The sequence below is a fragment of the Strongylocentrotus purpuratus genome, unplaced genomic scaffold (genome assembly GCF_000002235.5).
Source record: "Strongylocentrotus purpuratus isolate Spur 01 unplaced genomic scaffold, Spur_5.0 spur5_scaffold_11, whole genome shotgun sequence".
Lineage (NCBI taxonomy): Eukaryota > Metazoa > Echinodermata > Echinoidea > Camarodonta > Strongylocentrotidae > Strongylocentrotus > Strongylocentrotus purpuratus.
The window spans coordinates 32,806,675-32,950,853 of record NW_022145596.1 but is presented as its reverse complement, the minus strand read 5'-3'; the positions used below and the strand labels follow the sequence as shown (position 1 = coordinate 32,950,853).

The window sequence follows — 144,179 nt, the reverse complement described above, 5'->3', positions numbered from 1 at the left end:
TTCATCTATGTCTCAGATTGGAAGAGACAAAAAGGAGGCAGAGAGACTAAGTATTGAAAGTTATATTTCATATTTAAATTATTCATGATTTCTGAGATAACGTCTGAAAAAAGAGAAATAACAAAAGTGACAGCGGTATTATTTGTTGGTGATAATCGGCCTAAGAGAAATAAAAGTCGATACAAAACATGAGTTAAAGGAAGTAACGGGTGTATTTCTCTGATAACATATTCAGATTTAGCAAATAGTTAGATAATGGTAATGGCAACCTTAATGTATGAAAGTCTACCTTTTCATTCAAAATATGTTAAGGAAATATGAAGCACATTAATCTTCATATCGAAAGTAGGGTCGGACCAATGGTGCATGAGGAGACATGCTCCATTCCTTTCCCCGAAGAAAAAGGTTACTGGAAAATTTCAGTACACACCTTTCTTTTTCTGCCCCTCCCCCCCCCCCCCCCCCTATTTCATCCAAATATTTTAAATTTTAAGACTATGACCCATGAAAAGAAATAATTGCCTTTTTGTGTCAGATATTTTGGACGTGTTCCTGTTGTAGAAAATTTGCTATACAGTACTTGTGGATGCACACGAATATATATATCTATATATTGACTCCGCATAGCGTGTGGTTTGTGGTTGATATGACTATCACTCAAGCTTACAATGTCATAAGGCATTTTCTGTGCGCTACTGAGTTCGAATTCCTCTATGGATTTGGAGTGGGCTTTGAATATTTAATGACGTAATGCAATATGATGAAAAATGAGCTCGTTTATTATGGCGTATTATAAGCGGTTCTTAATAGGCATGGGGATGCGCTGGATGGCGATAACTCTCAATGCCGCTATTCGACGTGTGAAAGATCAAAATGTTATGGGGGATAGTTAGTTAGTCATGGGGCAGCAATAACCGATACATTTTCGTCAAAATTGAAAGCGTGATCTCTTTATTTGGACAACAATATAATACCGTCTATAACAAATGGTTGCCTAAAAGCATTTTGAAATAAAGCGTCAGTGAATTATTCTATAAATGCCAATAGTTTGTTGTTCTCTATTTCAACTAATTCGACTTTCGTTTTCTATCATTAATCAGAGTAACAACAAGCCCTGCCTTAGGTTTGACCACCAGATGTGGTTTCGTTCATTAATTTAATACGGTATATTAAAGAAATATATTTTAGATCAAATAAGAGTCTGATATTTTAGTTTTGTTTCAGACCCCGCTCCCCCTTTCCCGAAAAAGAGCAACGATTTACCCTAATAATTGTAGTACGCTCTTCCATGATAATGCAAAAGTTTTTAAATGAAACCCTTGTAGTATACGTCTAGCAAACTTAATCAATTCGACTCAGCGTGACCTGGGTTTGATGAGTGCCATCGAATCACTTTCAGAACGACATTTCAAACCATTGCTATTTTTCCTAATTCGTAGCTGATTTTTCAACAAAGGTTTATACAATAAATAAAATAAATCTAGTTTTACACCTGCGATCTTCACTGACACATGCATTTCTTTTTCATCTATGCTGGTAATATAAATCTGATTCTCTTTTTCACCGTTTTTTAAATCTTATTGATATTTAGATATTATCCAACAGTGTAGAGCTCAAAGCTACCGACAACTTAAATTAAATGAATAACTCGGATTTTATGAATACGAAGCTTTATTGCATCCTTCATGTTTCCTAGAAATTCTGCCTCGCTTCAATTTCAAAAGCACTCTGAAGTCATATAATTTTACAACCATTTGAGCAGGGTAGACAATGCTCTCTGGGTAATTGTAATGTCAATAAACTACTTTCAATATGTCATCGAAGATATTAGAAACATTTCAAAGTACAGAGGAAGAAACCTTCTTCATGTCAAATTGACCATGTTGACAGTACTTGATTTTAATGTACAGTTCTACTACGTTCATCTGCCTGTATAATTCCTTTATGGACTTTCTGATGAATATCAGCTCTTCAGCTCTTCTCTAGTAAGGCTCCGAGTATTCTCTCCTTTTTACGTCATCTTCATAGCAACATATTTTCTTTCTTTTTTTTTTTTCTTCATTCTTGATTATGCCAATGAACGTATTTTTTGTGCCATACTTTGGAGTCTAATATTACTCTCGTTGTGGTTTCACCAGTGTTAGTTTCGACATAATACCACAACCTTCACTCCGCGGTCAAAATGAAATCGCATGAAAAGGAATAGTCTGTAATGCACTTTGCATTATGATTTTTATGTAGATTTATGGTAGCTCTACAATCGTAACCGCACATGATATGCACTACAATGAGGAAACAAATGCAAATGCGATAAAAAAAAAAAAAAACAAGCACAAATCTGCTAAATAAACTACTAGGCCAGAGTCAAGGTATTTGTTAAAATAAAAGATGCTCTTGCAAAATGGCCAGATTCACATTTTGGTAAGTTCCGCATAGGCTAAATGAACTCAGATCGCAGGAACTGTTTACCAAATTTACCCTTTTCTACGAACAGTTTTTGTTAAGAAATGACAGAGTTGTTTTTAGTATTTGCTATAAAATATGGAACTCAGTGTATTTGTTTTGAAATCAACCACATTGATTTGGGGAGGACAAAACTGTTTGATTAATCAAGATTAACATCATTTATTTGATCCTTCATAACATGGAAGAATATAGGACTAAGGATATCTTTTCGAATGTTCTTAACAGATATATTCAACTCTACATCAGCTGCTTGTGACAATAATTGATCGAGATTAATTTTATTGCGAGTTCGAGCAGATGCATTAGCCACCAAGTGTTCATCATGTACGTGACGTTCAAAAGGGACGGTTAGTGGACACTATTACAAAGTCTCTTGAATTCTCACGACTGAAAACTAAGATAGAGATCGTTTTCACCCAACCACGAAGTGCGAGTCGAGGTTCATGAAAAGAAGAGACTCCCGTTCAAAAAGAAAAGAGAGCCGAAGTGACAATGCCGATCGCTTTCAACTCCACCTTCCGCGGGAGGAAATTAAATTATGAAATCAATATCGAGTTTGATAACTCGATAACTCAGGCTCCGAGGTGGAAAGATTGTTTCCGGAAGCATTTCTCTGCCCCCTTAACCCTTAGAAAACTGCAAAGAAGATCTAAACCCCGGGGACATATCAAATTCCCGGTATAAAACATGTAGACATACGAAAGGTCAATATACACCATGTTAATATGTGGGATAAATTATTTCATTAGAAGCAACAACATATTTCAAATACCCATGTTGTGCTGTCTTTGAAATACATAAATAAATAAACAAATAGATACACTTACAGCTCGTCTATGAAACTGAAGTTTATCGAACTAACATGACAACTTTTAATTCGACTACGTTGGACATAGCAGCTTTCAGGATTGCAAATTTTCAACGAAGGACCAGAAACACATTGAAAGAGGATGTGTATTGACTCCAACTGCCTTCTCTTTAAAAGATGTGTGTACATGAAGACGTCTTGATAGTTATGCATAGGTTGCTCCCTGATAAATTACTTGTCAAACTTTCTATCACCCATTAAAGCAGCGCTCACGAGTCACGCTAATTTGACAATGAACGCTAGCCTATATTTATCCCAACGATGTTCGACCGGCTTCTTTTTTTAAATAATGAATAACAAACAATCCATTCAAAACCTTCTATATTTTGGTCCTAAGAGGCCTCCAAACGAATTATCATTACTCATTTCTACTTTAAGAATATATGTATATGAATGTAGACATAACATGATATGAATTTAAGAATGAATATTTGAATCAAAGATATACATCAATACAAAGAGAATGAATATAAACAATTTAGAACAGCATTTGTAATTGAATATTTACAAACGGATACTTGGACAATACCTTCTCAACGATGTAGAAACAGGGGTGAGAGTCAAAAAATTCCAGTGCGATCGCTTCAGTTAGTCACTGTTTTGATGCTGGAAAGTTATTCCTGAATCACAATCTGCCGATGGTCTACCATACCCGTTCAAACATCCTTCATCATGTTCGTGAAACCATCTATATCCACTGCTTCACTGCACGTTGATCATAAACATTCCTTGTTTAGACGGGTCAAAATCTACTCGAAGTTGGCCGACCAGAAAAATTGTACTTTCTGGGGCCTTCTTCCGTGTTTTTCCAATTTTTGTAACCACTCCTCTATTGTACTTATAGATTCAATCATGTATTCGCCGGGAAAAAGGAGGGAGGAAAATCGATTTTCGCCCGCGAGTCTGGCATCGGGAAGGCAAACCAAGGAACGATATTAGGCCGAGATGGTGGGACTAGAGCAGAATCCAATATGCGGTAGGCTGATGACTTTGCCTCAACGACGAAGATGCGGTCGCTTAATGGAAAATGGATCTAGGTTTCTTAGGTCCGCTAGCAGGTACCATATCAAGCAGTAGCTACTTAACAATTCAATGCTGGAGCAAGAGAACAGAAAGAGATTTACTAGGGGCTGGACTTAACGGTTAATACGGTACATGTCTCCGGGCGGTGGCCTGAATTTCAAATCGCAGACAGCCTCCTGAATATCAATACACGGACGAAACAAGAAGCAGACGATATTGCTGGAGAAATCCGATAATATATTCCAAGCGATGGAGTTTTTCAGCTTTTACCCCTGGTAGCCAGCGAGGAACTAGGTTGAATGCTACTGATCAAGATTTTATGGCGAAAAAAAATGTCAAAAATTAAAAGTGGAGAACAGAATACATGACCTCCTTTATAGTTGATATAAAGGAGCAAGTTTGTAGGCATGCATATTAACTACAATGTTCATAAGTCTTCTTTTTTTCTTCGTCGTCCTCTTCTTCTTAGTCTTCCCCAGACTGTACAAGCACGATGTAGAAAAAATGGGGCAGGTATTTACCAGCTGATTTTTGGCGCGATTCCGGAGGCCGAGAGAATGAGTCTGCATCCACCACTCATACTCACGCGCCAACACAATCTCCAATGCTTTCCTATGGTACGCTATCCGATTGGTAGCTCTATGTCACGTGGTCTAAGAGTGAGTGAGTGACGGTAGATAGATACCGATACGTTCAGTACGCCACGCTACATTAGCTGCCATACGAAGTAGCTAGCTGAAGATAGACATTTTATCATTTCTTCTCACGCTATACACAACGTAGAGCTATAGATGGCGTACCTGCTCTTTCCTAAACAATAGCGCTGTTGCAGATGCATACATTTTAAAGCTATTGTTTGTTTGTTTATTTGTTTGTGTTTTGTTTGTTCTTCAAAACAAAATGATATATTGGACTGTGTTTACATGCCGTGACTAAAGATGGGTATAACATTAAAGACATTTTGAACTAAATATCCTGAACAATCCTATAATATCAAAATATTCTCAAGAAATTTAGTTTTGATCATTCAGATTGGGTTGGCATTTTTATATATGTCGGAGTGCTCATGGCACTGTGATATCAGAGTATATGTTAAAGCCCGGATTCAATATCATTTAATCAACTAAACTAACACTCAAATAACTATTTTTGTATTGCTTAAATCATTTGTATGCCTCCTGGTATGATGCCCAATACGAAAGGTAGAATGTTCGAATAGACGATGGAACATTGATTGTTTCTTCGTAAAATTAGCCTCCTCGTAAACTGTATATGCCATGTCTAATCATGCTGACTAGAGAGATAGTTGAATGGTCACAATCAACAAACATTACCAGCAATAGCATGGCTAATGCATAATTTATTGTTTGATAATTGCCTGTCACGGTAAAATAAAGAAGTTGATAAATATACTGCCATGATTAAATATTATGTCGTGAATACAATACAAACAGATAACATAATTGATGTAATATTGGATTAACAACTAATCAAGCAGCTCACAAGCCTCAGGCAGAAAAGGTCTTTAAGCTATTGCGGTTTTTTCTTCTTCTATTCCCGGTTTGGCACTGTGTATATTTGTACACCTGAATACCTTAACGTTCTCAGGATAAGGAATTCCCCTGTCACTAGCCTGAGTATGAATTGAAATGTAAACAAATTATCAAAATTGTTGGTAATGATATAGAAAACAAACTAAATGGATTGTAAGGCAGACAAATGGTATATTATTCTTACAACAGAGAAATCAGTTGTAAGATTGTAATACACAACATTTTGGACAACATTCTTTTTTTCCCATCAAAGTCATAAACTTGTGATGAGCTTAACCTCAAAACGTGGATACTTTATAGGGCAATGTCAGCACTTTTTCGTCTAAAATCCTATTCATGTTGATTGAAAATCTATAACGTGTCATACTAGCTTATTGCATTTAAGCAATTTTATTGAGGCTCAATGGCTCAGTGGTAGAGCGTTGATCTCGTAATCGGGAAAGCATTAGTGCCCTTTAGTAAGACATTACCCCTCATAACCAAGTCCCTCGGAGAGGATTTGCTAGCCGTCGACACCCTGTCTGCTTATTTATATTATAAGCATACCAATCGTTTCTTAGCAGTCAAATAAAACAAACTAACCATCAGACTAATTGATTCTTAGATATTGGGGTTGAATGCGGGTTTACTTGATGGATGACCATAGCATGACAAAATGAAGCTATCATTATAGAGACGGAGGTATTTCGTTCGAGTGCAATTAAATCAGAGGTTTCCTCCTTGCCTAGTAAGACATGATCTTGTGTCATGTACAAAAAATATTATTAGATTGCCTGGCCTGTGAATGGGGGCCGGGTGAAATAAAAAGAAAGAGCTCATGAAATGGAGAGATAAAAATAGAGAAACCAGGATACAGAGAAAACAGAGTACATAGAAAACGAGAGACAGAAGAACAGAGACAAAATGGAACACAGAATTACAGGAGAGAGAAAAATGACAGGAACTGAAGGAGAAGGACACACACACGCACGCGCACACACACACATATAGACATAGAGAAGGAGAGATATTTATCTTAGCTGCGCACATATAATATGCGTAAGGCTACATGAATCACATAATGAGAGGACAGAAAGAAAATTACAGGGACTGACAGAGAGAGACAGACAGACAGAGACAAAGAGACTAATACTAATAGAAACAGAGAATGAGAGACACTTATCTTAACGGTGCACATAATACACGTAAGGCTGCGCATGAAAGTAGGAATGAGATGACAGAGACATAATGAACAGAAAGAGACAAAATAACAGGGACTGGCAGAAAGAGAGAGAGAGAGAGAGATGCAGACAAAAAGCTAGGAGACAGAGAGAGAAAGGATGAGACAGGGCGACAGATATCAGAAGTAGAGAAAGAACTCGTCTTAGGGACGCCCATAATACGCGTAAGACAGTAGTGAACTCACCGAGAGGGATATCGACTTCAGAAAGAAAAGAAAACAGACATCAAATTGCTAAAATACCCTTAATTTAATATAACAAATATTTAATACATATCGTCGTTCACTATAACATTAACAGTTAAAAACTCATACCCTTAGCATGTTTTATCATTTTGTAATCACTAGTATGTGAAAGATTTTTTTTCTCACATTTCTTGAGAATGTGACATACTAAAAGCTTTAATATAATATTATTCATTTTATTTGTTGTTATTTGTATCGAACAGAAACCTTGATAAACCTAAGCATGGCGCACACTATATTCGATTGGTGCGATCCGATTGTGGAAGAATTTGCAATAGTATCTGATGTGAACATCCAAAATTATTAAAATTGTAATGACGTCAGACCAGGAGTGCGAATATCTACGATTTGATGCCGATTCGGCCTTTATTCTAAATAGCAGGTTTAACTGCACTAAATATCTGGTTGATAGTATCCTTTAATCATTTACAACCTAAATCACATAAACGATGCTTGATTACATTTCCATATTCTAATTTATTACCATTTCTTCAAAAATCGGATCGCAGGAGAATAGAAAAATTGTGTGTTGGGCATTATTCGGGAATCATTATTCGGGAATCATTATTCGGGAATAAATTGAGACTTTTTAAATTGTACTTCTTACAAACCGCAGTTCGTTATGAGTTGTAGTTTAATATAACAGTAATGTAATTGTTTTCGGGGTGATATCTATAGTGATCAGTCGTGAGGTTGATTCTTACAAGTGGTACAAGTACTGTCTCTAAAGAACATGTCACTCGATCAGAGGTCGATCAGATTAAATAGGAAGTTCAGTGTGAATGTTAAACACGAGCGCACTGACTTTGTCTCGAATCCGGAATACCAAAGGACCAACCATTAAGAGGCTTCCCTGTGGTACCCCTCACTGCCGTCTTGTGTGTATGACATTGACTATGGGGCACTTGTCTTCCTTTTCCACAATCAATCACATTCCAATCTCTAGCCAAATTGGTCGTCGACGTAATTCCATATGTTTACAATGTTCTTCTGTTTGTAAGTCAATATCCCATCGGTTTTCACATCTTGTTAGATTTGAAGATAGTTATTTCAACGCGATTGCCCTTCCTCTTATCAGTTGTGTGTTTCTTCTTGATTGGAAAGAAAACGAGGAATGGAAAGAAACTGGAATACGTTATTGACGAAGGAAAGTGATTGCTTTTTTCATTTCCAGCGTGTTCGCATTGTTATCATAAATGTCTTTTTCCACTGGTAGGCAATTCATGATTGTTTTGGGCCATAAATTTGTTTTTACAAAATGATAAATGTGATTAACGTTTAACAATGTCATGAGCAGGGAATAGATTCAGCCATCTATCAACTAGTTTTGTCTGATAAATGATTTGATTTCAAAAACGTTTCCATGGATCTATAAAGTGCGACTGTGAGAAGCTATTCCACTGTAGCCCCCCCCCCCCACCCACCCACCCACACACACACACACACACACAAGCACACAAGCACCACCACCATCACCATCCTGCCATTATTCATTTAATGTTATTTACTGACTTGGATATTTATCACCGTTTGTCAGTTGCATAAAATTAACTTAAACTACTAAACCGTGCATTTAATAAATGATGTGCAAATAGTATAATGGGATGTGTATGGTTATGTGTGTATGCCTGACTGCACATGGGTGTTTTTAACTTCGCCATGATTGTATTATGTATTTAGTTACTGATGAGCCTTCTGGCGAAACAGTCTATATAACTCGTACCAATAAAGTGTAACCTTCCAACTCCTATATATATGTAGTATGCATGTGCATGATTATGTGTGTATCTATTTTATTAATGTATGAACTTGTAACAAAATATATACATGTAAATATATATCCATATATCCTGTTAATCTCAAAAACACTTGTTAAAACATATCAAAAAATCATCTTCATCTTCTAAAACTATAAAAATGTTACTCTTCAATAAGAATGTGTTTTGTAACTGTTATATCGAAACCATACAGAAGGAGGGCTAATACATTCAGTATTATCCTATAAAAATGCACTCCAATATTTCCACATTGTACCATTCACATAAATATATCTTGCCAGTATGTTGTTTATTCATGCCATACACTCCATTGCTACCATGTTGCAGTCCTCTTCCTTTCTCTTTCTCTAAACTCTCTATCCTCTTCTCCACCTTGCCTGTCCCTTTCTTCTTTGCCGGACTGTCGATCACAAGGTCTGCGGTTCGAGTCCCACCGCCGCACTAATGTCCTTTGGCAAGACATTGATCTACATTTGCCACACTCCACCCAGGTGAAGTAAATGGGTACCTGGTAGGAATTTATTCCTTGAAACGCAGCGCGCGTAACAGCTGCACTGCTAAATTCAGTGTAATTATGCTGCATTATTGTATAGCGCTTAGAGACTTCTGATAAAGTAAGTGTTAGGCGCTATATAAGCAAATATAATTATTATTATTCCTTTCTCCTATTTATAATTTATATTATGTATTTGTGAATTCGGGCATATCCATTACAAGCTATGCTTACTGGGATTCGCGCGTTTTTCCTTGTAATACAAGTTCATAGATTATTGTTATGTTCCTACGTATAAATATTATTGTTTGAACGGATATAAAATATTTTGTCAAATTGAATGGAAGAAAGTAAATATTAATTTGAATTGAATTAAATGCCACATTGCAAAGTAATGGCCCAATTTTTGATAGTCACAATGGCCTGTAAGCAAAAATTAGGCAAAAATTGCCTGACAATTTAGGCCAATAACTGCGTAAACGTTGGTCGTATATAATCTGCCCCATGTTTGCCAATTCGTACTCACAATTGTACAGTGTAATATTTGGTATTACGATATTTTGATGAACCTTCCATTCGGTTATCTTTGAATTGATAACCTTTAAACTCATGGGAACCTTTAATGTTGTTGTTTTTTTTGGAAATGTAATAAACACAATCACCATTATGTTACTAATTCAGTCGTTATTTGATATATCAGAAATATAAATGGGTTGTAAATATATTGTCTACTGAGAGCTAGAAGAGCATTAGCTTTTATACTTTCATGCAGAATAATTCCCTCACGCTCAATAGAAGAATTATAATGTATTACCTGCTTAGAGTCGCTCCTGCTATCGGACTAGATATATGGTTATCTGTTTAATTTATACATAACAATTCACTATCCTTTCATTTAATGCGAGACATGCATCGCATGTTTCGACATTGCGAGTATCATCGAACGATAAAGCAAGCACGTGAAGATGTGGGAGAGTGAAAACTTCACAAGATCAACACCGTGATAATCGGCCGTATTTTATCAATTAAAACCAATTATTGTGCGCCAAAGCGATGTGATGACGTCATGATTTGGCTCACGTGACTGATTAGGAAGGCCATATCATGGGTTGTTTACTAATAAACTAAATAATGTCTGTCGCTTCTATATTGATCGCAAATTTAATGATCGATCTCGACCTTGAAGATTTGGGCGGTCAATAAAATTGTGTAAGTTGGTGTATACTGTCTGTCTAAGAGAGACTGATTTAATCTAGACATGCAGCATTTACGATAAAAAATATGAAAATACAAATCTCATCACAGCTCAAAGAAAAGACAGGCCGACATTGGACTCACTGTGGTTTATTTGCCTCATGTCATGATTGTAACGATTATACAGGAATTAACCATACTTTGACTTCAAATCAAAATGAGTAACAGTGTAAAGTGATGAGCATTTCTCTGTCCCCCCCCCCCCCAAAAAAAAAAACGAAGAAATCATGTGTGGGTGTTTTTTAACGGACCTGGTTGAACAATCCTACAGATGAAAAAAATCAAAGGGACAGCTCAAGAAAGCGATACTATAAAACAGACACATTAACACTTGACTGAATCCCGGTAGTCCCACATTCACAAGTCACTATTCACAGTTCACCATCTTTCAACAGGGTATTGTTTACACACGAGGCGTTTAGGACATGGCTACTGTCTTTTATATTTAATTCAATTCAATTCAATTCATTGTTTTATTTTTCCAAATCATTAAAAAATCTACATCATATACAATTACAAATACAATTCATGTACAGTAACATAATAGATAAGGAAAAAAAGGGGAACCAAAAAAAAACAGAAGCTTGTGGTTGATAAGTTCCCTCAGTGCATTATCATAATAAAAATGTGTACATAAATGAAAAGTAGGAAAAGATTCAAAATATAGAGACCCAAATGGCCAAATCTGTAGGTTCTTGGAAAACTGGGACAGGGTTCCATAGCCGGCTCGTCGGACGGTGGTATTTATGAATTAAGATTGAATTCAGCCCTTAACCAAGGAATATGCACACATGTGGATCAAACATGGTGTATCAACAACAAGCTTCATTGGATTTTGAATTTATTTCTACATTTATTTCAAATACAATAACTGAATAACAAAGGACAAGTAAACTGACAATTACAATACAAATCTGCAAACAAAAATAAATTCATTTTAAGTTGTCCAGAGACTCCTAATAAAAGGATGGGAAAGTTGGCGTGCAAATCACTTGGACTTTGCAGCCTTCTTTGCCGCAGGCTTCTTGGGCTTGGCAGTCTTACTGACTAATTAATTATTTCATTACAAATCTTTATTCTCAATGTATAACTTATTTTTTTATAAAAGTAAAGATATGGCGTATATATTCAATACTGAATGAACGCCATTAAACTATTACCAACAACAGCAACAACAACAACAACAACAACAACTTCATGTTAAAATGTGCTTTACAGATATACAAATAATAACGGACATAAAATGTCTATAACATATTACCATGCATGTAATGTATTATCCGAGGTATCTGTGGGGGAAATGCAGGATACCGCAATCATAAGCGACCCTTGACTAGGATGGCGGTTTCAAAAGAAAAATCTTAAGGTGAAATTTGATGAATGGAAGAAGGAAGAAACAGGCCGGTCAAATTCTACCCATTATCTTTTACACACGGTTACGGGCGTTAAAGCAATATTTTTGGAGTCTGAATGATCAGACAAAATAAATATCGAATTCAAATCTATGATCAATCACCAACAAGGTATTTACTGCTTACGAGGCTACCTACCTAAATTCTTAGGGAACTCCCTTAAGATGCAGACTTCTCTAGTGTATTATTATTATGATTTGTGTATAAGTATCTTAACCTAAATTTCGTTGAGCAATTGGAGAAAGATTTCATGCTTGCCACTTCCCAACTTATTCAAACTTATCAGTCACCTTGAAAATTATGTAATTCTCAATAGCTAACATTATTGCGACTTTCATAATATTCCATCCTTATAATAAAAATGCACAGACTAAACACATACTCAAGCTGCCAGTATACTTCACTTAATTCTAGGGTAAGAGGTAAGAAAATAGAGTGGAGAAAAAGTCCGGGAAAATACCCAATGAGAAAAAGCACTTTCAAACGGAAAGTACCGAGGAATGTAAACTTTGATCGATTGGTACTTATTTATTGATCACCTATCTGTTTCACACACATGGGATTGGAAGGGGTGTATCTTTCCATCCTTTTAAAAACGATGTAATTCTAGAATTCTTCTTATTATTTCTCGTTCAAAAGGGACAATCTAAACTTTTAGATACATCCCTGTCGAGTGCCATGCCATTAATCATTAGAATACAATAGCTTGTATTTATTTTCACGCCAATCTCTAAAATGCTGTGATTCTGGTGATGAGAAAATTGCACCATTACATATTCCCGCTGGATTTTTTTTGATAAAAGATAGATTAACAAATATATTTATAGAGTAAATAAGCTAATCCATGTTACATTCGTGACTTTTAGAGACGTTAGTAGCTAATATTAGGCCCATGTTTTGTAATCATGTTTTATTATTTATATAGTGCATTATAGTAGAATTTAACATTAAAGATATGCTCAGGTTATTTAACTACAGTTAAGTAACCCCCTCCCCCCCCCCCCCAATGACCTATAGAAAGCCATTATGGAACTTCGGCAGACTCACAGGAAGGATACAAGAGAGAGAGAGAGAGAGAGAGAGTTCCTATTGCTCATATAAAAAGGAAATTTGAAGTTACACCAGCTCTTAGCAGGACGGATTTCATAACCAATCTGTTTGAGACAAAACAAAATCAACGTGATGGGATGATCTAAGTTCCCGCACATTTTAAAGTTTCTACTGAAAAAAATTAGACAAAACTTGTAAAATTAACAAATAAATCAACATAAAAGTTCGGATGTAAAGCGATCTTAAAATTTGATGTCAGTCTAGAACGCAAAATATTGGGAAAGAGGTAAAAACAAAAAGAGAGAGAGAAAAGAAAAGAATCCAAAAGTTCTTTGTGCGCATGAGCATTGGTCAAGCGATTGTCTAACAGATCTGATAATCTGACGAGATCGGACCTGTAAGTGATTGACTAGCGGCTCACTGTTAATTTATGATACAATCTCACTTGAAAAAACTTTTAAGTGATATACCGGATCTCTGTCAATTTATGATACAATCTGACTTGATAGAAAATTTCGGTAATACTTGTTTAGCGGTTAATCTAAGATGCAATGTGACTTGATCGGACCTTTAAGTAATATGCCTAACGGATCATTATTAATCTGTGACACAATGTGACTTGATTGGACCTTTAAGTGATTTCCTAACGGGTCACTGTTAATCCATGATATAATCTGACTTGATAGGACCTTTAAGTGATATGCCTAACGGATCACAGTGATTGCTTGAATCAATCTGATTTGATGCGAGCTGATGTACCATGAGATGATGAACAGGATTAAATCAAGCACAGCGGAAAGCGATCTTCGATTTTTGTGGAGAGAATCTCAGCATCCACACCCATTGCGCAAATCCAATGATCTCAGCATTGATGTAAAAGGTCACTCTGTAAGTATCACTTGTTCTACTCCCTTATAAGAGTATTCTTAACCCAATGTTGCTGTGCGGGAAAGAAATTGATACATTAATATCAGATAAACCGAAAAAGTATAATTACAAAATAGATAAAAAAAAATTGTTAGCAATCTATTTTCACATTTGGAAACGATGAAATAAGCCAGAGGGACAACTGAAGCTTTCTCTCTGACTTAGATTTTATTTTCTCGAGCCACATAGAGTCAGAAACAAGGAAAAAACCGAGTACTAAAATGACGTGCTACAATGATCTTTCTAATCCTCTTCATGGACTCCGTCATTGATTCAGATAGCAGGTAATGCAACCTTTATTCTTTATGAGAGTATACAAGGATTTATTCAGATAGAAGGCTATGCAACCTTTACTATTTATGAGAGTATACAAGAATTTATATCTCTATCATTTCAATGTCTTAAATTTTTAACAGAAAATTCAGTTAAATCAATAAAGAGAAATTTCGAATAATGGGGCAATGTCGTACTAAATGTGTCGACAGGTCCTGATTTTTTTCTAACAAAGCCCAAAGGATCTTCAGACTTCAAAATTCGTTGACGGGCGTCTTGTTATAGAGCCCCGTATAAAAATGAGCGACGTTCTTCTCGCAAATGTCACTTCCTGTTATTATCTGATTTAAGCTTATAAATATAGTCTTCATTTTGAGAAAAAAATATACATATTCATAAGGGCGTGGCATGCGCAGAGTGTTTATGTCCGTGGTTGTGTAGGCGTGCGCGCATGTGTATGTGAGTGAGTGTGCGTGTTAATGTGTGTGTGTGCGTGTGCGCGTGTGTCTGTGCCTCTGTTTGTGAGAGAGTGTGCGTGTTAATGTGTGTGTGCGTGTGCGCGTGTGTTAAAAAGTGTGCATTGGGTTATTTCTAATGCATTTCTTTTATGACGAAATCTGAACAAGGGTGCGCTACCGGAACTTCGCCCCACCTATATTATGTTAAGATTTTGATTTGAGTTATTTGATTTATTGCATTTTTCTTATGGTCTTTTTCCGAAGTTACTAACTAATTACAACAACATCATTAAATGAACAAATTATATAATTAATACATCATCAGCGTAAATTTTTAAAATTGTGATACTAACATAAAATAATCATAAAGAAGGATTGCTACATACTTGAAGACGTGGTAATCCTTTATAAAACTTAATCAATTCCTATATACAAAAATAACTTTAGGGTTTGGAGTGAAAAATAATGTATGAGAAGATGACAGGGGGATGGTAAATAGAGCAATACAATGTGATGGCTGTGCTGAGGAGATAAAGGTAATTAGGCTGATGTACGAGAAGAAAATTGATTATGGACATTTTGTTTGGAATTCACATTTCTCCTGGATAGAGGCGTTGAAATGGTAAAATAATATCATTGAACATTAATGACCAAGTACCAGGAAAATTTTACTCTCGATTTTTACTTTTGTATAAAAACTTAAATATCTCTATCGTTCTCTATCGTTCTCTTTCACTGTCCCTCCCGCTCTCTCTTCCTTTTACTTTTTCGATGAACCCCTTTCTTGCACCTCTCTCTCTCTCTCTCTCTCTCTCCCTGTTTTTGTGAAATAGCAATGTGGAAAAAGACATGATTCCTATTTTTTTCGAAATGCGTTTATAACTGTATTGCAACCAAGTTTATTTCTTATCTAATTTCCTAAATGGTAGGGTCTGTTTTTCAGACTATGTCTTTGTTGTTTCGATCTGTTGTGACGCTTCCCGCCAAAAGGCTGTCATCAAATTTAGCGCGCTTTATCGAACCCATTTCCCAAGGTGTTTTCTTGCTTCGTCGAAGTGAAATAAATATCGCTTTAGACAGGAAAAAGATGTATATAGAAAAAGCTGAAGCTTCTTCCAGGTAACCCGAACTATAAAAACGAAAAGTTTTGATCCAAACGTACCACTACTTAATCCTAAATCCTAATCCCATCTACCACTATAACTAGCCTTGCCACTTTACTTATTCAGATTAAAAAATGAAAATAGTTACTTACTTACGCTGACTTACAAATATTCACATACTGGCTAACAACAAGCTGATTATTGATTTATGAGCATTCATATTCCTCAAATGGAAAACATAGTAAATAACATTGGGATTAGGCGTTCCTTTGTAATGCATCGTGGCGCATATAGCGTTTGAGCAGAGAAGTGCTGTGCGTGTGCGTGTGTGCGCGTTTGTGTGTGAACATCTGGTGGGTATATTCTTTGAAAATAATGTTATATCTTGTCCATTATAGGACTTATGAATGAATCTCATGTTAAAGCTATTAATGAAAAAAGGGAAGGTAGATTCAAGTCAGAATATGTTTGTGTATATTTAATAACAGGAAAGATACTAAGCTTGTAGTAGTTCTTTATATCTAAGGTTTCCCAGCACATTAATAAATGTTATTTAATGATGGTAACATAATCGTAAAAGGTGAAAAGAATAGATTCAAACATATTCTTTACACTTGATCACCTTCATTCTTGGGACGTTTAGTGACCATGCTTTATTAGGCCCCAAGCCATTAGCAACCAATCAAGCATGCAATGATGTACAAAATGATTTGACAAGTTCTATCTGAAAACGTTCTTTGAATGCACATCTCCAGGCACACTTGAAGAGAGGCGGAAGGGCAGATACTGAACGCCATCCTTCCTCACCTCCCCATCTATCAATCTCCTTTCCACTCTTCATCTCCCTCCTTCTTTCTGTTCCTCTTTACTTTCATACTAACCCTCCTTGCTCAATGTAACTGATGTGACCCCCTCCCCCTCCCCCCTCCCCCTCCCCCAATCACCGCCACTTACTATACTTGCTTTGTTGAGAAACGAATAATAGGCGTAATGACAATGATACTAATAGTAGTAATAATAATAATAGTAATATTATTATAATAATGATAACGATATCTATTAAATATATAAATATCCACAATAATAATATTTTCTGAATATATAACAACAATTACCATCTTTCAAAAGCGTTAAAATGAGAGTCTTGCATAATTAACCAAGTCCGAGTAATTGGATCATTCTGTGTCTCATACATTACACAGGTGTCATGGAATAAACAACATAACATACATTGTAATTATGGGCCATGAAATTCATACCATCATCAAATATGGATCAAAAGCCTTGATCTTGCTCATAAATATATCATTAACATTGTCGCGGATTCAATCACTATATTCCGACTCAATTAAGACACCTCTACTTGGAAAGACATCATTTGTTGGATATTAATAATTTAGGATATGATTTTCTTTTAAAAGATACAGAACTGAAAACTATACAGCGTACCAGCCTTCCAGAATAGCCCATTTGGGGTAATCTGTAAATTTCCAATGAACTTTTTCAAATCTTTTATATTCTAATATTAAGATATTTAAGTAATTTAAACCGTTTTCTTTAAAAAAAAACCACAGTAGCTTTTTATTTATGAGGCGAGGGTGGGGTAAATTCTCACCAAGTCTTCTCCCCAAATCTCCTCCCCTAGCCATAGTAGTGTTACCTATGTCTATGAATATTTTCTTTCCTCTCAAACTTCATTATTTATTAATTTAGCACTTTGACATCAGGATATCAAGAGTTTTATTTTGCCTGTCAATTTATTCATTTGGTACTTGTTTGAATTTTAAGGACGCATATTCATTAGGTGCTTTCATTTCATAAAACGTTTCAATCTTTGATCTCCCATAGGGTACTTCTGTGTACCCGTGATCGATCTTGACATGTGTTCTTATATTTTATTCATGAATTCTAGATCTATGCGTAACCTCGTCCTCACATATTGTATTACCCTCCATCTCTTGGATTCAAATGACCTTTAGATTTTGTAATTACTGTATCCTCTTTGATTTATATCTTGCTAGAAGATGGCTGGTGATGAAGGGGGTAGATTGACAGTCCATTACAGGTTAGTGAGCTCTAGTTAACTTTTTGACTCGTGGTTTGATTGAAGATCAGGTCAACCTTTAATATACACCTGAATAGCCATTATCCATGAACATGAACCCACGTAAAGATGTAACATCACAATCTAACGCCATACGGCTGAGCAAAAAAAGATTTCTGTAGAATAGAATATTTTCCAAGCTAAAGTATAACGAATGAATTCATTAATTGATTGATTGATTAAATGTTTAATTTGTTTAAACAATCGTAGGTATTAAAAAAAATCTTCATTGTCTTTCACTTGTTTTTTTCTTTTCTACATTAATATATATTGCATAATACATTTATGTTTGCTATCTATATTGTAAACTTCTTAGCGCTTCACGATTACAATCATAATGGAAATAAAACTGCAGGATTCGTTAAAACATTCACGAATATTTTCGAAAATTCAATATCTGTATGAAGTTTCTTTTTGGTTAGTCAGTTTTCGGCAAAAATTGCAAAATGAGATGAAGTTTGTCTGAATTACAGGATCCATAAATATCTTATATGGTTCTATGAAAGCGATGATGCCTCTCTCTTTCGATTAACTTGTTATCCATGGTCTTAGCTCACATAGATTTAGTAAACTGCCTTCTGACTGCTAGCCAATTACGCAACAGTATTTGATATTGACCTTCATATAGACATAGCTGACGTTCTGAAAGGTCGTGATAGTAATATCGAAATGTTGGTGCTTTAAAAGCCTCTTCGGAAGAAGCAAGCCAAGTCGCCACCGAATCTTTACGAATGCAGACGAGTCGTGCGATTTTCTACGATTTAAAACCGACTTGGTCGTTATTCCTACTAAGAAGCTTACGGTGCACCAATTTGCAATGTTAGTATTCATATCATTATTCAGAATTGTATTTGATTTACACTGGTAACACGATCCTGATTTGTTTCGAAAATCAAATTGCATTAGAAGTGGGCAGTGGACTTTTAGTTTGGCATACAGATTTCTTTATTAGGAATTTTATTTCAAACATTATAAATGATTTCGATTTTAAATTATATCGTTAAAAGATTATTAACAAATTTAATGTCATTAGCATTAAATGTGAAGTTAAGTCTTTGGTCATTCAACACTCAGCCCAACGTTAAATGCAGTTATCAAGCTTTTTGCAAGTAACCAGAACACATCATTCTCTATTACTACTATTTACTACTATTACTTTTACTACTACTACTACTACTACTACTACTACTACTACTACTACTACTATTACTACTGCTACTACTACTACTACTTCTACTACTTCGACTACTACTACTACTACTACTACTACTACTACTTCTACTACTTCGACTACTACTACTACTAGTCAGATGATGATGATTATGATAATAATATTAATGATAAGCTCTGCTTTTCCATAGGCTGCGCCACTGTATCTCTTAAGTTAAACTTAATGGACAATATTTTAAATAGTGTATACCGGTATTGTATGTACATGTATAAAATAATCATTTTCAATATGTTGTTACACTCTTTGTAAAATGAGATATTGTGGAAACCAATAAACTATCTAACTATCCATCTATAATAATAATAATTTAAAAAAATGATAATAATAATGTAATAATAGTAACAATGATAAAAAATAATGATAACGGAGTAAAAAATAAATAATATCAAAATAATACTTAGTGAAGTGATCTATCAAGAAAGATCATACGCGTTCGAAAAGAGAAAAGACATTGATTATAGTGATAGGTCAGCTTCTTAAGAAGGAACATGTTATCCTTACTGAAAGTAATGCGATTGGACTTATTATGTAAATAATTCATATTTCCTGGTAGTCAATTTGCTTAATCTTCCAGACAGCTCCTTTCTCTCTGTGTCGCTTTTTTTTTTATACTCTCCCTCTATCTTTCTCCTTCTACCCCTCTCTCTCTATCCCTAACTATCTATCTCTCTTTCTCTTTCTCTCTCCCTGTTTCTATGGTTTTCTGTTCGATCTCACTAGGGACTTCTATAAGCCATATATGCCAGTTATCTGTATTAAAATCCTCGGTGACTTCACTTGAGATTACTCTGTCGTCATCATTCATTTCCCTTAGCTCACCCTCAGACACTCCCAGCTCGTTGAGAGACATTAAAAAGAATACATGTCAATATCTTACCAGTTTTTTCTTCGACTAAATTTGAAATTCAAGACCATGTTTTGCTGGAAATTAATTACTTGGAGCAGGAATCGCAATCAAGTAGAAATGTGACTCCGAGTCATATTAGCGAGACTTCAGTTTGCATTTATTGCCTCTGGTTATACAAGTCAACAGTACACGAGGGTTGATCATCATCATACCCCCTCCCCTGCTCCAATCATCATGAGGGGTCATGTTAAAATGAGTCAAACACAATCATTACATACAAAATACTTGTAGATTCATCGTTACAACACAGAACAGAGAAGAAACATGGAAAGGAAAGGAGGCTGAGAGGTGTTATGAGATACTTTGTTTTTATGCATACCCTGGTTGAAAGCATGTTATAGTACATGACATGTGAAGATGGTTTGATGCCTGCCTGAGGCCCATATCTGATGCGTGTTTGTATTGCTATTCTCACTACCAATCAAATTAAGAGAAAGTCAAATGTGGTACAGGTCATTGAATCTATGCCTTAGCTTCTTGTTCAGACACACTTGCTCATTAATCCAATTTATATTGAAATATATGAGTATACGTTAACAATTGATGTGAATAAATGATATAAATATAGGTCACAATGATAACGTTTAGGCTGAACTCTTGTGTTACCAATTCTTTAGAAAAAACAATAGTGTAAAACAAATAAAGGGCCTACATCAAAGTGGCAAAACATGATCGTAATTCTATTTTTTTTTTGCTCGAAACTATACATGTCTCCCCTGCTTTCTCTTTCAACATCGATATTTTGCAATAGTCTGGCAGTTTAATACTACTCAAGAGAATATTATTGTACACGAAAGTGAAAATATTTGCCAAACAATCTAATAAGTTTACACAATGGCATACAAATATTTTTATGTCTTGAGTGTTACTATTGTGCATGACAAGTACAAATCAATGTGATATCTTGGAATCATGTACCTTACCCCCCCCCCCCCCCGACAAAGAAAATCTGACCTATGATATGAATATGGTAATAATAATGTCATAATTACAGGTAAATACCATGTCTAAGCATGAAATGAAATGTTATCATCACTTCTGTAACAATGGAGACGTAAAGGAATAAGGGCCAACATTCATGACGATATATACAGAAGGCAAAATGGAGAGCTTTGTTATGTGTTAGTTCGTCCTCTTCCTCTTACGTATCGTATCATTCCTTAAACCCTTAGTTTGTGTTTGCATGCCTCTTTATATGTTATCCATGTATATTAAACATTTCTAAATATAGATGCATCATAGCATTTTAAAAGACTATTAACTACTTTCTTCAAACGTTGCTTTAACTATTCATTATCATAATAATCACTATTAATATATTCATTATTACACCTGCCTATAACACGATCACATTTATCATCAATATCATCATTATCACCAGCTGCTTAAGTCTTCTCATATCTGTGATTTCCCACTAGGTTGGATACATAGCTCTATATAATGTTGTCCTGGGTATATTTTTGCTCGTAGATATTCATGAAATTCGTCTTTGATATTTGCCTGAAGAGGGGTAGAGGTTACTTGCGGACAGACATACATTCAGGAAAACAAGAAGAGGATATGTCACTTGCAATATATCCTGGACATATATACACCGTAATACAGGCTTATTCAAAATCATGTGGACCAATTTTAAAGGATTCTCTTTTATATTGAGCAATTCTCAAAACTTTCGAAAATAAAAGATATTATAAATGATATTCTGGCATGGGCAGATTTCCTTCAAGCTCCACTATCCAATGAAACAAGTTAATAAAAAGCGCACTTATCACAATTTCATGGTTCAACAAATTTACTAAAATTAAGGATTGGTGTGGCTACATTTTCATGTTTTTTTTATTATATTTCCTCATGCGATCAAAAGTCTGACGAGATCTTACAAATGTCATAAGAAGAAAGCGATGAATTCCATTAAAAAAAATTCTGATCGATGCAAACTTTCCCCATACCGATCAAATTTCATGACCCTAGAGAACTGAAATCTTGAAAGAAATTCTCTGAGCTTTGGCAAAGTGCTACAAAAAACCCAACACATATATAGTGGAGACTAGTCTTTCGTAATATAACGTTCATGTTTGAGCTTCAATGGGTCCCTGTAAAATCAAGGCTCCATGATAATAGCAAAACCCAATCTGTAAAATCAACCTGTCCATAAAATTGCCTCGTAAGCATTTCAATAATGTTTGGTTAACCATTAAAAACTCAAATATTCGAATTTCCTCTCCAAGACAATTCTGCCATTCAGCTTGACTTCTCATGACTTGTGATGGCCAAATAATATATTTTGTGTCGGTATTATTCATATATATTAAAACTCTGTTACCAGTAATAGATCCTATCCATGACTGCGACTAATATATTTGAAGAAAAGGGAACAAAATTTCGAATCTCCTCGCCAAAGTTATGAATGGATAAGAAATAAATTTCAAGCTCAATATGTAATAAGATTGAAACCTATTTCAAAATATTTCCAATCTAAAAGTTCTATACTGTGGTCCAGATCATTCAGAATCACCCTGTATTTTATCATTTTGTATTTGTACAATGCAAAATATAAATTATTCCAAACCAGACTGAGGACGTACTTCCCTCTGGGAGGATTTGCTAATGTACATTACAGACAAATATAGACTGAGATTTCAGCGTCTATTTCCTTCGTACTTCTCCTCTTCTCTTGATGTGCCTCTATGATAATAATTGTAATAACACCACAAACCAAACATTCTTAGATTGTGATTATGAATTTCGCTTACGAGAGGGCAAATTTGAACCATATTCTTTTTTTCTAAAAGGAAGAGAAGGAAAAGACGTTTCGAAGGACAGCTTACCCATTAAATTCTTGTTCGTATTAGCACTGTCTATATTTTCATCTGATGTTCCATATGTCTATGTTTCAGAGCCCTCAGGGAGAACAGTATGAATACTGATGAGGCTACCCTGGGTAAACAAGACATATTATTATTATTATTATTATTATTATTATTATTCCATATTTTCTTTTTGTCATCTGTTGTTCCATATTTTCTTTTTGTCATCTGCTGTTCCATATTTTCTCTATTTCATCTCTTATCCCATATTTATGTGCTACATCTGTTGTTCCATATTTTTCTATGTTAAATCTGTTTTTGTGTAATCATTGTAGTGCCATAACCAAAGGGCCGTTCAAGTTGATGAATAGACCGTTTTCAATTGAAATCATAATGTACACCATTTTACCGATAAATCATCCCTAATAAAGGAAATAAGCAGCTGCAATGAAATCGTGCTTCTTTTTCTTAACACATAGCAAAGGATCCCGAGTGGCGAAATCCTAATTTCGCGTGAATATATTTTCAGATTAAATAAAACTAAAATAGGAATGGCACTCTGTATAACATTGAAGCTCGTATCACAAGCTGAGTGACGATATAAGCTATGAGTGTAGCGATTCTCCAGACCTTTCTAGAACTAGATCGGCTTTTCCACCTGTTCTTTTAATATCAACAGCAGCAGAATTAAAAGACGCTCAGAAACAACAGATGTACCTTCTTGACTTTGCACGATGGGTTCTATGGGTTCAGCTCAATTGCAATTTTAAAATATGTCTCAACGACAATTCATTCGTTATTTTTTTAATCTTTTTATATGAAAATGGTCAAAAACACTCCAGTATGAAAACCAGATTGAAGACATCCAATTAATATCTTTTAAAATCATCTGTTTTTCTACCAAGAAAACAAAAGAATCATTTCATAAACTGACACCTTACTACTCCAGTTTCACACAAAAATCTATTCCTTACCTGCTAATACATGTTTGCACTAATGACGTATATCAGACGCTGCTATTTAAAAATAATAATAATTAGATAAAAGAGAATACATACTATTTTCAGTCAATTTGCCATGTAAGTAATAATATGCGGATATAGGTTGACATGCAGTTGAGTGATGTAGAATACATTGTGAGGCAGGAACGCTGTGGGATAGATCAATTGATATTAATTGTAGGGTACGTGAGAAATGCCTCAGGCAGCTGTTTGCACTGCTACCCAAAATGCTTACCAAGGGAGAACACTGCTATATTAGGTGTGTTCACACACTCACATAGTGGCATGATTATGGGTACCACAAATGCATTTCTATCTCACTACGAGGCACTATCTTCATTTCTTATGACATATTTTACCCCCAAAAAAATATTCGCATTCGAAATGATACAGCATTGTATGTTGACTTAATTTTACAAAGAATCAACATACATTTCTTACATGCCCAATAAGAATGAAATTATATTTATCCCTTATTGGTTGAACTAAATACTGATACAGGCCGACCTATTGTGGTGCAAACAGAATAGCTCGGTGTAATCATCATCTTAGATGCATGATGAAGCCATCTGAACACAATGATTTGTCATTATCATGTTGACAGAATGGCGTGTGCGCAAATGAGAGGCGAATTCCAACAGAGTGATAACCCGGACCCTCATCTAGCTCTCCGTCCAATCAATAACACTGCTCACTAATTTCCCCTAATTTACAGTTCTATTTATAGAAATGATTGGTTTATTTAAAGATGTAGTTGTTGATAATGAATAAACCCCTACTACTGTTCGTCAATTATTAGCAGACATTTGACAAGCGATTTTAAGTTGAAATATTGATCAGCTGCTCAACATACCACAACATAATCGTGGTTGAATAACTATCATGAACAGAAGACAAATTATCGATTTGATTGATATTTCATTATCATAGTTACTGTCTCATTTCATCAAATATGAGAAAATGCTCCCAAATGAAAACATAAACATTGTATAGGACATATTCAAGTTTAGAAATGTCGTGGTCTGGTAGATCATTATTGCATTATGAGAGACAATGGAGTTGAAAATTAAATCAGTGAACGGAATGATGGAGAATATCTGACAAATTGGTGTAATATCGACCAGACATATTCATTCGTTTACATATTTTCACTCACAGTGTGTCAAAAGGTCCACTGTACAGTTGACTTCATTCTTGTTTTCATTTTGCAATTACTAGTAATAGATTCTGAAAAGAGAAAATTGTGCCAAAAATTCACCAAGAGATTTGAAATAAAAATACTATAACGTAAAAAGCAATAAAGAGCTCTAAATACGAGTAGTAAATGTATGTATATCTGTTTTGTAAAGAAGATTATTCACGTTTAATTCCAGAACCACCAACCAGTCTTACAGCTGTGTGTCACATACTTGTAATCTGCCCCTTCTATATATATTCATTAGTTAAGTACAAGATTAATCTATAAAGATGTAAAGAGGGTTGACCGAATATGGGAAATGTATAAAGTCATAGTGTTGCACAAAATAATCCTTCCGTCAATTATTGGTGCCTGTTGTTTTGGGGGAATCGCACGTGCGGCAAACGAGTAACCATGAAGAGAGCAACTGAAATGATATAAATATATGTTTATGATATAATATTATGTTTATGTGTAATATCTTTATGATTATTAAAATTAACAAACATATGTATGTATATGAAAGTCCGAAAGGACTAATAATTATTATTATTAGATTTAAAATGCTTTAACATCTTTCAAGCATGACAAATATCTTAATACACCAGCAAACAGACTTGCTTATAATTGCTGTAATGAGTGGAGCAATTTATTCAGAATCTCTGCAAACTACAATGTAGCGGACCCCGACATATTCAGCTCCAAACAAATCAATGGCATTCACTGTAAGCACGGAATGCATGCGACAAATTCATTAACCTAATTAAAGATCGCACTCGAGAATGCGACCTAATTTACCGTTCTCTTTTCAGACGAGGTGTAACGTGATACGCTCCAAGCCAATCATCTTCAATAAAACCCAATTCAAATACGTAGACCACGCCCCTTCGTCTTCATCTCCTGGAGCATTCAGTAAGGGTTAACATGGGCACCGCAATACCTTAAACTTCCCTCTTATTACAGAGATCATGTCTCCTCATTACCTCTCCCTTACACGAACAGAAACAAGCACCTTAAGCATCATGTTGAGGTATGCTAGTGCTGCAGTTAAATGATCATTTCTGCTCATTATCAATGGGTAAATAAGGTTTCAGATGGGACATGAATATTCTTCATCTTGGATCACCCGTGTATGCGATTCAATAGACCGGTATACTCTCATATTCAAATTTTGTGCATATTTTGCTTTATAAACGAAGTTTGTTCTTGACAACCTGTAAGGTAGCTAGAGGTTTGCCCGACTTATGGGGCTTTCACATATACACTCCGGGGCCCGTACGGCGAGTAAAATCAGACATTTTGGGAATTTTCGGCCGGTGTCCGGCCGGCTACCGTAAAGATCCTACGGGCGCCGGGACAGTTTTTGAAGCCGTACGGGCGCCGTGGTGCTGAGTCGGCTGCTCCTAATTCTCCCGGCGTTTTTATCTGACCGTTAGGCCGTAGAGAGCCCGTGAAGGGCCCTCAGGGCACCTTACGGGTCCCGTGCGGGCTCCGGACGGTGTCCGGACGGGCCCCTCACGATTTCGGGGGGTCAATTCTCATGAAAAATCTTTACGGGCACCTTGCGGTGCTAAAGGGTGCCGTACGTGTACCCTACGGCTCCCTCACGGGCCCCTCAAGAGCCCCGGGTTATATGCACAACACCGGGCGTCTGCCGGCCGGGGGAAATTTGAAATGAATATTGCCCGTGCGGGCCCCTCACGGCAGCATCTCAAAATGTACAACGCAGCTTTAAATAAAGGAGGTGCGGATGTCAGAGGACACATAGTTCAGTGCACCGCACGGGACCCGGCCGGGCCCCGACAGGGCACCTTGAGGACCCCGGCCGGGCCCCGGCCGGGCCCCGGCAGGGCACCTTCCGGGAGCCACGGGTGCACCTGCTCATCGGACGGAGCACGTAAGCTTACCGGCCGGCATCTTTACGGGCGCCTTGCATTTCACCCGACCAATTTTCTCCGGGCACCTCCCGGGCGCCGCAGAATATGTGACCACACATGCCGTAGAAATGAAAATCGGACGGTTCCCGTACGGTCTCTAAATCCACGGCAAGCCGCCGGGTATGGAAAATCGTACGGGGCCCGGTTTATATGTGACCTAGGCAATAGCAACACGTAATTTATGCAGACTGGATTCCAAGTATTGTAGTTTATTCATGAATAACAGGTTAATGGAATAACTCATCGCTATAGGTCGCCAGGGAAAAAACATGACTTTGAATATGTTTATTTAAACACATTCATGCACATAGCAACATACGTTGAGCCTGTTGTATGACATTGTGTGCACAATTTACATTCAAGGAAAATAATAAGCAAGGTCATTATGAATGATGATTACAAATAAAAGAAAATATAACGCCGATCATAATTGTATCACAATAATAAATATCTCGTCTCTTGAATCAACTCGTACATCTTTTTAACAAAAAAGTGAAGGTATTTATGAACTATAAACAATGCGATAATAAATAAACTAAAGGTTCAAATGCTAGACCCCCACACCACGCCCCACCCTCCCCCCCCCCCAAAAAAAAAAAATATATATATATATATATATATATCACCACACCTGAGTACTATAGTTGTGCCCTCGTAGCTTCGATATGAAGGCTCTGCTCTAATTATCATGCACTGCAGCCTCGAAATTAAGGGACTCGTGTTATGCCGAGGTGCGCCACCTGTTGGCTAATGGGCAAATAATATCTCAGACTATTCACCACTCACTCGGGCAAAAAAGGAGCTCAACATATATACTTTTATCTATTACCTATCTAAACGATATCCGAATTCCTCTAATATCCTTTCCTTCCTCTTATTTGCAGATGATTCGAATGTGCTCTTCTCACAAGCAGATCCTGATATTTTGGTCAATATACTAAATATTGAATAAGACAAATTGTTACAATGGATGAGAGCTAATAAGTTATCATTAAATTTACAAAAAAACAAAATGTATGCTCTTCAGCAATTCTATAGGTAACTTACCACATAATGTTAAACTAGATAATACTGACATAGAAGCCGTCACTTCAATGAAATGTTTAGGTCTGATAATAGACGATAAACTCTCACGGAAATGTCATATTGATAGCATTTGCCGAACAATCTCTCGCAACATAGGGATTGTAATAAGGTTAAGTTTTTTTCTGCCAACCTCCTCCCTACTAATGCTTTACTCGACATTAATTTTGCCCTACTTAAATTATAATATTATTGTTTGGGGTAATACATACGATTCTTATCTTCATAGAATACTACTTCTACAAAAAAAAAAGCTATGCGTGTTAACTGTAACACTTCCTGGAGATCCCATACTTAAGTTTTATTTGTTGGAAAATAATGTGTTGAAAATAAATGATTTATATCGTTATAGCCTCGGTCAGTTTATGTACCAGTTAAATAATAATACGCTACCCTCAGCCTTCAATTTAATATTCATCAAAAATAAAACTATACACAAATACCCTACGCGCCAATCTGACGAATTTCATCTGCCATTAACTAGAACTTTACTTGCTAAATCCATATTCACTTACGAAGGCCCGAAGCTATGGACCATTCTTGATGTTAGCATCAAGAATGCCCCCAGTTTAAATTCTTTTAAATTCAAATTGAAAATAAAAAAATTGCGTAATTATCAAGCGTTAGCTCTCCCTCTTTAAATTTATTTAACTCAATAAAATACATTTGTATATTTTTATTCATTTTTTACTGGCCATCCGTATTCCAGTCGGCCCGTGTTGTGTTGTGTGTGTTATAGGTAAGAGCCCTGCCCTCTCTCGTTCCTTGTCTCCCTTCTTTAATAATAATAATAATAATAATAATATGGATATTTATATAGCGCCGGTATCCGCCAGGCCCTGTCCTTTTCACTCCTTCTATGTTATGTTTATTTGGTTTATGTATTTGTGCGTTCCTTTATTATTGATATACTATTTTTTGCAACTGTAAGTTATAGGGGGCTGTAATCTACAAGCCCAGCTTTTCAACAGTCCCCTCCATGACCAACCTGTTTTATATGCCTGTTGTACACTGTGGACCAAATACAAATATATTGTTAAGTTTCATTGTTTTTGGAAATGGAAATAAACGAAACGAAATGAAATGAAATAGGGCATGCTAGAAAACTTTTTCCGATCTTGGAAAAGAAAACATATCGTGGGGAGATAAGCAGATATGCAAGGATAATACTCAGAACCCAACATTAAACCAAATAATTCTGATACTCTAATACTTAATCGCGAAAAGTTATTTGTTGACAATTTCGCATTTTGTTGTAAATATTTTTGTATGAAGAGAAGATGATCAATGCTATAAAACGCAGCACTCTTTTGTCACAACTTGGTTACATTTCTTCTTTGAAAATCGAGAGTTTATTTAACTAAGGCAGTTAGAATGTGAAGTACAAGTATTCGAACTCAAATTTTAGCCACCATGACGCTAAAATCCCAGTATTGATACAGTACTGTGGTAAATATTGGCGTATGATATAGCGTCACTAAATTATTCATCACAGATGTTGACTAATGTCTTTACGTTTATATTATTTGCCCGCTCAACAGTCTATTGATAATGTCGGCTTAAACTATCATTCTAAACGTCATGACTATCAAAGCGATGACAAATTGTGTTGACACACTTACCGAAGTGATCAATATTATTGAACCTCAATGGTGGTTAATAATAATCGATAGTTATTGATATGAAACAATTATACAGTATATTTGTTATTGAAGTAGCACGAACATAGCTGTCTGAGTACATAATGGATTCCGAAGTTAAATCATGAGAAAATATAGACACCCTGTTCATCATTACCAAAGGTACAATGCTTAATAGAATGACGCACATTATCATGTCAAAAGATCGTTAGATTTCAGATTAATATGGCTGTTTTAAGTCCGTTAACTATACAGGCAGCTGTATATTGGCTATGAAAAGGTTTTATCTTCAATAATACCCGAGCTTGAAAACATGCAGGCCTATGCTTTTAAATTGAATTATACTCAGGAGTGATTTAATATAGGACTAAATCTCTACCCTCATTTTCGGCGAAAGAGCGTCAGATTTTAACAATAGATATGGTTAAATCCACTGGAGGCAAAATACAAACTTTTCAGCTGCTAATATAAATCTATCAACCACAGATTATATGAAAATGTTCGTCGATGGAAATGGAAATGGTTGATTTTTAGATAGGAATAATACAAAAATGTAATCTAAAGCTTCATCTTGTGAAAATACGGTGAGGTAATGTATAGTTGATAGAACATGGATTTACTTCTACTGAATGTGAGTTGTATGTGGGTGAGAGAGGGCGAGAGGTGGTGGTGGCGATGGGGGGGGGGGTAACAAGGGAAGGTAAGCAATATGAAAAGAACACATAGACTACCCTTCCCTACTCGATGGACTCGTTTTCTCATATTTCATTTACCGGATAGGAGTGTTGCCCCTCCCACCCCCCCCCCCCCCCCCCTCATGCGACGCCACTGATCATATTTCAATGCAGAATCGGTTTTGGGGGACTAACCACTTGAGCAACTTATATATCAAGTCTAGCCTTCTTTGTTGAGACACACAGTCGAAAGTGATATTAAAATCCCTTCTTTTAAGTTTAAGGAAAAGTAAAATACTACACTATGTTCAATTATGCACAGTGAGAATTAAAGGTACCATTTACATTTTGTTTAGATAATAATGTTAGTTCATCAATATCGTAATAGAGAACTTGAACCTGAACGTCGATGATTTGAGACGACTCCAACTCAAGACTAGCACTGGAAGAGATGAAAGAAAGAAAGGAAGGAAGAAAGACAGTTGAAAGACTGCCAGAGGGATCTAAAAGCAATAACCGGTCAACCATGCTCATGCAGGTAGGTAAGCTCGACCACGTGTGACTACAGCTCTGATTGCGAGGGAAATTAGGGCGTAAAATATCATTGAACTTTAGTAGTCACCTAGGTGAATGGTACAAATGGAATGGAAGGAATCGAAACAGAAAACTAGGCCATTGATAGACCTGTTAGCCGCAGGGGCTAATCATTTACTAGTATACAACTTAGGTTGCAGTAGCCCATTCCCGTAATGCAATCAAATCGAATGCATAAGTCTTTGATGTGTGCCTCATTACAAATTATTTCATTCACCTGTTACGAATAATTTATTTCAATAGTCAGAATGCGAATTGCATAAATTAACTGTTGCTAGGCGGGAAAACACCCTGGCTTGTCTATACCTAACAACACGTAATACCGGTATATATGCAATTCGCATTCCGACTATTGAAATACAATTTTTTGTAATAGGTGAATGAAATCATTTGTGACGAGGCACTTTACAAAGATTTGTGCATTCATTATGCTTACATTACAAAAATTGTCTATTGTTAGACGACATGCCATAACACAATACTCTTTAATACCAAATATATACGTTGTGACTCCTCATAATGCACAAACAAACATATACATTGAAGTTACGATGCCGACTTGAATTAAGAATTCATGAAGTATGACAATACATGAGAGGGTAGAGAAAGGGAGTATTGGCAGATATCTGGGTCGGGTTGTGTGGTGGGGAGAGCCCAGACAGAGTGTGTGTGGGAGAGAGAGAGAGAGAAAGAGATATATATATAGAGAGAGAGAGAGACAGACAGACAGAGAAAGTGAGAGAGAGAGAAAGAGAGAGAGAGAGAGAGAAAAAAAGAGAGAGATATATATATATAGAGAGAGAGAGAGAGAGAGAAAGATATATATAGAGAGAGAGAGAGAGAGAGAGAGAGAGAGAGGGAGAGAGAGAGAGAAAGAGCGATATATGTATATATAGAGAGAGAGAAAGAAATATATATATATATATAGAGAGAGAGAGAGAGAGAGAGAGAGACAGACAGAGAAAGTGAGAGAGAGAGAGAAAGAGAGAGAGAGAAAAAGAGAGAGAGAGATATATATATATAGAGAGAGAGAGAGAGAGAGAGGGATATATATATAGAGAGAGAAAGAGAAAGAAATATATATATATATAGAGAGAGAGAGAGAGACAGAGACAGAGACAGAGAAAGTGAGAGAGAGAGAAAAAGAGAGAGAAAAAGATATAGAGAGAGAGAGAGAGAGAGAGAGAGAGAGAGAAAGGGATATATATATAGAGAGAGAGAGAAAGAGATATATATATAGAGAGAGAAAGAGATATATATATAGAGAGAGAGAGACAGAGAAAGTGAGAGAGAGGGAGAGAGAGAAAGAGACGGAGAGAGAGAGAGAGAGAGAGAGAGAGGAGAGACAGGGAAGGGAAGTGGGGTGAAAATGCCGAGCTCTAGCAAGCCCTCTTTTAGAAAGCAAAGGTAGAAGCAACGTTATAGTTTGGTTGACATTTTTAACAGATATACATCCTATTATGAAACCTTATTTTAAGAGCTAGTGGCATAAAGTCTGGATTTAACTTAAGGTAAACCATTCGTATTTTACCGTACGATTATACCCAAAGTAGTTGAAACACTTTATTGCCTTTATTTTTGTTTTTTTAGTAGAACAAGCAAATGTTCCCCTACTCCCTTTCGTATTTCCTTTTATTTGTTCAATCATATGTATGTTGTTCAGCCTTAGAAAAACAAACTGGTCATTCCAATTAGAAATATCCCATAAAATGAATAATTGGTTCCATGTACATCAGATTTGATAGCTTCACCACATTTCTCAAGCGTTTTCACGTCTCTATGATCCCACTCAACTTTCTCTCTCCTTTCCCTCCCCAGTTACAGCATCTGTGACAGCCCTTCTCACGTACTCCTCCGCTTCTCCAAAATTCACAAATCACATCTATTCAAATCTCAATCATGCACTCCTAACTTCCATTCTTCTGAGAGTACAGTAAACCAACAGATTTATATCACAGAACAACTACCCATTCCACTTGACACATACGTTTATTAATCCCTTCACATGTATCATGCAAAGTATATCATCTTTCAAGTGTGGCAATGTACATGTACTTATGACAGGTACGTATTAGCAAATAAATGTACAGTGCAACCTTGTGATAAAGAACACTCTTATATCAACTTTGTACAAGGTAATTGTGTTGGTCCTAATTTTTACCCTATTCGTTTTCTTTTAAAGGAGGCATTTTACCTACATCGCTATCACTGCTATAGTGGCATTTCATAGAGATCCTATATCAAGTGTAATGTATATTCAATTGCTTCATTTTTCAGCAAATGCTTACCGGTACATAGAGCAATTTTCGGTTCCTGTACCCAAGCATGATTACACGTGCATCATGCAGTTGATGATTATGGCTTTCGACACATCAGGACATTGTGAGCAGTAGATGGCAGTATACCGAAATCTGAAGTAGTGTTAGTAGAGTACCCTGCCTTTAAGCCCTGCCTGATATAACAGACTTTCAATACATGTGTTATGAGGTCCTTCTCTGGGTTCCAAGGAGGTTTTTATGAGGTTCCACTGTACATGGATAATAAAGAAGAATAAAGAAAAAAACTACTAAAGCTACAGACAAAAAAGGAAGCGCAAAATGTTGAACACTTAAGAAATTAATCAATATCTTATGAATCACCAGATTTTCTTATTTCTAATAACAACAGTCACACATCACTGATGTGTAAGACTGATGGATGCTAAAATACTTGTTATACATCATACAAAATACTAGAAGAGTTTGGAGTATGAGTGGATGAGGGGTGGGCTACAGGGTGCCCACAGAGATTTGAGAAACAAGTTCAATGACTTTCCATGACCCATTGTTACCCTTTTCTAGGACCAGATAGGTACCATTATGGTATGAGTGGCAGCATCCAAGCAGCTTACAGGTACCATGCCAGTAACCACACACACCCCACAACCACAATGAATTGTCATGACTGTCTATGACCCTAGGACATTTATTTTAAATCATTTTCTATGAATTTCTAGAAGGATTTATTTGTCCATGATTTTCCAGGTTTTTCCATGACTGCAGGAACCCTGGGTGCTATGTCTGTGACCTTGAGAATTGACTTGAATTTGAACAAGTACAATGTTCTGATATTCTGAAGTATGCCAGTAATCTTATGCTAAGTTAGAGCATGACAATGGATTTTGACAAGAAATGGATGAATGGATATGTGATAAGATTAATCCATTTTACACATATCACGTTAATCATATATCTGTGCTTGAACATATGCTATATCTCTCAATATTGAATAAGTAAACAAACCATTCCCAACATTTCAAAAATTGCCGATTATGAAAACATAGCGAGATTGGGATTCACAGAGATTAATATGACCTCTTGCATAATAAAGTATCAAATCAACTCCTTGAAAGTATTTGTAGCAACTGTGATCAGAGTTTTCTCACAACAAATTCAATAATGATGACTATGATCAAACCTTCAATGTAAGAAACCCTGAAAATGTGAGGATCATTTGGTGCAGGTAGACATTGTACAGTGTCTACACAAAACAGGTTCATTTACCAAATTGACAATTAGATAATTGGGTAGAGACTTAGTGATCATAGCTTTTAAACATTCATAACTATCATCAGTCTAATTTATTTCAAACATTCATCACTTTTGTTTGTCTAATTCATTCAAATTTTATCCAACATATTTGTTCAAAATGTTTCCAATTTGATAATTGTGCATATTTAGTGATCGTTACTTTTATACATTCATAACTATCATCAGTCTACTTTCTTTCAAACCTTTTAACTATCATCAGTCTAATTTCTTTCAAACCTTCGTAACTATCATCAGTCTAATTTCTTTCGAACATTCATAACTATCATTCGTCTAATTTCTTTAAAACTTTATCAACATATTCTTCTGATTCTTCTTCTGTCACATAATTAAACATGTTACAAAGTTCAATTGCCATAGAAAACATTCACAACAGAGCACAAACATCAATTGCATACATGAAGACATACCTTTCAGGTTAGGGTTGAATTGAGAACCATTATCAATGAGGTTGTGAGAGTAATACATCTTCACTCATTATCACTACATAATAGCATACAGCATCTATCACCTTTGACCTTCATATTTTTAATTTGTCCAGTCATTGACATGATAAATCATTCAATATGTTGAGAGAAGGATGAAAAATGAATTTAAAAGAAGAAAAAAAAGCATTCATTTACCATTCATAAAACTACATAAATATAAATTATGTAATTAAGAATGTATTGTAATATCTTAAAGGTACATGATTTCAGAATAACTGTCAACTCACCCGATCAATATAAATGATTACAACAATTCAGCTGAATCAGTAATTACATGTAATATATTACAGCTACATTACAGCTCAAAAATGGCATGTCTCATTTCCTATTTGCCATCAGTTTAATAATCCATTCTACAGAATAATCACTTTCTTTCAAATATGTGAGCTATGATTAAAATCACAATAAACAATGCTCCAAGATTCTAGTTGTCAACTTTGACATTACATAACTCTCTAATTCTACAGAGTAAAGACAGAGGACATTATCGTTTTCAAGGTCAATGACATTATGAAAAGAGTCAAAATATTCATGACCAGGATACAACCCTGTTTAACATCAAGGATATGAAGGAAAACATAAAGATCTTAAAAGCAAAATATCAGTAAGATGATATATGTACAATCAGCTGTGATATATGGCAGGCAAGCTACTTGGGTAAAGTGTTAGATTACTTTAAAGCAGCTCATGATAGTCTATGACATGACCATATAAACCATCATGTTACCAATATCAACCTTGGATCCATTCTGGCTAACACTAACAGTCTGGGTCTTATCTTGTATGGTGAACTTAGCTGTAGCAGCAATGGGTGTCTTTCCTTCTTCAGGATGATCATAACGAGGGATAGTTCTTGGGCCCAGAGCAGGATCGTTGTATCGCAGGAACCTCACTTTAGATAGATCTGACAATAAATCACATAGAAAGCAATGCAATACATGATAACTTAATTGTGATTGACTTCGAAAGCTAATATTTTCAGGCTAACTAGCCAACTGTTCTAGATTTCACAAACGTACACTTTGATATACGATATAGGTATCTGGGTCACACACAGTGTAATGAATACTTCTTATATCTCTTCGGAAAGTTCACTTTCACTTTATTCTTTTCTCTCTCTTTCTCTCTTTGTAACAATATCCCTTAATGTATCTGTCATTCATACTCATCTGTGTATACAGATACCTTGTTGCTTTTTAAACGAGGTGTTTTGAAAGTATCCAAAGCCTTGCATCTATCTATAAATGGCAACATGACAATGCTGATATAGTATCTACCATAGTATCTACCATAGTATAAGACACAAATGAGGGCCTTAACAGTCCTCACCAAATAATTTGCTCTGAAGAAGAAAAATTTTAAAAATCAGACAAACTGACCAAAAAAGTTTTGAGGTAAGTTAGAAGATAAAATAGTTATGTCATTTAAATGATATAAAGATCACTATCTAATGAAGCCATATTTGCAACTCTGTCATGAGGTTGTGATGTTCACCAATTGTGTATGATTGTAATAGCCTAAATTTCTCATTTTTCTCCACAACTGGATTTCTTTGTGTCTTTGCTCAAGTTAAATTGAGGTCAAAATGGTATTTCATGTATCAATCAAATAAAAATGAATTATTTTTTCTTCCATAAGCACCCAATTTAACAATTTAATTTTTTTAAATAATTTTATTTGTTGTTTTATTTGATTTAATTTTTCTGTGTTGAATCGTTTTTCCAGAAATGAAGAGAAAAATGTGGGACATACCTTGAATGTTCTTGTTGTTTTTCTGAATGCGTGCTGCTATCCTTGAGATGCTATCTCCTTCGTAAACAGGGCATCTTACAGTAAAATGGCCGCTACTAGGCTGAGGGTTCACAAAGCTGACTGATACACATGGCTGCAAAATAACAGAGAATAGAAATATTATGATCAGAAAGTCTTTCAGTCGGCACAGAATAGGGTCAGTGAGCTCCACTTCCAGCATGTGAAGATGAGTGAAGTTTCTTGCTCGGCTGAATACTATGAACCAAGATGAATAATATTGAAGGTTAGGTTATGAATTAATTTATGAACAGCATTGTTCAGCACATTCTTGATTTGTCAGTAAGTAGGGTGCGATAATAGAATTGGCATTGTTTGCTATTCTCGGCCATGTATTGTATTGGCTTACAAGAGTGCGAAGGTTGTGAGCACGCGCTAACCTGATGGTAACGGAAGGAAGTATATTCAGCGTACTAAACCCATTCTGTGCCAATAGAAAGAGTTCTTGAGCACTCTTGTGTTATTCTAGCTAGCATTGCTACAACCCATTTTCACTATATGATTAGCATTGCGTCTACTTTCCGGCAGCTAATCAAAGCCTGTTTTTTTTTAGGCATGTTTTGTTCCTTTAGCTTCAAAACCTTGCTATTTTCCAATGATAGAATTAATAACAATAATAATATCAATCTTCATCTTCCTCTTCCTCCTCTTCCTCCTCTTCCCCTTCTTTTCCTATTCTTCCTCTTCTTGAGTCACTACACAAGCCCGGTCAATTGGAGAACACAGGATCTGGCCTTGGCATTAGAACCCTCTATGTTTTGGGGATACAGGGTTCTGGGAGGAGGGAGGGGCAGACTGAAAGACGTTTCATCGTCTGTTCCTCCTCACAGTGGCACATAGTTCCTCCACCTTTACTATAGCCCCATTTATACATGAGGACCTTGCATCATCCTGTTCCAGCCAAAAGATGATTTAGACAGCACTATAATAATAATATGCCATTCCTGTATAGCGCAAATCACACTAGATATAACATTGCTATGCGCTTCCAAATTACTTTTGATGTTATTACCCAAACTTTATACCGCTCAATACATTTAAAAAGGAATAAATCCTACAAGGTACCCTCATACTACTCATGGGTCGAGTGTGGTAGCTGGATGTCTTGCCAAAGAATGTTAGTGCTGCAGCAGAATGATTGAGACAATTAAAAAAAGCAGCAACAATCAATGTCTTATCCAAGATCACTGGGAATATAACAACAATCATGCTTACAACAAATATTGAAGCATACATGTATGCTGTTATATAAGGTAGATGTACGATTTACATGTAAACATGTATAAAACAGAATAACATCAACATATATAATATGATGCAAGCAAGGAATACCTCAGACAAGGGTGAAAATGGGTTGACATAATATATACATGTACATGCTGCAAATGCTCTGAAAGTGTGTAATGAACATGAAGGGTAAGTCAAGACCCCAAGTAGGTTGTATTGAATCATAGAGGAAACTATAAAACACATATCGCCCCTCCCCCATTTGTTTTTAATAAGGACAAAATTAGACAAATAATAATTACATAAATGATTTGATATATTCAAGACATGTTGGTCAATGATCCTTATAACTGTGATATCATTGCTTCAGTAAGAATGTTGGTCTATTTATTGCAATATCCCAAAACTTGAACTTGCTTTTCTTTAAAAAAAATATATATATTTTCATGATAGTTACAGCAATTAGATTGATAGTTACAGCAATTAGATTGATAGTTACATGTATTGCATGTATGCACCCAATTTGCTACAAATATTTAAGCCCTATGGTATCAAATGTTACATTTCGGCACATACATGAAATAACATGTGTATCATGGGCACAGGCAAAATATAATGTTCTGGGAAAAAGAGGCAAGAGAACGATTCAAAACATATATTGCCTAATGACCAAATTGCTCTGCTTGTCTCCAAACACAACTTTGATCTGTTTCTGCAATTTTTTTTATTACTTTCAATCAAAGCAACTTGTTTTGGGGAGAAATATCTGTATCTAGTTTATCAGGCCTAATGATTCTTCACAATGTATCTTCACTATTGATCTTGATAATGATCTTTTTAGAGCCAGCAGGGCATGAATCATAGAAGAAATAACCTTCTGGCTCGTAACTGAGAAAACAATAATTTGATACATCATCTAATAGGCTGGATGGAAGTAAAGTAAATATCAAACAAAACTTAACAGCTGCAAAACTAAATCACATGTATGAAGTAAATGCAAATCAATATATTGAGCAATACTTTGCTTTGTAAAGTGTTGCATGAGAGAGACTTATTACTCACCGGCTAGTAGAGGAAACCGCATGACATTGAAGAAGTGGAAATTAAGTTTGGATTTCACATTATTACTCAGCTTAAGATTTCATTACTTTGGAGCTCTTTAATGAAGACTAAGAGTTTAACTCAACATACAATACATCCATGATTATATCGTTATGCAGAGAACATCATCTATGCAACCCATAAAAGTGGCTGCATTATGAATAAGTATATTTGCATGAAAGCGAATTGTAACATGCTCAGGGAAATGATCATCATCCGATGTCTTCAAGGTGAAATATTTGCCACTTTTAGTTTTCTATTTACTCAAAAGTATTTTTTTTAATGTATCCAGAGGAGATAAAAGGTGACAAAAGTACAAAATGAAATTGCTAGAATTTTACCTGATTGACAAAGACCGAATAAGGTTTGCCGGGACAGCATTCTTCTTGGATCTTGTCCGATGCTTCACTGCTAGGACGAACTTCTAAACCTTCAAGCTAAAATGAAGAACAAGAAAAGTATTCAAATCACTACTAACCTGATCAGTGTGTTATGAGAATGAGCATTGGTCTTAGGCAGAGAGAAAGAGCTATGTGTGAGGATAACGGATGCAGACACGCTTTGTTTGTTTGTCTTGTTTTTTAAGTGATTGTATTGTATTGTATTTATTCAGACAAGCATGTCTAGGGATGCAGAAAAGGGTTTGAAAAACCCGTACAAGTCTGCATCCCTGATAAAAAGCAAAGTTCACAAATATTATTATTGCATAACATAGTTACAACAAAAAAATGATATCAAACACGATAATACATCAAATAATTATATACACAATGTAGTTTAGAGCGAAAATAAATACATAAAATATTATTGATTGCAAAACAGCATTATTGAATATACAAATGATTGGGTATTTCAGGGATCAAAATGCTATATAAAAAATTTTGCAGCATGATCTAAGGTAAAAATTAAAATATAGTTGATATTGCGCGAATTTGGATGTAATTGTATAAAAATGTAAAAACAAATTGTTATTGCGGAGTTTAAAAAGTTAAATATGTAAGCAACTTTTTAATGATATTTTGAAAGTTGAAAGAGATGGACTATTAATAACATTACTTGGGAGCATGTTCCACTCATTGGCAGTTCTTATATAAAAAGAGTTTTTGAAATAATCTGTTTTTGCAAATGGTACGTACATTTTCATATTATGATCATTACGCCCAATTCTGTGAGCACGTATAATTTTTTCAATCGGACCAACATTTACCATATTATTTATTATTTTATAAAACATGACTAATCTGTGGTACTTGCGTCTTTCTTCTAATTTTGCAAAACTTGATTTTTCTAATAGTTCATGGTAACTTGTTTCCCAGTCTCTAAACATCATTCTTAAATATCGTTTTTGGACACGTTCAATAATATTTATATGTGAAACTCTATAGGGGTCCCATGCAATACAACAATATTCTAGACATGGACGTATAAGAGAGTCATATAAGGTTTTAAACACAGAACGTGGGCAATTAAGAAAATTTCTTTTGATTATAGCTACAATCTTACTACACTTTGCGTATGTTTCGTTACAATGAGAATTAAAATTAAGGGTATCATTTATAGTAATGCCCAAATACTTTTCTGACTTAGTGTTAATTAATTTATGTCCACCCAATTTATATTCATACTGTGGTTTAGAGGACTTTCTTGACATTTGCATTATCTTACATTTGTTTACATTGAAATCAAGTAGCCATGAATTTGCCCACTTATCTAAATTTTCTAAATCCTTTTGTAAAAGTTTGCAATCTTCAATAGAGTGGATAGGCCTATATAAAATACAATCATCTGCGTAAAGTCTTATAGTTGAATCAATATTATAGGAAATGTCGTTTATGAAACATAAAAATATGATTGGACCTAAAATTGTCCCTTGTGGTACACCTGATTTTACGTCTACCCAATTAGAGTATTCACCATTGAGGACGACTCGTTGTGAACGATTTTTCAAAAAATTCATGATCCATTTTAAATTTGAATTTTGAATACCATACATTTTTAACTTTCGTTCTAATAAATTGTGCGACACGCTATCGAACGCTTTAGCGAAGTCTAAATATGCTATGTCAACACTATAGCCGGAGTTCATCCAACTACTCCAGTCGTGAATAGCTTCAATCAATTGAGTCTCGCATGACCGCTTTTCGCGAAAACCATGCTGGTTATCACATAAGACATTGTGTAGATTAAAATGATCAACAAGATGTTTACAAACAAGTTTTTCGAGTAGTTTACAAGTAAGTGATATTGGGCGATAATTACCCGGGTCTTCTTTGTTACCTTTCTTAAGAAGGGGAGACACGTTTGCTCTTCGCCAGTCAATTGGTAACTCTCCTTTAGAAAGTGACATATTGAACAATTGACAAAGCGAGGGTCCATCAGGACCTTGAGCCTTATTAACGTCAATGCTTTTGAGCAACTTACATACGTCAGCGACACAACAATGAATATCACTCATGGCAGGAACATCATTTCTTTCTTCACATGGTGGAAAAGGACCATCATTAGTGTCTTTAAATACAGACTCAAATTGTTTGTTTAGAGTATCTACTTTTTCTTTATCGTCAGTAAAAGTAATTCCATTTACCTTCAGGCACGGAATCGGGTTTTGCACTTTTTTTCTTTGATTTAACAAAATTCCAAAATCTTTTGGGGTTACTTTTGATGTCCTCACAGAGGTTGTTTTGCAAATAATCTTTATATTTTAGCTTAATAAGTCTTTTGGTGTCTCGTCTTATTTTACGAAATTTATTCCAGTCGGATTGTAAATTCGATTTTTTAGCTTTTTCGAAAAATTTCCTTCGTTTCCGAAACAGTCTCTTAACGTCTTTATCTATCCACGGAACGTGATATTTTCTTGTTACTTTTCTATGAGGTACGTTCTTATCTACAACATTAAGTATAATGTTTTTCCAAGATTGCCATGATGATTCTAAGTCCTCTTTTACAAGTGATTCCGTTAATGGTGCGTTTTCTAAATCATTTCTAAATTTGTTAAAATCTGCTTTTGAATAAGAATAAGTCATTCTGGGTTTGCAACCTTTTCCCTTTAATGTACAATTAATAATAAAAACAATAGCCTCATGGTCGCTTATACCGGGAATAATATTCACATTACTAACAATGGATGGATCAGATGTAAATAAAAGATCTAATATGCTACTGGTGGTATCAGTGATCCTTGTAGTTTGCGATATGTGTTGATATAAAAAATTGTTCTCGATGATCCTAAGTATATTTTGTGTTAAATCAGTATTATCTATTTCTACAATATGTCCGTCTTGCCACTTTAATTTAGGAAGATTGAAATCACCGGTTAGAATAACATTTCTAGCCTTCTTACCATGATTTGATAATATCGACATAGATTTATTAAGCTCTTTAATCACATCTAAACTACTGCTCGGTGGTCTATAAAACACACCTACAAACAAAGATTTATTATCGTGACATATTACTTCACACCAAAGGATCTCACAATCTGTTTCCAGGTCTGGTCTAGGTGTCACAGACAAATGGGTTTTGTAGGCAATAAGAAGGCCACCGCCATGCCGATTTCTATCTTTTCTTATAACGATATACGTTTGTGGAAATATTTCATTAGATAAAATATCCTTACTTAAATGCGTCTCCGTACATACAAATATATCAGGATTTTCAATTTTGATAATTGTTTGAATTTCTTCAATCTTATTAACAACACTTCTTGCATTTAAGGAGATACATTTCAAACTTTTCAAACTTTTAGGTGTGTGAGAACTGTTTTGCGTGTGATATATTACGTCACTTTCATTCAATTTAGGTTTACGTAATATATCCCCTTTGTTTTGATTCACAGTACATGAAACAGTGTATGAATTTATGAGTTTACAATTGTCTACATAAGGCAGTTCTTCAATAGGTGAGTGACATGCTCCAGTACAATCTATCTGGGCACTCTCTTCTTGGCCTGTGTGCTAATAGTAGAACGGACATATTTTTGCCTTGTGACCGTATTGCATGCAGTAACGGCATTGGAGTTGCATTCCGTGTCGACATGCTCGGGCTCTGTGGTTCTCTTCTCCACAATTTTCACATCCTAACATGTATAAATCGTCGTATAGAGAGGATGTGGGAGGGTTCACTAGAGCAGATGCGTAGGAGGCTCTTTGGCGCGAATTGAATAGAGCACGTTGTTGGTCATAAATGTAGTCTCTTGGAGGTTCCTGGTTCAACATACTGTGTGATAGTTGCTGTGAATTGATGGGAGGGTACTGGTTTCGATATTGTTGGTTGAAAGGAGTGGATGGGGGCTGGGATTGGGCATTTCGGTAGAAAGGGGAGTTGGGGAAGTTGCGGCGGTGCTGATCGGGTGGTGGGGCAGTTGTCTGCTGGTAACGTTGCTGAGTGAGTGGTGGGCCTGACGGGTTCGGTAGCGAGGCCGGATGTTGACGGTTTCGTGCTTGCATGGGTTGGAAGTTCTGGTAGGGGGCTGGAGGAGGTTGTCGAGGTGCTCGAGTGGTATCTGATGCTACCGGTGTTGGGAGTGAGGGATGCTGACGGCTGCGTGGTTGGGGGTTCTGGTCGACTGGCCGTGTTCGGGTGGTTCCAGGTGGTGTGGGTTGGTCAGATCGGCTGCTTGACGAGGTTGATTGAGATGTTTTCAATGTAGCTGTGTTCTTCTGCTGAGGTGATGGGTGTGACGGCGGAGTGTCTAACAAAGCATCGATCACATGCTGCACTTTCTTTAACTCCATGGATAATTGGTCTAATCTAAGTGGCATGCACTTACATTTCATGCAGATTGTCTCGCTGTCGTGACATTTTAAATCACATATTTGACATTGGCTTGCATCTCTATTGTCATTAGATGAGGGCACTTGACTGACAATAGATTCGTCTTCTTTGTCTGTCTCACTCGGTACTTCTACGTTCCGGGTCAGAACAAAATGGCTGCATATGAACGGGTTTAGGAGTGGATATATGCGGATGAGATTGTCTTTTATATGTTCATTATCTAAGTCTACGTCTGAATGAAGGAGATGAGATGAACATATTATCTGTACAGCGTGACGGATGCTGCTAACGGTTATCCCTTTCGGTAATTTATAGGAAAAATTGTCCATTCCAGGGGTTCCCTTGTATCTGTTTGTTCTCACCGACGACGACACTCATGTGAGTAGCAGCAAACCATTGATTGGTCTATCTGGGACTCTTCTTACAGGGACTGCTGGTGTGACCAGTCAACAATTATCTCTTGATACCTAAACTGGCTATTGCACAATATATACAAAATCAAATAAAAGGCTTGGTTACATAAACCTTGAAAATAATGATAATAATAACACTGCTTATAATAATAGTCCATTCTTTTTTATCGCTTAATACTTAGTCTCTATGCGCTTCCAAAGAGCTTCAGAAATTATTACTGAATTAGATAGATTAGATTATTAGATACATGTACATCATTTTCAACAATACAGTCCAACAAGCTATTTAGGAATCCTCTGTAGTATGCTTTGATATAAAGTCGATTTCTTAATTGATCTTCTTGTACTGGAATACAGAACTCTATATAAGACATGTGTCTAGGAGCAACTCTTATAAGGAGAGAGATACATTAGTGATCTTACCTCTAGTGTAGAAGTCAAGTATTCCAGATTACACTGTAGTACATCAGTCTCCTCAAAGTCCATAGTAGTATCCAGGGCCCTTGATCCTTTACTTCCAACATTCTCCTACAAACAAACGAACAATCATGGGTTTATAATCATTCAAGAAGGGCCATGAAGAGCAATCATTTTGTTTCTAACATACTCTAGGATAAAAAGGTAAAAGTATGAATTAGTTATAGTCTAACATTGAATTTTTATCCCAAGATACTTCCAAAATTACTGCAAACAGTAGGATGTTCAAATAGCTGTCATAGAGTTAGAGCAGGGTTTTAAAATACACCTTGTGCTTGTTGAGGATCATAAAATGACATGCAACCAAGGCAATTTCAGAATGCTTAAGGTATCAATAGACAAATACTGGATTCTACAAAAAACATGAATAGCATAAGTCACAAGCCTACCGTTTGCATCAATTTATTGCACAAGCCTGGAGGTCCGTCACTCTAACGTTAATACTCGTTTCAACTTATGTATTTGTTCTAAATTATGTCAGGGCTCATCATACTAAACACACAGGAAGCTTACAGGTTCAAATTTCACTTGAAATGGTAATATTGATGCAGTTTATAATTATATTGCAACCAATGTATAAATGGCAATTAAAATCATGAAAAAATCAGATATAATTCAACAAGGTACATGTATAAAACAATCAATGTTCATGAAAGCAAGATTTTGATAAATAATAATAAATGTTGCAATCATCTTACCTTGATATGTTGGACAAAAGGCATGACCTTCTTCATGAACTTCTTGAGTAAGTCATTACTCTTCAGTTGATCAAGAATCACCTTGTTGTCTGGAAAGGCTCCATTGTTAGCCTGTAATCGAGTCAATATCATCTAGTATCAATCTAAAGATTACACTAGTCAAACATTTAAAGTGCATAACAAGGAAATAATATCATATTATATCCTAAAATATGATTATTTACTGTATCTCACTGTATCACTTGTAAAACTTTATATTAAATGTGTTTATAAACAGTGTATTATAAACTGAAATGAAAAACGAGGGAATACATTCTGATTAATATTTCGTCAATATAATGTACTTGTTATAAATAAACTTGTAATGAACAAATCATTATTAACTGATCCCCAAAAAGCAAACATGGTATCCTTTCATATTTGGAGGTTAACCAAATATAAAAATTTTAAAATTTGCTTGAACATCTGCCTAAAGTCGTAAAAAAACTCTGAAAATCTATAAAAAAAATTATTAAAAAGTGACCGTAAAGAATCATTTAATATATTCTTTCTCTGCCTAAAAGTTCTTGGTTCCTTCAAGTAGAAATACTAATAAGATATGGTTCACAGTAGAAATACTAATAAGATATGGTTCACAGACTTGCTTTCAAGATTGTGTTTACAGTAACCGCAATCATCAAAATACAAATAATGTTTTACAAATAATGTTCCTACCTGCCAGAGTTCTTTGAGCTTTGTGAGTACTGCATTCTGCCAAGGAGGGAAGATCTTTGCTACATAGATGGTACCATGGGTAGGCTTCTTGGGAGGAGGGGCTCCTTTCTGTATGAGAGAGAGAGAGGGAGGGGGAGAGACAGAGACAGAGAGAGGTAGAATTATACTGATAATCTAGAACCATTGCAACTATAATCACGATTCAGGATTGGTCCTTGGCTAAGATCTCTGAGCAACTAATATGGATAGTCAAGCAAATCAAACTAAATTTTTTTAATATTTAATATGCCTTGACCAGTAATTCTCTTGTATGAGAAAGTGATTGTATTACTTCAAACTTGATGGAGGTTATGTGAGAGATAAATAAATTGAATTTGATCATTATCATGTTTATGAGATTCTTAGATACAAGGTAATAGCTATGATTAAGGAAAGGAGGGCTCCCTGGTCCTTTCATGTATACATTAGAAACTGAGGTATTTAATCTTCAGTTCTCAACATCTCTGCCACTACAAATACAATCTATCTACCGTACTTGTCTGCCAGCCACCACACACATGCTAAAACCCATCTACAATTACTTACCATTCTGAAATACTATATTTACATGAAACAATGATATCCATATCATTCACAATTCAATGACTATTATACTAATAGGCTAGAGTAATTAATCTTATCATTAAATAAATGCAAATGAATGTTGCTGAAATGAATATGAAATGATTGTTACAGTAGTCTTTCTTCAACATTATCTTTTCCTTTTCTGAATGTCTTCTTTGTGCATCATGCAAACATAGTGTGACACATCAGAATTACATTCTGTGCTGGTGTACTAACAACAAATCAGTGAAAGGGTTGAATAATTGTGAACTCCATACCAACGAAAGCTTATTAACAAGTCACACATCACATACAGGAGAAATCTCACATCCTTCACCAAACACCTTTGGACTACATTCAGAAAGAAGTAATATCTATGTTATCCAATTCTATTCTCCTAAAATAAAATGGGGGTTTCAAACTTAATTTTAAGACATTCCACAATGTTATGCAAAGAATTTGAATTGCTGTAATGCATGCGGTTGAGTGAACACACATCACATGAATTAGATTGATATTGTCTATTCTACCTACATCAGTGAACTGTTGAAACCAGGATTGGAAGAAAACCAGGGGCTGTCTAATACTCACCATAGCCTGTAGGTAATAACATGTACTTAACAAATATCTAATCCATCCATATTGCTCCTGTTATTTCATTATACTACCAACACTTAATCCAACCACTCCCATGAACATAAAAAATACAATATAAATGGTGTAGCAGACAGTATTTTAAACTTCACTGAGAATCAACCGAGTCCCATTTATAATTAGACACCATACAATCATCACATAGCAGACTTGTAGATCTTAAACTTAATCTTAAACATTGTGGAGCGGTGTGTGCAGCGCTTTTTAACTACAAGGAAAAGGCGGTATATCAAATATCTTTTAGATTGGATTTTATAAACTGATACTCGTCTTGTCTTTATACTAGTACTTCATTCAAGTTACCACGGTAATAACATGGAACGGACAGACAGACAGATGAACGGAAAAGATAGACACTACCTTCAGTGGCAGAAGTATGAAAATGATTCGCAATCCTGAATGTGCATGTAAATTACATTGTGCAAAGGGCATGTGTAGACTAACAGCTATTTTATGGTTGGAATACACCAGTTTACAATTGTGTGCGCCATTTTAATTGGCGAGTAAACAAGGGCCAATGACTTAAAGGTCATGTATTTATGCGTAAATTAAGATTACGCCCATGCAAATTATGATGAAATCACTGCCTGCGCGCTGCGTTGTGCGCGCACATTATCATTTGCATCATCATTACGCATAAATACCACTGACCTCTAGGTCATTGGCTTTGTTTACTCACCATTTAAAATGGCGCCCATGTCTGCGCATGCGCACTGATACAACTGTAAACTGGTGTATTAAAAACTTTCATAAACTACATCGATTTCATATCATCTGGAACCAATTGCACAGAGCCTTTTCTCAATGACAAATGACAATAATCAGAAACAAATCTGCTAATTACCAATCAGAAGCAAGTCATTTGTCACTGATGACAAGTTATGTGAAATGGGGCCCTGGATTACATATTCTTTTTGAAAGTATACTATTCTTTGTATAAAATGTAAAAAATACAACATTAAAGATTTGTGTTATCTTTAATCAGTTAGAGCACATCATGTCTACCACACAAGGTTTGCCTTCTGTTATTAGAAGAGTTTGACGTTACCTTCTTAGGAGGGTTGAGTGCATTCTTCACCCTTAGACGTAGCTCATGAGCAGTATCCATCAGGTACTCTGATGACCGTACTAAGACATCATCCACAGCACCAGCTACAGGCCATGAGGCTCGCATTAATAATCCATCCTATCACAAAACATAGAGCTCATTAACACTTGGTTACTGTACAATACTCATCAGACACAAATGCATGAATCATACGTTACCATACCATGCGTTACTGAAAGTTCCCTGTATTTAAAATGATCTCATTTCTGGTTTTGAAACTGTATTTTAACAAAATCATTCAAAGATTCAAAACATTAGTCGGAATAAATATTCAGTAACAACTACATATGCTATAAATATATGATTGAAAAGAAAAGTTCAAATATTAGCTAGTTATCTCGACTAAGAGTAGAGCAATAGGGTTTCAGTACCCATTAATTTAGTAAAACTATACAAGAGTTTTACAGATACCAAATGTTAAAAGTGCTACTTACTTTGCGTAGAAGAGACCAGATGTGTTCACATAGATGAGGGCAGAATGGAGCAAGTAAGAGGGTCTGGACCTCAATGAATCTCAGGATAAGGTCTCTATGCACACCTTCAACTGACAGTACGTAGTACTTGTCTCGGATTGCCTGTTAATCATAAAACCATGTATTACAAATTACTCAGTCTAATCGGAACTTCACTAATACAGTGTCATGCGTAAACAATAATCATTTTGGCATAAAAATATTCTTGACCTCTGGTCAAAACGGCAGATATGAAATTTGCTACTAACTGCTGGGCAATGTAGTAATAAAAGATTGACCAGGCATAGCTCTACTTGCGCATGCAACGCAAGGACACACTGGTAATGTGTGAAGTCAACAATGGATATGCGCAGCGAGACACATGCAATGTTTTTAGACTTTAAGTTTCCCTAGACTCTACAAATAAATACATTTTTGATGGGCGAATTTCGTTAATATCTCTTATGACAATTGACAAGGGGAAGCATTAAATAAATCAAATATTGACAGCTTATTTTTCAGGTCACAGTTAAAGCTATAGCTCCTCAGTGATTCCCAGATTGCACTCTGCCCTGGACTTTGTCTCAGGGCACAGCACAGTTCCAACATTGCCTTGGGCAATAGTTTTAACCATGCCCCTCAAAGCAATCAATATTTGGACACTACCTTCCTAAAGTGAAAAGAACAATTAAACTATAATTTGACATTTTTTTTTACTATGCATGCACAGCATCTGAATGCTAGATGATTACCTGGAGCTCATAGAAGCCAGTTCTCAAGGCTTCTTTGAACATCATACGATCATACTGCTTCTCAGTGTCCAGTATGGCCTTGTTTATCTCGCTGGCAAACACCTTATCATTGAAGGTATCACACGGTCCCGTTCTGAAGGTATCCTGTTTCTCTAGAGTTTCCTTGGTCCACTCGAGAAAGGTGTAAAGACGTAGGATTCCAGCCTCAGCTACGGCCTCCTGGAAGTTAGCATCCTCGACAGCCGAATCACCAGAATCAGCCAAGGCAAGACGCATACCTACAACAACAAACAACAACAACGTAATAATGATAAATAATAATAGTGGCTTCTTGTATACCCTTCATGTCTGTCAGACTCAACACTCTTGGTGCTCTACAGACATTTCCCAGCTTTAGCATGGCTGACATTATGTTGCTCTATAGCATTGTAAGATCCTTACCAACTACCACTTCTCTGCACCTTGGTGGAGTGTGGTAAATGCAAATGTCTTGCCAAAGGGCATAAGTGCAGTGGCAATGATTAAAACTTGTACTCTTTTTTCAAGTCCAGTAATCAATTCATTAGACTGCAACACGTCTACCTACAAGAACAACATACACTGTACACAAGACGAGGAAACCTCCAAAGACCTTTGTGATCATAAATAATATGAGTTTTAACAAAAAATAATTATGATTTTGTTTTAATTTGACTTTTATCTTTTCCAGCCTTGCACACCTTTTGAAAAACTGTTTACAAGAATCGGACATACCATTTCAGAGGCATGACCTATTGACCTAATGTTAGCAATAACCTGTCAGATAGAATTTCAGAGAAAAACATTTCTTCAAAATGAGACTAACCCTCAAGCTATCGCAAAGTGACAAACTCTTGTTGAATGATATCTACTTGATGCATCACTCAAAACATACATACCATCTGCAGAGAACTTCTCTATAGCATCAGCAAGGGTCAAGAAGTTTCCTGTTGACTTGGACATCTTCTCATTGTTAAGCATGAGATGACCATTGCAACGGGTTCCTTTAGGCCATCTACATCAAGATAGAAAGAGAGTTGACCATTAGGTCATCTATATCAACATGCAGATCAATATCAACAAAGGGTTGTTTTCTTCCTCTAAAAATCTAATCATCACTGGTCCATATGAGCACTGTCAAATGCTGCATCACTAAATAGTTACCAGACAGAAATATATTCATCACAGAAAAATAAATTAAAAAGGGCTGCATAACTTTTCAAAAACAACACTGATCATTTCAACCAAAGAATAAGCTGTAAATTCCAAATTGAATGTTATATTACATTATAAAAAAGCAAAGAAAGATTTTCATTTTTATTGAATGTTGCAGAATGATTACCTGTTCTCTTCATCCGGCCAGATAGCACCATGATTGTAGATCCAGTAGGTAAGATGGTTAGGAATGAGATCCTTACCAGACACTCTCAGATCTACACCATACCAATACTGAAACTCATGCCTCAGACGGTCTAACGTGGTCTTAGGGATTCCTGTGGAAGCAGGGAAAGGACTCTCGGTGAAGAAGATGTAGTTCCATACTTCAGGAGTCATCTGTCCGGGCCTGCAGATTCAAGCATCAGAATTGAAATAATGATAGCAAGAGCAGGTGAGAAACATGATCATTCATCATAATCATCATCATTTATTAAAGTCAGCATTCTCTCTCTTATGAGGTGTTACTGACTTTCGTGCCATGACACTCCCTCCCTCCACTTCTTGTTGTCTCAAGAATCCTCCTCATTTAGACCAACCTCACTGCCTTCTTTCTTCACATCTTCCCATTAAATATTTTACCTTCCTTTTCTCTCATGCCATCGAGTTCCGGATCCCATACTCTCTCAGGTTCATCATCTTCCCTTCTTAACACAACACATGACCCATCCATCTCAATCCATTTGTCTTCATTTCTTCCACCCCAGTTTCTTCCAGACCCAACCTTCCTGTAAGCTCACCTGTGTTCTTTCAACAATAAAAGCATAGGATATAATTACTTCCTGTAGACAAGAATGGATCGTTTAGTGTCTAAAGACTGGATGAAATGAGATATAGAAATGTCAGCTCACTTGATATGCAGAGGACTGGATCCTTGCCCATCAAAGACTCCACCTTGGAGCAGGTGACACACTGTGTAGTAAGCCATGTAGATGGTAGAATCAGACAGGGACTCTATCAGGTACTGCTCATCCCAAGGTAATTTGGTTCCTGCAAAATCAAATAAAAAGCACTTTAATTCATGGGATTGTAAAACAAAATAAATGGGATCACAAATCACTTACAAATATAGCTGCGTTCCAATCACCGGTTAACCTGGTATGTTTTATTTTTAAAAATTAAATATCTTTTGCCCAAAGTGTAATCTTAAATCACACCATAAACTAAGTTTTTTTTTAACTGTGCAAGGACAATCTGAAACAACAGGATACTGCAAAAGCAGCACAGAAACCGTGACAATCTGTGTAGCATGGTTTTGCGAAATTCATCCAACGCTGACAATCTGTGGAGCAATGACAAATGTTGCCATTATTATTCTCATTATCATTATTATGTTAGAATCAAACCAAGCAACTCACCTAGACCATATGACCTAGAGCATGCATGCTCATGAAGCCAATCTAAAGTAGCCACAAAGTTCCTGTGTGTCTCCTCTGCATATCTGTACACAACAAAACAAGGTTGTCATAATAATAAATCTTCCTTTGTTGATGCTGTCATTCTTTTCAGTGTTCCAAACTTTAATACTTAAGTGTAGCTTTAATAGAACCATAGTGAGTGGTCATTTTTTTAAATGCCAAACAAAGCATTGTAAAACTGTTACTTTCTGTATATATCAAACTATAACATTTGTCAAAATTCTAAATGCATCTTAACATGTGATTTTTTATAATCAAACTTACTTATTGTATGAACCAATATCATTTTGCTCAATATATGATCTCTTAAAAACCCATTTTAACAAAACCTGGATTATTGGTGCAGGTCTACTTACGTTTCCATACTTGCTAGGATCTTGTCTGCTTGTTCTCTCCACGGTGGTGTACCATAGTCCAGATACCACTGATCACATAGAGCTACTACACATTCTTCAGCTGAGCGTGATACAACCTTCTTCTCTGGTTCATAATAGATCACAGCATTCCCATCCTTCACCATCTTGAGCTTGACCTCCTTCTTGATATCCTTCACCTTCTGACCTTTGAACTCTCCTACCAGTATCACCTGAGATTAACAATGCAATTCAATTCAATTTCAATTCAATTTCAATTCAATTCAATTTCAATTCAATTCAATTCAATTTCAATTCAATTTCAATTCAATTCAATTTCAATTTGATTCAATTCAATTTCAATTCAATTCAATTCAATTCAATTCAATTTCAATTCAATTCAATTCAATTTCAATTCATTTTATTTCCAATTTTCGTTAAAAATACATTCAACAATACATTATACATATAAGCAAATATATAAACAATACAAAGAATATGGAGGAGCCAGCAGAGGCCATTGGCTGTTCAAAGGCTGGGCTCCAATGGCCGCGGATAATTATACAAAGTAAAGAGAAAAGAAACAGCAACATTACTCTCTCTGATAATGGAGACTACCATTGTAACAAGTAAAGTACAGAAAACAATCTTTCATGCCTTTGTCACAAGGCAAGAATCTCCAGCCATGCATATTCACATGATAATGGAGATTTTATAATTGTAACAAGTAAAGTAGAGCCTGCGACACTGTTGCAAAAAGCATCCTAGTCATGACGATTGCTGTAACTCATTCTGTGCTACTGAGTTTCATACAACTATCATAAATAATCCTTAAGGAGTCATACTAATTTTTTTTTTTCCTTCACAAATATAAATTTGCATGACTGCAAAGAATATAAAACTCTAAATGAACTTGTATACAATGGTTTTTGAGTGTTTGTGGGTATGAGCCTATATGAGATGGTTACCTTCTGTACTAAATTCTTGTTTTTTATATCTTGTAAGTTACATTTATTGTAATTTAACTGCATATTGTATTTAACTTGTGAGGGGCCTATTTACAAGCACAAGTCTCATGATTCCAAATAAATTTGAATTGAATTGAATTGAATTGGATTCTTACTCCTTCATTGAATCCTTTGAGATAGACTTTCTCCTTAGCTTCCTGGAGTTGATCTCGATCATTCTGGCTCCTGATCTTGAACTCATCACATGCTTTCACTGCTGATAGATCACCATACCCTGGAACCTCTATGATCGGTACAGGCTCAAAAGGTAATACCATCTTATCCAAGATACCATACTTCTCTCGGAAATCCTGCGGAGGGGGGAAGGGAATCATAACGTTAACATTTCCTCTGGAAAATGGACAAATCTCATGATACAAGTTATATTTTCTTCTCCAAACTCTGCATGTCTACAGAAGGATGGAATGATCATCATCATCATCATCATCCTCATGACTATCATCATCCTCATGATTATCATCATCCTCATGATTATCATCATCCTCATGACTATCATCATCCTCATGATTATCATCATCCTCATGATTATCATCATCCTCATGATTATCATCATCCTTATGATTATCATCATCCTCATGATTATCATCATCCTCATGATTATCATCATCCTCATGATTATCATCATCCTCATGACTATCATCATCCTCATGATTATCATCATCCTCATGACTATCATCATCCTCATGATTATCATCATCCTTATGATTATCATCATCCTCATGATTATCATCATCCTCATGATTATCATCATCCTCATGATTATCATCATCCTCATGATTATCATCATCCTCATGATTATCATCATCCTCATGATTATCATCATCCTCATGATTATCATCATCCTCATGATTATCATCATCCTCATGATTATCATCATCCTCATGATTATCATCATCCTCATGATTATCATCATCCTCATGATTATCATCATCCTCATGATTATCATCATCCTCATGACTATCATCATCCTCATGACTATCATCATCCTCATGATTATCATCATCCTCATGATTATCATCATCCTCATGACTATCATCATCCTCATGATTATCATCATCCTTATGATTATCATCATCCTCATGATTATCATCATCCTCATGATTATCATCATCCTCATGATTATCATCATCCTCATGATTATCATCATCCTCATGATTATCATCATCCTCATGATTATCATCATCCTCATGATTATCATCATCCTCATGATTATCATCATCCTCATGATTATCATCATCCTCATGACTATCATCATCCTCATGATTATCATCATCCTCATGATTATCATCATCCTCATGACTATCATCATCCTCATGATTATCATCATCCTCATCATCGTCGTCCTCCTCCTCCTCGTCGTCATCATTATATTATTATTATCCTCATCATTACTGTTGCTGTTAATGTTATAGAGGTAGGATTTTTCATAGTCACATGTTAGCATATCTTAATATCTGACCTTTTTCTTCTTGAGGTCCCTGAGGGCAGCATAATCATCCGGGGCATCTGAAGGTACACTGGTGACCACACCCGTTCCTTTGTTCTCTTTGATGGTCATCATGGGCAAGGTGTAGATCACAGGATACTTGGTAAGGGGTGCACTCAAAGCCACACCCATGATATCCTAAAGGGGGTAAAGGTCAATTTGGATTCATTTAAACTCAATTCATGAAAGCTAGCAATGAATACCAATAGCAACAAAAAGATGATTGAATACATTTAGGTTTCAATTGATCTTGATCAAACAACCTAAATTATTCCAATGATTATTATTTCAAACGATTTTTGTTGAAATTCTTTCATTTTTGTTTACATAACCTCATACTATATTTGTCTTTTCTGTTTGACTAACCACATAATCCACATATATGAACTTTCATTCATCAAAGCCAGTATGTTTAAAACAAACTCTTGAAAAAACTTCACTTTCAAAACTGACCCATTTAATGCCGTAGGTGGTTTATATTACCTGAATTGTAATATTTTGGGTACAGAAAAGCTTCAAATTCTTCTTGACATTCCAAACAAGTTAATGAATTCTGAAGTAATCTGTCAAATTTCTATCAACAAAGAAAAAGGAAACAAAACTCAGAGCTTCTCTATCACATCTTCTGGTAATGCATGTTTGTAAACTTGGTGGTTGTAAGAATTAACCTCTTATTGCCATTGGAAACCCTATAGTCATGGTTTAAACTTCTCATTAACAGTAGAGTTTTGTTCATGATAAAGTTAAGAGCTCTGAGGATAGTTCTACCTGTCCAGTGAGTTCTGCAACTACATCCACAACACCATTTGATTTAGTCATTCCTTGGAAAGAAGCATTCCTTGCCGCTCGTTTGGTGCTGATGAAGATCTCTCCACCGGCCATCTCATAGGCAATGTAAGGAATATCAGGTCGTACCCAGCAGTTGGTCTGACCATACATGGTCTCTGGGCGCAGAGTAGCAGCAACTAAGAACACATCCTTGCTTTCAACATTCCTGAAATCAAGTCATAAATATAAAACATCATACCTACAAGGAAACTGACACAACCACATGACTAACATTAATGATTCTATCACAGAATAAACTGAATATGAGTATCAATGAATATGACTTAGATATTTATTTCTTACAATATCAAAACAACTGGACATTTTGTGTAAATATTTATTTTATTTTTATTCATGAGTCACTGGTCAACTAACTCCCCTTTCATGACATGGATTTCTAAGCGCTAAATTGATCCATGTTGTTCTTCAAATTGGCAACAATAATATTTTCCTATGAATGAAACATTCATAAAAAATGGAATGTCTCTGAAAAAGATATACCAGTGGTAAGGACTTTGTCAAACAGTTGAGAAAATGGCCAAATAGGATAGAAAAACAATTTCTTTTAACCTCTCAATGTGTTGCCAATTTAAGGATTTTTAAGTAATTTGATTTTGTTTAAATTCCTGGCATTAAACACAATATGGTCATGCACCATGAATATGGTTTGATGAGTATACTTACTTGAGTTTCGCTGGATAGGGTTTGTTGAGTTTCATCTTGATGAGTGTATATTCCTGAGGTCCAACATTCTCTCCAGACTGCCTATCATGATCCATGCAAGGCTGTCCATCCTTGGGGGAGTAGATGGTGTAACGCTTCCCAAACTTCACCTTCTGACGTTTCTTGAGGAGTAAGAACTGCCATCTCACAAATGAGTCGTAGAATGGGTTCACATCAGTGGTGATGAAGGTACGTCGCCAGTCAATCTAATCATAAAAGATGACAGCAATGATATTTTTTAGTAGATCCATCCCTACTATCACAGGTTGAAATCAATTATTTTCTTCATCAGCATTGGTCATATCAATTGCTATTTTAATCAAACTAAACAATCTTGCAGTGCTTCTGGTCTGTGTAAAAGATATTTTCTTTTTTGTTCACAGCGAACTCTTTTAGGATTTGATGTTGTATCAGTTTCTCACAGTGATATTAAAGTATTTTATTGTTTTTTACCAGAGCTCTTTTCCAATATACCTGAGCACTTTTGGATTTTCTGAGGTTAAACGCTCACTGCTTCTGTGTATCTTTTTTTAACGCTGCTTCTGGTATTACTGATGCTTTAAAGAGTTACTTTGTGCTATACATCACACTTCACACAACATGAACTTAGTCTTCTTACATGGTTACTTACCTTACAACCCATCCGAGATACATCTTTCTTGCACATAGGAGGGAAGTAGTCGAGCCAGTGAAGAGCATCTGCAAACTTTGGAATGTCTTCTGGGAGAATCCCGAGGTTCACCATGATCTGCCATTGCCATTTGACCCCTCCAGTTTTGGCTGCAAGTTTGCTCTATCATAAAACAAGTCAAAGAGAACTTTCGTTCTTTAATTGTGACATCTCTGGGACATATTAACACTTTACACCAAGATATTTGTAGCGTTTTCTCGGCTATGGGCCTGGTTACTTTGCAAGTGCTTCTCATCATTTTCAGGAAAGCACATTTTCTTTACCATGACATCTTTGTGGCATGCTCAAACTTTTCAACAAAATATTTCTTTGAGGTGTAAAGCGTTTCCAAGGTAATGCGCCTTGTTTACTTTCTTTTCCAGGCTCTCATTTCAGCCAAAATGAACAGCTTCAACCCTCACACAAACATTCCACTCACATTTCCACTAACATTTCCACAATGGCCTGAAAATAACCTGTCTGATATCTGACATCCTTAAAGATAAAGTTGAGTTCTGGTCATGCAATTGCATTGTGATAGAAACATTGTGGAATCGATCAAAAAAGGTTGATCATTTAGCATATAAGCATATGTATGTACCGCAAGGTTCTGGAATCATCAAAATGATAAGAAATTCGGGCCAGTCTTGGTAAAGTTACAAGCACTGTACACAGAAAGATGTATATGGGACTACATGAACATGTGTTATAACATAACGTTCCGATTTTTATGATGTTACATGCCATATATGGTCATATATATAGAAAATTAAGGTATTTTAAGAGAGATGCTTTTCAGAGAACATTTTCTATCTGATGTTCTTCCACACTTGCATAATACAATAACGCTCACAAATAATTTTTGACCTCTTCCCAGAACTCAAGTTTCTCTTTAATACCGGTAACTTACTTTCTTTCCTTTAGCCTTGTCTTTGATGATTGGCTCATCTCTCTCCTCTGTAGCTACCTTCTCTTCCCCTTCTGCAGGAAATACAGGTGGGCAACCAAACATTTCCATCTCTCTCTTCAACTTGTCAGCACATGCCTAGAGAAGATTTTTTTTTAAAATAACAATAACATTGTCATTCATTGATTTCTTACTTTACCCTGGATGACATGAAAAGCGTACATGTACTTAAAAATGAGGCAGCCATTGGGGGCACTTATTTCTTAGATTACTTGATGTTTCTTGCTAACATTACACAATGTTTGGTATAGTTTTGGTATGAACTAAGACTGTCTGGACCAATGATAAGTACTCTAACCTCACAACTATTTTTCGTCACCTTTTATATGAATAGAATTTGTCATAGGTTGAAAGGTTTTACCTTCTGTGACACAAGGAAGGGAGTAGTCTGCAGCCACAGACTCTAATTTAAAATTTTATCACAATTCTTAAAGCCTTGAACAGAGCTTAACTCAATTTCTGGATGTGTCAAGGAGCAGCTAAGGTACAGAGCCTATACATAGTCTCATATGGCAGACACTCTTATGCACAATGACTGACAAGGGTTTGTGCCCTGCAAACTGATTGGCTGAGGGTTAATATATGGCATACACAACATTTAATAAGATGATTAAAATGAAAAGAAGAGGAAAAAAACACTACCTTGATGGGCATTCCTGTGCAGTGAAGTCCAAATGGCCAGAGACAATGCTTGCCTTTCATCCTCAGATATCCAACTATGAACTAGACAACGTAGGAATAAAAAAACAAGTCTTACATAACAAATTAAACAAACACATCAACATAGTATCTTCACCATTGGGATTATTTAGGAATATGGGGACAAACACAGCAAGGCACATATGGGACTAGAAAATACAACTAGAATTCTCCCCCATTGTAACTAGGAATATTGTTTCTACATGTGACAGCAATAACTCAATCAAAATTTTAGGAATAGACTAGTGCAATGTCTGGTTTAGAGTGTAGCATTGTATGGCTCTGAAACTTGGAAATCAGGAGAGCAGAGAAAGGTTGATTGACAGTTTAGAAATGCGGCTGTGGAAAAGAATGAAAGAAATTAGTTGGAGGGAGAGGGTCACCAGAAGTCATGCAAAACACAGATATTGGAGACAACATCATGTTTTGGGTTTTTTTTAAATTCTTTTTTAATTCAAGCCACATCGTTGCAACATTCTTTTAATCACTCTGTCGATTACTTGCAACTATATGGTAGCATTTCATAATTTATCAGCAGATGAACAAGGAAATCATAGAGTTCAACTTGACCTCTCATTCCTATTCATTAGGGTAAAATGTATCCCTTCACTGAACTAATCATTATCATATACAAACAACTGCGCCCTCTCCTGAGTAAGAATAAATGACCAAAGCTTACCTCTGCCTTGGAGAAGGAGAAGGTATGACCAAGGTGAAGTCTTCCATTCATGTATGGGTAAGGAAACGTCACAAGAAACTTATCCTTCCTGTATAGAAAACAAAGAGCATCACAATTTTATGAGACATAGTATCATCTTTAGAAGCAACAAACACGGATGAAGCACAAGTAAGGAACCGATCTTAGTCTTGAGCACTTAATAGCAACAACTGTAACTGATACATTAATTAGACAGCCTTGAGTTCAGACCTGACGTGAAAAGAAAACCCTGGATAATTCCTGCTATAAACCAGACATTTTGGATGGATATTCCAAATAAAAAATTGATCTTTTAATAGGGATCCCCATTATAGCCTTGAACCTTACAGTCGTTACAGATACACATTACATATAAAGTGATTTAGCTTAACAACTATTTAGAATCTTTTCTTTTTTGTGTAAATTTCTTTGGTTTTCTGATTTTCATGTTTCATCAGAAGATGATGCTTAATTCTAACTACCGGTAACTAAAAAAGTAGCGACCATTAGTCGTCAAATCAGACCCTTGTACCCAATGGTCATATGTTTTGTGCTGCACAAAGATTCAATCAGTCTAATTTTGGCCATTACAACTACAAGTAGTGGGTTATATAGACAAATGCTCATGTACGTTATTACCAAAGAAAAAAAGATGTCAGTCAGTCACTCAATACAGTCTGACAGGGAAGTCTAGAAAGTAAACAGGTTTTCTTGCATAATTTGAATACTAGGACACTGCTAACGTTTAAATTTCACAGAAAAGACATACATGTACATGACATGTACATGACATATTCAGAATTCCTGCAAAGTTCTATAGAATTTGATGTTGGCTGCAAAAGGGACATCTTTAAGGCAGTCCATTACACTGGGTATTTTTTTGAATTCTCATCAAAATTTTGTAAAAAGAAAAGAATAACAAAAATTAACACAAAACTTTTGAAGAATCAAAAAGAAAAGTACTTACCCTGGTCCTGGTTTCTGGTAGTTTTTAGGAGCATCTTCCTCAAAGATCTTTTGATCAGTCCATATCTTCTGTATCTTCTCCTCTATGTTCTGCAAGGTGCGTACCTTAAAGGTTCCCTTGCGTTTGACTTCTACAGACTCTGTCATTCTTCCTCACACCTCACCTACAAGTCTAACAGTAACATGTGAAATAATGGAAACTTAATTTGAAAACAAGTCTATTTTTACTTTTCAGGTGTAGTTATTTCAACATCACAATGCAATATACAGTCAAACATGCTTTAGTGACCACCTGTCTATAAAGACTACATTTTTTTGTTTCCCTTGAAAACGGTTTCTCATTTAAACATGTACTAAATGAACCTGTCTACAAAGGCCACTTTTTGTGTTTCCCTTGGGCGGTCGCAACAGACAGGTTTGACTGTACCAGAAAGAAACAAACTGATTAAGGGGAGCCTTCCAAAGTTGCGACTGTGCCGCGACGCGTCGGGGCGCAGAGCAGGATATGAGAACAAAGGAGGCGCCTTTATGCGCCCATTAGCGCCTTTTTGCGTCGGATAGGAGAGGACTTCAGTTGGTTGCCAGCTCATTAAAATCTGGCTATTGTTTGGAGTCTCATTGTTACGAAATTACCCCGCCGGGGCGCGCCCCGGTGAAGCACTTGACATTTGTGAATGGGAGCTTAAACTTTGAATAGCTTTAGCGCCCTTTCGCGCCCGGTCCGGCGCATTAGTTATTCATGTAGTGCCCGCTTGTGTGTCGCTCTCGTCTTGCGAGATTTGACTCTGAAAAGCATTACTTTGGCTACTGATTTGTTTTAATATTATTTTACATACATGACATTGGTTACAATGTTTGTTCTGATTGTTTATTTTCCTCTCAAAATCGGAGTTCTGTAGGCGTTAACGTTGGCATGATTGTTCATTTTTTTCATCTCCTCCTGTTCTGTTCATGATTGTGTTCAATATACTGTATCAATTTTAATACAAATTGATTTGTTCACGAAAAAAGCAAATTTATTTTATACTTACCCCACTCTCTCTGACATTGTTTTCCTCGTGCATGTTTTGACACTTTAATTGTAATTTTATATTTCTTTATAGCGATGTTATTGTATGTTTCGATTTTCTTGTTTTTTTTTAAAACAATTTTTTTTGTTGCATCTTGTAAACAGTTCTGTCGTATGATCATTATAAATCATATAATTATATCATCAGTCTGTTATTTCATAGATCCTTTGAATCTTCTTAAAATTAGAGAACGTATTTTTAAATCCGTGATGTTGAAAATGATACTTAATCCAGAATGTCGTAGTTTCTCCATGAATTGGATTTAAAAAGCGTTTTATCTGTATTACGATGTTTTTTTAATGCAAATGATATCCGTATTGTCGGGAACATCATCAATATGTTTCGTTAGAAGGAAGACGCTCATTTTCAGAATGTTCTTTCTTTGCAAAACACTAATGTTACGAACAAAATTAAATACACTGTGCCCGTATCAAAGAATTTTATCGAATATTTCTTTGCGACGAAGGGGGGGGGGGGTTACATCCGCGGCCAGTTTTAGATCTAGGTCATTGTTAAGAATAACTAAAATACGTATATATTGTGCTGAATAGGGGCCACGTGTTATCGAAAGAGCGTAGTGCGTTCTAGAACAAATACAAGCCATGGCAATTCGTTGAATTGCTTCTCGTAACAGAACTGTCTCACCGTCTAAATAAGGATCCATCCGGGGGATCCATCATGCACGTGTTGGTATCAAGTAGTAAACGGAATTAATAATGATTGTGTTGTTTTGGGACATTTTTTTTCGGGGGGGGGGGGGGGCAGGGAGCCCGTATTCTTCTTCTACTGGGTCATCAAGAAACACAAATAGTGTTGAAATTTTCCGCAATCCCTTTAGCGCCGAGGGTAGAAAGCCTTTAGAAAAGTCAGCTGGACAATAGCAATTTAATGTTGGTCAAACAATCAGCGAGAAATACTGGGCAAACAGATATTAGCCCACGTCTTCAATATAACCAGGGAATCCCGATATAACTAAGCACATGCTCACAATATGAATATCAAATCTGGCTATTGTTTGGAGACTCATTGTTACTGTCTGGTAAAGGGGTACTTTTCACGCACCAAAGTCCGGCTCGTCTAGTACACACAAATCCGGCCCGTATTGACTTTACACACCGGACTTAGGGGACTGTTTTCAAAAGGAGGGAAAATGCATATGCGTACCCTACATAACACTCATTCGGGTGGGGGGGGGGGGTGCGCTTAAAGGCGAAGCACTTTTTGTGAATTGTGAATTTGTGAATTTGAAAAGCTTTCGCGCCCATTCCTACGCATTAGTTATTCATGTAATCCTCGCGTGTGTGTCCGCTCTCGTCTTGAAAGATTTGACTCTAAAATTTTCACGTTGGCTACTGATATGTTTTATCATTATTTTACGTACAAGACATTGATTTAGATTGTTGTTCTGATTGTTATATTCCTCCCAAACATCGAAGTTGTGTAGGCGTTGACGTTGTTATGATTGTTCATTTCTGTTCATTAATGTGTTCAATACTTGTATTATATTAATTTCTTCACGAACAAAACAAAAACGATATGTATAATTGTATTCCTTTTGTATGTTTTGACACATTATTTGGTTCATATTACATTTATTTTGTTCTGTCATCCGATCAAAATAGGTCATATATCTATATCATCACTCTGTTCTTTCTCATGCAAGATCGATTTAAAGAATAGAAACGTAGGTTCTCTAAATCTTCGCAAAATCAGCTATTGTATTTAAATACCCGTGATTTAAAAAATGATACTTATAATCAAAGAGATTGAAAGATTCTGCTTGAAATAAGATTATAGGGCGTTTATAAATATGTCATACAAAACAAACAAACATCTGCAAATTAAAGATATTACAAAAATGATAGTCGTATTGTCGGGAGCCTGCATCATCAAAACGTTTCGGTAGATGGAACAATTCGAAATCGCCTATCTGTTCCAAACATGAAATTCGATCGAATATTTCTTCGCGAAGAAACTTTATTGGTGGTGTCATTTGTCTTAAAGTAGATATTCATTGATTTTAAATCTAGCTTTATTTTCTTTATTGCAAAGTTGAAACTTTGATTCGACAAGGTTATCAAAATTCAATGCTTGGAAACATTCGAAGTAATGATTATTATAAATTGCAAAACGCTTAAATACAGCCCCGGCATAGCACCTGAATAGCTCTCCGAAGGCTGCTGAGATGTGTGAGATCACAGCAGGGACATGATTTGCACAAGCAGACGATGTCCCATGACATCTCACACATTTTCAGTGCCTGTGTTTTCATCTTCTCTTGAGTTCTTTCTCTTACTTCACTACCGTCAGGCTAAATGTGTAATCTATTGCCTCACTCTAAACCCCGCGCATGGTTTTATTTTGATGACAAATGCAGCGATACAAAAATAAAGGAATCTGTCGCTTGTAAACAAAATAAGACGCCATTGTATATTCAGCTGCAGACACCGCGGTATGTTCGGCGTTTTAAGAGGGAACAAATGCCGCCCTTAATATCAATCCGGGGGCTTTTCAATTTGAAAGTCTGGTTTCTTTGATTGTTAATTAACCCCTATCCTGTGTATTTACAAGCAAAATATTTTAGTTATCAGAATCGGGTCATGTCCCCTTTTGATCGGTTTGACGTGCCAGTACATTTATATACACTAAACTCATTACAATTTGACAAATAATAGCTTTGCAATTATGTTCATTCTTTATGGGATGTCGTCTGCTTGGGCAGTATTGGTCCCTGTTGTGACGTCATTAAAACACTTGTCATTAACTGGCGAATCTCTCGTATATCCCAGCTGCTATGGAGGTGGTTGTATTTTTATTTTTATAAATCACCCGATATGTAGCTGACCTCAAACTTGTACGATGGCCATCTGTTAGCTTACCAGTTTCTAGTGATACATTAGTTGACATATTTGTGATTTTCTTTGAATTTCACCTTTAACAATTTGTTATCTTCAACGTTCGTGACGTTTTGACGTTGCATATTTGTTAGCTAGCGCTAGTAAAGTCTTTTGTTTTAACGTGCACTGTATATAGTTATAAGGCCTGAACACGTCATGTTCACATTGGGTGTTATATAACATACGGATATTATAGTACATGTAACTTTTAAAAGCACTTTGTTTTTGCAACGCAATGACAAAAGACAGCTCTTTGAGCAGCTAATAGTTGTTGCGCTCATAGGCGGCTATTCCCAATTACCGGGCATTATTTTTTATTGTATCATTAGTTAAGTTTATTAATCTATTCATGTTTTCTATTTATTTATTTAGTTTTGGGGAGGGGGATGTCGTATTACGAATTCATGACCCTTATACATAATGACCATGTTCTCAAATTACGAATAGCGGTCTTCATGAATAGTTGTCCAATGAATAGCGGTCCTTATAACTAGCGAGCAACCTTAATGTGTAGCTAAACAAGAATCTATAGCAAGTCGGACAATTATAGCGATCAAACAATAGTCTTGCTCGGCCGCGTGAAATCCTGCCACGGCATTCTATGTTTTTACCTTTAGAGCGAACTTTTCTTTTGTATTCGCTCCATAGAACTCTACTTTATCTTACAGCGAGGTGAAATGAAAAGAGCGTCATCATGAGTAGATCTATTGTTTGATGTTATCCTTCTTCTCCCTAGTTAAGCCAAACCTTCAATTTAGGCCTATCCATAAAAGGTAGCTTCCTGTACCGTTCGCTTTTTTTTCCTGACTACTATATGAAGCATGTGTATGCTCTGAATTAGGCAAACAGGGGACCGGCGGGTTTAAGATCCTCTCCGAACGAAATGTAATGTTGAGTTATGCCTTACAATAGCATATCGACTTGGTTTCTAACCAGGGAGCTCCCGGTTACGAGCTGCTCTGCTCTACCACTGGGCTATAGCGCCTCCCTCCTTTAAAAAGATCTTTTAAAATTTGCCGTTCTTTTTTTTTTAGAATAAGAATCAAAACATGTTTGGTATGTTTTTTGTATCTGTGCATTAAGATTTCAAAATTTCACTTTCGCCACTTAATTATACAAATCTACGAATAAATGATTCGAATGTTAGAGCAGAAATCAATGTTTGCATTTGTGTCGAATGATTAATTATCATCATGAACTGATTAATGTTTTGTATTGCATTTCCAATTGCTGCTCAACTTTATAACCATCAGGCTACGCTTTTTTGTTTACATCTTCATGACACACGTGTTTTATAATCTCGATATAGTTCCCGGACTCTTTTTTTCTATTTATTGCACTTTTAAAAAGAGCTATGGAATTATTATGATTTAAAACGCCTTTTGGACGGGCAATTTTCGAAGGCAAATCTCGGGCGTGAAATCCTGCCATGGCATTTTATGTTTTTTTTTTCCCTGAGGCCACTTAACAAAATATACATGTTTAGCGTCCCCGCCTGCTTCCTTTTTGGGGGCCGCCTCCTATTTTTTATTTTTGGGGAAATTTGTTTTAATTTTTTTTTTTAATTTAATTTAAAAAAATTGAAAAAAAAATTGAAAAAAAAACACATGAAAAACAATACTAAAATGGATCTATTACTGATTTTTTTAAAAAGTTAAAAGATTTCGGCGGCCATCTTGAAAAATAGCCCGACTGTCAGGGAAAATGTACCGAGCGGCCATTTTGAGCGGCCATTTTGAAAGAAAAAAAAAAGAAAAGAGAGGGCCTCCTCCTTCCTAGTTTTCGAAAAAACAGGACACTAATAAATCATTTTTTTATTTGGCCTTAGAGCGAACTTTTCTTTTGTATTCGCTCCGTAAAACTCTACTTTATCAAACAGCGAGGTGAAATGAAAAGAGCGTCATCTTGAGTAAATCGTTTGTTTGATGTTATCCTTCTTATCCCTAATAAGCAAACCTTTAATTTATTAGAACCAAGTCATGGGAGAGAAAAAAAAAAGGATTTGACTGACAAAATATAAATTCTTCCAAGCTCAGGCTGTGGCGATGTGCAACGCGTAGCGTGAAAATTAATGACGGGAGAGAAAGATAATTCCTTTGTCCATTATACGACGCTAGAATCATATCGCGATGTGGGAATTATACAAATATGTTGATAATCATTCAAATTACAAACATACACAAGCGACCCAAACAGTAATCAATTTGCCGACTATAACCGCATACATGTGGTCATTCACATCATTCGTCTTTTATTTTTTGTTGTTGGGGACAATTAAGCTCGCAATTAAACAACCATTAATCGTACATAGTCATCTTTATTTCACATTTCATACAGTCGTCACAAAAATTAAAAGGAGGCGTATTAAACCCAACAAAAATAAATCATAATGTATTCTGATCAAGATGAACGAGTGTGTTGATTGCCCCCCAAAAACAAAGACGATCCCACCAGAGAAGTTCATGCTGTGCTGTAGTAATGTACATCGCAAAGCTTCGCTACAATGATTGGAAAGGTAATACCCCGCCCGTTACGACGCAAAACGGCGTGAGAAGAATAGATCGCGACGCGAGAAGAATACATCATTTTTGTACAAACAATGGAAAGTTTATCAGAACGAAAACCGGAGGAGGGGAAGTCAGGCTTTGGCCGACAAATACTTTCTGTATATCAAGTTTAAGCTGTACCGCGCATCACGAGCGAGAACAATGACGGGAGAGATAATCTTGCATCGCCTGGTGGGGCGCAAAAGGGCGCAAGAAGAATAGAGCGGGTTTATACTAACAATAGACGGTTTCTTTTCATATGCAAGAATCAGGTGAGGGTGACTATTGCGCCCCTTCGCGCCCCTTTGCGCCTCAATGCGTCTCTTGGGACGCGACTGTTCTATTCATCGCGCCCCGACGCGTCCGGGCACAGTCGCAACTTTGGAAGGCTCCCCTAAGCTATGAATACCAGTCACTTGCACTTGCCCTTTCAGCCTGAAAATGTACAGGTTCTTACAAATGCAATCATGGTAAGGCATGTGGTCTTGGATGTGTGGATCGAGTTTTGTTACAAATATGCTAGGACTGAATTACTTTCCAATCAAGTTTACAGGGAGATTAAGATGTTGCGGTGACCAAGCTAAGATAGCAAGAAACACTGTCTCTCCTGTCTCTTGATGTAGACCATCAAGACTACACCCAACCTAAAACGACCAGAGATAGAAGAGGGCATAACAGGCAATTTTGATGAAACCCACTCAAGAACAGACACATTCAGGGCTACCAAGTGTCACAAATTAGGTGTGACGTCACGCATTTCGAGGGTCTGAAAACGCTCTCACGCACGACGCGCGCGCTAGATTTCGAAAAACGCTATACCTTATACGTGTGTTCTACCTAGCTCACCCGCGCTCGTGCGCCGAGTCATGAAAATGTAACGCATTGCTGATCATTTAACTTGGCGTCTCTGCACATTCTTGAATTCCTTCATGAAAAGATTGCGTGATACGCATGATTGCATGGAACCAGCTGAAACTGAAAGTTAATTGGAGACTATCGCCCACACTGATCCCGTCAAATTCAAAATCGCCCTGACGTCCCCCCAATCTACAAATTAATACACCCTACCCGCACCTCCAGTTCAAGGTTCAAGGTTCAAGGTTCATTTTATTTCTTTCTTTCACAACATTTTTACATATAGATCTAATAATAGAACAAAAAACAGCATAAGAAAAAACAATTTAAGTGCAATTTTAAGTCGATATATAATCCAAATGAAAGAAAGTGGAGACCTTAGAAAAGCTGGGCTTGTAAAAGCAAGGTCCCCATATAAAATAATCCGGCATCAATGTTTCACTTTTAAAAAATGTTTCAAAGTTATCAAAACTACACATGATTAAATATGGGGGAAATATTTACAAAAGGATAGCTTGAAATTTGAAAAGGAGAGGATGAAAATATATACAAAGGAATCGAGAGGAAAAAAGCAAACTCAGACAAGTATTTTGGAGGACTAACCAACCAACCAAGTACCAACCAACTAACCAAGTACCACCAAGACCAGTGACTGTAAGTTGACCAAGCGTGCGCAGACCGTAGCCGGGGTAGGGCAGGCCGAGTGGACAGGTACGGGCCCACTCCCACTCTCAGACGTAGACTCAGTGAGTGGTTAAGGTTCCTTGGCCTTGTTAGACTAGACCCTACTCAACTTCAAGATAATCATAATAATGGACATATTTTTTCAATCACCTAGACCCAAAATCAAGCTCGTTCTCAAAGTAGAAATTGTAGATAGGAAACTCACCTTTTTATAGATAAATTCTGATGCAATGGGAGGACAGAATGTTGTAGAATATCTGTCACAAAGAAACTTCACATGGAAGATATATTGCTCTTTCGTTACCACGTTTGTACAACCGGTAGTACGGACAATGTGCGAAAAGCTCTCAACCAGCGCGCTGGCTATATAAGGCTTCTCTAAAAAAAAAAATAGACCTACCGGTAGCCTAATTATATTAATTTATATCATTTGAACATTCTTTCCATTTAAATTGATCTGATTTTTAAAAATATATTGATAAATCTAACTCACAAAGAACAGGTATAAATGTTATTAGGTCAAGCCTAAATGATGTTGAACCCGTGCACTGATTTTTTTTTTTGATTTTTTTTAAATTAAGTCTGCATTTTCTTAATTTCCAGTGGTTCTAACTAATCTCTGATTAATTGAATGATAATTGAATATTTTTATCATGACTTCATTCGAATATGGGCAAGTAGACCTATTCAATGATGCAGTTTCATTTCGATCACTGAATGCATCAGTATATGGTTGGTTAATGTGTTGCTAATTCCTCGTTTACCTATAACTTTATCAATCCTGTGCCCCCGCCCCCGTTCCATGGTCAGCTGGCCACTAGAATTCATTTATTAATATTTCAACTGTCGCGATATATGCTTGTAATAAGCATGACCCCCCCCCCCCCCCCCCCCCCCCCCCCCCGAAGCTTCTAATGAGTTATACCAGGGAGTTGTTCTGAGTTACATCTCTCTGGTTGTACTAGCTGTGCGTACTACGTGCATCGCCAGAGTAATCTGTATCTCTAAACATCCTGCTTACGCATGCATCTTCTGGGTAGCGTACTAAGGTGCCAAGGTACCGGTATTGCGGCCTCATGAATAAACATGAGTATATGACGTCACGAACTCGCTACGAACTCCCCACGCCTACTCTACCCCTTACCATTTAGCGGGTATCTATGTTAACGTTGTCGCCTCTATAATCTATTTTCGTTGTACGTACGGCCGTACCTACACCCCGACTATATATATACCTACCTATATACCAACATATACCTACCTACCTACCTACCTATATATATGTCTCATTTTGAAGAACTTCAGTCATTAATTGTTCTCGCTCATATATTAGTAACTCCATATATATCCTAGCTTGATAGCACCCCCTCCATTAATTATATTGAGCAATAGAAATATTAACTCCATCTATCTCCATCATCTAAACTTGCTCGAACTTCATCCAACCTAGCACCTCCTCTATACAGCCTAGCACCCCCTCCATTGAGCCTTAGAAATATTAACTCCATCTATCTCCATCATTTAAACTTAATTGCACTAACTTTATCCAGCCTAGCACCCTCTCTATGCAGCCTAGCACCCCCTCCATATTAGGCCTTAGAAATATTAACTCCATCTATCTCCATCATTTAAACTTGCTCGAACTTCATCCAACCTAGCACCTCCTCTATACAGCCTAGCACCCCCTCCATATTAAGCCTTAGAAATATTAACTCCATCTATCTCCATCATTTAAACTTGCTCGAACTTCATCCAACCTAGCACCTCCTCTATACAGCCTAGCACCCCCTCCATATTAAGCCTTAGAAATATTAACTCATCTATCTCCATCATTTAAACTTGCTCGAACTTCATCCAACCTAGCACCTCCTCTATACAGCCTAGCACCCCCTCCATATTAAGCCTTAGAAATATTAACTCCATCTATCTCCATCATTTAAACTTGCTCGAACTTCATCTAACCTAGCACCTCCTCTATACAGCCTAGCACCCCCTTCATTGAGCCTTAGAAATATTAACTCCATCTATCTCCATCATTTAAACTTGCTCGAACTTCATCCAACCTAGCACCTCCTCTATACAGCCTAGCACCCCCTCCATATTAAGCCTTAGAAATATTAACTCCATCTATCTCCATCATTTAAACTTGCTCGAACTTCATCTAACCTAGCACCTCCTCTATACAGCCTAGCACCCCCTTCATTGAGCCTTAGAAATATTAACTCCATCTATCTCCATCATTTAAACTTGCTCGAACTTCATCCAACCTAGCACCTCCTCTATACAGCCTAGCACCCCCTCCATATTAAGCCTTAGAATTATTAACTCCATCTATCTCCATCATTTAAACTTGCTTGAACTTCATCCAACCTAGCACCTCCTCTATACAGCCTAGCACCCCCTTCATTGAGCCTTAGAAATATTAACTCCATCTATCTCCATCATTTAAACTTGCTCGAACTTCATCCAACCTAGCACCTCCTCTATACAGCCTAGCACCCCCTCCATATTAAGCCTTAGAATTATTAACTCCATCTATCTCCATCATTTAAACTTGCTTGAACTTCATCCAACCTAGCACCTCCTCTATACAGCCTAGCACCCCCTTCATTGAGCCTTAGAAAAATATCTATATCTCCATCATTTAAACTTAATTGCACTAACTTCATCCAGCCTAGCACCCCTTCTATACAGCCTAGCACCCCCTCCATTGAGCCTAAGAAATACTCCATCTATCTCCATCATTTAAACTTGCTCGAACTTCATCCAGCTAGCTAGCCTAGCACCCCCTCTATACAGCCCAGCACCCCCTCCAATGAGCCTATCCATCTATCTCCATCATTTAAACTTGAACTACATCCATGCTAGCACCTTCTCTATACAGCCTAGAGCGACCATTAAGCTTGCATGTTTTCAGACCTACCTGTAGCTATTACGATAATGTGTATCTGCCCAACCTAGCTTGCACCAACGATATCCTGGCCCCTATATAGCAACAACTCCATATGTAGCTTTTGGTATACGGGTAATTTAACAGAACCAATTTCATATATCTTTCATCAATTATATCTAGCTAGGTGAAGGATTTGAAATGTGATTTTAAAGATATTCTTTCATAATCAGTAATGCAGGATCATACATGCACTTCTCTTTTCCCTCTCAAGACTTACATTACAATACACCTCACTGGTTATCAGTTGAGGAAACGGGTCATCCCGGTAACAAAGTAATTTGCGTTCTAAAAAGTCAGAAAATCAGTAACTGAATAAGTGAAATTAGAGACATATCTGAAAATTATTAACTAATTATGAATTTCTAAATATTACAAATTTGCAAAGTGATGACACTGCCTGGCTTCCACATTTTCTACATACCTATTCCAAATATACATATTCATGTTCAGCATGGATAATTTTGAATGGTTTTGAAAGACCTTGAATGGATCATTTATTGTTGTCGAGTTTTCTCTAACTGATGTGTTTCATTTTTCCATTTTCATAGCAAATAAGTTATTTTTAACTGGAGTATGTATTCATTAAGATATACTCATAATACTTTCAAAGCTTTGAATAATACCTCGCACAAAAGTACACAGATTTTGCAAACGAGCACACTCCAGCACACACCCTAGGTTAATTAAGTCCAACATGTTATTTCACATATGGCAACAGAACATTCTCATCATCTGACCCTGTACTCTGGCACTCTTGGTCAACCGAAATTACAAAAATATAATGTTCAAGACTGCTCATAATCACTTGCCAGTTTTCAAATATGTAATTTATTGTAACTAACCTGTGACTGCCAACTACATGTATGTTTTCTTTCCCTTCAAATTTTGTTGAATCTTACTTTGTCATACAGTCAACTCTGCTCAGTCAAGTAATCGTAAGTCAAAGGTTTTTAAAGTCCTGCTCTTCATTTTCCATTGCTTTTTTTTTTACCTAAGTCATATTTTGTCTAGGTGAAATCTATATTTTTTCTATAGTCCCAACGGATTCGACTATGACAGAGTGAAGTGTACATGTCACTAATTTGTTTAAAGTGAATGGAGAACAATTATTATTATCATTATTATTGATCTAGCAATTATGCAATTGATAGAAAGATCTTCACTTCACACCACCTTCTACACCATCCAGCCACGCACAATAAATATAAAGTAATATAAGGATTAAATCAATTTCAAATGATTGGATTATAAGTATTGTTTTATTTAAAAAACAATGTACAGAAAAAAACATGACTGCATAATTGTCTTAATTTTAAAGATACAGTACATGTATTAGGTGACTGATTTGCATGAATAAAATTCAATAAAAGGAGTACACAAAAAATCAAATAGTAACATTTTTGTGGTGTTCGGAGTTGAACTAGCTACAAGCATATTTGAAGGTATATTGTCCCCCTTTTATTAGTTAGTGTAATTTTAAAACCATTCATATTCCTCAAAAACCTGCAGATTTCATTGATTATTATCATGCACCCAATTCTCACAATACATCTGAAGTGATTGCACCTGTTTACGTGCATCATAATATGTGTTTCTATGATAAAGACATCATTTTATTCTTTTTGTGTGTGCCTTGCCTTTACTTTTTTATGTATGTTTATAAGGTTCTTGCAAGCACTGCATCACTAATCAGCATGCCTGCAAAATGCATAACATTTTTATGCTTTTGGTCCCAAAAATATGCTGAGAAAAACCCTATTTTTTAAAGTTATTTCATAAATATTTCTTGCAATTCTTTTACTGTTCAGAAAAATATCTTACATAAATATTTGAGGTTATATTTCATATAAATTTCAGAGTCCTTTTTTTTGGTTGCATTATTGGAGTGTTCCAAAACTGGGCAAAAATATAAAACAGGGGAAACGCTCTCGTCGGTGTCACCTGCATTACACAATTCAATATGATTAAAAATTGAGGTTAGGACATTATTTATAGGCAGGGTGGCCCGTTAGCAGGCCCCCCAAATTGAAATCCTCTGAATATAATCGGCATTTGAAGTGAATATTGACTTAGAATCACCAGAGGAATTATTTACTCTAATTTTTACCAAGATTGATATCTTTAATGAAATAGGAACAAAAACCAAAAATTGATTTATTAAGTCTCATATTAAGTTGTGAAAACATAATCCAAGTCTACTGACCTAAAATATCCTTGACTTTGTGACCTGGAATTTGTGTCATATGATTTGTGATACTTGATAACCCTTGGGTACAAGTTTCATGGAATTTAAACAAACACTTTTGAAATCATGATAACATTAAACAGGTCAACGCAAAGCGTAGCATCCCCTCACAGGGTACAAATGGCCTATATACATCAGAACATTGGACTATACTATTATTAATAGGCAAGAAACCACAATTTCACATATATAATTAGGTGTTTTGCATATTTTAATGAGCTATGATTGGTGATACTTATTAACCCTTATGTTCAAGTTTCATGGAATAGGAATGTATACAAAATTATGATAAAAATTCAAAATCTTAACCTTTGGTCAACTTTTGATGTTGATGCTACAACATACTTGAGTCAAAGTTTGTTCACCTGAAATGACCTTTGACTTTGCAACCTTAAATTCTACTCACATGATTGGGGATACTTTACAACCCCTATGTTCAAGTTTCATGGAAGAAGATTATACACTTTTAAAATAATGTTAAAAATTCAAAAACCTAACCCCGGGTTAAGTTTTTGATCATGATGCCACAACAGTCTAATTGTTTAAATCTGAAATGACCTTTCACCTTGACTTTGTGACCTGAAATTGTACTCACATCAGTGGCGTAGACAGGTTCGTACACCTGGGGGGGGGGGTGACTGGGCTGCCAACGCTAGTGAGGGAGCGAAGCGACCGAGCGGGGGGAGGGTGTGGGAGGGGGGTGTCCCCCCTCCCACGGTACGGAGCTTTTGCAATTTTGAACTTGAAATCGTGCAATCTGATGCATACTTAATGAGGTAAAATAACACACACAAGCGTGCACACACGCACACACATACTCACGCACACACACACACACGCACACACACACACAGACACATACTACGCCTTGAATGGACAGACATACATCGACAAGATCTACACACCGTGGCATACGAATACAGAATGGACTGACACATAGTATTGCATATTGAACCACACTACGTATTTATTTATCTCTGTGAATTTTGCTGTTACACCTCTTCAGAAAAAAACCCAATGTCAACTGTGTACACGCAGGTATAGTCTTTGGTGTCTTGATAGGGGTATGTGGTTATGAATGAAAACAGCCTCTGTGGCCATTTGTGAATAGAACACATAAACAACAAACAAATAACGATTAAACTTTGAACAATATTTCTGTTCATTATAAAGCATAATGAATACGTACATACTATGCTTTTTTTTACCTCAAAGAAACAGGCATAGTATCCATAGATGGATATTGGCTGGCGGCTCATTAACATACAGATACAAAAAACATAAACAGTATCACTATGATCCATGGAGTAACAATACTGCTTTGTAAGTTTGTGAAGAAATCGGAAACATAACGGCATTGCATCGTTTCAAATTAGGGCATTATTTACTTCTATTTAATCTCAGTCTTATAATAGTAATAATAATAATAATAATAATAATAATAATAATAATAATAAAAAATAATACTAATACAAATAATAATGCTAATACTAATAGGTTCCTTTTATCTCGCATTTCAAGACAGGGTAAATTCACACTGCGCTTTACATGAAACAAACTTCTTTAAACATTTCAAACTTATGTCTTCATGCATCAATCAACATACTTTAAATGAATACAAAACAAAGTGCATCTTAAATAAAACAAAAATAAATAAATAGTTAACAATACAGAAAAGATGTAGCTGCTGCAAGCTTAACAACAAACTAATGTATACCAGTCAGTCCTGATATCAGTATTAGTGTAACAATAGTCATATAGTGGGAGCATGAAGTTGAACAATTCATTATTATACATAATTATATATGTTTGTTTGAATAATACTTGTTATAAAGATAGTAGTATGGTACTCTCTGTCACGAATTATTATGTATACTGTTGTATCACATTCATTTTCTATTCTGTTTTAGAATTGGCTTTCACCGTGTGAATGCGGCTAACAATAAACACAATTACAATAATGATGAGGATTATTATTATCATCATCATAATTATTATTATTATTAATATTATAATTGTTATCATTATTATTATTACTATTATTATCATCATTATGACTTATTAAGTAAGCAAATATCATTCCCAAAAACCTGGGGGGATGATTGTACATGCCACCCCCCCCCCCCCCCCACCTTGTGAGGTGGGGGGGATGCATCGCCCTCATCCCCCCCCCCCCCCGTTGTCTACGCCCCTGACTCACATCATTGGAGATTCTAGATAACTCTTTAATCAATGTTTCAGTGAATAAGAACTTACACTTTAAAAAATTCAAAAACTTAACCTGTTGACGCCGCTGCCGTCAACGGAAAAGCGGCGCCTATTTCCAAGTATCAAGTATTTTGTCTAAATATATGTTTTGATAAATATTCTTACTAGTATTTTGAAGTTGCAAAAGAACTTTGCCACTAATTCTTAAAATATCTTCCTTATTATGTGGGGGGGGGGGGGGCTATCAAAGATTCACTTTTGTTTGTTTAGGCATGTTCCATTTTGTCAAATTTGGAATAATAATGTGCCCATGACATCTGGGCGAAAAACGTATGTAAATGTATTGAAATCAATTTCCTAGTAATCATGGCACAATCAGCATAAATACGATCTAACAATATTATCAAATAATAATAATAATAGCATACGGTACTTATAGCGCATATCACAATATGTCTCTATGCGCTGTAGGAAAGAGTAAAAAGGAAAGGTGGATAGATTAACATAAGAGAAATAATAATTAAGATATGCTCAACATACTAGGCTGTATAGAGGAGGTGCTAGGTTGGATGAAGTTAGTGCAATTAAGTTTAAATGATGGAGATATAGTTATTTTTCCAAGGCTCAATGGAGGGGGTGCTAGGCTGTATATAGGAGGTACTAGGTTGGATGAAGTTCGAACAAGTTTAGATGATGGAGATAGATGGAGTTAATATTTCTAAGGCTCAATGGAGGGGGTGCTAGGCTGTATAGAGGAGGTGCTAGGTTGGATGAAGTTCGAGCAAGTTTAAATGATGGAGATAGATGGAGTTAATATTTCTAAGGCTTAATATGGAGGGGGTGCTAGGCTGTATAGAGGAGGTGCTAGGTTGGATGAAGTTCGAGCAAGTTTAAATGATGGAGATAGATGGAGTTAATATTTCTAAGGCTCAATGGAGGGGGTGCTAGGCTGTATAGAGGAGGTGCTAGGTTGGATGAAGTTCGAGCAAGTTTAGATGATGGAGATAGATGGAGTTAATATTTCTATTGCTCAATATAATTAATGGAGGGGGTGCTATCAAGCTAGGATATATATGGAGTTACTAATATATGAGCGAGAACAATTAATGACTGAAGTTCTTCAAAATGAGACATATATATATATAGGTAGGTAGGTAGGTAGGTAGGTATATGTAGGTATATAGGTAGGTATATATATATAGTCGGGGTGTAGGTACGGCCGTACGTACAACGAAAATAGATTATAGAGGCGACAACGTTAACATATATACCCGCTAAATGGTAAGGGTAGAGTAGGCGTGGAGAGTTCGTAGCGAGTTCGTGACGTCATATACTCATGTTTATTCATGAGGCCGCAATACCGGTACCTTGGCACCTTAGTACGCTACCCATCTTCTGCCACATGCACATTAGCCTGTCTTGAAGACAATCAGAAATCCATCCTATACTCGTTTTATTTGGGTCGAATGACTTTGGAAAAATGTCATTCTAATCACTTTTTTATTTAAAAAATCGCATTTCTAAAATAATTTGAAGGATTAGTGTACATACTTCAAACTCCTAATTCAAACAAGCACATTTTTATTTCTCTAGAAAATATATAATATCCTCGAAGCCAGGCTAAATGCACATGCATGATTCCATTTAATTATTTGGCGTAAATATTCATAATTGAATGAGACACGCCCTTAAGACTAAAACAACAACAACAATTTAGCTAGCTTACTTATACTATACTCTCCGCAAAATAAAAATAAATCATAGGCCTACGATCATTTAAATTGATTTATTATTCATGTCTCAAATATATTTTTTTTAAAGTAATAATGAACTGATATATAACCAAGCGAAAATGGGGGAACAGGTCGCCATGCGCAGTACAGAATAGTTGATATTCCAAATGTTTGTACCCCCCCTTCCTCATCAGATCTCTTCCTCTTCCTTCCCGTCTCTCTCTCTCTCTCTCTCTCTCTCTCTCTCTCTTTCTCTCTCTTTCTCTCTCTCTCTTTCCGACTCTCTCTCTCTCTCTCTCTTTCTATATCTCTCTCTCTTTCTCTCTCTTTCTCTCTCTCTCTTTCCGACTCTCTCTCTCTCTCTCTCTTTCTATATCTCTCTCATTCTCTTACCGTCAGTCACTGCTTACTTTCTACTTTCTGCTATTTGCTTTCCAGAGTCCATAAAATCAAGCTTTTGATCATTAGACCCTTTTCTATACATAAAGGCTATAGCCTTTAAAATGTATAATCTGCAACAAAGAATAAAGATCAACAATAATAGAATTTATTGTATGCTAAATATAGTTCAGTAATTAAAAGAATAATAATCAAAATTTGGGAGATCATATGCTAAATAGTTTCCTATATTATAGTATAAAAGAATAAAAATTCAACATTAGTCGAAAGTAGTATGCCATATAGTGTTCCTCATACAATATACATTTTATGTATACATTATTTTCTGCATCTTAAACAAATCCTCATATTCTTTCATGATGGGAGTAGTGAAGTTGCACTTTTGATTTTCCCTAAGAAATACAAGATGACCAACTTAAAAAAAACCTTTGTTATTGTGAAATGTGTTTTCATTTGTATCCAATCAGTATATGAGTCGTTTAATTGAAGTGAAAGTTGATGTACTGCCTCCATCTCGACTGGAGAATGCTATTCATACAAGTCTTCTCTTATTAGTATTTGTTTTCTACATAATTTCACCTCTATCATTTGAAGTTTGTATAATGTGTAATGGTTGGTATTATGATATTGTTACTATTTGCACTACCCTCCATCTCCTTGTTCTGTCCCCACTCGATTCTTCTTCTTCTTCCTCCTCCTCCTCTTCTCATTTTTCCTCTTCTTCTACTTGATCTTCCTCTTCTTCTTCCCTCTTCATTTTCTTCTTAATATTACAATCTTACCATCCTCTTCTTTTTCTTTCTTTACTCTACATCATCATCATCATGTTCTTCTTCACTTTTCTTCATCTCTTCATCATTTACTATCATCTACCATCATCTTTTACTACTTTCATCAACTATCTCATCCTCACACAGATATATTCAACATTGTGATAATAAAATCATCTCTAGCCTTCAGTTATTAGATAGTGTAGTTAATTGATTTCAGATATTTTACTTGCCCTTTGATAAATATTTGAAAATGTTTGTCAATATGTAAACCATTGAAACATTGTCTGAATACAACGTTATTGACTAAGAATATTGTACATGTATATTGTTTGGTGGTTATTGTAAAAACATTACTGGTATTTAAATTGTACATAGACCTGTTGAATAATGTATTCAAATTTTATGCAAGTTTCTCTCCAGAATATCTGGTTACTATCTAGTTAACATGCAATACATAATGGCATCTCGTTAGATGAAATCCATGTTGCATACATATGTTGATACGTCATGCAAGCTTCGAGTCGTCAAGGGAAACATTTCTTCAAGAATTATGCATGAAATTAGTAAACAGGTAGTAAACAGGTATAATTAAACCCCATTCAGTGAAAAGTCATTGGCATACAGTAGGTTTCCAAGCATACATGCTAACATCCAATTCACAGCTGACACAGTACTTTGAAATGTTTTGAAAGAAACAGTTTTATTAAAGAAGCACAGGTTGATTAGCCTGTAGTTCTATCTACCTGTACAACCACTTAGTATCATAAATACAAATATAATGCTCACAATCATATGGACTGAATGTACGTATGCTCCACTACGTTGCACAGGGGTTCTCTCACTGCACCATGTGCTATAAACAGTGTTATATGACCTATGCTGGGCATACAACAACGACAACCAAAACACAGACATATAAAGCATTCTTCATCATACATATAACAATATTGTAAGGCATATACATGTATAACACTTTTTTTTATAAATGCTCTACACAGTAGTGTCCTCCACACAATATATACCATGTACAATATAAAAATTTCCCTTTTATTTTTATCTTCGCAAGATATCAGCGATATAAGACAAATTATAGTAAAGCAACTTCTATGCGTTCATTTGAGATGATGTACGTCTTTCTTTACTGGGAGTAAATCTAGATTGTTTTATCTGGTGTGGTAGGAAACCCCTCTAATAAGGACACAAAACTGAAAGTTAGTTACAAGGACTAATAAATGGCACACACACAAGAGCAGCAATCTTAATGATCCGATGAACAAGTTATATTTGTTCTAAGTAGATTTCATTGAGTCCAATATTTTGATTGCAAGTCATGGTGCTACCATATCTATCTTACAATAAAAAGTGCAATTGAGTGAATTGGAACTTATCCTTTGATTAGTATATTGATACTTGGCTTAAGGTAAGTATTTGGGTTTAGAGTTGACTAACTTTAATAAGTAAAATACTTTGCTGTGGTCTGGATTAGACTTAATGTATTTTAAGTTAAAGTAAATGCTCCCTAAGATACCGACTTAATTTCAAGTAATGAACTGAACACCAACCCAGATCAGTTAGTCTGTAACTCACATGGGTTCTAAAGCCAAGTAAATTCCCTTATCACATCTAGCTCAACATAAACACTCTCATATTGTCTAACATTTGTTCACCATGATTGCAATGTAATTCAGTAAAATGTGCAAACAAAAATTATCTCGTGAAAATAAATTGGCGCAAATTCCTCAAAAAGATTCCAAGCTTTGGCAAGTGGAGCATAAGAGAGAACTTGCCTTCAAAACTATACCAACTCATTGAAAGCTTTTAATTACATACATAAGGAAGCTAGGGGTCATAACTGAATGTACATGTAAAAGGGGCATGCAAGAATCACACCATGCTCAAACACACAACAATAGTCTGGGTAAATAATCTCCATACTAAATGTACTACTTTGCAGACAGCCTGAAGTTGCTTGATTTATGCATAAATCAACTCTACAACATCAGAAAATAACAATATGAAGAGTTTAAAGAAAAGCTAGTACCGAGTATTTACTGTAATAAATGAGATATTTTTTCTTCATTTGGTTATACACTACGTCTCTAATGAAAAAAATATGGTTAAAACTGTTTCATGTTATTGATGTCCATAATAGACAAAATAGTTAGTGCCCCTGGGAGATTACAAGATCATACAACTTGAGAAACCAATCATCTTGTGGTACATGTGGAGAATCAACTCTGCTTTTTGTAAATTTAATTATAAGCATAATGAAATAAATTGAACTGTAACAGTTAGAATATGATCAGAGCAAATACTTCAAATATCTTTTGATTAGAAAATAGTTGCATGTTAAGTGAAATATATTTCAAAGGAGGAGAATTTGAATTTCATTGTGCATGCATACTACCTCTAAACTTTGAAAAGCTAACCTGCTTACAATAATTACATGATACAGAGTTACAGTGTGTAGTGAACAATGCCTTGGTTATAACATCTATTTTGAAATACATGTACTTTAATGGAGCCAGTATATGTGGACGATCTCACAAATGAACTTGCCAATCCCAAAATTTACCAGATGATATGAACAATATATCCACAGATAATGAATGGGATTATTAGAAGAATAAGTCTCATTACCGGTAAGACATACTTTGCTTCATACTCTACAAAACATATTTTCAGTTTGAATCAATTTAAAACAAACTCATCTTGGTTAACAATAAAGCAGTAGTCTTGATTCACATAGTGCTTAATACTAACACTTCTCATTGCAGCAATATCCTTTTAATCCAGTCATCAGATTCATACACGCACACAAGGTGTGCACCATCTCCAATCCTGGGAAATATGATCACTGAGACACCAGATAAGATCACAATGACGTTCAGCATCCTACCAGTTCCAATTTCTATTAGAAGCATATGGAGAATAATTACAACAAACCTGGGATTAAAACCCACATTTAATACCAGCCAAAGTCTATTAAATTAACCATTAGACTACAACCACTATTCTGCTTCTAATCCCTTGTACGGCAGCATTTGTGACCTGTCACCGGACAGAGAGATAATTCAAAGCACAAAACTCATTCTGTGACTGTACATTATTTGTTAGTTTTTAACAGTTTTATTTTAGGAATGCCCAACAAGTAGTCTTTTTTGCCTTCTGCTGAAGAACAATGACAGAGCAAAAGAAAGTTTTAGTAATATAATTCTATGGCAAAACAAAAATCAAAGACATTTTCTTACATTTATTGAAATTGCAAACTGTCAGCATGAGCTAAAACTCCAAGACCTAATGCAGTCACAATTGACAGGGTAATGTAGATACTTGTTTCCCTTCATCAACTCTTTTAACTACTCTATATACCTTCTTGAAAAAATATTAGTTTCAAATCTACTAAATTTCATATGAATGAAACATAATAAACATGATCACAAACAGTTTCACAAAATCAGTAACCGAAAGGGCAAAAAAAGACTAAAATGGCCTCTTAGGGGTCAAATAGAATTAAGGTTAGTATTGAAACTGCCTCAGTTTCTTGAATGGCTTTGAAAATGTGTAGCAGGTAAATATTACTGAAGTACCTAATGTGATCCAGAAAACATGTCTTTCTTTTTCCATTTGGTAACTTGTAAACATGGATCTTTTGATTGTACAAATGCTAGCTGTGCTATATACATTTTTTGTATTGATAATATAAAGGATATACAGATTTGATTCTATCTACAATGTGTCATGTGAGATTGCTCCACTTTGAAATCAGGTAGGTAAAAGATAGGAAATCTTCCTCTTACATAGAAATAAAACTAGTAAAGCTTTATAGCAAATTGTTCTTTCTAACTTTTTGCTTGCATGATCATGATGTTCCAACCAAGTAACTGCTGGTAAGAAGAAACAAAAACTCCTTTCCTTGATAGCTATTACTTCTCAAGACCAGCAATAACTTGTATTCAAATTATAATTTTTTTTAAAATTTGTTCTTGTTCACAAAGTACATGCTGGATTAGAAGATGCACATTTGAGAAAGAAGAATTTCTTTCATCGTCAACCTTTAGCTAAATGTTTTACAATCTCTTCTCCTGCCAGCTTAAAGATTTTCCTACAAGGAGATCATCTATCAATGTTTATACATCTTAAACTGTCATCCCTTTTTGTTGTAAAGGTAATATTTCTCTTTGATTATAACATATAAAAGACATAAATTTTATCAGCAATAAACAGTTTTGTATCAATCAAAAGCAGTAGGTAATATCATTCCCTATAGCCAATTTGAAAATTGTAATGTTTTTATTATGATTATACCTGGGTACACAAACCGCTTTTGTACTATTCCTTCAAGGCTGACTTTATAACACTATTGTAAACAATGAGTGTAGAATACCATTGTAAACTTCCAAACAATACCAGCTGCCACCTAGCACATCTAACTTAGCAAAAAGCATTTACTCTATTTTACCGTTCACTTATAGCCTTTATTAGTAAATGCTAGTTTTTATCTATTCCACCTGCTAGTTCTTTGTTGAATTTGTTTGAGGCTGCAAGCACAGGATTAGGGTTGCTAAGCCTTTACTAGTATTATATAGATATGATGTATTCCATTGGCTTGGCTATTTTGAGAAGGAATTTCATGACACTATTACATGCAACATCACAGAGGAAAGATGTACAACCTAAATAGATCATAAACAGGCTCGGCCTTACTCGTCTTTGTTTGCAAGCCGACCAACTCTTTTAAGTTTTGCACAAACAAACATGACTGGGCCAAACTACAATTTTAAACTGGGTTTTAAGTAGTGAAGATTTCATTAATGTTTGATTATATGTTTGTATCAATGACAAAAGAACTATATGTTCTTCCTCTATTAAACACATCATAACAAAATAAATGAATGAACTATAATATGAAGTATGGGAGATAAATCCTAATTTGGGTTGATACCTTTGAAGGAAGATATACACATTCTTAGAACACTTTTCAACACTGACCTTTTATATCTATGTAAAAGAACAGTAGAAAAACAATCAAAGGTGTATGCGATTCCTTCTCATAAGTACCATACCAAGTAAGACTATTTATGGGCTGAAGTCAGTCATTTGCGCTATACAGGACTTAGCCATCATTACCTATTGGCTAATATATATTCTAACGATGAGAAATGATGTAACTTTAGCCATCCATGGACATGAATAATACCACAAAGCAGGTTGAAACTGGAAATGGAGGTACTCTCCAGCATAGCATGTGAATTCTTTTCTTCTAAAATGAACATCGTTAACATGACTCTGTCATTGTCATTGTTAAGATTTCTACAATGACTTGATCTTCTCCTGTAACCCTTATATCATGAATTGGTATCTATCCAGCTAGTTTCAACAATAGCAGACACCTTCTTTTCATATTCTCTTCTGTTCTCTTGGTATAGCTGTGCAGCTTGGCTGTTTGCTGGGCTGTTAGGGTTCGGTTCATCCAGTAGAGACTAAAAATAAGATACAAAGTTTTATTAGCAAAATAACATCAGTTTCATATTAAAATATTGGAAGCATTGATCATAGCTGTAAAAGAACTGAATTATCATATTAATACTCAGAGTGGTCCAAAAGGGGTTTAAACATCGAACAGCGACAGGTTTGAATTTAATTGTACAGGTTTAAAAATCTTAAAAGGTTTGAATTTCAATTGAACAGGTTTGAAAATCAAATTCAGGTAAATATTCATTCTCAACCAAATATATTCATAAAATTCTAGTCTTAACATGTTTGAAAATGCATCAAAATGTGGCTCAGATTGCAACAGGGTACAAGGCCTTAGAGCCCTCAAGCAAGCCATGGATCCCAGCCACAAGTGACTTTGTGTTTAGCAAACATCAACTCATACTCCTTCATGTTCCTATTTTACATGTTTTACTTTTTTGTATGGACCACCTGCAATACTACAACTTTAAGTATGGTTTACACACAAAAACAAGCTAAATGATTGTATGGCAAAAGCCGCGGAGGGGGTCAAGTGGCAATGTAGCACCAAGAAGGAGGGCATAGGAGGTCCAAGATATTCATACAGGTTAAAAACATTCACAATAACATTCCCTGAGTACTTGATTTGCATGTATAGACATCCAAGCTTTGATGACTTAAAGCAAAATGTGTCCTACATTTTTGCACAGCTCAATGCTGTTAACCCTACTAATCAACTCACTAGGTGAAAGTAGGCCCGAATTCACAAAGGAGGTGTAGACCCTCATTCACATAACCAATGGTCTAAAATTAGCCCAAAATAAACATGACACAGTCAGAGGTCCAATATTAGACGCGCGCAAGGTAAGGTACACTTAATTTTAGACCAAATGAGAGTTTAAAACAATGGGTTGAATTTAAACCTCCTTTGCGAATTCGGGCCTATGAATGTGTTTTGACACATACACTCTAGGAAAGTGTGCTGGGGGGTGTTTCATAAAGCTGTTCGTAAAGTTACGCACGACTTAACGAACGACTTGTATATGAAAAGCCAAATGGGATGCTCAATCGTTATTGATTATTATTTATTAAGTTGAACTGTGCAGATGTAGATTAACATTCTTATCATAACAACCATTTTTAATGCAAAGTATATTTTTTGCCATAATTTAATTGAGGTTATTGGAAATATCAGAAAAAACTTTGGGCATCCTATCTGGCACTTCATATACAAGTCGTTCGTAAAGTCATTTGTAACTTTACGAACTCTTTATGAAACACCCCCCTGGGGGTAAGATGGTTTACCTGTATTGATGTAAGAATTGCTGATACATCATATGTAGGACTCCATCTATTCTGTAGAATATCCAAGCAGATTCCTCCATCAGCATATACTGTGGAATACAAGATGAGTAGAATTAGAATGATTGCTCAAAGAGTGGGATCACATGTTGCAATTCATAGTGACACACATTCTAAAATATTGCATCATGTAGAATTCTGGGTCCATACCTTTACTTTCTGGATGTAATGTGATGCATGAAAATAATCTATTATCAGGGGAAAAGCTTGTTATGTCTCAAATAATCAGCATTTTTTTTTGTATCTTACTTTCTTTTTCCACGTCATTTCATCCAATATTATGAAACACCCAGCGATCAGGTACCATTTATATCATACATTTTGATATTGTCCATATTCGTCTTTATTTTTGACCCAAATTAAACATAACGATATGTGTATTAAATTTCTTGTAGGGTAATTGATAATTATTTTCTTAATGTCATATTGACAGATATAACATGACAACATATACCTTGTACTGTGTGCTTTTTTTTTAAATGAAACCCAAATTTCTCATTTTGCTTTTATTTCCTTTTTATCTTTCCTGCCCATTCTGGCTAATTATGGATATTTTTCTCATTCAAGGTTTAGTCCGGCAGCCAAACCCGGATTTGGGGCCTAACCTTGTTTTGGTGAATATTCTAAGTTTTTTTTTTAATGGATTCTGATTGTCTAGGTATCCACTGTGAACAAGCAAAAAACTGGAGCTCTGTCAGCCTTGAGCAATTTGAGATATAAGCAAAAACAAAATGGCCGCCAAAATGGCGTTTTCTGCTCTAAAAATATGTGAAAATGTATACTTTGTCATGTTTTATTTCTACATTTAGAACCCTTTTCCGATTTCTTTTACCAGATATGATATATATGATCCATATTTTGATAATTCTAAACGTGGTTTTAGATGGCAGAGCAATTTATACATTTATACAGGGTGATTCATAAAAAAGTGTACAAGAGATTGGCTGTTTGCGATTTCTACTTCGATAACAAGCAATCAATGTATACACACTCTGGCAACATATTTGTGATGTATATAATCTGCATTTTAATTGAAGCTAATTGATGTCGCCTATCATCATATCGCCTTTAGCAATTTGTGATTATAAGCAAAAACAAAAGGGCCGCCAAAATGACGTTTTCTGCTTTAAGAATATGTGAAAATGTATACTTTGTCATGTTTTATTGCTGCATTAAGAACGCTTTTCTGATTCTATTTAACCAGATATGATATATATGATATATATTTTGATAATTCTAAACGTGGTTTTAGATGGCAGAGCAATTTATACATTTATACAGGGTGATTCATAAAAAAAGTGTACAAGAGATTGGCTGTTTGCGATTTTTACTTCGATAACAAGCAATCAATGTATTGTATACACATATACGCTTCATTTTAATTAAATCTAATTGATGTAGCATATCATCTCAAAGCAAATGTATTTGTAGAGATACCCTGTTGAACATACACACACACATCTATGATGAACTGCTACGATTCAAGAAGTGTGCAGCTGTAGAGGCAGGGAAAAACACTGAACTGACAGCACTATCAAGTGCTGAAGATGGTCTTGTTCAGATCATAGTTGACAACTTCCCGTGCAGTTCTCATGACCCAGCCAGATACAAGCCTGTACCATGATGATCAGCAAGAGATTTCACAACTGAAGAAGGCTGAGATGTCTAGAGATATTGACTACAAGCTTGACATCATGAGATACAATAGTCCAAGAAAACCAGATATGCCACCTGTCAAGAACCAAGTTCCACCACTTAGTGTTCTCGCTCATATGGTTTCTAGACAGAGACCTAATGACTGTGACCGCAGGTTCTTGACAGATGTTGTGCAGCGTGATAACTGTCCTGAATTCAATGGATATAATACGCATTTATGTCGCAATCAAGGGGAAGCCACACAACCGAAAAATAAAGCAGCGTATCTATCGTTGATTGATATGCCACCAGCACATCCAGACACAATAATGACAGCCATGAGCAAATCACAGCAGTTAAACAGAGAAAACTGGTCAATGTTTCACTGTCTTCACTGCAGATCAACAACTGTACAGGGTTGCAGTAGAGGTACAACCTGATCAAACCAGTACTGATAATGATGCTCTATGTACGGGCTGAACGAGAACTAAAGTGATTGGCCTCTACACCTGGAGGCAGTGAGGCTTATGATGCTTTGCGTCGGGACATGTAAACTACGCGCGATATCGGTTATTCTACCTTCAACGCATGGAAGCCCTACCAGGAGATGCACTCCAGTACTCCATGAAAAGGTCTCATGTGATGAGACACACTCAAGGCTTATGGAATGGCATATGGAGCGACATGGGCATGGTAATGCTGGTGTGATTGGCATCACTCTAAATCCAGAAACTCTCAAGACCTGCATGGGCCCTTAGCTTGCACATATGTATCAGACTTGTGGAAGACGTTCCAACTCTGACAGACAAGTCGGCTAGTTCTAAAACAGTGCACAAAGAAGAGGCTCCAGCAAGGATATCTGCAGACCATGGTGACAGAGACTGGTTGTGCAGAAAACTGGATGTGAGCATCGATCCAATGGACCCAAAGAAGCACCCAGCGAACATTGTCAATGTGGTCAATGGACAGATCGCTCCTGAATCAGTGAATGTTGACAGAGTAGTTGAAACTGGTGCTCAGTAAATGGGTGAATTTGAACGGAAATTGCCTGGAGGTTTCTACGACACAATTTCAAAGAAAGTTCAAACCATGGCTGTCATGAAGAAATCAATTGTCAGAATTGACGTAGGCGATTCCAAGGTATATGATACCAAGTTGATATACTCTCGCGTGATAGGTCTACAAGCAAGTTCCAGAGATGTTGAATTTCATGATGTAATGTCATGCGAGCTGTCGCCAGTTCCTACAGCTCTGTTTGATGAGTCTGGAGATATGCATATCTCGAAGTCCAAGGCCGCTTTGAAGAACCAGAGACAAAGGTTGAAATATCAGCTAGACACGCGACACTTGAAGAAACGTGTAGAGTGATCGATGGATGTGCTCTCCTTTGGATTCCTAATTGGCCTTCATCATCACCAACACGACAACCAACAGTGATGGACTTTGTATCGAAATTCAAAGGCGAGATTGAAGAGAGACTAAAATCCGGTGATGTGTACTTGGTATTTGACAGGTCAATGATTACAGTACCAAGTGTACAACCAGGATATCGAGAGGCAATGATGGTTGCAGAGTTTTCCAACTGAGTCCAACTTCACCCCTTCCGTCTCAGAAACTGACTCTGACAGTCACAGAGAACAAGAAACAGTTGATTAACATCATTTGTCAACATCTGAAAGGTGATGCAGGTTTCATCATAAAACACAAGCTTGTGATCACCAGCCAAGATGACACTCCTGTTCAACTAGGTCCAGGTGGTGTTCCGCGATATGGCCACATCTCATGAGGAGACGGATGTGATTATTGTGCAGCAGGCTATCATGCTTGCAGATGAACGATGATCCATCAGGGTGCGTGCAGACGACACAGATGTCTATGTTCTTCTGCTTCATATTTCTACCAAAAGCAAGGCCTTCAGTCACCCTTGATAATGGAGTCGCCCATCAGAGACAGATCTGTAATCGATATACATGCCACAGTGGACAGACACAGAAACATCATCCCTTTTATGTTAGCAGGTCACCCATTGACAGGTTGTGATACTGTTGGTGCACATTTTGGAGTTGGCAAAGGAACTTTGCTAAAAGTGCTGAGGCAGAAAAATGGGTTATCATCGCCATCGATTGGAGACATACATGCAGATATGGCCGACGTGATGAAAGATGCAACAGCGCTCATAACATCATGATATGGACAACCCAAGGCTACGACACTGTCAGATGCCCGACTGAATGTGTGGACTACACGGGTCGGGAAAGCAGGAGCTATCACACTCCAAATCTTGCTGCAATGCCACCAACAACTGAAGCTTTCAAAGATAATGTTAAACGTGCCCATCTTCAAACATGGATTTGGAAGAGTGCTCCGGAATTGAATCCATGGACATTGGATCCCACTGCATTTGGTTACATGAAAGACGAAGCAACAAAGTCACTCATCCCGGTAACTATTCCACCAAATGTGAAACTTGCACCTGCAAACATACTAAGACTTATACGTTGCAATTGTGCAAGTGACAACCCATGCAAATCATCAGGATGTGGATGCAACAAAGCCAAATTAGCTTGCACAATGTTCTGTGCGTGCCATGCATCCGTGCGATGTCTAAATGATCAGACTCTGGCAGCAAAAAAATGTAAATCAAAATGACAGTGATGCGTGAGCTCAGTTCAGCAAAGGAAGAAAAGGCGTATCCTTAAAAGAATTGCGTACAAGATGAATTGTGAAGGTAAAATTCCTAATATCGCTATAAAATGGTTACACATTCATGAAAGAAGAGTGATCAAATTATTATTATTTTTCACGAAATGGTATCTTAGGAATTCAAACCTATTGTGAAAACAAATATTTATTACTATAGACTATTGATAGATATTGTGTGATAAACTAACATTGCCGCCATTTTTAATATGTAAATGAGCAAACGTACAACAGCCTAAAGTCAAATATCCAAATCAATTCATCTCTGATTCATGAAGTACCAGTATACTACTCTGCCAATTTCCGTAATGTATAATACTTATGGCAAATGTTGCTTAAAATTTATCATTTTGGTGGCCATTTTGTTTTTTCCCATTATCTAAATTAGTAATTATTGACAAATGAGTATGACATAAGTATTTGGTACACTTAGGTATTCTAAGAATTAAAAACATAAGATAGAAGGAAATGAGTATAATACTATTTTATTGTGATTCTAAACTTAACAGCTGGCATTTATCCGCCATTTTGAATATGCAAATTAGCAACAATTACAATGGAAAATATGCTAATTAGGTCATCTATGGTCATCTATGTTCACGTATGGTCATCAGGAATGTGTTGACAATGGTCTTCATGAATTATAAGCACACCATTCTGCCAATATTCTGTAATGTATTATGAAATAATTCAAATTTGACTGAAAATAGGCTATTTTGGCGGCCATTTTGTTTTTGGCCATATCTTAAATTGCTCAACACTGACAAAGCTCCAGTTTTCTGTTTGGTCATCTGCAATGCCTACGGAAACAGAATCCATCAAGAAAAAAACTTATTTCAACAAAACGAGGTGTAGCTCAGTGGCTGCCGGACTAGTTGCATGAAACGTTGAAAGGTGATCACTTATCTTTGCTACATGTCTTTACCTGTTGCTTCACTTCTGTTGTGAAAACTACTTTTGACATCAGTCATTCACTTAAAACCTTCTTTTAACTCATTCAGACAATTTCATAACATATTTGGTAAAATGATTTGTCTAGTAATTGATGGGAATATTTGTTTTCCTTTTTTAGAGAAAAACATTTTATTTTTTTAAATGTTATTTTAAGATTTTTCACCATGAATAGATCCTTACCTATCAATTGTAATTGGAAACATGAGATAGCGTCATAATATGGCATTCCAGGAAAATGTTATAGGCTGTGGTCTACCTTCAAGGTCATACATGTAGGTTTATCCAATAATTAGAAAACAAATGAAATATATTTTGGAAACCCCTTTGACTTTGAATGTGCAGTACTTTTAGCACATTCTATTACATTCAAACCTTAATAAAAAAGTCCAATAACAAACTAGATGAAAGCTCTATCTCACATTCAACAAAGACTAAGGCTTACCATTAGGGTGAAACATCTTTGATACAAAGCGTACTGTAGGTGGTTTGTTGGGGTACTCTTCTGTAAACTCAATGGTTAGCTTGAACGTTCCTGCAAAAACAAAATGATGACATAAAATAAAATTTGAAGCACCTCAAATGATTTCAATGAAACAAGATGAATATACCATTAGGAGGGAGAAGAGAAAGTACTTTTAACAATTGATTCAAATTCAAGCAAACAAATATGACTAGATGAATATGGATTATTGAGGGTTAGTCTAATAGTAAAATTATCAAGATTACCACTTCATTTTGTTGGTTTATCTGCTATGTGGCTCTTCTAAAGCTAGATGTTTTTACTATATTCAGCAAGAACCGTAACAATAGAGAATTCAACTTACCATCTTCAAATGGGGTGTCACGTGGCCTATACAAAAATGGGAAACAAAAAACAATATATAATTTAGAACCCAAATACAAAATTCTGTTATTTATAAATGTAATAATACTCAACAACCTGACCAAAAAATATGAATATTTAAACTTCATTGCACTGAAGTGAAAGAAAACAAATGTTCATGAACAAATAGAACATGTTTATTTTGAGGGTGGGCCATCATGGTGAATTCAACACAGTTTGGGTGTTTACCCAATATCAGGTGTTGTCAATCACCAGGATTAGCCATCAGTTTTATGACCAATATGCATTATGTAATGTTTTGCATTCCCTCACCCGAAGACTCAGTAAGAGACTAGGGGGGGGGGGGATTTCTTGATAGGACTCTGGGTTTGATGTGTGCGAGACTTGTACACCCATTAATGGTATTTCCCCCCAAGTCTGGTGTCAGCAAATTATAGCCTTCTCCACATGGAAACTGACTACTGGTACCCACAGGCCACTCCCTTTAATGTAGCAAAATAACTCTTCGTGTACGATGATATACCTAATTACTGATGGGTCTCCTCTTCTAGTGTGACTTAAATAAACTCCATGTGTTGTGAGATTTTGAAGGCCAGATATAACTCACCCAAATATAAGAGCGTTCCATAACATGATGTTGTTTTCTGAAGGTGCACCACTCACACCAGCTGGTGGATCTTCTTGTAATCTGGGATGAAATTAAGAAAAATCACAATTATATTTTGTTAATATACCGGTATATTGGATGACCATAACATGTCTTGGATTACTAATAAATGCAATCAGAACAACAGCAAAAACACAAATCTGCAAAATCTTATGTGCATGTACAGGTGTATATTTGACTTAAAAATAAAACAGATTAACAAATTGAAGTTTTCTCAATTTGAAAAAGCCTATGAATTAGGAAATAATATGGTTGCAGGGCCCTCAGGGAGAACAGAACAGTATCAATAGTGATGAGGCAACCTTTGGTAAAGTTAAACAAGTCCTTTTCAGGACTACACACACTCAAGAAAGATTACAGATAGTCCTTTTCAGGACTCCCCAATCTTCCCTCTCTCTCACATGGTGCAACCGCAAGCCTACTGTACAAGTCATATTATTGTTATAATTATTATTTTAGAACACAATATCTAGGTACAAATATCAATGGAGATATATACAATATGGTTCTACTACTATTTCTTACATGTAAATGTAGTTGTTATTGTGCAAGATATTCAACATTTGACATTTCCTGTTGCATGAACAATGAAAATATCTCAATGGAGTAAAAGAATCCAACAAAGTTATCAAGCAATGCGATTCCACATACATGTACAGTACCTAATTTTTAATCGTTTCTATATTGATTATTTGAATTTAAACGACTTAAATTCTATTATAAACGACTGATGTGGAAGACTAGTCAACCACCCTTTCGGCAAAACCGGGGGGGGGGGGGGGGGGGGGGGGGGGCTTTGGACAAATGGTCGCGTTCGGACTCCCAACGCACCCTTTCGGCACAATCAGGGGGGCTTTGGACTAGGCTTGAGTCATCACGGGTTTTGCCGAACCCGGGTTTGACTTGAAAATTTCGGGCGGGGACCGGGTACTCGAAATTTTCACCACTGCACTGACACTAAAAATCGTGTGCATGCAGCGGCGGGAGTTAGACTAAGTTGCTGTTCTAATAATGCGACGGAAAAGACAGTTAGTGCTTTCAAAACAATAAAATATTCAATTCAATTAAAATTAAAATGCTTTAAAAATACGTAGTTGTCATGCAGTAGACTGTAGAGGGAAGTATGCAGCACAGAGAGAAAAAAGCGCGGGCCTGAGATCATGTGATATTCATGTGCCTATTACGTGATAATTTTTTTCCTCTCTGCGAGCTGCCGCATTCTGTCTATAGTCTACTGCGCTGCATGACAACTACCTCTCATTTCAAAATGATGGCTAGCTGAACTCGATATCGAGTACATAGCTCATGAAGTATCATTATTTCTGTAAGATATTATGAATATCTATAGTATTATTTGTCAAAGCAAATAATATTTTACGGTAATTTTGTTGAATTGGAGTCCCTTAAAGTCTTACATGGTTTTTTAATTGGTTTGATGCTTAATGTTCCGATCAGCTCGGATGGCGATGTAGGGATTTATGTAAACAAAACTTGACTTGTAACTTCAGCTTGCCGTTATACATGCATTTTTAGAACGAACGAAAGGCACTTCGATGTTACTTCAAGTATTATTTTCCTTCATCAAAATATCAAGGGTAAACCATTATGTTGTGGATATATTTTGACAATTAAATTAATGTCTATTATAAGTATTACGATTTAATTGTAATAGTCTGAGCAACATTTTAGTCTCGTGTATGGTACTCTTGCTCATTCTTCGGTGGGTCATATTTCAACTTCCTTTTCTGAACGCACTCGGTACCACGAAGTGTGATTCCTTTCTTGCAGCCTCAATTTCAGAGCGATAAAAACACGTACCGTCAACTGCAACAATATCCATATATTTCTTAAGCATATTTAGTTTGTGAATTGCATATTTTTAGTTCTTTATTTCAAAATATCAGTGTGAATTTTAATTTTGAAAAACCAAAAACTCGATTATTCCAACCCGGGTTTCGGCGCGACAGTCGGGGACCAGGCAGGGAACTGATTAGACTCAGGCCTACTTGTGACGAATGGTCGCGTTCAAGTTAACGTGACGCAACACGACGCACCATTTCGATATAAGCCACCAAGACTAACTCGGCTCAATCTATCTGTGACCGAGAATAGTGAATCATGACTCACTGATTTGCGGTTTGTCACACTCATCTGCTCATAATCAGTAGGGGTGCCGGTCTAAGGAGGAGGATTGTCCGCATAAATGAGGATATCCTTGTAAACGCGGACAAATTGAATCCTAAAAAATAAGGATCGTCTGCATTTTGGCGGACGTTTTTTTTTCATCGGCGCTCTGCGGGTTTCGGGTTCCCAAACTGCGCGCTGGCGATGCGGAAAAACGGATTCCCCATGATAAAATAACCCCAGTTCACCGTCTACTTTCATGGGTTGTCCAATCTTCCCGAGGATCTTTCGCTCATAACGTGGGAGTCTCTGTACAAAGTCAATGTAAAATGCATCAAGAAAATCATCAGGGAATCCATTTTTCGCATCGCCAACGCACGGATCACAATATGTAACATCTGCGAAAATGCTGACAAATCACGGACGAGCGCCCCTAAGTACTGCAGAGACGCCAAGTTCAAAGATAAGCAATGCGTGACATTTTCATGACCGCTCGCGAGGGTAACACACGTTTAAGATAAGGTAGGCCTACAGCGTTTTTTCAAAATCTAGCACGCACGTCGTGCGCGAGACTGTTTCCAGACCCTCGAAATGCGTGACACTTGGTAGCTCTGTCTGGTACTGTCCTGATTGGCTGATAATCACATTTATAATCATCACAACCATCATTCAAATTTAGAAAAGATATTTGATCTAATTTTCTCAACATCGTCAAAAATCATACTTCAAAACATGAAGACACAAATTAAACTAGAGATTTCATATGAATTAGATGACTTTATAAAGTTAATTAAACTTGGCTCTCCGCCTTTCCTTACACTGCAACAGAGTACATTATGCATAGTCATAACACCAGACATATACACACCGACATGATCATGACAGGTGAAGTGAATGGTCATCATTCATTGACTGATTCTCTGCACTCACTTTTTAAAATCTCTCATGAGCCGCCTTCTCGCCGGTGTCGACATTTTATGATATATGTGCAAGATATCCAATAAATATATATACAAAAGTACAATCTACCACTCCTCAAAAGCTTGATTTCATCGTCGTTACGTCCGCATCAGTGATGATTTTTATTGCATATCCACAATTAGATCTACAACTGCACTGCACTAGCACTGCAACAATTGCACTGTGTTTTCCCCATACGATGATGATATGATCTCATCGCATTGAGACATAAAGGAAACCATTCCCACAATGCAAGAATTTGCTGAACAGCCCCATCTGCGTTTACATTTTATTTTTATTTTTTCCTCGTTTTTGATCGAGCGGCTCGGTCTGAGCAGCCAACGACTACCACTGCTACCAGGTGCTCAGTGACCCCCCCCCCCCTGCCCCCTCCCCCCACACACACTTTTTCAAATACCCCAAATATGCCCCTTTTTACATAGGAAAGGTGCCCCCTATTACTTTGACAAGTGCCCTATTAATTTGTAAAAATGCCCCTTCCCTATCTCAGTGATAAGTGCCCCTTTTATTTTTGACAAATGCCCCTTTTTCCTATCTAATAAATGCTCTTTTCCTACTCATAAGTGCCCCTTCCCCTTTTCATAATTACCCTTTTTCAACTCTGATAAGTGCCCTGTTAATTTTAAGATGTGCCTATTTTTCTTTTTAATACTGGATCTAGGGCCACTTCCCCCTTCTCATAAAAGTCCCCTTTCATGTCCGATAAATGCCCCTATCAAAATCTGATCAGTGCCCCTGTTCTGTCAACTAATGCACATTTTCCATTAATAAAAGTGCCTCTTTTTCATGTCCGCGATAAATGCCCCTTTTCATATCTGGTCATGCAGTGCCCCTTTTAAGGTGCAATAAGCGCCCCTTTTCACAGTCTGAAATTTCTGTTTCAATATAAGTGCCCCTTTTCCTTTCTAATAAGGGACCGGTCCCCTCCTCATAAATGCCCCTTTTCACCTCTTATAAATGTCCCTATCAAAGCCTGATGGGTGCCCCTTTCAGTCGACAAAAGCCCATTTCCCATTCTCATTAGTGCCTATTTTTAAATCCCAGGCGAATACCTCTTTTTTAAGGTGTAAGAAGTGCCCCACTTTCACCTTAGATAATTACCCTTTGTACCTTGACACGTGCTCTTTTTCTTGTCTGATAAGTGTCTTAACCCTTTCGATAAGTTTCGCCTTTTCCTCTCATCATTAAACGCGCCCCTATAATTTCAAGCGAGTCAAAGCAACTTCCCCCAAAGCTCGCTCGCATTTGAATATGATATAATCATGTGACTGTCTTGTCAAAAGTCTTTTCAGCCTTCCATTATGAGAATGTGCGCATTAACTCCATTAGGATTAGTTAATTCCTCTTGATAATATGTAAATTTTTTGCACTACGATCTCACAAATCTTACAATATTTCCTTGCTAGCTTAATTCGCTCGCTCACAAATGAATTTCCAGACCATCACGCCCAACTGCAGAGTATGATGCTTAAGTAATATATTGTATGGTGTATAAAGAGAAACAAGTATTGAGATCATCCCTTATATAATTACAATGTAGGGGTATATACCAATGTCTAAACAAATTTCCCACTGTAGACTGTAGGTGCCCCCCCCCCCCCATTTTGGAAGTCGCCCCGTCGCCCCGCCGCCCTGATTACCAACCATGCCATGCTATACTGCATTGTATTGATACAAATAAAATATTATGCTCTATAATTACTTCTTGAATTATTTTCAGGCATTTGACCGTAAATCATCATATTTGGTTATGAACATTATCGCATTGTTTGGTCAGGGCGCAGCCCAGTGGAAAAGGGCCACACAATGTGAGCTGTGGAGTCCCACGAGGAACCATACTTATTTGTTTTATTTATAGATGATTTTCAATATTCTTCTGAAAGAATTTTTTATTTTGTTTGAAGATGATTCTTTCATATGTTTTACATTACAGCGTGGATTCATGCTAATAAATTGTTTTTTTTTTTTTTTTTTAATCTTTACTAAAATGTTTGTCATAAATCAATAAGGTGTTGCCTAGTGACATTTATTTTAATGGCGTTTTGATAGAGTAGCATCAACTAAATTCCTGGGTCTTCATAAGTATTGATAAACAATTGTATTGGAGAATGCATATTAATAATCTCTGCAAAACTGCAAACAATTGTCAAGAAATACTGGTATGATTTACAGGCTAAACTCGGTTAATCCTCAAAACAGTTTACTAATCTCGAATGGAACTTTAATTCTGCCCTCTAACAATCATGGTGTGCTTGCTTGGGCAAATCTCTCAAAAAGTAGTTTAATAAACTATTTTTATTTCAAAAGAGAGTAATACATATATGACATAAGTTGTAATGTTATAACTTTCATGCTCATACGTACAAGTGTTCTTTTTTTTGTGATCTTCGAATTTTAAAGAATATGCAGGGTTTTTTTTTTCAGGCGTGCTTTTGTTTTCTTTAGCCAAAATCTTCAAAGAAAAATGATTAGTCATAATAATATTATGCCAGGCTTCTGCATTCCACCTACATTACATCGTGCAAGGACAAATTAAACTCTTAACAATGACTGGACCAAAGTTAACTCTTAACATTGACTGGACCAAAGTTCTGGAACTCTCTACTCTCAAGCATTACTCGCGCTGTCAGTATAAGTTTGTCTTTAGACGTAAACTGAAGTCATACCTATCAAGTAATTATTTTGTTGATTCATTAAATTATGCTCTAAGATATTAAATCTATTCTAAATTCATTAGAGAACTGCAAACTTTTCTCTTCCTTTTATTTTCCTCACCTGTAGTCAGCTCTTTGTATTCTTGTTTTGTGTAATTGTATCCCCCTTCTCTCTTTTATTTCGATATTATGACTCTTCTTGCCCCCTTTGTACATCGCCTCTTAGTTTCCCTTTTTCCACTTTTTCTGTTATATAGGCCTTGTCTGCTCCCACCCCCTTCTCTCTCTCTCTCTCTCTCTCCCTCTCTCTCTCTGCCTCCATTCCCTTCTCTCCCTCTCTTATAAAGATAAAGATTATGAAAAGAATCAGCACGATAACCAACAAATTGGGCTGGTGATACGCCTCAACTTGGGTCAAAAGATGCTAATCATGTATGCACTAATAGAAACAAAGAAAACCACAAGACACTGCTCATAACAGTGCAAAATCAATCCGTTCAGCATTTAATTCATAATGAATATTCATACAATTCAGTATATTTCTTCATTTCTCACCAAAAAATATGTTTTTAACTTTGTTTCATATACATTAAAGGTAACGTGTACAAAAGGCTAACTTTGGTGTGTGACATAAAACATCAAATCAGATCCAAACAAGTTGGTGAAACTTAGGATATTTTAAAAACAAGTGTGTACCACATAATACATACAATTAAAATGTTCTTAATAATGTGATTAGCCCATCAAATACATTACAACAAAAATACAAACTCTTTGTAAACAAAAGTGCACCTGTTGTTACGTGTGAACAATCGAAATGTGCAATCTTTTTAAGTATTGCATGAAAAAAATGAATTATAAAATTGAGATTGCAGAGATTAATATAAATAATAATAATAATAATAATAATAATAATAATAATAATAATAATAATAATATCAGGATGAAAAAGGACAGAAATTTACAAATATTTTGCCAAAATGTTCAATCTCCACCATTTAATTTATGACATTAAATCTTGGAAACTTGAATCAAGATGTTTAAAAGTCCAAATGTCAGTGTCAGTATGACATTAAAACTAGCTATTCCCCATGATATGAATTGTACATCTACCTGGAATCTGTTTTAGCTGGGTGTAATCAACATAATATCATTTTACAGCATATGAAAGAAGCTGACAGACTAAATATAAAAATGATTGTTTGACAAAGAGTAAGTTTGAGAGGCAAGAAACTTGAAGACAATAACTTTTCAAAATTTCATAATAAAACCTTATCCTTTAGCCAAATAATATACTCCATCATTAGATCGGTATGTCAAATTGATTGAAAAATATATAATGAAGATCATGTTGCCATAATAATGTTTAAAAATTGCATAGCAAGGCAAATGAGATTAAATAGAGATATTGCATTTTAGATTGTCTCAGTTTATCAGTTAGTAAAATTGATCATGAAAGTAGAAAGCTGGTATGCATTGCAACTGTAAATGATTGTCTTTCTAAACCATATGCAAGGTATTGGTTTTACCATCTCAGTGATATGTGAAAGTTTAGGGTATAACAAATGGTAATCTTTTCGTTTAACGCCCTTATTACTTCATATAAAATATGCATGATAAGTAATACCGTAATAAGCAGTCATATACTAGCTCATACAAATCCATAATTACAAACAAAAGTGTAAATATCTGCACATATTATAGAGACCCTTGTCTCCTCATATCCTTTCAAATGCATAGTAATGTAATATCATGAAATAAACTGGTATCTGGGCACTACTTCATGAACATGTTATCAACAACTGCCACAGATCTATGAAACATCTACTCGTAGCCAATCAAATGTAAGGGTTTCACTAGCTTATGAGAAAATAGGAATTATTGGATCTTGTTATGGATCCAAAATGTTATGAAACAGGGCTCAGATCCAATCAAACTAAAGTATATACAAAGAATATGTGCCAGTGATATACAGATAAAAGGCAAATACTGCAGCATGGAATGTATTTATTAATGGCACTCATATACGGGGCAAGTGGGACTCTTAAAATGATTCATGAATACCAAAGCTACATTAGGGTAAACTACGTGTCGTCTTGCTGAAAACCATAGAGGATTAAATGACAAAACAGTTCAGTATTGCATACTTTATATAGAATTAATTTGATTAGACCTACAAATGTTCCTACAGTATCTACTGCTTCCATTTTCATCTTCCAGTCTCTATGGGCTAGTCTTGGTACTATGCTCAACTGAAAAAAATAATGTATATCGGTCATGTTTAAGTATAAGACAAATTAAACAATCAGTTACAGGTATTAGCAAATCTGAATAGAATGCTTGAAGTAAAAATTAAAAAATTAAAAAAATGATTGCATAAAAAAGGTTTACTTTTAAATACTTATTTATATGTACAAGTATGTGATCACAGTACAGGCTTTGGTAATGATCAAATGTATGCATCGTTGATTAGAGATGACAATTCATTTCAATTAATTACACAGTATAATCTGAAGACTAGTCTAGCTAGTTTAACTCAATACACACAGAAATAACACAGCAAGCACCAGAAAGTAAACTTTCTTTAGTTCAGCAATAATACTGCCCATGCAAAATAACATTATCGTATGTACACACTACATATTATTGAGAAACAGTTGAACAGGACAAATGTTCGTATGAAATACAAGGTGGTATAACATCCTCAGCAGCTTTAACTAGTCAATAAGTTAAAGGAAAATAAAACCACATGAATGTCATGTACACTACAAAACAATCCAGGCCTATATAAATAAATCAACACAGTACAGCACACACTACAAAACAGGTATTATATTTATCAAAAAATATAACAAAATATAAAAAAATAAAAAATAAAAAACAGGTATTATATCAAATATAATACAGCAATGTAATAAGGAACACTGGTATTAACACAACAAAACTCCAGCACACATCACTGTGGAGCTTAACAATCAGAGATACACCAAACAGTTTTATTATAGGAAAGGAGTGTTTTAACTCTACTTTAGGAGAACCATATTTTTAAGGGTCGTGTAAGACTGCAGTTTTGTCTTCAAGAAAATCTTTGTCCCTTAATCAACAACAGTCAATATTTTCTATACCAATATCCTTCTACTCTTGCATGAAAGCTCATATATATATTCCCAACAAAACTGCTGCAAAATCCCTGATTTTCAGTATGAAAATGAAATATTACTAAGAAATAAAATATGTATATCCTTAAAACTTGTTATCAAATCTACTCAATTCAGTACCAAAAGCTTCTATTGGGTAAAAAATTATACAACAAATCAACATTGTTACCGATATTAACACTGAGCTTAAAATGGCTTTCTTGACAAAATTTCAACACAAGGGCTTCCCCACATAATTGTGTGATAAAATAATGACAACCTCTGCAGTACATCCATATTCTAAGACCCTATTCTAAATTTAGTCATGACGAATAACAGAAATAGAAAGGGTCTGTGTTATTATTGCAGAAAAGAATCATGTCAAAATGCTTTTCAGATTATTCCTATTTACTCCATTTTAGAGTACCGATAATTGATATTTGTGTTCACATTCCTCAATAAGCATGTCCACACAGTGGAGAATCATAGCTATACATAGCCTCTAACGTGGTATCATACCCTACACTCTGTTCTACCATTTCATTGTGCTCCATCGCACCATTTGACATCGTGTGAACAGAGCTTCCATCAGACTTGAAAGCATGTGTATTATAGGCATTCTTTCCTGAGGCTTGATTGGCACTGTACCCATTGCTACATTCTCTGGATTCCTCAGTGATCATGTCTATACAGCTGTGTTCATCATCCATTGATTGTAAAGGCCTCCTAGAAGACACAGGTTGGCAGCTGGGCATCACATTATCATAGTCCTTTCTAGATCCATTCATGGTATCATAACAAGAGGTGATACCATTCATATTGTTTTGTCTTTCATGTCCTGCAATGGTATTGCATGTTCCCGTACCAAGGCTTGCTAAAGGGCTACACACAAGGGATGACCGTGATGCATGCTCTGTACAAATAAAACCACAAGACAAGGAAAACAAACCACAAACCAAATCAAAACAAATGAAAGAATGTGCACATCATGAGAATTACAAAATAATCAACCAACAAATATAAACAAGAAAAGGGTAATATGCTGCAATACAGAATACATGTAAACTTAGTATAAATGTCATACACTGTATATAAACAAATCAATTCCAAATTATTGTTCACAATTATAGTGAAAGCTAACGAACATTCCATTATTTTGAGAAAAGTTTGTACAAATTCAAGGGGTGGTATTTTGAGAATAATATTATCTCAGTGAAATATAGCGAGATGAAATACCTTTAAAATGTCTCTTAGATTGGAATTCTGAGAATCATTTTAGCAAAATTTAAATGCCCATTAGTGATGCAACAACCAATAAGAAGTGTTGCCACTTCACTCTCATCATGTTCAGCCAATACAATCCTTTTCTGTCAGTCTCTTGGGCATGAGCACTTAAATGCAGTATTTTTACATTTTTGAGAAGAAAAAAAAAATCTAAATTGTTTCAGAACCTCACATTGATAGTACCCCACTACATTTAGGAACATTAATGATAAGCAAAAAGGATGGTAAAAATAGAGCTACATGTACATGTACTAGTGCATCACCAACATTCTATACACACGGTGACAAATATATTCCTTCCAAGACACAAGATAACCACTTGACACTTGATTGGAATAGTAAACATCCATGCACAATACCATACCAAAACTGACGATGTACTAATAAAACAATTCAACTAACCAATTCCTCAAGGAACAATTTAAGCATTCACACAGCCATTGAACATGTCATTACAAAACATTGAACATACCGGTAATTATAAACACACTGATTACATCTCAAGCTGGTCTACTATGTTTGAAAAGAAGAACATATTATTATCTTTTCTAGGGGCGGTATTCTGAAAAGCTCACTAATCATTCAATGAGCACTAAATTAGCAAGTTGATAATCTGAAAGGTCACGTAAGTCCTCATTGGCAGGAGGAGTATTGCAGTCTCTCTTTATACATTGGCAACTATTTGTGAGAAATATCCTAATCATGGGTGATTTACTCTCACTCTCTCTCTCTCTCGCTCTGTCAAACTAGTTCATATTTATCTTCTTCTTTTCAGTTAAATATTTCAGGATTTGTGTAGAGGAGAATACTTCACTTGATAAATACAAACTAAACTCCATTCACCTTAAAAGAAGCGATTGCTAGAGGTAGTGTCCACTCAAAGCCCTACACTTAGGAACCGGTGTTGGTACATAGCATTCCATCCAATAGTCCCTGGTACTGCAATCTGGTTGAGTTGGAACAGCTGAGTAATTTCCACAAGATTTCGCAGGAAGCTGATTCTCTGCAAAACCAAGTCTGTTTTGATCTATAGCATCTTCACTGCAAGACATGTTCCTTGTAGTTACATCTGATGAACTTGCTATCATAGAATGAGAACCTTGTAACCTGCATGATGACATGTTTGATCCCTCTCCTGTTGCTATGTGAGGCTTACTATAATAACCGTTCTTATGATGTTGTACTGTTGATGATCCCACTCCTGACACATCACTGCTCATCATCTGGTCTTGATGTCTCATAGAATCCATGGTCCCAGGATATAATTCTCCTTTGAGAGTATAATCTAGGATTACAACCAAATATTCAACAACTAAAGAACTATCCATTACAAAGTGGTCCACAAACAAAATTCAAACATGCACAACTGGAATGTAGAAGGAGTATGAACTAATGTACATGTATGTGAAACACAAGTCCCTTGTCACCAGGCTCCAGTCTGCTTGCAGGGCTCTATAGAATTCTTAGATGCACTCTGTTGCAATCTGAGCCTCATGTTGAAGCATTTACAAACACATTTTATGACTAATATTTCATAAATAATATTAGTTGAGAAAGAACATTTGATCTGTCGCTGATTTTCATACATGTACAATCAAAATTCAAATTTAAAACTGATTTTTAAGCCTGTACAATAACATTCAAACCTTCACTGATACATGTTGAAACGCCCTTGAGGACCACCCTACATTATAAACTTACACATGTTGCTATGTATGGATTAACCCTTGCATGTATGCACAAATAATGCATTCAATTAACACATGAATTAATGCATGAATTTACATATATCTTTTATGTAATGCAAATCAAAAACACACCAACCCCACAGCAAATATTCAAGCATTATAACGTGTTTGACAACAAATCACATTCTATGTTCATGCTCAAAGATTAATGTCCACATCAAACAACACCTTTGGTATAATAAATATTCATAATATAGTTTGTAGTCCTACATATTAAAAACATACAGCAGATATATTGCACACAAGTTTAAATGTACATACATGTAATCAGCCTTTCTACTGAAGGACAGGGAATGTGTTAAATTGATGAAGACTAAATCTGTATGAGGACCAGTTGTTACAAGACCATGGAAAATGCAACATATGGCAGAGCATTACAATAACGTTTTTTGTTTCACCTTTTCATTTTTGATATGCCTTCATGGTTAAGAAAACTGCATACTCTACAGGCAATACAATCATACAGTACATATCTTTCAACTCGAGAATGAGTGCTCTTACAAATCTGGAGGTTTCCTTCAAATAAACACTCAAAGCATGCAATGAGCTTGTTAAGTGAATACACTAGCCTACATCTATGGCAGCATGATGTCATTATCTTTCACTAATTCACAACAGCAAAATAAATACATAGCTTTAACATGTGCTCCTTCAAACGAGTTTAACAATATACAATTTAAGGAGAAGTCTGAGCAAATTCCATCTCAATAAATATATCAAACTCTTAGATGCACAAATAAAGCATCTTTTGAAAATATAAATAAATAAATGTTCAATATCTTATCACATTTTTCTAAAAAATGAGAATGGCACAAATTCATGGGTAAGCTGCTCCTTTTCCTTCTACACTGATGCAATCAAAATTAAGTCACACACATTTGGTTTCCTTATAATAATAATGATAATAATTAGAAGAAGACGAAGAGGAAGAAGAAGAGGAAGAAGAAGAGGAAGAAGAAGAGGAAGAAGAAGAGGAAGAAGAAGAGGAAGAAGAAGAGGAAGAAGAAAAGAAAGAAGAAGAGGAAGGAGAAGAAGGAAGAGGAAGGAGAAGAAGGAGGAGGAGGAGAGGAAGAAGGAGAAGAGGAAGAAGAAGAGAAAGAAGAAGAGGATGGAGAAGAAGAAAGAAGAATAGGAGGCGGAGGAGGAGTAGGATCTATCCTTGTGTATAGTGCAGCTACTATAGAGTCCAAGTATATTCCAAATATACTCCAAGTGCATCTCACAATTCATCAAGTTATTTCCTTGCCATACATGATGCTCTTGTGCCCAGATCCAGGGCATGTTATCATTGTCATCCAAGTTACTTGTTATCAGTGTAAAGAATGCATTCTCTTTAGGTGATGATGTGTAGATGAACATTAGTACGATCCTGCTCATTGTCATATACAGAATGGTTGAAACTTCCAACGATCTTCTTTTGGCATTCGTTTTGGCAGGACAGCCACTGAGGGCAGCAGAGCTTTATCTTGAGTCACCTCCGCACATGATGCAAACTTGAGCATATCTTCAGCTTCCATGTCTTCTTCCTTTAATGTTTTGATAGGATGAGTTTCATCGTTGGGTTGGGCTAGATCAAGGTCCGATTGGTCATTAGCTGATATTAGATCATACTGGTGTGTAGTAGGATCATGCTGTATCTGGGCCACTGTGTTCCATCGTTGATGAGTAGAAATAAGGGAGGAGCAAGTTTGAGCCTAAAACTCATTCAAATTTTTAAAAATTGTAGATCTCCCATAACACTTAAAGTCTTAAACATAATGCTTTCTAACACTTTTCCTTACCCGCGTTCTTTCTTAACTAAAGTTGAAGAAACAAAATCAATATTCATTTTTTTATAAGAAAATGTTAGTGAAAAGCTAATTGCCCTAGCAGAAAGCAGACCACTACTACAAGCAATAAAATTTCACTGAACTGTTAGCACTAAGCAATGTAGGGTTAGTTAGAAAGAAATCTTTCAATATTATTTTTGGTGTAATGGACTTAAACGAATGTCAGTGATTGTTTTGAATTTGGCATAATTTGACATTTGGTGAATCACTTGGCAAAACAAATCAATACAAAACATAAGGAAACCTCAATGTACTGTATAACCTTCCAGCAAAAATTATGGTGTAGATAAAAAGAGTTTCGGCTCTTTGTAATGAAGACATTTGTGTCAATAAAATAAAAATTCTTGTAGCTTAGATAAACATCTAAAATATATATACCTACCACTTTCCACCTTTAATCTCTTAGCTGAATCCATGTCTAACAGAGCTTCCTCACCAGTTTGCATCCTCTTACGTCGTCCATTCATACAGGTCATGTGATTGGTCAGGTGACTATCACCACCAGCTTTGAAGTACTCTATACACTGACGTTGGTGATTCTGAACAGCTAGGTCAATCACTGTGCTTCCTATACTACTTTGAAGACTTCATAAATAAGAGAAAGAAAGAAAGAATAGCACCATCCATCATCTAATTATGATCTTTGGACTGCATTGAGTTGAATAATTATCATCTACTGGTAAGCAACACTTTACATCAAAAACACCCATGTACATGTATCATCCATTAATTAAATTGAGTGGAAAATTCATTCACGATTGCATGAAAACAGCTGAATATTGACTAATCATTGAATAATCATTTAAATTGGTTAAAAAGCATTATTTGTTCTTTTCTCTTTCAGAAATACATTATACAATTTACGGACATGAACATGTATTTGGCACATGACTACAAGGAGTACTTGTTTGTGATTGCACAACAATACTGATTTGTTGGACAAAAAACAAATTATTAGAAAAGCATTCAATACAATGACAGGAGTCTTGCAATCAAGCCTCCACATATGATCTAAATCAGCTCATGAAAATCACTAAACCAGATAAGAATAGAGATCAGAAGAACAATGAAGTTACCTTAAGTCAGCACCATGTTGGTTGAGGATATGAAGACATTCCACACTGCCGCATCGTACAGCCTTGTGAGCTGCTGTCTCTCCCATGTGATCCTAAACAATCAAAACAAAAACTTTCTTCCTCACTCTCTAGTAATCTCTACTTTGAAATAAAGTCCCTTTACAGTCATACAATCCTTTTAAAAAACAATTATTGCTCCAAACTATTTCCTTTTTAATTGGGGGTCCAAATTGTAATTTTTAAATGGAAATCCAACCTTGATTGATGTTTGATTGATTTGATTTGATTTATTCGTCCACAGTGTGGAAATATGCTTCCCACCAGCATTACCATAATACAATACAATGACACCAAACTACTCTAGAGGAAAGCAGAAAAATCAGAGATGTAGACTGGTGAGACTTTAAATGAAATCTGGCAAAAGAGCAATTTTTAAGAAATTTATGATTTTGTTCTACTTAACAAACGGTTATTCACGACTACAGGTGTATGTCACAAAACTCACAATCCATGACCAACTGTTTACCTTATTTGTCTGCATTCATACAAATGAACTCATTACAAGAGTTGGAATGCCCTTTAAGGTCTGTGTACAGTAGACCATGTCTAAATTCTACAATGTGGGGGATCTGGAGATGAATTCTGAGTGTCTTTGTGTCCTGCACATGTTACTTGTTGGTGTAAATCCTTGATGTATCACATACCTGTACAGTGTACACAATGTACATGTACCGGTAGTTCTGTACATGAAGGTAGTAGGTATACAGTACTGAATAGGCACTCGTTCTTAATTTATATCAACATTATTTGTGTCAAGAGAGCAATGTGAACCTTAAAGTTTCTTAAGGTATCAATGCTTAATTATTGGGTTGTTGGACATTTATATCACTGATAGCTTTTAGGTAATGGGTTATTTTCTTCAACATTTGACTATTAAATTGGGTATAACTAGTATAATTGAACAACTTTAGAATACCCATCATAATATTTTTCCAGATATCCACTCAATGACCAGCCCTTCATCAATGAAGCTACAGCCACAGACTTATTAAAGTTTCCTAACCCTGACCCTGAACTTATGCACCAATCGTCTGCATACATAAACCGCATTGGTGAGGATTTCTTAAGTTAAGCCCAAGAATTTTAATTCAAAGCTAGAAATTGTTATTGAGAATCCTTTCTTCTTTTTTTCCATAAACAAACTTCAATATTAATGCAGTTCACGATTAACTGATTCAATTCTAATCCAACTCTTCTTGATATTTCTTTCAATATAACCCACTTAAAAATAAAAATGAAAGTAGAGTCTATAAAAGATAGAAAAAAAAATCTGTTTCCACTGGTTGCCATAATTAGTTACATTAGTTTTGTTGAGAAGGGAATATTACCTGTGCATTAATCGAGATACCATTCTTAGAGAGCCAGGCCAGGCATGCTGTTTGTCCTTCTAAGGCAGCAACATGAGCTAGAGTAAGACCAGTTCCATGGGTAGCAATATCACATGGTAGACCAGCTTTCACCAACATCTCTAAACACTCAACCTAAAAGTAAATTAACAAATAAGAAGGTGTGTTGAATTGAAAAAAGTCTTCATTTTACATTTTAGCATCCCGCATCATCAAAGTTTCAACACATTAAGCATGATAGTCTATGACAGCTTATGTTAGCTTTTAAACCATCCTTTTTTTTAAATGTAAACAAGATCATTAAAACCCTATCATCTGTGTCATTAAAAAAAAACTTATTTCTGTTTTCACTTGTTCCTGATGATAATAATGATGCTATTTAAATTACAAAATCGCTTACGAGAGTTCGTTATTTAGCTTCCGCCGTAAATTCAAATACATGATAAGGCGTGGCGCATGCCAAAATGCCGGATTTCGCTCTGCCCATTTATTTTGAGGCTGAGCTGACTTTAAATAATAAAATATATAGACTAGCTGGTCTATAACTGTAGTTTAGCGGGGCTGTCAACTTTGGGGAACTGCTTCGAAGGAGATCGTATGCAACTTTTTGTTTTGGCTCAACAGGGAAGGGGAGGGTATTGAGTAAGTAAATGAGAAGAAAAATTGAAGTGCTCACTACCCCACCCCCCCCCCCCACCCCCCACCCTTCTGTTGAGCAAAACAAATCCATACGATACGACTACGACTACGAGTACGCTGGTTTATACTGTACGTCTGGCAGGAGATTTTTTCATAAGCCGGGAGATTGCAGGAGAGCGAGAGGATCAGATCATCAAAGGAAGGGCGTGGTGGCGGGAGTCTCCCGCTGGTGACGTGACGTGAGACTCCCTCCAAATGCGGGGGGGTTGACAGCCCTGACTGGCCTGTATTCACCTATTCACCTGTATTCACCTGTCTTTTCGGGCTCCTTATCTGTTAGTAAGCCTGAGTTTAGTTTAGTGTAGAACATGCACAGAGTTTGCTGAATTTAGTGAACTCCTTGTTCTGAGCTCTACTATCGTAAAGTGAGTAGACTAGACTAGATCTAGATCTAACTTTAGGTCTATCAAATTGGCAAATGCAAAAACAAGTGTTTTGGGGGGATGCATGTGGATTGAACCAACTGTAGTGACAAAACATTCAGAGGTGAGCGATTTTGTAACGTAAATCGCACCTCAACGAATTATCATCAGAAACACATGAAAGGTAAGCAAATCACTATCACTCCGGTAGGTCTAGCTAGAGTCTATATCTACCTTTCCATTGTGAGCTGCCCAATGAGCCGGTGTCCAACCGAAGAGTGGGTCTTGTGCAGAAGCATCGCACACGGACACCACAGCCTCACCTAGCAGGCCCGCCAATGTGCATAGATCCCCATCTCGACAAGCACGGTGAAGAGGAAATGATTCCAGAAGATCTTCAGCACCACTCAGTTCTGTAAATTCCGTCTCCATTATTAATTGTCGGTAAAATCAAACAAATTGAGAAGAAACTACTGTATGAAGGAAGACCTTTTTTTTTTAAGTTTAAGACTTCAGAAGGCACCCAGAGGATGTTATTTTTTAGTTTTCCTTTGTTGCTATAAAATTGTAAATAAATATCGGTCGCGCCAGAATGAATGCATAACGCAGATGGCGCTAAACATAATTTGGCGCTGTGTGTATCTCATCTCCCTGATTTTATATATGATTTTATATATAATTTGAAATAAGATGGTACGATGGGGGGAAAATGCCACAATGGGATTGCCATAATTTAATTAATTTTGGGAATCAAGGTTTATCCTAATAAATAAAAACTCAGGTGATCTTAGTCAAATTTACCCGATTATCATTTAATGCAAGCCAACAACAACGACAAAAATTAGGATGGAAATTCCTACAATCCAGACGTAATTGATTGATTGATTGATTGATTTTAATTAAGCCTCCAACATACAACAATTTAAAAGAATAACAGATCAATATTAAGTCAGCTTGATGGTCTACAAATCTGGCATAGTATGGCTCCTTCAATTATTTAGAGGAAGCCTTCAAGACTATTGTGATTTATCATACTGTCTAAGATCTCAAGGAAAGGCATTGCTATACCAAGACCTAGGAGTGAGTGTTAATGCCGAAGAATATTTGTTACACCGAGGGTAACGTCAAAAGAATGACATACCTTTAGATATTGGTCTGTGACCGTCTGTCAAATGATTTCTTGTGTTTTCTAGGTTTCTTTATTTTTACGAATATAAGTTGAATATTGATGTGTGTTTTTGTTATTGCAATTAAGTTCAATTTTATTTAGTTTTTCGGACCCCACGAAAAATCAATTTTGTCATATATTAAAAAGCTGAGTGGGCTTTACAGCCCGTATATAGGCCTAGTCTTTGATTATATATTATATATATATTTCTTCTTTTTTTCATATTGGTTTTTTATTTTGTGATTGGGACAATAATAATATCATACCATACTATACCAACAATAACAACCCAAGTATAAGACCAGTAATATGAGTAGTAATAGTAGTATAGTAGTAGTATAGGAGTAGTCAGTAGTATACTGTATAGTAATATTTGTTTGTTTGTTTTTATTTTCGAAAAAGAAAGTAAGTAAATGTGTTACGTATAGACAAACGGTTGGATAGCGGCCCATTTCAGGACCATTTTCAAAACGGTCCTGTTCTTCCATGGGGTTCAAAAGCAAAAAATCATACTGATTTACTTACAATAATTTTAATCATAATGATTTACCAATGCACTATCCCCCTTATCGACCCCCCTCGCCTCACCACCCCTCCCACCACCCTCTCAGTACCGCCAACCCCTCCCGCTACCCCTCCCAAGCCCTCCATATTACATAGGGGGTGTAGAGGCCACCGATATCACCGACATGAAACTAGCCATCAATTTATACCGACAAATATATATATATATATATATTAATTCCAATATGCCAATGTGTACAAAATGTTTACAAATTCCACCCTATAAACCCGGGGCCCGGGGGCACCTCGGGCACATACAATGATGTGCTCAGATCACTTTTCTTCACCCCTCCTCTCCACCTTTTAATCAAATTCTACCGAGAAAAAAAATCCATAATATCTTATTGCCATGTCAACCATGAATGGACGACCAATCCATGGTTGCGTTTATCTAGCAAATTTTTGGCTAGAATCAGGTTTCTCAAACGTCTTTCAGGCAAATTTAGAAGTTGATAAACGCAAAGCCTTTTTCAAACGTCTTTAGATATGGGCATATCTAAAGACGCAAAAAGGTGCGTTTTGAATGTGACATACAGCCAGAATCACGTTTCTGAGAGATCGATAAACGCAAAGCTGTTTTGAACCTCACATACAAATAGGACCCCCAGGTGTTGTGTACAAGCATGTGTGTGAAGATGACCTCCGATAAACTGTCTGCTTCCCGGGTCAAAACAGCTGGGCAGACACAAGGCCTTTATTTTGAATACTGAAGGGACGATAAACGCGACATCCCGCAAATCACGATCGTATAATAGTGGGGTTCGATAGTGGGGTTTGATAGTGGGGTACGATATGTACATATCTAGTGGCAAGCCTTGATAAACGCGCCCTATGTCAGTCAAATTTCATTATTACATGTGCCATTTCAGTCAACAATAAATTGTGGGTAATTTACGGTGTAAAAAGGGATTTTGACCCACTTTTTTCCTTTTTTCATAACCTTTTGTGACTTTGACCTTTCAGGATCTCTCAAAGTCGACCAAATGATATCGGATGCAAGAGAATAATCATGACCGGGTTTTTCACATTTCGTTCTTGCAGTAAATCCCTTTACTCCTAAGCCTTCTTAACAGAAACTTAAATTACATTATATACGGTACATCAAGTCTGGTAACCAAATCATATCAGACTCCACCCAGACCCCTTTTATGGGCATTTACCATGTCTATATGATTAGCTATGCTTGCATGTATGCATACGACATATATCTACCATTCCTTTGATATGCATTCCGATGCTTTTTGTTTCCAGTATCGCCATTAATTATCATTTTAATAATTCAATCTTTAAAGACATAACATTTATCTATTTTCTTTCTTTTTCTCTTTCTCTCTCTTTTTTTATAAAAATATACGTCGTCTAAAAAAAAGTTTAGGAGGGGCTTCGAGCACCCCCCCCCCCCAAATCAAGCCCCTTCATTCCGTGCACCCTGTATGATAAGAGCATGAAGAGAATGAAATACACTTCCTAAAACAACTTACTCATTTAAAGATCTCCGATTAAAAATATACTCTAAGCTTAACAATTTAGTACCGGACTTTTAAAACCTACATGTACGACGATGACAAATTTAAACTAATGATGTCCAATGACGAAACCGACATAAAGTTAAATAACCCAATAGTGATACTTGGAATAAGCGAAATGTACGACAAACTAATAGACCTAATGAAAAAAAAAATACACATAAAATCACCCCCCCCCCCCCTCCGGTTTAAAAATATTTAAAAACTATATCAAGTTCAAGTCTTGTTTGTTTGACCTCCAATCATACTACTCATGAATTTGGTTTCTGTTAGGCCTATATTAAGATATAGAGATACTATCATATACGAAATTAGAAGATCATTGATTATTTTGTTGATGTTGTAGTTGTGAGCTTTTTTTCATATGCAAATTAATTATTACCATATTATTAATCTCGCTGTAATTTAGTTTTGTAAAAAGCATTATTTATTGTCATCCCATGTTCACTGTTTCCCAAGTGGTTGGATTTTTCCCCCTTTCTTTTATTCTTTCTTTTCATGTGGTGATTGTGACAGTGTGAATTGTTCTTGACAGATGATTCTGTTGTTTTCTCGGGGTTTATCGATCATACTTTATTGATCAATGAAACTTCGGGATAATATGAACAATATCTATCGGGATCGGGTCGTATTGTCGGGGTCATCTTGTGGGGAGAGTTTGGTAAGGAAGAAGAAAAACAGGGAAGAAAGAAAAAAAATGTTCTAACTTTGTGACCTGAAAAAGACCGTGGTCGTACTTCATTTTGGGGGCCGTTTTTATTTTATTTTTAATGTAATTTGACACTTGTACTAAATTTTCGTTAAGTATATTCATATACTATATCCTTGATAATTATCGCCCGTTAACAGAATATCAAAAATTACGCCACACGCTTGTACCCTAACCAGCAAAACTGAATGCGAATCTTAATTTGAACACATACATACATAATACATATGTTTGTATACTATTATATTGTTTATTTTTCCTTTCCTTTCTTTTTGTTGTTGAAAAAAGGGGGAAAAGTTGTAGAAAGTATTAAGAGTAATTTTGATATATTGTCATCTGTGTATATATTCCAGAAGAGACATATAGTAGGACGTTACTTTTTGCCCATCCTGGTTATTGTAATTTTGACTTTTGCCCTCAATTATCAATGTTACACTATGATTTTGAAATGTGTTATCCATTGTTATAACAAACGTGAGAATGATCCCATTTTATACACATGTCGGGGGTGTACCCCATGTATTACATATCATTGTATCGTTACACAGCCAATAAGAGGAAGAGGGGGAGAACGAAGGATAGATGGGGGTATTAGTTGGGCGAATTGCACCGACAAATTCATATCTTCTTCAAATATTTCTTCAGCCTTTGAATAAGTATACTCTGAAAGTCATTGATTGAATGACACACTCCTAAAACTTAAATAAACAATCAAAAATCCTCCCTGATTTTGTTGAATAATGAAGAGCAACATTTGTTTATTCAAACATTGTATTAAAGCTGTAATACTGGTAATTAACCTCGGACAATAATATAAATTGTTAATTCTAATAATAGTTATAGATGTGAGATGAATGCAATGAGGTTCAAATACGACACACAGAAGCTCTACTCCAAGGTATGTGACAGTGCGGTAATCATATTCACGTATACAAAACTCCTTACTTTCCTTCATGATTTTTCTAATTTCAGAAGTGGTCTCAGGGTTCGGTCGACTTGGTGTCGCCCGACGTACCAAGTAGATTTTTTTCGGGTGGGTATTTCCATTGCTACATATAGATATACACGCATACATACACACGCACACAACCATACACACCACAAACATGTGTGAATAAGTGTATTCATATTGACAAAATGCTCGAATAGAACATAACGACCACAGTAATATCTGAAGGTTATTCCAAAGATTGCTTCTGAGTAAAGCACGAATGGTAAAAAGAGGGAATTAAAGATGAATATGTTATAAATACGTAATATATATGGCAATATGCGACTGACCAATCATGTTCGGAGAAATCGATACACCTCCAAAAACACCCCCTCGCTCACTGCGGATACCTTGTGTATTCAAGCATAATATACACACCAGGGAGGCATGAATAATAGTATTTTCAGGCTATTCAAGGCTCTTTCCATTCACAGCCAAAAGATATATATTATTGTACGAATGTGTTTGTACGAGTGTTTGTAGTTTTCGCCAGGATAACGGAAGGACACCTGAATTACTACAAGCTCATATAGGCATTTTTTAGACGCCACGCTGTCCAAACGTTTACATCTTTAGTGGATTTCAATTTCACTTGCAAGCAGACGACTTTGTGTAATCGAGCAACCAAGATCATTGATCGTACTGTAACAACAACATTGCAATCAGAAGCATAATACTCTGTTCATATATCCACGTGGCGTGTTACTCCAAGGAGGTATGATTTTAAGCTCATTGATTACACCCGAATTGTACTGCGAATTACTACATTCAATACTGAAGTGAAGAAGATAGTTGAAAATGGCAGTCGACGAAGCCGCTCTGAAAACTGCTGACATTGTCGTCATCGTCATCCATTTCATAGTCGTTCTCACACTGGGTATCTGGGTAAGTAAAACATGCATACGACGACCTCTGTATATCAGCAGTAGAAGTAGTAGTAGTAGTAGTAGTAGTAGTAGTAGTAGTAGTAGTAATAATAATATTCTGCTTCTGTATATTTATAGTAGTTGTATTTAGCAGTAGAAGAAGTAGAAGTAGTAGTAGTAGTAGCAGCAGTTGTAGTAGCAGTAGTATAGTAGTCAGGTCTAACAGTAACAGTAGTATATACATATTATTATACGATAGTAGTAATAGGGTTAGTAGTATTAGTAATAGTATTAGTGGTATATAGTAGTAGTAGTAGTAGTAGTAGTAGTAGTAGTAGTTGTAGTAGTAGTAGTAGTAGTAATACTAATATTCTGCTTTCATACAGCGCTTAATACATCGATGATGTCTCTAAGCGCTTTACGGATATGTTATTGTTATTATGATTAGTAGTAGTATTAATAGTAGTAGTAGTAGTAGTAGTAGTAGTAGTAGTAGTAGTAGTAGTAGTAGTAGTAGTAGTAGTAGAAGTAGTGATATGAGTAGTAGTACTTCTATTGTACATATCAGTTATGTGACATATTGATTTTCGTGTTTCAATGTACATACTCGTCGGTATAGCAGGAATTCATATCAGCTCGACTTCATAGTAAATTTTTAGTTTCGAGAAGAAGAATAGGAATATAAGGAGAAAGGAGAGAGAGGGGTCGCTCTATGTCCATTTAAATTTAGAATTTTATCTGATAAGCTCCTTCATAAAATGGTTCGAAAAATTGTAAGCTTAATAATGATAACAACACATTACTTTGACTAAAAAAGAATTTATCGAAATACTACAAAAATGATTAATTAACATGGAAGGCATACACTTGACTCACTCCGACGTATTTTGTATGCACCAATTGACATTTAACTCTACTCTTCTTCAATAATCAACGAATATGAATACAATAATTCTGTTTATGACATATCTTTTGAAAGGAATGGAAGTTATGAGGTTCCATAAATTATAGTGAAAGTCACCTGAAAGTCGTTGAAATTGATTCGAAATCTGTGCACTTTATTTGCTCCTCGGATTAGCATATAGTGGGACAATGCCCACTGCACACCTATTAAGCTTTCCATTGAAATAAACATTCACTATACACTTTTCGAGCCTACAATTAGAGTTGCGTAATAAAGCTCACAACCTGAAGTATTCATTGAAGAGTCTTAGAGCTAATCTGGAACCATGAGTATATATTGAGTACTAGTAGTAGGCCTTGGATGTCATTTTTTCTGATTACATAAACAAACACCCCTCCGGCACCAACAACCGTCGCTTTTATTTCTTGTAAAATACCGCTGTGTGCAATAAACACTTTATTATCACATTAAAAGAGTGTGAAAATCATTACAAACCTTTATAATTATCATCGAAATCTTACTATGTATTTGATCTACCATGAACGGGACCATGACGTTCATCCAGGCCTCGCAATGGTTTACTTCACTGATTATACAGTATCACGAAAACTATGTCGACTTTAACACTCAGCCAAACGTATATACGTACAAAGAATGTTTTCAATGAATTGATTTTAATCATTTACATCTCAATAGTGTAGCAATGTGGAATAGAATGACATATAGAAGTCATGATTCGCACGTTCGTAAACTAAACAGTAATGGTATAATGGTTTGCTAAATTAGTGGCAAAACCAGTGAATAATATATTGATATGGTATTTGAATCAGTGCATGGTTCTCCCGATCAATCTTATTTTGATTTAAACAAGCCCTATATATAGCTGGTTTTTAAACACAGACAAAAATCAATTTTATTCGTGTGTGTCTTCTCACTCTTGTGAGTAATTCTATGATGAACAAAATCAATATTGCCTGCTGAGATTGCCATAGCTAATAATAAAATGTGTTTATTATTCATTATTATTCTGATAAGCTCAACCATACAAGGGGAAATGATTTCAAACTCGCTAGGTTCGAGTTGGATACCTATCGGGTTGATAGTACCCATGTTATTGTGCACAGGTTATTTTGGTTCACAATGAATATGTTTGGTACATGATAAACATATCCGACCCTTTCGAGATGAAGCCAAATGCATATTGTGGAAACACAGGAGGATTAATTAAATCCAATAAACCATGACATTCATTCCCAATAAGTTCACCAGGTGCTGAAGGGCATAATCATAACTATAAACTGTTTGTTTCTTGAAAAAAATAACCGAGAGGCCAAGTAAAGGGCGCATATTTATAATGCCTGCGATGTATTGAAGATAATTCAATTACATTCATGGTGGTTTGGCGTTGATAATGAAGCCAGTGGGGGATATCACCTCTATGAAGCTTCACATTCACGGCGCCGTTTGAATGGATAGCATTGAAATCGATTTCTTTCAAATTTGAACTGAACGCATTGTCATGATTCCAAACATGCGATGTGGTTATTGCACAGTTATTGTTTTTTTTTTCAAGCTACAATCTTTTGTACGTTTTATTATCAGTGCAATATGCGACATCTATTTAAATTGCATTGTGTAGTCGCTCTTGGATTCAAGTAACAACACGCACACACATACACACAATTCACTGCATAACAGAGGACCTACTTTTCCGTGCAAATAGAGCAATAAACGTAGCCCTATGTGAAATTACCTTAAATTTTAAACAATTTTACATGGTTCTCGAACCAAGGACGTACTCATTTTGCGAGTGGTCGACAAAGTGATGTTCCCGTTCTAATGAGTGTCCTCGCTATTCATTCACCCACAGTTCCACGTACCCACAGTCCAACCCGTCCATAACCCCGCGTACCAACAGTCCCACCCACAGTTCCACGTACCCACAGTCCAACCCGTCCATAACCCCGCGTACCAACAGTCCCACCCACAGTCATCCACCCACAGTCCCACCCACAGTCCTTCGTACCCATGTAAAGTCCCACCCACCCACAGTCCCCCCACAGTCCTATCCACCCACAGTCCCACCCACAATCCCACTCACCCACATTCATCCACCCACAGTCCCACCCACAGTCCCTCGTACCCATGCCAAGTCCCACCCACCCACAGTCCCACCCACAGTCCTATACGTACCCACAGTCCCACCCACCCACAGTCCCACCCACAGTCCCACCCACAGTCCCATTCACCACAGTCCCACCCACAGTTCTACGTACCCACAGTCCCACCCACAGTCAACCACCCACAGTCCCACCCACAGTCCCACCCACAGTCCTATTCCCCACAGTCCCACCCACAGCCCTACGTACCCACAGTCCCACCCACCCACAGTCCCATCCACAGTCCTACGTACCCACAGTCCCATTCCCCACAGTCCCATCCACAGTCCTACGTACCCACAGTCCCACCCACAGTCCCATTCCCCACAGTCCCACCCACAGTCCCACCCACAATCCTATTCCCCACAGTCCCACCCACAGTCCCACGTTCCCACAGTCTCATCACCTACAGTCCCACCCACCTACAATATATTTTCTAACGGAAGATTTGTAGGCAAGAGGTGAATCCGAACTGAATTTAACTGAAGTTAATTGAAATAAAAAATGTAATACCTATCAAGAACCAAATCAATAGCCCTTTTAATAAATAATACATATTGTATGTATAATCCAAAATTATCAATCAAATGAACGAAGGTCAGGACTTTGATGGGACAGCTTGCAAACCGTATTACGGTCATTGCATGTTTGTTGGTGATATAATGGCACTAGAATTTCGTGCAAGTAATGATCTTAATCGTCAAAAGAATCAAGGCTAAGATAAACCATTATTATCATATTTCTTGCTGATTTACTCAAATCATCAGATACGCCACTGAACATGAATAACCAGTTATCTAGTGTTAATTTACATTCATTTTTTTCGTCATAATAAGGAGATATGAGTTTATTTTCTTTCAGGTGCATTTCGTATTATATTATATCGTATTGGTCAGCAAGCATTGAGGTATTCTATTTTGTATCAAAATGTTTGTATTTGTTATATTGATGTAGTCGGCATGGAAGGCGAACAGGGGAACGACTACGGGTTATTTCCTGGCGGGTAGGAGTATGAGCTGGTGGTTGGTAAGTGTATTGTACCATGCATATTGTAATAAAACGTTCAATCACTATTAAATAGCACTCTTATATTTTTCTCTCAAAACATCCTTCTTGTTCCTCTCTCTCTGTTCTCTCGGTCGTCTTTCCCATCTTATCCCTATTCATTTCTTCTTTTCTCTCTTTATTTTATAACTGGACATTTATCTAAGTTTATTATTCATTTGAAGTGCTATAAACAATCCTTCTTTATTTCTATTATCAATTTTTGTTTCTTGTCAATATTGGTAAATTCATTAGATTCTTTTTACATAATTTTGAACAATGCAACTATGTAATCTTTGTTTGTATCAGTCTTTGAACTGGTTTCATAATGAATTTTCTTTCAATAAATCGAGATTAATGAATTAATGAATGAATGAATAAGCCAGAGTGATTGCTTTTTAAAATGGGAGATAACACTTTAAACTTGCTTGATCCAACATTATAAAAGTTGAATCTTTAACGTGTTAAAAGTGTGATTTTGCATGGGTCCTTGATACAACAAAAATTCTGTGATTAAACAGATTCTCAAAATATTGTTTATATAATTTATCTCTCCTCCTGGCAAAGTATGGCCGAAATGTCACGTCATTCCGTTCCCCTGCCCACATCTCGGATTTTCAATGTCTTACTATTTATGTAAACAAATATTTTGTTTTAATTCCAAACGATTGTAGCATCAAGTCTCATACGTATTATGTGAAATATGTAGCTAGGTGCTATAGCGTTCATGTATGAATGATACTTAAGCCTCTCTGTGCCCATAGATGAGAAACGATATCCCATTCCACGTCTAAAAATATCGCAATATATTCAAGGTGGATCGCTTATTAAGCGTAGTGCGTCAGAGCCCGTCTGAAGAACCAATCAGGGACACTATATTTCTACCCTCCTCTCTCTCTCTCTCTCTCTCTCTCTCTATCTATCTATCTATCTCTATTCCATTCTCTCTTCCGCGCACATACACACACACACACACACGCACACACACACACACGCACACTATCTCCCCCTCTCTCTCTCTCTCTCTCTCCTCTCTCTCTCTCTCTCTCTCTCCTCTCTCTCTCTCTCCTCTCTCTCTCTCTATCTCATTCTCTCTTCCGCGCGCGCACACGCACACACACACACACACACACACACTCTCTTTCTCTCTCTCTCTCACTCTCTCTCTCCCCTCTCTCTCTCTCTCTCTCTCTCTCTCTCTCTCTATCTCCTTCCTCTCTCCTCTCTCTCCTCTTTCTCCTCATCCAAATTTGTTCGCTCATGAACAAGAATGATTGTGCCGGTCACACGTACGTTATCATAAATTATATACCCGTTACATCAGCGTATTTTGAAAGATCAAGGGAGCAATTTTGCCCCCTAACAAATTTTCAACATGAACAAATAAACGTGATGAAATAATTTTCCGTCATTATATAGTACTGTCAGGTGGTAGGTTATTATAATCGAAGTAAAACCTAATATATTATGGATAATTTCTGTAGAAATTCTCTCACTCAGTCGTAATGCGTCCTCCCCTGCCCCATACCGTGTTTTGAAGCTCATTGGATATTTTTGGACGAGCAAGCGCAAACAGATTGAAATTATGTATCGAAGTATGTATTACATCTATACTATCTTCAAACATACAAACAATAGCTTATAATATATATATATATATATATATATATATAAAATGCATCTGTATACATACTTTTGTTCGCTCGCTTTGATATAGACATATATGATAGAGTAAAATTACAAACTATAAAGAGATGGTGTAAAAGTACACCCATAATGCAATTTATTGTTCGGGAAAAGTTATTTTCTTGCTTGATGAGCCTAATTGATCACTACTAAAGACCAAATTCTACGGCACTGCCTCAGAAATATGACATGAATGATAAACATGACGATAGGAGAAGATCAATCAAAATGTGATGATATAAGGAGCGAAAAATTGAACGAGTGCATTTTTAGATGGAAAATCTAATCAAAATGATATATCAATTATTCATTAATGTCATAATCATCATTAGTATTATTATTATTATTATTATTATTATTATTATTATTATTATTATTATTATTATTATTATTATAATCATAACCATCAACATCATCATCGCCGGTATCATCGCCGTCATCGATATTGTTATATATATATTACCCTGATAATTTTCTATTGTGACTCTTCAGGTTGGTCTGTCTCTATACGTGAGTAACATCGGTAGCATCCATTTCATTGGACTCAGTGGAACCGCAGCTAATAACGGAATTGCAGTCATCTCATATGAGTTTCATGTAAGTTATCAATCTTTGATTTCACTGTCTCTATATTTGCATTCAGGTCATTTTAATCTGACTCGGAGATACATATATTTGGTTTATTAAAGGCTTGTCCAGATAGACGCGGTAGAACGCGTTTACAAAAAAACAGCGCAGTTTTTTTACGTGTATAGTGACAAGTGCGCGTCTTATCTGAACAAACCTTAAGAATTTGTTATGCCTTTACTAGGAAAATACTGTAAAAATCAATCATTTTAATTGAATGAGGGATGGTCCTTCACATTTTATTTTGTTTTAGTATGTATGGCCAATTAAAATAAATTCTTAGTTTCTCGTCTGCATTGTGCGAAAATGCAGAGGAGGGGGTTTTATGTGATAAAATTGGGTCAATTTCGAATATCATTTAATTTGTACATGCATTTCAGAGGCTTAAAACGAGATGGAATTGCATCGTAGAAAGTAATGGAATTTGTTTTCCAACTGCCTAGATGTCCTCAGATTCATATTCATTTCAGTTTCATTAGAAAAAAATGGAACAAAAATCAACAAAAAATGAAGCTGGTCGAAGTGAGGAAGGATGAGGGGAAGACGAATTGTTTTATTTCGACCAGAAGCTTTTGACACTTTATGGTAAAATGCATGGATCCCTGGCCTATGGTCCAATTTAACCCTCTCTCGTAAATTGCAAGTTTGGCGTCATAAAGAATGCTTAGCAGTGATGTGCGAAGTCACATTGCCACTGAACATACAATTTCGAAGATTGTCTATGTGCTAGTATTTTGAATGACGATACCACTTAAATAACAGGCCCTTTATTAGCTAGATTGGCCCTTCATTTCTTTTATTTTCCCGTTCGTTAAAAATTGTCGCAAATTCTAGGCCTTGATCCCGCTTCACAAGTTGTCGTGAGACATAATGTTCGCAGATGACAGTTTGATGCAGAGTCTTCATTAAAAACAATGTTGAACCTATACTCATGAACTTTTAGAAAGGTGTCCCTTAGCTGAAATAAAAAAAAGTCTAACACGAGTCGAAAAATATTGTCACAAACAGCACAACAAATATGTTTTTTGTCCATTTGCCGTAACAAAAGAGAAGAAAAAAGGTCTAGTTACTAGGAAATAGTATAAATTTTATACTATTATCTTTTAAAGATAATTATAGAGAAAAAAGCTAAAAACTGTATCCTCGCATGTGAAAGACGGACATGGTTATAGTACAGGGAAATGATTTAGATAGTGACTCACCTTGTCATCACGGTGCGCTTAATTTAACAAGCAATATTTCCTTATGCTGCCTCAGTCATTCGAATTTTCTCGTCTTTAATTTCAGGGACTTTTCTGCCTGTTGTTACTAGGATACATCTTTATGCCAATCTACATATCATGTGGGGTAAGCATTAACAGTCATTGCATGAGACTTGAAATACTGGTGATGATGATCGATGTTGATAGTGATGATGATGATGGTTAAGATGATGATGATGATGGTGATGATGGTGGTGATGATGATGATGATGATTGATGATGAGGCTGATGGTGATGATGGTGGTGATGGTGATGATGAAGATGGTGATGATTGATGATGATGATGATGATGCTGATGATGGTGGTGGTGGTGATGATGGTGATGATGATGATAGTGGTGATAATGATGGTGATGGTATGATGATATTGATATTGAAAATGATGATGATGATGGTGGTGATTATGATGGAGGTGATGATGATAATGATAATGATGATGGTGATGATGATGATGATGATGATAATGATGATGATAATAGTGATGATGATGGTGGTGGTGATAAATATGGTGATGGATGATTATGATGATGATGATGATGATAATGATAATGGTGATGATGGATGATGATGATGATGATAATGATGATGATAATAGTGATGATGATGGTGGTGGTGATAAATATGGTGATGGATGATTATGATGATGATGATGATGATGATGATGATGATGATGATGATGCTGCTGGAGTAATGATGATGATGAAAGTAATTAGTTTTATCAACGCATATGTTTGCAAAGTAATATATTGGGAGGCATTTATCCAGACGACATACAGAAGATAATAAGGTTTCGTGCTTCTTGAATGATACTGCCTTATAAGCTTTTATGTTTCTTCAATGTTGATTATCAAAGTTACGTTTCTTTTGACGATCAGTATCCCTACTTTGTATATGTGGAATATAAATTTGTATATTGTTTTACCAAATAATTATCAATTTTAAAACGCTTTGTAACTGTAAAAAAAAATAGCTATGAAATTCTACTTAACGTCTGATATGGATTGAAATAAAACATACTAGAACTGGATACCTTTGCATTGCAGGTCATCACTGTACCTGAATATCTTCAGCTTCGGTTTGGTGGCTCCAGACTAAGGATCTGTTTATCAGTTGTATCTATAGTCTTCACTATAGTCTCTACTCTCGCGGTAAGTCATATTCAAGACATTGTCAAAGGGAGACAATTTGCATTTCAATTTCTCCTTATCTTTATAGTATTTCATATAATATAAGGGAACATTATAATATATCCTTAAAATGCTAAAATGGCGGAAGAGGAAAAATGATAATCAGAGGTGATTGGTGAGTAAAGAAGAGATGACGTGGAGAGAAAGAAAAAGTTGATGTAGTTAATTGTCATGTATAGAAGAGAGTGCCTTAACCACAAATAAGAGATACATTTGTATTTAGCGTAAGTGATTTTGTTCATTATATTTTTTTTTTCATAGTCTGTTCAATGATGTGATTCCCTCCTTAATAACTTAATTACTGACCTCAATGAGCATATATAAACAACATAAACAATGATAATAATAATAATAATAATTATAATGATAATAATAATAATAATGATAAGAAGTAGAACAACGAATAAAAACAGTACTTTTGTTTACCCAAGGAAGCCTTATCATTATCAATACTTTTCTTCCTGAAGGCTCTATCCAATAGTTTAGGGAGTGGATAAATGTGCTGTAAGTTAATTGAGTCCAATGCCTGGTGTTATAATAATACTGTAAGATCTTTATAAGAAATAGTCATTAACATAGAAAGAAAATTATTCTTCAATGTCTATTTATTTCAGTCTGAGATGTATGCTGGCATTGTAATCATCCAACAAGTGCTTGGTTGGAATCTGTACCTATCTCTCATCTTATTACTTGTAATGACTGCTGCGTATACCATGGCTGGAGGTCTTACTGCTGTGATCTATACTGATGCTCTACAATCAGTCATCATGATCATTGGAGGGTTTATTCTCTTCTTCATTTGTAAGTTACCTTGACTTTGCTCAAACTACGTCTATCTTATAATCCCATAGTAATCTACAAAATTATCGTACAATGAGTGCTTTTGACCTGGACAAAAAATATAATTATGCTATTGTATACTCGCAGTAACATCAGTATCCTCTTTTTTTTTTATATACTTATGGAAGAGAATTACTTTATGTTAAATATGTCCTTTTTCTACCTTTTGCTATCACGCTTCAGCTATGTCTGAAATAGGTTGGTTTGAAGGTCTTTATCAAGCCTATATGCATGCCATTCCTAATTCCACCCTTGAAGAGCTGTCTGTTAACCCCCTCAATGCTACAAGCTGTGGTATACCAACAGAGAATGCTTGGCATATCTTCAGAGCTGCAGATGCCGGAGACTACCCATGGCCTGGTGTTGTGTTTGGTATCTTCTTACTCTCTGCTCAATACTTCTGTACTAATCAGGTAGGCAGGTTACAGTGAGCTCACGATATGGGAGAGGGGATGAATGGGTAAATGTGCTCTTTCTCGATGAGATGAAATTAACATAGGTCGAAAAAAGGGGAAATGGAAAAGAAGAAGGTCGTGTTCAAAGAATTGAGTTACATAATCGTTATAAGCGATTGCTTCTCAAGTTCTGGGAAGGGGTGCTTATATCCTTTACGGTTTTTGTGCTTGTGCTTGAGTGGGTGTCGGTGTATAGGCACATGGGTGTGCGCGTGTGTGTTTATTTTTTGTAGATGCTTGGAAAAAAGAGGGAAGGTTTTTTGTGGAAAAGAGAGAGTAGAAAGCAAAAGTATGCAGTAATAATGCTTTGCATTCCCGATGACTGTATGGAATCCCCACAGTTTATTCAGTAATTTTTCCTTCTTCAAACTTTCAGTTTCTGGTTCAGCGATCAATGTCTACCAAGAATTTTACTCAAACCAAAGCAGGAGCAGTGTTTGCAAGCTACCTTAAAGTTCTACCTCTTCTTCTGATGATCTACCCTGGTATGGTCAGCCGAGCATTATGGCCTGGTAGGTATCATCGTAGATGTAACTGTTAGCACTGTTACCATCCCATGTTCATAATAACATTAATACTAATACTAATAATAACGATAACAATAATAATAATAATAATGATAATAATAATACTGATTAGATGATATAATAGTAATAGTAATAATAATAATAATAATAATAATAATAGTAATGATGATGATGATGATGATGATGATAATTAATGATAATGATAATAATAATAATATTATTATTATCATTATTATCATTTTTATCATACTTTTTTTTCCCATGAAAGCGCTTCTCAGTGAAAAGTATATCAGAATCAGCATCATTATTAGATAATATCATAGTCAGACATCAACCCGAAATCATCAACTAATAAATTATGCCCAACTTTGAGGAAAACAATCAATTTCTAGAATTCGGCATTGGCATTCTGTGACCTGGGTAGAATAATTACCATGATTTCAAAAGATAGGTGCCAATATACCCTATTGTATATCTCATAAAAATCATGTATTTTCAATCTTTGAAGTAGATCAACATTCTAATTGAATTGCATAACTAAAAAAAAAAAAAAAAAAACGATTTCCCTTTCTTCAGTTACTACTTTAACATTATTATAGGAGTTAATGAGACAAATTTCCTTCTGCTGTTTTGTTTTGTTGACACACATTGGTTTCGAAACTTGCTTATGAAATAATATCGTATTTTCTACTGTTTTTATCACATAATGTATTTGTCATTGTACACTTCTTTGTTATGCATAATTCTGTTGTGACATTTAACTATTAAACCAATGTGCAAAGAATTTCTGTTATCATTACAGATGACTAAATAAATTCAATTCGAGTCAATTCAATTATGAAATTACTGTATCTTACTATTTCTTGTCTTGTGTGGTTTGATTTGGCGGCTGCAGTCTAGTTCAAGCTCTTCCTTGTTTTTTTGCTATTGCCACTCGCATGAAAACCTTCGTATATTTTTGTCCTTAACCTCAACAATGCGGCACTTCGTGTGATGTGTTGATCAAAGGAAATTAATGAGGTGAAAACATAAATATTAATGATGAAGCAAAATTACAATATTTAAGTTAAGAAATATTTTTGTTTGCGTTATATTTCCAGATGAAGTAGCATGCCTTGATCGTGATACATGTGAAGAAGTTTGCGGAAATCCTAATGGATGTACAGACATCGCATACCCACGACTGGTTCTAAGACTAATGCCCACAGGTAAAAGTGTCCGGGAATTGAATTAGTCGCTAAAAGTAGAATCATTGTGAAATCCAGTGAATATATTTGAAACGAATTTTGTTCATGAAAGCATCCACAATACCAGAGCCCCTATACAGTGCGTCCCAGAAAAAACGAAACCCAGAATTATCGATTTTTATCATAACTTAGTCACATTTTTAATTGATAAATGACACATATTTGGAAAGCTTAGATCCTCCTCTTTCATTTAATGCAACTCATTATGATGCATATTTCACGCATGAGTGATTTAAATGAATTTGAAGAGAGGAAACCAAAAAGTCATTTGGCGGACGGTATCTGAATTTCAAAGAGATAATCACATTTCTAGAAAGTCGAGTTTCTGTCCTTTCATATGACACCTCAATCAGGAAAAATAAGCAAGGAATGACAAAGTTCTGTTTGTTTAAGGTAGTGCTTGCATTTCCATAATTTTATCAAAAGAATTCGTTTTCACTGGCTGGCTGCCGTAGCAACAAGCAGAATTGACAACAGACTTAACTCCATTTCGTTGACAATCAGCTATGCATGAAGTCTTTCGTATACGACTGATTGTCAACGAAGCGGAGTTCAGTCTTTTGTTAATTCCCTTTCTCGCTACGGCAGGCAGCCAGTGAAAACGAATTCGTTTAATAACAATTATGGAAATGCAAGCAACACTTTAAACAAACAGAACTTTGTTATTCCTAGCTCACTGAGGTGTTATATGAAAGGGCAGAAACTCAACTATCTAGAAATGTGATTTTTCTCTTTGAAATTCAGATACCGTCCGCCAAATGACTTTTTGGTTTTCTCTCTTCAAATTCATTTAAATCACTCATTTGTGAATTATGCATTATATGAGTTGCATCAAAATAATGAAAGAAGAGGGTCTAAACTTTTTAAATATGTCTCATTTATCAATTATACTCGTGATTAAGTTATGATAAAACATCGATAATTATCGGTTTCGTTTTTTCTGGGACGCACTGTATAGAGCACAAATTATCTAATAACATAATGACACGTATATCGAGCTATTGGCCTCTCTGTTATGCCAATTTATTCCTGTCTGATGGAGCCAGGTTTACGAATTGAATAATAGAGTGGTGAAGTGTGACGTCATCAAAAATCTATTTTTAGAATTTCTCAATTTTTTCTTCATTTTCTGAAAGAGCATCTAAAATAATGTCCAGTTGTCGAAAATCAATTGAATATGTTAAGTATTGGCTGAAATATATCCATCTGAATAAATAGATGTCCTATAGGAACTCAGTGTTATTTGCTCTGGTTCATAACCATTAGGAGCCAGAGCATATAACACTGAGTTCCTATGGGGAGTATATTTATTCAGATGGTCATATCTCAGCCAATACTTAACATATTCAATTGATTTTCGACGTTTGAACATTATTTTTGATGCTCTTTCGGAAAATGAAGAAAAGAATTGAGAAATTCCAAAAATAGATTTTTATGATGTCACAGCTTCGGTACTTTAGACGAACTGAAGAATATTGCTCTAAAATCATGGGAAAAGAAACATTAAACTCGTTTTACGGAAGGACATCTAGACATTAGATAATCTGAAATGCTCATCAATTATCACCCATTTTAGCTCGTTTAATTTGATTGTAATATTTTCTTCTCAGGATTGAAAGGGTTAATGTTTGGAGCCATGCTTGCCGCCTTGATGAGTACGTTGACCTCAGTCTTCAATAGTTTAAGTACTCTCTTCACCATGGATATCTGGACAAAGATTAGACCTGTTGCCAAGGACAACGAACTCTTGATCGTTGGCCGGTAATGTTCTGATAAAGAATATTATCATCTTCCATCAAAAATATACATTACACATAATATTAGTCAATTCAGAGAATGGTTTTAGTTTTACAGTTCCTACATATTTCATTTTTGATGTTTCATTATGATTAAAGAGCGCTTTACATTACGGTTGAATCGTTTCTCTTTGTTTCCTACCATTTCTGGTGCACATTGTATTCCAAGAAACTATTCCTGTTAATTGTTAACCATTTTACTCCTCGTCCCGAATATCAACAGTAAATAGTATGATATTCAAACACTTGTTATCATTTTCTTTGAAGTTTGTTAAATATTATGATTATGATGATGATGACTGCTGCTCTTAAACATCTCGAAATAAAAAACAGATTATCTCTCAGCTGGATTTCTAAAAAAGTATGTTTCTCAAGTAACTGTTCAACTTAGTTGGACCCATATACCAGTAGTGTTGCATTTGAATTTTCGCTATGAATAATCTTCTGTTTAATTTTAATTTTGATACATAGGCACTTATTTTTTTATCTGTTATTGAGAATATGATTTTTGACAATTCTTTATTGTTGTTAAATCTATTTTCATACTATTTTATACTCAGTGCCTGTACAGGTGTAATGGCAATCATAGCCGTACTGTGGCTCCCACTCATCCAAGCTTCAGGAACCGGTCAGCTTTTCGTCTATATACAAGCTATGACGTCATATCTAACCCCGCCCATCTTTGCTGTCTTTGTAGGGGGCATGTTCTGGGAACGAGTAACTGAAAAGGTAACTAGCAAATATATTTATGCTCCTCCGCATTAATATAAATAGTCACATTCAAAAGGGGAGTCCACCATAACATTCATTAGGTTTTAATAGAAGCTGAAAATGAGAGGAACAGGTCAGTGGAGGTTTGAGCGAATTCCGATTAAAAATTATGAATTATTGAAGATGCGATCAATCAAATACAAATTGGCAGCACTGTCACGTATTTTGCGAGCTCCTCTCCCTTTATTATGAAGTTTTATAGCGATATCTCAAATGGTGATTTAATTATTGCCTATTGACTAATAGTCACTATATTCACATAACCGCACATTGACAATATTCTGTATTTTGTTTAATACATATAGGGAAATTCTCCCGAGACCTGAGATTCCATTTGTGAGTTACTGAATTTCTCTCAAGTTGTATTCGCTGCACTAGTAATAAACTTGTCTTTGTGCAATAATTTAATTAAGAGACTTTGCGTTTTGTTAATAGTCCTTCAGCGTTTATGTCTATTTTGACAGTTGTCAGAGCTCCTATAGAGGTTTTACAATTATGTTCACTCTTCTCTGGTTATCGTATATTTGACTAGACCGAAAATTTCTGTCTCTTTCGTTCCGTTAGCCTCTTATTTGGGTAAGGTCGGTTCCTCTCTAAAAGGCTAACGAACGAAAGAGACATAAATCTTCAGTCTAATATTTGACCACCTTCTTTATAAACCTTGATCACTCCATGCAGGGTGCGTTCTTTGGTCTTCTAGTTGGTGTAGTAGTTGGTGTCCTGCGCATGATCCTAGACTATACCTACCCAGGACCAGGATGTGGACAGATTGATAACAGACCAAGCGTCATCACAAGCTTCCATTATCTTCACTTTGCTTGTGTTCTCTTCGCTATTACTCTCATCGTCATCATCATTATCAGCCTCTTCACCCAACCCATCCCCAGTGAAAAGGTAAAGAACTGCTGATTTCAAAACATTGGATTTCATATTAAATATTGAAATAGTAAGAAATAAATTACACTTGACTTTGAGTCCTTATCAGGGCATAACATAATTTAAATTTATTTTAATATGTATAATAACAAACCATTTTAATCAATCATTTTCTTATTCATTACAATTATTCATCCCTTCGTTCTTAGTTTATAAATAAACAAAAAGTATTTCATGTTTAAAGGAAATGCAACTACATGTAGTTCTGTGAAGTTGTATCATGAAGAACGTAAAACTGATCGGTGCATTTTGTTTACAAAGTACAGTTTACATAAATATTATAGACCTATATTGTCCACTTTCATCTTGTGCTTTTTGTTATACAACGTTGCAAATATTCTTTCACACTTTAAGGTAAATATATCGAAATGTAAGGTAGTATTTATTAATCATGATTATATGTGGCCATTACCTCAAAATATAATAGCTGATCAAGCCATGTTCCTATATTTTAGAGATTATTTTAGGAAGCTCATGCTAGTGGTCGGACACAATGTTTGAATACTACATGTCATATTATTAGGGAACCTTCTGCATGAAGTTCATTTATTATCTAAGGCACTGTCTATATTTTAGACATCAAATCTAGGGAAGCTCAAAATAGACTTAGGGGGAGGGGGAGACAAAAATGACATTTAATTACAAAAAAGGGTATTAACCAGCTTCCATCTTCTTTTCTCTTGTTTAATCATGATGCTGATATTATTATTGCTGATCCCTACAGCTGGTACGTCTAACATGGTGGACCAGACACAGCAAAATGCAACGGGAACCAATGGATGATACCTACAAGCCTGTTGAAGTACCACCAAGCCGTGAGCAAATGGAGCTTGAAGATGGTAATCAGAAATCAAATCTGCTCTTTCATTTTTACGATATTCATAAAAGCTCCAGACAAACTTTTTCCCCAACTTTGAAAATGTTTATCTGCATCAATAAATGAATGATGATTAAACCATGAGGCATACAGAGAACAATAGTATATGTTTTTAGAAGGAAATATAAAGTATTTTTATTATCTAAATATTAGATTCAATATTAGGCTCTTTTGTTAGTTCGTTTATTAGGTTAGATACTTCATTTCTTATCGCATCTTGTGCTCCTTTATGATGTTTTAATGATACATATACCTTGTTTTCTTAAAGGGTCGGCTTCTTACAAGGATTATTTCCTTTTGGGCCACTGCCTTCCTCACTTTTTATAATTCATCTTATGTATTGTCATAAATGTGTCTGTTTATATATGTATTTTTATCTGTTGATCTCAATAAATGAAACTGAATAAAAACAATTTAGAGTAACAAAAAAATTGACATAATATTTGATATCACAGTAATAACATGCCATTCCTTGATATCATCTTTTTTTTCCCAGTTGAGATCAGAGATCCAACTTTTGCACGTCGAGCTTGTGGGATACTATGTGGGATTACCTCAGGCAAGGCTCCTGATGAACCCAGTGAGGAGGAGATCAAAAGGACCACATCTCTTGAAGAATCACCCTTCTGGTATCGAGTCATGCTTGCTAATCTCATTATCGCCATAGGATTTGGAATCTTTCTCTTCGGGTTTTTCGGTTGATGACTTCCAAAGTTATTTTTAACATGTATATAGTTGAACTCATTTTCTCAAAAAAATTCTCATAACATATAGATCTTATGATCTAGTAGGACTTCCTGTAAGATAATCTTGTTTTTAAATCTTTTTTTCTTTTGAGATTTCCTTCAATTATTGGGGTATCATACTCCACTAGAAGAGAGCTGGATCATTTTTGATCACCCTATATATTCAAGAACTATAAATTAAAGAATAGGGGTAAAACTGACTGCGTGATCTCTTTCTGAAGATCCTTTCCTGCCTTTTGTAAAAGTTTTATATAAAAGAGGGATATTCACCCATCATTCTTTGTGAAGAGAGTTGCTGTGTAGGTGCGGTGGGGTGCTGGGATATAGGAAATTCAATAACAATATATCCAATCACTTTATCAAAATGAAGACCACAATTTGGATTTTATTTATTATATGCCAGGGAGGGAATATTTAACAGGGTAAAAACATTAGAAGAGGTGTCATAGTCGAGCAGTTTAAACACATTTGACTGTCCCAGAGTTCAACTTCAAGCCCCATTTTGGCGATAATGTACCTTGGTAAGACACTCATCTGCATATGCCTCTCTCCACCTTGGTGTAGTAAATGGATACTTGGTACATGTAGGAAGGACTTTCTATTGATAGGCTGTTGGTAGCCTACAAGGTCTGACAGGGTCGTATTTCTATTGAATGATTTCACTGGCCTTAAAGATACACATATTGGTTTCCATAGAACATGTCGTGAGAGTGATATAACAGGGTAATAATTGCAGCACCTTGAGCAACTTGTGCAGTATATGTTAGTTCTATACAAGAAGCCAATATTTATGACTATCCTTCTTTTTTTTTTCTTTTTTTAATGAAGGCCACTGTGCAAAAGACTGATTATTAAAAGACTGCAGTGTTTGTTGGTGTGTAGATGGATCTGTTGATGATTTAACATCAACAGAATTATCGTCAAAAAGTTTGCAGATGTATACCAAGAGGAAAATCTGTGAATATGAAGCAGCAACTGGAAATACAATATCCTCTTTGCAAAATATCAGTCAAATATGATGAAAATATTGAAATTGATATGGGACTTAACTGGGTTGTATCATCAAATCTGAAATGTAATCTGTATTCATTTAATTGCTGTTTCTTTTGTTTTCATGTTACTAGTAAATGCTTGTAAAAACTGATCTTAACTGTAAAGGTTTGTGTTTGACTCTTCAATGATGTATCTCTTAAACATGGACAATAGTTGAAACAACAATTGTTTTTTTTTCAAAATGTAATAGTTTGCTATTACTATGTAAGTTCATAAACATTCATAAAACTGAATATGAGTGAATACTTACAAGTATAAGTGAGAAGAGTGGGCGTTGATGAAGAATAGGAGGAATGAAGGATTAAAACAAAGGGCAGAGGGAAAGAAAAATAATGATTCAAAAGAGAGAACAAGACCTGATGAGAAAAGAAATTAATGAGAAGAGGGAAATGGAGGAAGAAAGAGAGAGAAACTCAATCAAAGTTCAAATCTCTACAAGTCTGCAAGTTTGATGATAGCATTTGGGGATACTTTTTACAGTAATGCGTACAAATATTGAAACTTACTACATTTTAGTTTACTATAAAAGCTCAATTTTTGCATGATATCCATTGATTATTAGACCTTCAAATTCATTTCAGACTTGGATCTACATCACACTAAAAATATAATTTTGATAGGTCTATAACTTTTTTTACAAGGCCTTCCAAATAATGAACAAATGAACAAACTGAATCTATACACCAGAGGAAACTGCTAAAGGATTAATACCAAACTTTTGTCATTTCCTTTTTTTTTCTTTTCTTGGTTGAAAAGTAGGGTCCTCCTGATTGCATACCATCCAGTGTGAATTCATGACCCAATCAGCTATAGAGACAGTCATCAATCAACTCGGGGTTTTTACTGCCCAATAATGAATGTCCATTTGGAAACTTAATTAGGAAAAATAAACAAATTACATTTTATTTTTCATTGTTTGGCTATTGTAGTTGTCAGGAGGTCATAAGCAGTGGTCTTATGAGGTATGTAACTTCATGACTAAAATCTTGAGTCATTAAGTATGAATAAATTAATAGAAAACAGGGCCTTGTATTCTAAAGAGTTGCAATGATTCAAATTAATCCCAAATGTCTACATGAGATATAGGAGTTGCGATGAATTTTAAGTTGTGATTGATTTGGATCTATCGCAACTTATTATTAAACACAGCCCAAGTCTGTTTTTCAAATCTTCATTCACTCAAACACAACACATATTCAAGCATTTCTACATGTATATATAAGATGACACTTTATTTCATAAAATGTTCAAGGCATCAATGAAATCATTTTTTTATCTAACACATCATTAAAGGTTATATCATACTAAAATAATCACTATGAAAAATTTACACCATTGATTGTACATGAAAAAAGTTTAAAAAGGGCCGTTTAATTGTCATACCATGAGGTAAATTTATTAATACTAAATGGCATGCCCTTGTCCTACATAACTTTAAAGATCGGGCGACGTCCAAATACAAGTTGATACCTGTACTCGTACTTTGTTATTCAAACATCTAAATATGTTTTGATGTTTTTAAATATTTTTTCAAGTAATTTTCTCAGAACTGCTAAGCTCTCCCCCTAAAAAAATGCTCCACATCTCATTCATTTTGAGACACCATCTGTCAATCATAAGTGAGCTAACAAGAGACAGTGGTACATGTATGTAGCTTCCTCCAGCTCAGCACATGCTCACAAAAGGATTGCATGCTTCCATACAATATCTCCCCATTACCCTTCTTATCCTGGTGATGCTACAGCACGTCTGACATAGCAACTCCTATGTTAGTACTGTATGGTCTATTGTAAACAGGTGGTCAGCTCTGCTGAAGCTACATACCACTATTTCTTGTTAGCTCTCTAAAGATTGACAGATGGTGTTACAAGATGAATGAGATCTGGAGCATTTTTTTTAGGGTGGAGCTTAGCTGCTAGCAGGTCTGAGAAAATTATTTAAAAGTATATGAAATATATTTAGATATTTGAAGAACAAAATATGAGTTGTACGCCGCACTGCACATCAACAGATATCAACTTATATTTGGATGTCACCCGACTTTTAAAGGCAAATGTTTTACAATGCTCCTTTTTAGATCAGAATAAAATAAATTTCTTTTTATTATCCCAGCAGGAAACATGATATACATGTATATGTACTGTAAATGTAATATCAAACTGCATGATTCATTGATACATAAAGACAAACTTGCTTTTGGAAACATTTCAGTGCATTCGCTCTTAAAACTTTGGGATCCTGCTTTATACACAAACAAAGACATCCCCCAAATGAAGTCGTTCACTAGATCAAATCTTTCAGAAGCAAAATGTACAAGATTTCATGGGGAACAATAGTCTATTGATCAAAGCATTTTGGGTATTGGAGCAGACTGGTATGAGAGAATTTAGGGTTTTTCCCTTTAGCTGGAGGGCCAGTGAATTTACTGTGCCTTCATCCAAAGGGAAAACCCCTAAATTTCCCTTTTACCAGTGGATCAGTCACAGCAAATTTCTGGACCGTATTAGAGTCCCAGGTTGTAACAATGAATAATTCATGGGGTGTACTCAAATCATGTTTAAATATCAAGATATATAATGGCAAGTAATGGTTGATTTTAATGTTTCATTAACATGGAATGTTCAAAGTGAATGCCGAAAATCTACCAGAATTTGTCCAAGTCCAATACAGGTATGTACATGAAGAAACAACCAATCAGAGGTTTAATTTCAAAGAAAAGAGAATAGCTATATTGTAAATCACACTTGATTACCACTACACCATTTAATTACTAGCCATTCTACTTGCAATACCTCAACAATTCTCAAATGATGTTTTAATCTTTTTATATAAGACTTGATGCTTATATGTGCATGGAACACCAGGGCCTTGTTGCATAAAACTTTAATACCATTGATGGTAACTTTGCCATCAATGGTACAGAATACCATGGTAATAGGGCTCAACAGCCAATCAAAATCAAGGTTTCCATGGTCGTTACCATTGATGGCAAAGTTACCATCAATGGTAAGCTTTGTGCAACGGGGCCCTGGACACACAAGATCTATACATCCAAAATAACAATGGGCTGATACGTACAGACTATATAAACCTCAAGAGTCAAGCGAATGAACCCCTATACCACAACATTTTCACAACACTTCCGGTAGAACTGTCATATGAAGCTGATTTACAATGACACTGCATACTTCAAACTACCTATATTGTATAGTGTGTGAACATCGATAGGGTACATTTGACATCCATAGTACAAGAAACCTACCAGTATCAACATAAACGTATTTATGCAGACAGATAGCCAGTAATCCTTAGAAATAGCTATTAATTCATATCAAGAGTATGTTTGTACACAAAGATGAAACCGATATAATATAGCACAATTGACTAATATTGCCTACTACTATTCTAGCACACTCACTCATCCACATAGGGATATGTATCACACTGGTCATGTGAGTTGGTCAAGTATGGCTCTATAACAAACCTCTTCACATCTGTAAATAATGCTTCCTGTCTGATGTACATGTATCTTCTTTCAGTATTGAGCATTTTCTTTACATCGATTGCCTCTTGTCAATATTAACAACTATAAAAAGCCAGTGCATCAGACTGAAATATAATATTGATGCACTCAAAATTTAAAAATCGCCACTTAAAATTTTTTTGGGAAAACTAGTTGGAAGGAGGAAATCTTGCGTTTTTTTAAAAGTGCAATTCTTTCATTCAAGATTTCTCCAGCCTTACCATTTAATAGTAAAGACTACTTTCAGTCCATACTGAATAACTTCAAAGAAAGAAAGCAAGGGTCCTGAGGGAAGCTAATTCAATTCAGCTGCATCCATCCTTTATTTCACAACAACTAAAAAATAATACTAGTACGTTCCCTCTTGAGGAATAGTCCAAGCAAAGGGAGAGGTCATAGGTCATGGAATCAGCTTCCATTTGATAGCACACTCTAGTCTTCAACCATTGGATGAAAACAAAAACTGAGCTTTAGTACACATGATGACACAGGAGTACAAATACATGGTTCTTCTAGAATACTTCACAAAAATATTGCAATCTAAGGTTTAAATATATATAGGCACATACAGTCACAGTACTTAATTCTATTCTCTACATCATGAACACAGGATGAAAATGACTTACATGTATCTTTGTTTGTAGTTTTCATTTTTACAGGGTAAAAACTGCTTTTCAGATTGGCCATGTTAGGCAATAATATGATTAATGATTGAAAGTACAGACACTTTAATTGCTAAGTTCTATATATATGTACATGTACCAAACAATGATCTCAGGCACACTAATAATATACTCAGTATCACATCATCACTGCATCACCCGAAAGTTTGCTTTTTTATTACCTTATGGCTGAAAGGTATTGAGACTTTCATCAAATTACATTCAGGCAGAGATTCCTGGACCTAAATTGTACATGCTAAAGCAATTAAACCACTAACAGTTTATACAACAGTTTATGGTCTAAAATAAGCGCAAAATAAGCACAACACAGTCAGAGGTCCAATATTAGACGGGCGCAAGGCAAGGTATGGTTATTTCGCGCTAATTTTTAAACCATGGGTTATGTTAATGAGAGTTTAAACCATGGCTTAAATGTAAACCTCCTTTGTGAATTCGGGCCAAATTGTACATGTTAATTCAATAAAACCACTAACAGTTTGTACACTAAAACCAGTTACAGTTTATACAACAATATCATGTGTCTACCTAAAGGACATACAAAGGCAATAGGAATTTTGGAAATAAATATTCATAGGAAAAGATGCGAGCACGTTGAAAACTATCTTTCTAACTAAATGAGTATCATTTAAAAATAAAAGGCATTATGAAATAAAAGGCATTATGAAGAAAAAGAGCATTCCATGTGTCCTTCTTTATCAATGAATCAATGGGAAAGGGCTTACAGTGTGTATATTTATGCTTTAAATTATAATGACATAAATAAACTAAAAATGGAATACTTCTTTAGTACAAACAAAAATGTTATAGTGTCACACGCAAGGTCTTGGGTTTCATCAAGAAATTTAAAAAGAAAATTTGGCAAGATTACATGTATATGGTCAATAATGCTTACAAAGTCTATCAAACAATAACATAAGACTTTATATTTCAGTAATGGCAAGTGTATTACAGAAGAATTTAAGATGCAACATAATAGAAAATAAAACCTTATATGAACAAGGCAAGCTGTATGACAGCAGACGAGTTGTAGCAACTGGGAATTAGGAGCGGTGTCTACTGCCAAGATTATGTTTACACAGTACTGTGCAATAATTGTGGTAAACTTGAGGTAATATGTGCTGTTCAGAGAGGCTGATATCACACCCACCCAACACCATGCCGTGGGCACTGATTACCATGAGCAGAGGTATGTTCACAACTATCGGAGTAAACTTGATCAGTCATTCAGGTAGGCACAGGAAAGGATATTCATCAGATTAAACCCAATCATCCCAGTCTGTTGAGGGAGTGGATCATACTTCTATCAGACTAAAGTACTAAACTCCTATCGGAGTAAACTTGATCAGTCATTCAGGTAGGGACAGGAAAGAACATTCATCAGATTAAACCCAATCATCCCAGTCTGTTGAGGGAGTGGATCATACTTCTATCAGACTAAACTCCTATCCTAGCCAAAATGTCATATTACGTATGAAAACCAATCGCCTGCCAATCAATGCCTCCAAAATAATTGACATAAACCTGCTAAGCAGATATCTTAAACTTAGGGTAAAATAATAAGCTAAAGGTGTCAACTGAATACCAAAGTTGGCTAAGAAAACTAAGTAATATATTTTTTTAGATAACTATCGAATTGAAAACCTGCCAAGGTGCTTGTCACTGCCTACTGCCATCACTTTTGAACTCATCTCAATTAGATTTGCACTTGGCCGTCATGTAGAACACAAAGAAAAACTCTCAATAACTCAGCTACACTCCTTTTCTCAACTGAAAACAGGCACGTATATCAAACTAAAACCCTGACAATATCAGGTTGACAAAGTGTGACATATTTTGTGCAAATCATATGCACACATGGAGCTCAAAGGAAAGAATTAACTTTAGAGGAAATGTACATCACAAGGAAACAAGCACTCAACATTAGTGTTAAACCTTAAAAACATTTACGCAAATACGCTGTTAATACACCAAAACATACATGTAGAAAATGGAAGTCAAACTGAAAATGAGAAGATCGAAAGTATGCTTTGGCTCTGTCTTATAACTACACAAGACAAACGTGACTGCGTCTCCTACATGTATATGCCTCCATCCTAATTTTAGTAAAAGAAATGGATGGAATTATTCTTGAAATATCATGATGAAAAAACCAAACATATAATTACACTTCAAGTAATAACTATGAACCTGGACCTTTGAGGCTTAGACCTAATTATTTAAACAAAATCTAATTGGATCGTCCATGTTTGAAGCTCACACCTCAACAAGTTCCTGACATATTGTGATAACAAGGCTAATACCTCGATTTAAAAAAGAATTGACCTCTATGACTTTTGGCATTCAAACCTACTTACCAAAAGTTTCAAAATGATTGATACCTTAAAGCCCCACTGTCCTACTTGTAGCTACTTGCTCCCTCTATGAAGAAAACTTCCTTAATCGGTGCCTGTTGGTCCCCCATGATCCTCTTTTTCTTATGTTAGTTGAGAGCTGAGTTAATGAGATAGCCACTTGTCAGTGACCTCGCTGTGTGGTCTAATCCCTTCTGGCCCAGTAGTATTGACGGTCTTTAAGATACCACCTTCCTCACCATGACAGGTGTCTATAAGGATATCCTTTAAACAGTAGTCTCGATAGAAGTCCTAGAAACTTCACAGACTAAGTGCTTACAAGGCAAACAATCCTCGTGAATGGAACTTAATTTTTGACAGATGTCTGCCACAAACTGAGGCACCTGTTGATTTTGTCCTGCGAGTGCACGCTGTATGTCGTACACTTTAATACTGTCCTCTTCTGCATACAACTGGCTATCAATAGCAATCATTTCCTCAAATAGAGGTGAGCCTGCAACATCTGTGAGTGAAGTGACTTTAAGAACCTGACTTAGAGCTCTTAGTAGATCTCCTTCATCCTGATTGATACGCCCAAACAAAGCTTTAAGACTCAGGGAATCCATTGGATTATTTTCTATATGAGTCTTCAGATTGTGTAATGAACAATTACACCTGTTAACAGCTTGTGTTTCATCTGTTAATGTTTTAGTGACCTCATGATGTTTGGGGTAAAAGGTTGTATCACCCTCCTGAGTACCTACGACAATATGATACCTTGTTGATGGTAGCAAGCCAGTAAGAGTAACTCCCTCTGGTCCAACAGCAATGGCATCTTCTCCACAGTTACAGTCAAGCTTTACAAACATATTACTTTCCTGTGTAGTGATCTCTACTGATGTGCATCCAGGGATGATCTCTGGACTTGTGGGTGTTTGAGGCGGGGTCAGAGGAAACTCATTGCTACCTGCTGTGAAGGAAACAATATTACCATTAAAAAAACAAGAATATATTAGTAAAATAACACTTTCTGTCTTCCTGTTTTTAGTTTGACTTCCATAAATAATGAATATTGATTTTTTTTTCAATGATAAATATCAATGAGTTTCATTTTACATCTGGCCAAGACAAAATATGACCAGGCACCACAAAACCACCCACAAATCACCTGGTATGATTTTCAGTTAGAGCTTCATAAAGTGAGGCGTATTTGGTCTGAATGGTCAAAATTTGTTTTTTAGTATTAATAACTGGGAGGACCAGGATTACCCCCTCCTTAATAGGAAGTCTCTTAGAAAAGACTGAAAGATGTTAGTCCTTTGCTTGCTTACTTACAAGCCTCCACATTCCTTTTCGGCAGTCAGGTAAACAAACAAACTAATCAACCAATAGTATCATCATTTTGCCACTCACTTGAAGAAAAAAAAATATCTTGCACATCAATATTTCAGGACTCCTCAATCCTCCCTCTCTCTCACATGGTACATCTGCAAGCCTACTGTATAGCAATACACATGTTTGTAAAAAAAAACATAAACATGAGGCTTCCCCCACAATGCACAATGAACATCAATAATTCCAAGAATGATGAAGATAGTGTGATCTCAGTTGTTTCATTGACATGCTTATGTACACTACTACATCTTACCTATCATAGGCTCACAGGAGGAGGATGTAGGTACTGGCTTTCGACGCCTGCGTTTCCTCATGCAGAATGCTGTAACAATGGCTATTATAAACACTGCTAGAACTCCCAGTCCCACTCCAACCCATAAACCCGTATTACCAGGAGGCAATGCTGGACCATCTGAAAGAAAACAAAGACAAACGAAACATCTACATCTACTCATTCAATATACATTAGTCATACATACATGTTTATGTATGATGGAATAAAAGCCCAGAAAAAAAACATGTAATACAAGTTATTGTAAGTGTACCGATACTTAAAAGTGCAATTTGTAGGTTTTGCATGTTGCAGAGGTTTATTTCATAGTGTTCATACCATGTCAAAGAAAAAGAAGAACAAACTGATCAGCAATAAAATTGAGAAAAACTTAATTTGAGTCATTTTGGGTACAAAGACAAATTTCAGAGAAACCTTACAATTTTGCCAGTTTTGAGTTTTCTGAATATCTAGGGATCAATTTGTTTTCATTCAAACTTTATACATTTCTGTCTCATACTTTTCTGCTTTCATTTAGTTACTGAACACAATATGATTTCACATACCAGAGGTATTTGATGGTTTTGTTGACTGATAGTTTGAGGTAGTCAGAGATAATGCCCCTTGTGTTGGTGTTGATGATCCACCTTCATATGATGTGGATGGAGCTAATGTTGTTGTATCTGAAGAGTAACAAGAGCAAACAAAATATACATTCAAAATGCGTTCATACAAGTATGCTTATTATGAAAAGAACATAAAGATGAAATAAAAATGATCACTACCATACATGAAACATGAACCCCTTGCAGGTTTAACAGAATTTGGATTGATTGGACCATGGAATGGCTACCAAGATCATCGCTGAACTAAAGCTGCTTTCAAGGTTTTCAGCAAAGCAGTGATTACGTTACAATGCTAACAAGAGTACAAATCTTGATGGATATAAATGACTGTCACATGAAAGAAGGGATGAAAAACATACATGTACTTGCATCTAATATGTAGTTTTTGTGCACAAAGCAATTTTAAGATGGTTAACAAAAGTAGCCCTTGCTCATACATGCATGATTAGTCCTAATTATATCAATAAAAGCAAGAGAGCATCACCTACCAACAGGTACAAGTATCAAGAGATTTGGAAAATAGGTAATTCATTCTGATAAACTCTGTAGTGAAATGAAAATATGACGAGTCTAAATGCATACCTTGAGTTGTGAGAGCAGCTGTTGTTAATTCACAGCTAGTATTAGGAGCTGGTGAGATTGAGTCGCTGATCTCTTCTGGACAGCGCCATGGACATGGTAATTCAGCACATTCATCTGGGAAGGATATATCCGAGTTCCTCAATTGTTCAAGATTGCACGGGGAACAATATTTAATACGCCCTGAACTGAATTTATCACAGTATTGTCTGTAGGAAACAGGGGGAGAAGGAAATAAATCTATGTTATTATTCATAACAAATTGGAAATCGATAACACAGAAACTACTGCAAAGAAAAATCTACTGATATGACTATAAATCTAATTGTAGGAAGTCTTCCTACCTAT

At 35.9% G+C, this 144,179-nt stretch overlaps 5 protein-coding genes across 12 annotated transcripts in view; 1 reads left to right on the top strand and 4 right to left on the bottom strand.

The window, feature by feature from the left end:
- Positions 1-33,248: 33,248 nt before the first annotated feature.
- LOC100890123 (leucine--tRNA ligase, cytoplasmic) lies at positions 33,249-69,552 on the bottom strand. Of its 2 annotated transcripts, XM_030981215.1 has the most exons (25): positions 69,460-69,552; positions 61,204-61,374; positions 60,219-60,306; positions 59,483-59,563; positions 58,784-58,918; positions 57,835-57,996; positions 57,165-57,409; positions 56,421-56,646; positions 55,626-55,790; positions 54,262-54,456; positions 53,142-53,371; positions 52,726-52,808; positions 52,219-52,357; positions 51,495-51,716; positions 51,052-51,167; positions 50,135-50,412; positions 49,365-49,505; positions 48,871-49,008; positions 46,566-46,673; positions 45,852-45,962; positions 45,100-45,204; positions 39,832-39,927; positions 39,452-39,454; positions 37,106-37,238; positions 33,249-36,257 (listed from the first exon to the last, which is right to left on the bottom strand). In XM_030981215.1, the coding sequence occupies exons 2-25, from the start codon at positions 61,347-61,349 to the stop codon at positions 36,049-36,051; spliced, it is 3,555 nt and encodes a 1,184-aa protein (XP_030837075.1). In that variant the 5' UTR covers positions 61,350-61,374; positions 69,460-69,552; the 3' UTR covers positions 33,249-36,048. The 2 variants fall into 2 exon arrangements, with proteins under 2 accessions (XP_030837075.1, XP_030837076.1); XM_030981216.1 differs by lacking the exon at positions 39,452-39,454.
- Positions 69,553-80,239: 10,687 nt separating this feature from the next.
- On the bottom strand, positions 80,240-96,472 carry LOC762707 (ubiquitin-conjugating enzyme E2 A). Its single transcript, XM_030981213.1, has 6 exons — positions 96,239-96,472; positions 93,125-93,205; positions 92,498-92,523; positions 92,116-92,205; positions 86,328-86,416; positions 80,240-85,048 (listed from the first exon to the last, which is right to left on the bottom strand). Exons 1-6 carry the CDS (start codon positions 96,280-96,282, stop codon positions 84,914-84,916), a joined length of 465 nt encoding a protein of 154 aa, XP_030837073.1. The 5' UTR covers positions 96,283-96,472; the 3' UTR covers positions 80,240-84,913.
- A 2,946-nt stretch (positions 96,473-99,418) lies between these two features.
- On the bottom strand, positions 99,419-111,078 carry LOC585915 (ankyrin repeat domain-containing protein 10). 6 transcript variants are annotated; one of them, XM_030981212.1, is made up of 6 exons: positions 110,719-111,078; positions 109,406-109,558; positions 108,018-108,109; positions 107,324-107,526; positions 104,208-104,649; positions 102,888-102,993 (listed from the first exon to the last, which is right to left on the bottom strand). In XM_030981212.1, the coding sequence occupies exons 1-5, from the start codon at positions 110,914-110,916 to the stop codon at positions 104,225-104,227; spliced, it is 1,071 nt and encodes a 356-aa protein (XP_030837072.1). In that variant the 5' UTR covers positions 110,917-111,078; the 3' UTR covers positions 102,888-102,993; positions 104,208-104,224. The 6 variants fall into 6 exon arrangements, with proteins under 6 accessions (XP_790813.3, XP_011670060.2, XP_030837071.1 ...); XM_785720.4 differs by lacking the exon at positions 104,208-104,649 and having other exon boundaries at positions 99,419-102,993; XM_011671758.2 differs by lacking the exon at positions 104,208-104,649 and having other exon boundaries at positions 102,844-102,993; positions 107,320-107,526.
- Positions 111,079-115,836: 4,758 nt separating this feature from the next.
- Positions 115,837-134,528, top strand: LOC574570 (sodium/glucose cotransporter 4). Its single transcript, XM_030981210.1, has 14 exons — positions 115,837-116,327; positions 120,326-120,397; positions 122,594-122,698; positions 124,016-124,075; positions 125,033-125,137; positions 125,791-125,977; positions 126,200-126,429; positions 126,848-126,983; positions 128,099-128,206; positions 129,856-130,006; positions 130,602-130,770; positions 131,491-131,706; positions 132,473-132,587; positions 133,122-134,528. Exons 1-14 carry the CDS (start codon positions 116,241-116,243, stop codon positions 133,325-133,327), a joined length of 1,947 nt encoding a protein of 648 aa, XP_030837070.1. The 5' UTR covers positions 115,837-116,240; the 3' UTR covers positions 133,328-134,528.
- Positions 134,529-141,125: 6,597 nt separating this feature from the next.
- LOC762666 overlaps positions 141,126-144,179 on the bottom strand; it is a 15,935-nt gene continuing 12,881 nt past the window's right edge. The window contains exons 4-7 of one of the 2 annotated variants that reach the window (XM_030981208.1): positions 143,835-144,040; positions 143,193-143,309; positions 142,609-142,767; positions 141,126-141,930 (exon numbers count right to left, since the gene is read on the bottom strand). In XM_030981208.1, coding sequence (XP_030837068.1) covers positions 141,248-141,930; positions 142,609-142,767; positions 143,193-143,309; positions 143,835-144,040 — 1,165 coding nt within the window. In that variant the 3' untranslated portion in view covers positions 141,126-141,247. The remainder of the gene's footprint in view (positions 141,931-142,608; positions 142,768-143,192; positions 143,310-143,834; positions 144,041-144,179) is intronic. The other variant, XM_030981209.1, reaches the window with a different exon arrangement.

Bases quoted from the DNA above. Each gene is read 5' to 3' on its own strand.
- LOC100890123 (XM_030981215.1), bottom strand. From the start codon at position 61,349: ATGACAGAGTCTGTAGAAGTCAAACGCAAGGGAACCTTTAAGGTACGC. The intron at 58,919-59,482 runs GTAGTGTTTTTT...AATCTTCTCTAG, and splicing joins GCACAGGAATGCCCATCAAG to GCATGTGCTGACAAGTTGAA. The intron at 46,674-48,870 runs GTAACGTCAAAC...TCTCTCATACAG, and splicing joins CACTCAACCCTCCTAAGAAG to AAAGGAGCCCCTCCTCCCAA.
- LOC762707 (XM_030981213.1), bottom strand. From the start codon at position 96,282: ATGTCGACACCGGCGAGAAGGCGGCTCATGAGAGATTTTAAAAA. The intron at 92,206-92,497 runs GTAAGTTGAATT...TTGTTTTTGCAG, and splicing joins TGACACCCCATTTGAAGATG to GAACGTTCAAGCTAACCATT. The intron at 85,049-86,327 runs GTAAACCATCTT...TCTTATTTTTAG, and splicing joins CAATTCTTACATCAATACAG to TCTCTACTGGATGAACCGAA.
- LOC585915 (XM_785720.4), bottom strand. From the start codon at position 110,916: ATGGAGACGGAATTTACAGAACTGAGTGGTGCTGAAGATCTTCTGGAA. The intron at 107,527-108,017 runs GTAACTTCATTG...TTATTTATGAAG, and splicing joins CAACATGGTGCTGACTTAAG to TCTTCAAAGTAGTATAGGAA. The intron at 102,994-107,323 runs GTAGGTATATAT...TTATTTGTACAG, and splicing joins GAGATTAAAGGTGGAAAGTG to AGCATGCATCACGGTCATCC.
- LOC574570 (XM_030981210.1), top strand. From the start codon at position 116,241: ATGGCAGTCGACGAAGCCGCTCTGAAAACTGCTGACATTGTCGTCATC. The intron at 126,430-126,847 runs GTAGGCAGGTTA...TCAAACTTTCAG, and splicing joins AATACTTCTGTACTAATCAG to TTTCTGGTTCAGCGATCAAT. The intron at 130,771-131,490 runs GTAACTAGCAAA...CACTCCATGCAG, and splicing joins GGGAACGAGTAACTGAAAAG to GGTGCGTTCTTTGGTCTTCT.